Here is a 133781-nt window from a genome sequence, read left to right as displayed (position 1 = left end):
AAGCACGTGATCAAGTTACTGCCCCTGAAAAGTTTGAGAGCCATGCAAAACATGAGAATGCAGTTATGCAACTCCATATTGCATAAAAAACCTGATGTAAAGACATCTCCCTCTTCATCCCAGCTAATCTTTTATTCCTGTGGTTAACACTGGCTGTTTCAGTGTTTATAATGATTATTAGACACTGTTAATTAACACTGAAACAATGCTTAATATATAAAGAATGGATTGCAGTAGCCAAACATATTCTGGATAATGAGATTTATCCTATAGCCTCTTGATTTGCTATTGGACTTCTTGATTAGTTTGGCATCCGTGAAACGTTTCAGAAATGAAAGGAAAATTAAATGCTGTGCATATTTAGCAGTCAGTTGTAGAACAAGAACTACAGACTAGGTCTGCTCATCACTGTGAAACAGCATAAAATACCTTCTGGAAGTCCCCTGTGAGCATTTACAATACACCTCCCATGCCAGAGCTACCACTGTTTTGCTCTTTCGGGCAGGGCAATTATTTGGTTGCCCCTCAGGCTGGGGGCTGCTCAGCAATTCACAGGCAAGGCTCTGCTGAAGCAGAGACTGGAGCTGCTCTGGCTTATTAATGAGATCATTCAATTAAAGATGGCTTAATTTAAAGCTTGTTGTCAGCTGAGTTTTGAGGCTTCCCAGGCCACAGGTAGGAGCTCCTGGGCTGCATTTGAGGGATCTGTGGTGTGGTGCATAGAGCACACAGCTCTGCCTGGAGACTTAACTTACTATTCCCAAGATACTGTGCTTCTGCCTGGATTCTCCCATTCGTGGAATGAGGGCAGTGAATGCTCATCCACCCCATGGCAGTCTCTCAAGGTGTTGTTTATTTATATTTTAATCACCTTTTTTTCTTTTTTTATACGTTCTCTGCTGAGCCATTGCCAGAGACTAAGCTCAGAAGGGGAACTGTTACCCTTGACCTGACATGCTAAATTTGAGGTTGCCCTTGCTCCTACCCAGGGGCAATAACATGCATCTGTGCAGCAGTCACAGAATGGGGATGAAGTTTGATTTAAGCAGTATTCTCCAAGATCATATGGTAGGTTGAGAATTTTGTACTCAGGAAGTTTTGTATTAAAATGACTCATTTTTAATTTGGTTAATTTGAATACTCATTCTTGTGCCTGATGGCCTAAATCAATCAATTAAATATTTTGTGCTGTATATCAGCTATTGGAAACAAGTCCTTTTTTCTTTTATTTTATTTTTGGTGGCTTTTTGATTGATATTTTTTGTTAAGATATTGGATTTTTTGACTTTACATTGAAGTTTTTGGCTTTAATTAATTCTCAAAATTAGAATTTTTATTGATGGATGAAATTGAAAAAACCAAGTGTGAAAATGCAGTATTTGCTTGCAAACAACACAACATTAAGGCACAAAAAAACTATATTTAAAAAATGTTGTTTGTTTTGGTGTATGAAACCTGAAATCTTTAGTGAGCATTGAAGCAACCGATAGTTGTAGGTACCCTGCAGCTCAAAAAAACTCCCTTATGTACCTCAGACCGAGCTCCTTGAATGTGCAACATCCAGATTTTTTCTCTTCCTGCATACATTAGAATTTGGTAGTGTTCATGGGACTGTGGGCATGAATGAGTGAATGTGGGCACATTGATTAAAAATGTAAACAAATTGCGTTTGATAAAATTACCAATATTAGACCCCATGTCTGGAAGTCCATCCTTAAGGGGGAGCTTAATGCTCTGAGCTTTAATAGCCAAAGGACACACTGCTCATACCCAAGTCAGCTGTGAACACCATCCCTAAAAACTTAACAGTCAGGAATTAAACACAGGGTTATGGCTCTTCTCAAAGGAAATTAGGCTTTGCTTTCTCAATGCTCATCTGATCACAAAACCCTTCTGCTCCTCATTTGTCTTCTCAGTGTTTTGTTTTCCTGACTGATGGAGATACTGAGGACAGATTGTTATTATGAGAATAAAATAAAGGAAAATGTGTGTGTGCCTGTACATACAAACCCACAATGCAGGTGAGCTAAGACCTGGACAGAACAGAACCCATGCTAGGCAGTCTGTGATCCACTGGCATGAAGGCTGCTCATTCACACAGCTCTTACTATTCTACACAAACAATTGAAACAATGTGTTAAGCCTGAGGAGAGATGAAAGAATAGTTTTACAGAACAGTCAAAAGCAAATGGGCATCTTCTATTCAAGGTGATTTTCCAGGGAACACAAGTAGCTGAAGTCACACTGGCAGTGACAGGCCTACCAATACATTTTGGTATTGGGGAAAAGTTTACTGCAGGAAAGCTGGGGAGCCAGCCCAGTGCAGGCAGCACCGTGTGCTGGATCAGGAACACTGGCAGAGGGTTCCATAAGCAGAATTCCCACTGCGTCCTGGCATGCTGGGATGACTCAGATGTGGAATGAAACGAACTGCTGCAGCATCAAAGACCTAATTTCTCATTCTAATGGAACAATGTCAGTCCATCACATCCTTTCATCGTGCTGTGATGAAGCACCTTCAGCAGTAGCCTTTGGTGCACGTTTCTGGGCTCTGTGTCATGGCAGATTTTTGTACAAAGCAGTGAGCAACCCTGCAGAGGATGTAAATCAGCAGAGCTCAACCATGGTGTATAATATCCAGGATTCCCATACAGGTGGCACATTGCTAAATGCTTTTCCTGTCCTTCTTATGCTCATTTTATGCACAGGCAGGATGAAAACACCACAGTTTTACAGCATTCACAGCATTCAGATAATTGCTTTTTTTGCTCTCAACTTGCTACCATAGAAATTCTAATGTCAGAGTCCTCAAGAGACCATATGGGCAGTAAACATTCCTTATGTGTTGCATGTGCAGAAAGAACATATTTTCTTATCAGTTCACACAAAAGCAGATCATGCAGAAATGATTTTTTAAAATTACTACTATTTTCCCTGCGGTAACAGCAATAGAACAATAAGTAACAGCCCTTGAATGGCTTCTCTCTGTTTTATAGTACATGGATCTTTTTATTTTGGTCACAAGAGAAATAAAGACATTAAAATGTGTATTTCTTTTCAGAAAGCGTTGTATTGATTTTATGTAACATCTGAATATTTTGTGTTGTAACTTAACATATAACCATATAATTTGTCTGTAACAAGAAATAGACCAAAAGACTTGCTCAGTGAATTGTACAAATGAGCCTTTCCTCATCAGTGATCCAAGGCATAATAAAATACCCCGCTTTTTCATTTCCCTCTGTGAGGTGAAAAAGCTCACTTACAGAAGCTAGTATATTCCACTGAAAGAAAAGGTGATTAATCATAGCTTGAGCTCATACTCAAAAGGAAAAAATTCCATTTGGATCCAGGCATTTGTCCCAGGATCATTCAGTTCCATCTCTAGTTTGGAGAGAATAAGGTTTTTTTGATTAAGAACCGCAAAAATGTTACTTTGTTGGAAGAAAGCTAGCAGCAGCCAATGCTGCTATTACACCACCCCTGTTGAAGGACAAAAAGCTAATAAACAGGTTGTTCAGATATTTTCTAATGGTTGAAAATACAAGTCATAGCCAATAAAAGCCAGCTGAAACTTGAAAGATTCTTCCCTAAAGTAATCAGGTTATGCAGCAAAGAATGGCTGCTGGTCTAAACCCAGAGATATTACAAATTTAGTATTTCTGAAATCTTTCTGAGAAATGAGGTGTATAACACTGACAGCTCAACCAAGCCCTCAGATATGCATTTCATAAAAAACATACCTAGAGGCCAAACAAATTTTCAGGAAGGAAAAAATAGGAAAGCAAAAAAAAAAAAAGAAAAGAAATTGCAAAAGTCCATGTGGATATTCTAGTGGGCTCTTTGTCTCTTTTCTGGAGGAACAGGGATCATGGCTGTGTAGACCATGCATACTTTAGAACACCTGGAGAATCCTGAATCAATCATCAATCTCGGGTAGTTACATCCCTTGCGTATCTGCCCCAGTACCAGCAGGCATCTGGTAACCACACTGCCACTGGTTTGCAATCAAATGCAGTGTCTTCATGAAATACTCAAAGAATTACTTTATCTGATGAGGGAATATACAAATTTTCAGTTTCTTTACAGTAGCATTGCATTTAAGGGCCAAGACAACCATTCTCCTCCATCACTGACTCGGTGCTTTTCCTTTCACATTCTGTGGGCAAGGTTGAGAAGAAACACGTGGTCATTTCCCTCTCCAAAGCTGAGGAGGCTTTGTCCCCAAACTGCTGTGGGGTATCTGCCACTGTGGGGTATCTTCAAGCACCTCTCTTGATGACAGCAAATGCTGCAGTGGTCTGGGAACATTGCAACTAAAACCTGCTCTAGGGGCAGTACCTGGAAACTTGAGGGAGATTCTGAGCAGGTTCTGATTGCTTCCCTTCCTGTTGCTGCTCTGCCCCACAGAAAAGGCTGTAATGGAGCAACAGTACTGCAGACTACTCAATTCTCTCACAGCCTAATTCTGGAGGAAGTTCATGATGGCCTTTTACAAATCCAAGTGGGTTAGGTGCCTGCCTGCCACTGCTGTCCACACAGGCTCAGTGTCTGGTGTACTTCAACACCCTTGGCATTTCCACTGTCTGTATGTGCCTCTAGACTTTTGCAATTCCAGCTCTAAAGTCCTATTGACCTAAATAATGGAATTAATTCCTAAGTTTTGAAAGAATGGCATTTTCAGACACTTAGAGTTATTTTGCCATAAGCAAAATGTCTCATAGTCTGTATATCAGTTATGATTTATGAGTCAACCTGACATGGTTCAAAATGCTCAAAAGCAGATCTGGCACTTTAAAAGCTTTGCAGAAACATAGCTGTGAAAGCCAAAAAGGCACAACCACATCAACAGGCACAAACTCTAGGTTTTGTGCAGAATTTTTATTTTTGTAGAGTTTTCTAAGATCTGCTGGAAATAACTGCAAATTAGAGCTGTATTTGTTTGATGTTTAATTCATGAGCAATAGTATCTGTTGCTGTAGGAGTACATGGGTTTAAAAGAGTTTCTGCTCTTGGCTCTTCCCTGGCCTCAGCATTGGCTGCAGCATTTTCAGTGGGGACTGGGGTGTCAGGAGCTGTCAGCTTTGGCTGTTGCAGGCAGGAAGGAGCACACTCAGGAGCAAAGGGGCTTTCCCTGTCAGTGACCTGTCACAAGCCCTGAACAGGTCATATCTGGGAAATTATGGTCTGATCACCTCCCACAGCCCCAGCGGTCCAGCAAGGGGGAGGTCAGATAAGGAGGTCTTGAACTAACTACAGCTAATATATGTCAAAATTAACAGCCTGATTGTCACACAGAGATAACTGGGAGGTCACTGGAGATCACACAGCATTGCTATTTCTGGATGCCCTTGGGGCATCCTGCAGTAACCCAAGCTAGATTGAGCAGAGCCCTCTTCACTGTATCAACATCTGGGTCAGGAGCAGAAGGAAATCCCCTCTGAGCAAGCATCAGCAGTGAAAAAATCATCCCTGCTCCTGGTGCTTTGGCTATTCCTCAGCTAAGGAGGATCCTGTGCTATTTCTAAATGCTGACTCTGTTTTATACAAGCCAGGCAGTGCCCCATGAAATAACCACCATTTATCTCTTGACTGAGAGCAGCTTCTCAGGGCCTCTGAGCTCTTTACTGCTCCCAAATGCTGTGGATTGAGGAGCAGAGAAGGTGTCTTTCAGGGTCACTCAAAGCCCAAGGAAGGCACTGAGGTGCTCCTGGATGGATTGCTTCTGGACTCCACTGGAGGAGACAGCTGAGCTCTTGGGATAATGCAAATCTTGCAGGTGCTCTGAGCTTTCACCATGAAGTTCTGCCAGGGTACAAACTCTGCTGTCAACAGATTCCCACTTAAATTGTGGTGTCCAGTGCATAACCTGCTACCATATGGATATTTCCAGTATCTGACGTGGCAGAGACAATGGGATGGATCTGGGTTAAGGATTAGTACTTTTCTCTATTCTTTATGTGACATCTGTATGGTGGATCCAAATCCAGGTTTCCACGTCTGAGTCTTTGTTTCAAATCCAGTTCAGTAACACCTGAGGGCTGTTACCACACAAATAGCTGCCATGTGAGCTGTATCCAATGGCATCTTTATTAGCCTCTATCAGCTTGGGAAACTGGCTTGTTCCCAGCACTGTCCTCACAAGGGAATGCCCACACTTAGCCTTCTTCCCCTCCATGCCTCTTCATCCAAGCACTCAGCATTGCCAGCTGCCTTATTTGTAAGCTCCAAGAGAAAATTTCCTGAATATCTCAAGTAAAGGTCCTCTCTGTGGGGCAAAGCATTGCGTGCACTGATGCTTCATGTGGCATGACTCCATCTCCTGGTGACCAGAGGGAAATAAAGCCATCTGCTCTTTGGGAGTCCCAGGATCATTCTTGGCTTTTTGCTGTTACATGGAGTGTGTGTGTCCCCTGGCTGTGCCAGTGACATCCTGAAGGTGTAAATGGAAGCTGCCTACAGGGTCTGGATGCCTCCAGTGTGAGACCTTCCATGGTCAGGCCAGCCTGATGTGGCCAAATATCTCTCTGTTGCAACTACAGTACATGAATTAGGAGTATTTAGCCCATAACTGTACAGATCTCACCTTTGATGCTTTAAGGAGGGTTGAGCCCACCCAGCAGTAAGCAGGTAGCCATGCTGAAGACTTGGATTCAATTCCCTTATGCTGAGACCACCATGAATTAAAGGTGTTCAGGATACCCAAGGCAGGAGGTTAGAGTATGTAGCCTAATTTCAGTGCTTAATCTCTTATTTTCCCCTCTTTTCATCAATAAAAAGGGGAGACAGATCTTTTATACTTCACAGTACCCTAGTATTGTACCAATGCAAGCCATAAAAACACACAGAAGTTCTCTTTTCATCTTCTCAAATAAAGACTTATACATTTTGGACAAGAACATCTTATAAGACTTTAAAATACATATAATAGACACAAATATTGATAATAAAAACAGAGAAACTGTAGAGAGGTGGTAACTGATGCAGCAGTTCACTACAATGATGTGAAAGGTTCCTAGAAATGGAAAAATTCCTCCTTCACAGTGATGACTCTTGCCCTCTAAAAAAGAGCCAGATGAGACTTTCTACCCACAGGGCTCTCCTGCAGTGACAGCTACATTAACCTTTGCTGACAAGCACTTCTCTTTGCTTGTAAAATCAGCTTAGTGAGTGCAAAATTCTTCCAGACTTAAAAATGGTTACCATCCTAATGGAGATACACTCCATGCAAAACAAAACATCCTCGTGCCTCACAATTACTCCTGGTTTTTTTTCCTTTGAGATCTCTGGGTGGGCTGATACAGGATGATGTCTGGGCATCTGTCTGCTTTGGCTAATATTGCAGAAGAGATGTGAACGTAGGAAAGGACACTGAGGTTTTTCCTGCCTTTCTCTCCCTGGGCATTTTTCCATGCTTATCACCAGATTGTCTGGGCAATGAGCAACAAAGCAGAGGAGCAGTAATATATGCTTGGGCTATCTGTCTGTTGCTATTAGAGAAATGCTTCAAAATTGCAGGAGCAGCCAGCCCTCTCCCTCCTGCGCAGGGCACGCGCACACGAACGCATGCTCCATCCATCCCTGACATCCTATTTCCCTCTATTAATTCCACATCCTTCTGGATTATACATCTGAGCTCTCCTATGCATGCAAGCAACTCCTCCCATGCAAAGGGAATTCTTCTGGGCTTGGGCAAAGGGAGGCTGTGCCAGTCTCTTCCCAGCCTGTGGCAGCATCCAGCCTTTGAAACTGGGTCACACGAGCTCTGCCACCTCGTCAGGGTTGAGCTTTCACATCACCTTGGGCCATTTCAAAGACTTCACAGCCCCATGGATTGAATTTAAACCATACAACATACACAGTTTTGATGCACTCAGCAGTTCTGTGATTTTTCTATGACATTTGTAATTGCTGACCAGAAATCTCCAGGACCAGGACATTGGCATAAAATGCACCCAATCCAGTGCCAGCTCATCACAAATTGGTCATGTCCTGGATATCAGCAAGGTACAGGAATCCATACATCACTGAAAAGATTAAAAAAGCTTGGAACAGAGAGAATTGGAATGGAATGGAATGGAATGGAATGGAATGGAATAGAATAGAATAGAATAGAATAGAATAGAATAGAATAGAATAATAAATGAAATATATATAGACTATAAAAATGCTTGAAATAATGATTTTTATATCAGGATAATTTTGCAGTATAAACACAATGTATTCTTACACTGTCTTTCCTTTAAGTGCCAACCCATCACATTTATTGCAAAACTCCTACTGAGCTCTGAGATGCAAACCTTGCTTTCAAGCCTGTCTTTTCACTTTATTTGGTGGGGCTGGAATTGCCCAGGTCAAATAATTGACTGTTAACACCTTAAAGTAAAATATTACATTAGGCATCAGAAGGAGCAACCTTCTGCTGCAGAAGCAGTGGGCAAGAACTTTGCTGCAAAGATCAAGTGAAGTTACTTTTCTAATAACTCGCAAATTAAGCCATTCTTATTATTTGCATTATTCTGGGATGTTGGATTTGACATAACTTTGTAAAGATGTAAAGTTAACTGGCAAATCAGACCAAGAATGCTGAATTTCTAAGAAGTTAACTGCATGTACTTAGTATTATCGAGTTAAATTTTGGAACTGACCTTGTCTGCTACATGATAAGATTTAATTGTGTCATATGGTTCATTAAGGAAGGGTCCATGATTTGCTGAAACTAGACTGAGTTCCTTTGTGAAGCATGTTTATGAAAATTTGTTTGCTGGCATTTAGAGGGGAAATTATTTTCTGTCTCCTGTATACTCACTTGAAGGATCTTGTTTAATACAGGTATTTTGATACTAAACAAGAATCAAAATTCCAATATAAATACAGATGCGAGAAATCAGACCTGTTTTCTGCAGATCACAATGGCAGCCCAGTCCTTGACTTCATTTGGACCAGGATTTTAGCCAGGATACTTTGTCATCCAAGCTTCCATGTTAAAAGCTTTAAAATAACCCAGTAAAAAAGGAAAAGATCATGGATAATGCAGTCAGGGTGTATCATTCAAATGGACTTTAGAGACAGCTCATAAGCCAGAGCTCTAAAACACAGCACAGTCTGGATGGTGAAGTCCTTGGGACTGAAAGCAATTCTTTGGCTTCCTTTGCTGGGGCACTAAGATTCTTTTTTCACTGGTGGACTAATTACAGATAATTATTACAATTTATTCCAGTGAATGGAATTAGTGGACATTACAGCTGTGCAATTTTTTTTTTCCACTGCCTCTGCCCATTTAGCAACTTTGCTTTCTGGCTGGTGGTGGTCAGCTACAGGCTCTAAACAGCACATCCCTTTGCTAGGGAGAAGAGATAATTTAAAGGCCATGTGCCACCCATGTGCCTCTTGGGTACTCTCCACTCCCCTCAGTCTTCTGTGTTCTGCTGCCACAGGGTCCCAACCCTCCTGGCTGCTCTGTGCCCATCTTTTTCAGACCTCCACACCTTCTTTATTTGCACCTAAATTGCTGCTAATAATAAAACAGCAGTTCAATTTCTTAGCTTCAACAAATGCATCTGATTTCTGCTTTTGTTTCACAGTTTCAGCTATGAATAAAACTAATCAAGGCATGTGAAGAAGCCTTGGGGTCAGAACAGTTTAGAAAAGGGTCACTAATAATCTAAAACTGTGGTCAGAATGTTTTGTTTAAATGTCTAAAAGAGCCATGGGAAGGGAAGGCAACTTTTTTCTGCTCTTAAATTCACATGTAGAAATGTTTCCAGTTTAATATCTGCAACTCTTTTGACTTAAACGATCCACAGTTTCTGGAAACAGACTAAGAAATCCTGAAATTGGCATTTGGGAAGTGGTATGATTATTATTCCAGTCTGATCCAAGATCTAAAAGAATTTCTAATTTATCATATCAAGGTTTCCTGATGAGTAGCCATGAGGGAGATTTCAAAGGTCAGGAGAAATGAAATGCAGATTTAAATTCAAATTAATCAGAGGCAGACTCCAGACTGGCTTACACGTACATGGGTAAACATTCACCATGGACTATATATCACTCCAAAACATGGAAATGTAATCTAGAATTGAATTTCAGAGCACTGAACAAAATGTAAGCCATAAGAAAAAAGCTGTGGCTGAAGGTGAAAATCACACAGCAGAGACTGGGGAGCAACAGAGCAGGGAAATGGGTGGACATGACCCGAGTCTGCCTGGGCAGTCCTTATCACTGGGGCAGGGGAAAAGCTGCTCTGATTGATCCCATTGTGAGCTTCAAGATGGTTTTCCATGATCAGATCCCTGACTTGCTACTTTTCTGGGACTTGTCATTTTTTCAGAGTGGGAAGAGACCCTTAAGGACCTGTAGCCACAACTGCAGGAGAGGCTGAGCTGTGTCACAGAGACCACGATGCTGACCTGGTCTGAGGCTTAGAGATTTTATATGACAGCTGTTGAATGTCTGAAAGTTTTGGTCAAAAGTTTGTCAGCCATATAGAAGCTCTAGTAGATGTGTTTGCTTTATTTAATCCATATATTTGCCCATTAAATAATTCAGAAGGTGTAGTATTAAACAGGCTTCAGGGAAAAGTGATGGGAGTGCATTTGCTGAAGCAAGAGCTTGTATAATGAGACATTTCATAAAAGAAGCTGGACTTTTAAAGTCAGAATAGATTAAGGGCATGAATTCATGTGTCCCATGAGAACTTATTATAAACTGGAAGGACATTCAGAGACCTTCAGCGGGAAGCAGCTCTCACACTTGAGTTTAATTTTAGTACCATTGGAGTTGTAAATAAATTGTTTTTATAGTTGTTTCAATGTGAATAAGAATCTTATCTGATCACCCAATTAGCAGTATGGGGAGGGGGTTGTAAAAAATGAGAAATGTATTACAGATGATTCTGTGCATTTCTGAACACAAAAGAATATATCTATAAAAATGGTATCTTTCTTTTAAGGCTACAAAAAAAGAGAATTTAAATTATACCAAATAAACCACTTTGAAGAAAGTCAAATGAGTTTTTTCCTATCTGTGGCATTGTTATAACACAATCAGCTGGACACTGATAACTGCTCATCATACTCATGGCTGATTTCCTATTCTCACACAGTAATAATCACATTATGATCATGCTAACTACTGTGTTGCCAAAGCTACAGGGAAATGATAACCTGCCTGAAAGTATCACCTTCAGAAGGAGTGTAAAAGAAAGAAACTCAAACTGGAAACGTTCCCATTGGTCCCCAGTTGAGGTGAGAGCATTTTTGCCCAAACCTGGCTGTGGACAGAGCCAGAGCAGAGAGGATGAGGGAGATGGGATCTCCTGCTTCCAGCACCTGAGGCTGATCTGTCCTTCCAGATTTCTTTTTCAGAGCCTATTTTGCAAAGCAAGCTTCAGTGTGGTTCTCCCCCTGATGCCTCAGGTAACACAAACACTCTCTTCCCATCCTATTCTATTTCCTTTTCCCCCCTCATTTTCACAGAGACTTCAGCTTTCTTTTGGCCAAACTAGTTACAGGGAAACCACCTTTCTTAGTGGTGATTAAGTATAGTCAGTGATTTAAAAACAAGAGAACAAGAGTCCTGCATTTAACTTGCACTAAGAATTTAGAAAAAAAAAAAAAAGAAGGCTGTGTAAATGGTCACTCTATTTTAATTCCTCTTTGATTTTTCTGTAGCAGAAATAATTGCCTCCCCTATTTATTTTAAAAGTGCTTTTGAGCTGTTCAACATTATTCCTGCTTTGGACATGAGCTACCACTGTTACAGGTGTGTGCAAATTGTGATAGAATAGAATATTTCAGTTTGAAGGGACCCACAATGCCCACTTAGTCCATCTAGGCTGCTCTTCTGTGATGGACTGATGAACTGATGGATATGAGGGACTGATACGATGGACTGCTGGGTATGATGGACTTCTATGATGGACTGCTTTGCTCAGCTCAGGGCCAGGAGACTTTTATGTTTCACCCATCAGCTGTTCCTGCTGCCAGGGAGACTCTTTCCTGTGGTTCTTCAGCAAGGTTTGACCTCTGGTATGTGACAGGTGAAAGACAATGACTGATCTGAGGCCTGGATCTCATTTGGTGATTCTGCTAATGAAGTAGCATGTGGACAGGCAACAGCTTTCATTAGCTGTCCATTTTTTCAACTGCTGTGTTTTAGGTTCACAGCAAGAGTTAAGGATTGTAGGATGGAGTCTGAGAAGAGGAAATATTAAGCTCACTCAGGCACCAGATTGCCTTCTCATCACAAGTTTTGTACCAAATAATGATATAATTAGTTACCATAATGATTTTTATTTTAAAAATATATAATATCATTTATCAACCACAAACTAATTTCACTTTTTCTGTCTTATGAATTTAAGATTCATGTAAGACTGATCATACTGTAAGTGAAAGCAAGTCCTATTTTTACTTAGCCAAAAGAGCATTTGCAGTATGTTAAAGCCATTGTTGCATTTCTTACTGTTCCAAGCCTTTTGCATTTCAGTTGTCAAATACAAATATATAAAAGTTGCACTTCTGAGATTTTTAAACTTTTGGTGTTGCATTGGGTTTCTTTTTTTTTTTTTAAATGAAACTATTAGCTTAAGATTTAAAGCAGCTTAATTATGTGATCAAAAAAATATCTCCTTAGTTTGCATTCTCTTTGTTTGGCTGCTGTAGATACAGATCTGCCATCTCTTGCCTTGCACGGGTCTCTGAAGGGCAGGGACAATTTCCCTAAGATTTAAGAAGAAGAATAGCACTTTAGCACTACCACAGTAAAGAGCAGGAGTGTGTGAAATTATTGGAACAACAAGGCTTGGTATCTCTAAAGGCTTAACCCTTGTGTCCATCCCAGGGGCAGTGAAGGGAGGGGGCAGTATAGCATAAGACATTTTCCCCCACCAGCACCCCCCACTCCTGGCTGGCAGCACATTTCCAAGCTCATTCTGGTGAGTGAGTAATTCCTGTCTCATACCCAGGGAGGAATGAGGCCCTGCCAGGGATGAGGCTGATAATTGGTTTCTCTTTGAGGTGCTGAGATGGGGACACCTGTTAATGAGAAAGTTGGCCAAGGACACCAGCCCCACTGACACCAACTATTTAGCAGCTGTCAGGCAGTAATGATTCCAGTCACTCCTATCTGGCCTGGTTTGAACCAGTAACCCAGAGACAAAGGCCTCCTATCTCATTACTGCCTCTCCCTGGAGCCAGCCCCCTCTTTCCCAGCAGCTGTCTATCGCATTATTGTCAAAATCTTGCATGTAAAGGAAGAAGTTTGCAAAGGTACATCTGTCCAGCACCTAAAAGCTCCCTCCTGCACCCAGAAAGTTCTGTCTCAGGATGCCAGCTGACTGGGGGGTACTGCAGGGTCCATCCCATCTTGGCTCCTCCACTCCCACATCCCTTTTCCTCTCAGTGCCCACTGTACTTCCAAGCTAAAAGTCTTCATTATATTATTATTAAGAGCACTATGTGTGGCCTCTTAAAATAGCTGGGGGACAAAGGAAGGGGCACCAAATTATAGACAGGTATAAAATCCATTTAAGTTAGCTGAGGTGCTCCCACTTACCCTAAGAGAAGATTCAGCTCACCCAGTGAAAATAAAATGAGTAGGCTTACCTGTCTAACATACCTGATAAGTACAGGGGCTGCAAAATAATCTTCCTCTAAGGATATACATGAAAATATCAGCAGCCAAACACATTTTGGCTTCAATTTATCAGGAGTCTGATCCAGATAGTATTCAATAGTGAGCACTACCCAAACTGTATCTACAAGCTCCAAAACAACATGCTTCTGGGATAGAAATGGCAATAAAATGTTACCTGAAGACACTACAGACAAAAACAACTCCTGCATCTTTCCCTTCCCCCTGCTTTCAACCTGGCAGTGCTGAGCTCTGCCTACAGAAATGAACAGCTCCTGCTCTGGTAGGAATGCTGCTTCCAGCAGGGCTGTGCTCCACAGTGGGCAGGGTCCCCTCCCAAGCCCCACGGCAGCTTTTCCAGTCTGTCAGGTCAGGTAAGTGAAGTGAAGAACAAAAGCACTGCTGTGTGCAGGAAGGGGAAGGGATGGCAGCAGTGACCTGTGGCTCCCACAGCCCACCTTGCCCCAGCCCCCAGCAGTGAGGAGAGACCTTTGCTCAGGCTTTAAAGCATGGGAAAGGCTGCTGATGTTGGTGGTGAGGTGTAGGTAGGAAGAGGGTTGGCATGTCTCTCAAATCCTCTGCATATTAGTATTAGCATTACTATTGTTGTTATTGTTATTCTCTTTATTATTATACAGTTTGTACAACAGTCATTTCTGCAGCCCCCAGTTGCAGACCCCAGGCCATGCAGGGTAACAGTGACTGCAGAAAGGCTTCCTCTCTGACCAGCAGAGCTCTCAAGGATGCCAGACTTGCCTCTAGGAATTCTCTGCTCTGGATAACCTGTGCAAGAGCAGCAACAGCAACCCTTCTGTACAGCAAACCATGGAAGATGACGATGTGCTGAGTGATCAGGGGTAGGAAAGGGAGGTGGAGCTCTTTTACCATCACAGATCTCACACAGATGCAGTTCTGGGAGTGGTGATGGCAGCAGACAGGCTTGAGGGGCTGAGCAGATCCCAGGGGGCCAAAGGGGCTGTCCCATGTACAGCAGGATCAGGAGACTGATCACTGCTCCCTGCTCCCTAGGCACTGGGATGGCTCCTGGGGGATACTTTTATTGCTCCTTGAGGAGTTAGGTCTAACCTAGACACCTGCCAAAGAAGCTTCCACCTCTTTTTTCCCTCTCTCTCTTTTCATTACTTGCACAGGGTTTGTGTGGAAATATGCTTCCCAGTTCAGGCAGCATGAAAACCTCCTTTCTCAGCCTCTCTCCTTCACTGTTCTCTGCAGCTGCCTCAGCTGCAAACAAAACAGAAGCACCATGTATAGCAATAACTACTCTTTTTCTTGGCACAGAGAAATTCACTGTGTGGGACTATTCCTAGTCCAGAGATAGAGTTATTGAAAGAAGCAGAGCTAAGATAAAGCTTTGGAAGCTTTATGGGCAGCTTTGGAACCTTTACAGGCACAGCCTTCTGCTGGTGGCAATGTGTGCTGCTCCCTTGTTGCACTGCATCGTTTGCCACCACCCTGCCATACTTTCTACTCCTGAGCCTCCAGAAGGACAGCCCAGGATCAGAGAGCCACTCTGGAAGCACCAGGAGGGCTGTTCAGTCCACTGCACACTTTAACAGGCAGGCAACCAGAGCAGAGTATCCCCACCAACAGGACTGGTCCTCGTGGCTGATGCTGTTGATGATCCCAGCACTAAGGCTGACCTCAAGGACAGGGGTTGAGCTGCAGGGAGCACATGGGCGTGATAAATTTGCTTTGATTGGCTCTGTTCAGCTGGAACTTTGGTTTCCGGAGTTGTCGATTCTGGGAACTTTCCTGAGCGTTACATTCACTTCTAATGAAGGCAAAGCAGGGAGTACAACAAATAAGCTCAAATGTGCAAGCAGAACTGATCAATTAAGCCTGGTACATCCTGCATGCTATCAAAATCAATGTACATCACGGCTGAAAAGTAGTATCTGCAAAACAAAGCTCGAGTTGTATCCAAAATGTAAATTCCTGAGTTTGTTTGCTCTGGAAATGAAGAGACTAAAAATAAGATTATAAATATGGGGATCTTTGCTGCTCTGCCTGCTCAGCCCTAGAATGGTTCCCGTGTCTGACAGATTATCTCCGCGCCGCTAAAAATGATCAGAGCCCTGAGGCAATTAATTCCTCACTTTCAGAGTTTCACTTCTGCGGCAACAACGATTGCCAGGGACAATGAGGGGGCGGCCGAGAGGGGCGGGTGCGGAGCGGGGATAAACAACGCAAGGGGCAGATAATGAGCGGGGACACAGAGGCACGGCGACCTGCTTGCTGCAGCAGGGAACAGCCCCAGCCAGGGCAGCCCTGCCCGGACCCACTGAGCCGTGGGAAAGCCTTCATCCCACCGGTGACAGAGTGCAGGGAATGCAATCACAGCCCGGGCCGTGCTGGGAAGGGTGCCCCACCTCACCCGGGCAATCTGACCACCCCACATCACCTGGAGCTCCCCTGGGCTCCCGGGGGTGGACAGGGGTGTCCTGCATCCTCTCTACATTCAAATGGCATCCCTGCTGGTGATGGTGACCCCGTCTGGCAGTGGCAGCAGATGGGGGCACAAGAGACAACAGTCACCTGCCTCCAGAACCTGCTGTGGTCACCCAGGCCAGGAAGGGGATTTCAGCCACACCAAAAGGTGTGTGGACTGAGATCACCTGTTAGGAGGTGCAAAATGACATCCCCTTCCTGCTTGGTTCACATTTGCAGAGCACATCACGCGGTGCCCAGCCCCACACCACGGAGCTGGCAAGGGGTCAGTGCTCTCAAGGCATTTCCTGCCTGTCACTGTGATATTTTATGAAAAATCCCTTTGCCAGGATTTCTTCTTCTGGGAAGCTTCAGCTCCTCCCTGTTTTCTGCTTTGGAATGTGATTTGGAGAATTGTTTATCCAGCATGTGAATTAATTTTTAATTAATGACCAATCACAGCCATGTGTTGGACTCTCTGAGTCCGTCACGGGTTTTTATTATTCATTCTTGTCTAGCCTTCTGATGTATCCTTGCTTCTATTATTTAGTATAGTTTTATAATATAATAATATAATATAATATAATATAATATAATATAATATAATATAATATAATATAATATAATATAATATAATATAATATAATATAATATAATATAATATAATATAATATAATATAATATAATATAATATCAGTCTTCTGAGAACAAGGAGTCAAATTCTCATCTCTCACCTTGTCCTGGGGACCCTCACAACACCACAACACCTGCCCAGCACCCAGCCTGAAATATTAGCCCCAGCAAGGGTCACCAGTCCAAACCATGGCCTGAGAAAAACAGAGTAGAAAACAGATTGCAACCTCCAGAGGATTTTTTTACTTTCACACAGGCAAGGAGAGACAAGCTGGGAGTGCTACTTTTATATCAGAAGTGGAAGTGTGATTTCCTGGAGGGTTTTCCCTCACTCAATTCAGTGTGATGGTAAGGGTCTTTTGGAAAAACATGAGTCTGGCTTCAGTCCAAAACATCCTGAGAATTCCCAGATCCCTGATGGACCAGCAGCATAAACACCTGATCTCCAGCCTTTGCTTTGGACTTAATTGTTTTGAAAGGCAGTTGCTATAAGGAGCAGAAAGTGATCCTGGAGACCTGCAACAGCAACCTGGGGTCAGCAACATCTCTGCACCAGGATGAACCCAAGGGGAAGGGCACTTTTTGTTGTCTCTTCTTCCAATCCAGGCCAAATTTTATTTCATTCCATTTCAAATACCACACAAGGCAAAGGTAATGGGTAATGTGACAAATCACAAGGAAATCCCTGTGTTTTGTGTATCACCCCACTTCATGTAACACTGTTGCAGTTCTTCCTTGGAAAGACTGATGATGGATTTTGTGTAAGAAAGAAATTTGTGGAGTATTAATTTTTGTGCAGCATGTACTAAAACTGGATGTTGTTACTTAAGCCACTGTTCCTTTAAGTTGTGCTGCTTGACACTATGAATTATTCAGATATCTCTATGATATATAGAAGTGGTGTCAGCATTTTAGGGCAGGACTCTCCTCTCTTATCTGCTATAAAATCCCAGTGGCTTCCTTGAACTATAAAAGGCAAAAATTAGGTCCTCAGCAGCATTGTTGTCTTGCAAGCAGAAAATACTCTTTAACACTGAGTGAAGGGTACCAACAGGCCCCGCTTATAGCATAAAACCAGATATTTGTAACTCCCTGGTGCATCAATACATTTAAAAGGTCATTTAATCGTTCAGGAATGAGAAATCAGAGTGCAATGAAGATGGGGGATAGTGTAACATTGCCTATTTTCTCTATTGCAGAGTTACTCAGGTTGCATTGACCTCATGCTGTTAATACCAATGGGCTCATCTGCTGAATAGTGAGGAGTCTGTGCTGTAGGCAGCAGGGCTGAGCCTGAGCACAGAGCTGTGCTGGGAAAAGGAGGGTGGATGTGGAGTGGAGGAGCCCAGAATAGCCCAGGGGCTGCTCCATCCCCTACAGACTGTTCAGGGCAAACCTGTCAAGCTCAGAGGCTGATTGGGCTACAAACATTTGCCATGAAACTGAACAGTCCCTGCGAACAGTGCTGATAATTTTTCTATCTTTGCATTGATTTTTTTTCTCCTGTTTTTAACCAATTATGTCAAAGACAATTCAGTTGAATCTGTTATAAATTCATTGTCAAGCATGGAAGAACATTCACTCTGCCTCACCAAAACTGAGGGGTTGTTAGAGCTGTAAAAGAAACAAGGATAAGGAGACAAGAGAAAAAAAAAAAGAAAAAAAGCATGTGATGTGAATATACTCTTGACAAAGCCAGGGTTTAAATTACCAGTGGCTTAAATGATAGAGATCTAAATTCCTGGAGTTTCCTGTGCCCTGTCAGTGTGTGGATGCTACACACTCAGGAAAGATGCAACTATAAACCAGAAAGTGCTTTTGTCTGGCAAAATAACCTCCTGCAAGCTCCTGAGCCTTCAGGAACTAAGTCCTGTCCCCATATATGTAGAGCCCCCCATGCTGTGAGCTCTGTGTGTAACTGAGGGCAGAATTTGTCCTCACTGATGCACCCTGAAGTCAGGGTAACTGAGGGCTGCAGTTCAGTGATGCCAAGGCAGATGTAAATTCTTACCTTCCGTTTCTCCCATCTCTTTGGTGCAACACTTGTTGTAGGTATTTACAAAAGAGGTATTTTAAAAAGGCAAAGACATATCAAGCATTTCTGGCCTTCTTCCCATGTTGGATACGATGGTAAATATTTTTGGAGGGGATGTAAACCTTAATGTTTCTGGAGTAGAAGCCAAGAGGTACCACATGGCTGAGAAGAGGAAACTCACCCTATGGGCAGGTTTTTTTCACAGTATTCTCACCAGCATCTGGTATTTGCCACTGGCAGAGACAATACAGGGGCCAGCACTTTGATCCAGTCTGCCTGTCTTTCTATTCCTGCTACTGATTTCTTACCTATTTAGAATAAGTTCTGTCAAATTATTTTCCTGACACACACTTGGATCCAAAATCGCAGTGTCTCTCCTCTTTGTGTGGATGACGTGACAGCTTCCCAGCACATGGCTTCAGCTCACAGGCAGTTGGCAATCCTGATGATTCAAATCTTGTAAGTGGAGTTGGGAGATTTTTCTTAATACTTCAAAAAATTACTCTGATATTGTATGTATTGTATGTAGCCTTCTGACTGCACAATGAAGTTGGATCCCTACCATGCACTAAATTTGCAGTGAAATTTCTGCTCTAGTTGTTATGTATGTGTTTTGGACATGTCAATCACCTGCAGCTCCCAGGTAGGAGCAGCATTGACTACTCTTTAGGATTTAGCTTCCAGTCCTTTCCCAATGTACAGGTTAGGGATGAGGGAAAAAGACTCCATATTTAGAGTTGCACAAAATGGTTATAAAATGAAAATGAAGTGGTAGGAAACACTGTGGGTGAGGGGATTTTTATGGGCTTTTTCTATTTGGCTCAAACATACCGTGTATGCCTACTCTGCAGCTGCCACTGCAAGAGATCTGACGTGGTATTGCTCCTTCAGCCCTGCAAGGGTGCCTGCACAGAGCAGATCTGGACCCAACATGTGAATGTGCACCTCTTGGGTGACTGCAGGACACTTTGAAATGGACTGGAAAGCAGCATTTGAGGCATATCTGGACAACACACACCTTCCATGCTTTCCTTCAAGGAACAGCTCTTCATCTCCACTGGTCTTCAGTTTGGTTGTTACTCTTTGTGCAGTGTTTAAAGGCCACTGCTTATGCCTTTTGGAGGACCTGTTTTTCTAGCAAGGCAAAGATTTTGCTGGCCACAACCATAATCCTTCTTGGAATATCCTGAAGTGCTTTAAATGAGTTAGTGCATTGGAGAATTTTCTAGCAGTTTCAGGGCACAAAATAAAAGGCTTTGTGGACACAAGATGAAAACCTCCAGTAAAACATAGTATTTTCATAAGGAGAGAGAATGAACTGGATGGCCCAGTTATATTGCCAGAAGCCAGCATTTAAGAGTGCTGCATAATCTTCCAAGAGACTGCATTTTCCTCATTGCTCAGCCAGATGGGCAAATGGAGGCACAAAGGCTTCTCACAGGATGGTTCAGCTGATCTGGGAAAAGCAGGAAGAATGACACAAGACAGTTCTTCAGGTCGTTGCTACTTGGAAAAGAGTTCTGGCTGAAAATACTGCTTAATCAGGCTGGAAGGGAGGTTCCTATCTTGATAGCAGAGTTTGGAGCATGGCTCAGTTTTTGTTATTGCACAGCTTTGTCTCACAAAGAGAGCTCCCATTGTTGCAACCTGGGTGCTGGATTTCAAAACATTAATCAAGGATTAGGCCTTGGTGCTGATTTATGGGAAAACACCAGTGCCACAGAGGGTATATCCCATGTAAATGATTAATGGAGTATGTGTTCTTTGAGATGGGTCCTTGGCACATATAAACTGGATGCACAGGCAGCAGTGTGTATTCCTCAGGCTCAGAAAACCAAGCTCCGGGAGAGTCTCACTGGGATTAATCCTGCCCCTCTGCCCACTCCCACACCCCAGAGTGGGCTTTGGAAGAGCCACCCTCTCCGGGGAAGGGAGGGAAGCGGCAGCACAGCTCTGAGCTGTGGCGGTGTCTTCTGTAATACTGACGTATCCCTGTAGAGGGAATGCTTTGGTAAGACTTCAATGAGGCTGTGTATCTCTGTGTTCTATCAGGGACCAAATTCATTTCTTGCATCACCTGCTGAGTTCAGGACTTAACATCAAGAGCATTTTTACCCAGTAGGTTGCTGGTAGTTGTTTTGTTGGGATTTTTTTCTACAATTCTTATTTTGCTACAATTCGCTTTAAAATTTTGTCCCTGACTGAACAGGGTGGAAATGCCCATCTGATTCAGTGCAAGGGATAGGCTTTGATGCTGTCTTACATGAGCATCAAAAGCTTAAGATAACATGCATATTAAAAGTGTTTTTCACTGGCAGCTTGCAGAAGGCCCCATGGCCAGATGTAACAAGAGGGAATCCATAGCGTGTTGTTTATCAACTCCTTCTACACTTCATCTAAAATGCACAAGGAAATCACAATGCCTTCTGAACAGCACTGGGAAATAGGGCTTTTTTCACTAAAACTAAAACTATGAACACATCAAAAATACCCCAACATTATGTGTTATTTGTGTTGATTAAAGTATGCTTTGCAACACTGGGTTTGTTATTGACCATTAAACTGTGCACTGACCTAGTCCTTTCCCTCCAAGCTGTCAAAGTATTTAAAGACTTATCTACACCCAGCCCTTGGTTCCACTGTGCCTATAGATCACCTCGGCCACAGACACTTTCTGATGCCTCTCCTCTAGCACTGCTGCCTTGCCTTTCCAAAATGAGGGGATTTTCCTCTACTGCATTGCAAGGCCCACCTTGAAGGGAAGGTGAGGGAGCAGTACAGGTGATGATGCACAGTGTCCTCTTTATTCAGGTCACAGCCACTCAGACCATTTGCCATCTGGACACCTGACAGCTTCAATGCCATCTCCTGAGCACACAGGCCTCCTGATGCCCAAGCACAGCAAGTCACCATCCCTCAGCATCCACCTGGGCACCAGAATGGCAGCACTGACAGCGAACCCTTGTGGATGGCATCAGGGTGGATCTGTGGTGTTAACATTTCCAAAAGCACAGACATACCCTCTGAAAGCAAGTCTTAATCATCACAGGGACTTCCTTTGTGGGTATGAATTATCTCCTCACTTCCTCTGAGGAACCCCCCTGTCTGCTGAGCTCTGTTTCTGCAGAAACATCAATAACACTCAAACTTTGAGAGGTTTCACCTAGGAAAGACAGCTTTTCTTGGGAAAGGGATGAAGCAAACATCAGGCGAGCCCAGCAATAAACTGCCCAGGCCAGGCACTGCCACAGTGCAGCTTTACCCATGTCTGTGACAGCTGCCAGAGGCTTCTCTCTCTTTTCAATTGGTCTTGACTTTGGTCAATGATGAACAATTTCTCTGCAACATCCCCCTGCTCTGCTTCTCCTTCCCCCGGCCACTGGCCAGGGACCTGCTAGTCAGATCAGCATGGGAGGGTCTGGGAGAAGCACTTTCCTCTTCCTGTGGGGAAGGATATGATTAAAACCTTGTAAATAAAAGGCTTGGCTCAAAAAATGTCTGGGTGCCTCCTGGACACAATGCAGCCATGAGCTGTGGCTCGGGGTGGTGAGAAGCAGAGGTGGGACACGGCGTGATGCCATGCCACGCTGGCCATGGCCTGTCTGCCCCAGACCCCAGCAGCAGGCACAGACACCTGCTGCTTCCATGTCCTAAGGGCTAACTGAGGTGGCAACCCCAGGAAAACCTGCCACAACCAGGACTGCACCTTCTGGACAACTGTCACCAAGGTGGAACCCAGGTCAGAGCACAGCTCTGGTCCTGGGTGGTGCCTGCTCTACCTGCTCAGAGCCATCCCCCTTGAAAGGAGCAAACAGGCCTCACCACTGGCTGTACAGTGGGGTTCCCTCCTCTCTAGGGAACTACCCTGGTGTGGGTTTGTGCCAGGGGAGAATTGTCCTCTTTGCACCTTCAGGTGTGTGTTGTGTGCTACCAAGAATCCACCTGCAAATCCCACACAAAGTGAACCAGTGTCTGTGCTCTGTCCTAAGCTCCTCTTACCCATTTGATAATAATGGGATAAAAATCTTCCTTAGGGGGACAGGGACAACAACACCCATGGAGGGGATGGGCTCCCCTAGAAGCAGGGAGGGTCTGCTGTTTTGCTTAATTAGGGAGCAGGCAGTTGTCTTGTTTGCCAAGGGTATATCTGGGCTCAGAAACCCAGCAGCATAGACTTGTGCACAAAAACAGGAAGAAACTGCAGCTTTACTGAGACTGAGAAGGATAACATCAAAAGGCAGAAGTTGCGATCCTCCATCCCTCTCTGTTCCGATGTTCCCTCCATGCACAGGCCATATGCTCTGCATCCCACGCTCTGGCATCGGATTTGATGTCTCTTTATAGCTAGAGGGTGTCTTGACCAGCTTTCCAGTGTGGTCAGAAACCTGATGTTGCACTGGATTAACCCTGGAGTCAAACCATTTACTCAGGTTCCTAAGGAACACAAAGCTGGCAATTCCCTGGGGCATTTTAAGGATACTCATGCTGTGTCCTGGTGTACCTTTTGTTTTAACAGTGTGAGACTGGCCAAAAGGCAGCCCACAGAGAGACATTATAGCCCAAGGAAAAGTGCATTAGACTGAAACTCAGGGGATGTGATGCAAAGATATAGGAAATCTACCCACATGTTGCCTAGGAAATTCACTTTATGAACTTTCCATGCCCTTTACTTGGTTCTGTCCGATGTGTGCAGAAATTGAGACTGGAACCCCAGCCTCCTGACAGTAAGGACCAGAACCTGTGACGGTTTTACAGAAGAATAAGCGTTGTCTGCGACTTCAGGGCCGTTTCCTCCCGCACCGCTGAGGTATAAAGGAATCTGCCGTTCCCAGGAGCAGAGAGGCGGCAGGGATGCTGGAGCCAGCTCTTTCAAACCTGCCGAGGCAGGAGGGACCCGCGGACAAAGGCGGCCACCCCAGAGGGAGCAGGGCAGAGAGCCGCGGCTGACAAAGCCCTTGGCGGGGGCGGCAGCAGCGGAGATGCTCCGGGAGATCCCGCTCCGCTCGCATCCCAAGGCGGCCGCCCGCGGCTCGGGTCCCTCCCCGCGCCTGGGCAGAGCGGGACCGGGGCCATTTCGGCGCCGCTTCCCCGGGCCGCCCGGCAGGCGCGTTTTCCTGCCTGTCCAACCCCACCCTTTCCCGGGATGGTGCTCTCTCTGGTACCTTTTCTTCAAGAAAAACCGAGGAAACCCATCTGAAAAAAAAAAAAAAAAAAAAAAAAGAAAAATGAAAAAAGAAAGAAAAAAAGGCAAAAAGCGGGGTGGAAGCCCCGGGGGGGCAGCGGCGAGGCAGCGCGGCCGCGGCGGGCAGGGCACGGCAGGGCACGGCGGGGCGGGCGGAGGGCGGGCGGAGGGAGGGAGCGAGGGAGCGGCCCCGTCCCTTTGTACCTGCCGTTCGAAGGCGCCAGGCGGGCCCGCATTGGCTGCGGCGGCCGCGGCTCCGTAACCCGAGCCGGGGCGGGCGCGGCGCACCGGGCCCGGCCAGCGCCCAGCCCGGCAGCCAAGGGGCGGCTCGGCTCGGCTCGGCACGGCTCCGCCGCCAGCAGCCGCCTCTCCCTGCGCGCCGCTGGGCTCGCCGGGGCAGGGCCGCGCCGCCCTGCCCGGCAGGAGGTGGGACCAAGCCGCGGCGCTGCCGCCCCCTCCTCCCTCGCTCGTTCCCTCCCTCCCGAGGGCTGAGCCATTCCGGGAAGGCGCCGGCTCCCCCACCGCTCCTCGGCAGCGCCGCACCGGCATCGGCCGCCACCGCGCCGGGCTCGGCCCCACGTCGCCCCGGGGCTGCGGAGGCTCAGCGGCGGAGCGCGGCGGGCAGCGGTGCGCGGTGCCCCGGCGGGCGGCGGCGGGCGGCGGGCGGGCGGGAGGACAAGTGGACGGAGCGCCCGGGAACGGGGGGGCGGCCGCCGCGTAGTTGTTTTGCCCGGGGTAAGTTGGCCGATCCCTGCGGAGGCTTCGCTCGGAGAGTGCAGCGCTTGGCTCCCGGCTCCCTGTCGCCCCCAGCCTCCGGGGCAGAGGGGGCGCCTTTTTTTATTTCATTCCCCCACCCCCCCTCTTTGGTTTGTGTTTTCATTATTATTATTATTATTATTATTATTATTATTATTATTATTATTATTATTATTATTATTATTATTATTATTATTATGGGGTCTATGGGAGAGCAGAATTTCCAGTCCGGCGTTGCTCTTCTTCCTTGTCCAACGCTCAACGGAGAACTATAATATTTCTTCCCCGAGATGCTGTAGTGATTTTTAGTTGTAGGAAATCAGGCGAACAAAACCATCCGAATAACCCGAACCATTTGTTATCCTGTGAGAGCAAACGCAGCCTAGGCAGAGATGATGGCAAAAAATTCCATGGAAGGGTCTAAAGAAGACCTGAGCAAAATTACAGAAGAGGAGATGCTGAGATGGAGCAAGGAAGAGCTGGTGAAAAGACTGAGGAAAGTGGAGAATGAAAAGATGAACTTAATGGTGGAACACGGCAACTTGATGAAAGACGTGAACCGGCGGCTGCAGCTCCACCTGCACGAGATCCGCGGGCTGAAGGAGGTGAACCAGAAGTTGCAGGACGACAACCAGGAGCTGCGGGAGCTCTGCTGCTTCTTGGACGACGACCGGCAAAAAGGCAAGAAGCTGTCAAGGGAATGGCAGCGCTTCGGGAGGCACACGGCCAGCGTGATGTGGAAGGAGGTGGGCATGTACCAGCAGAAGCTGAAGGACCTGGAGGCGAGGCAGGAGACCCTCCTGCGGGAGAACGTGGAGCTGAAGGAGATGGTGCTGATGCTGGACGAGGAGCGGAGCGGGGCCGGCTCGCGGAGCTCCATCGACAGCCAGGCCAGCCTGACCAACCTGAACGGCGGCTCGGCCACCAGGGACGTGGGGGACGGGAGCAGCACCTCCAGCACGGGCAGCGCGGGCAGCCCCGACCACCATCACCACCACCTTCACCACCACAAGGCCGGCGACAGCAAGGCCGGGGCCATGCGGAGGTCTATGGATGACCTGTCCGCGCCCCTTCACCACCGGAGCATCCCGAACGGCCTCAATGGTGAGCGAGCCCCTGCCCTCCCTGCCCTGCCCTCCCTGCCCCGCTGGCCCCGCGCCGCCACCCCCGGCCTGCCCGCTCCCCCGTGCGGTGGGCGAGCGACTCCGGGAAGGGGGTCCTGGCCATTCCCAATCCCGTCCATCCTTGTGACCTCTTTGGCACAGCAGCCCCGGGAGCCGGGGAGGGGCACCTGTGTGCGAAGTGTGTGTTATCAGCGCGTTAACTGTGTTATCGATGTCCTGGGCTGAGGGTTGGAGCCTCTTTTATCTCCAGCAGGGTTGGTGTTTGGTTTTGTTTGTTTTGGGTTTCTATTTTGACAAAAATCAGCCTGAGTTTTCAGGGTTAAATAAACACTGATTGTGTTCCCACTCTTCCTCCTCTTTCTCTCCCCCTTTAAATATTTTGGTTTATGTTTAGCTTGTTTGTGTGGTAGTTTGATAAGATTGATAAAGATGGGATGAGATTTTGGAGGCATCTGATGAAAGTTCAGGTTTGTCCCACAGAGCATCACCTGTTAGCTCCACAGGCTCTCAGAGCAGGCTAGCTGTGGAGTCCTCAGCAGTTTTGGAGAGGGGCAGCTCGGCTTTCCCCTGTCTCCACTTCAGAAAGAGGAGTTTTGTTTGTAGAGAAGAGATTGCTCTCGAAGGGACGCTGTACTCACGATTTTGTTCAGGCTAGTCATTGAAGTTAAAAACAAACTCCACAATGAAATCGTGCCAAGCCTCCTCTGGCAGCTCATATCCAAGCAAAGTTTCTCCTGTTGTCTAATAGTGATCAGGCATTAACATAATATTGAAATATCTTTAAAATGGAGATTTTAAAAAAAATCTTTTAAAACTAGCAAGATCAAATACATGATTTTTAGAATGTGTGGTCAAGAGGATTCAGTAGGAATCAAACCAGGCAGCAATCTAAAAACTTCTTATATATAAGACTACTTTTAATGTTCTTAATCCTCTTTTCTCACGAGAGAGGGCTATTTTCTTTGTGGGGTGTCCTTTTCCCACCTCTAAGCACACAGAGGGGGATGGAGCCCCAGAGGTTGGCTCTGATTGATGTCAGCAGTGGATGTGCTTACCAGATAACCATGCTTTCAGCTCCCAGAGCTTTTGGTGTTCTTTTTTTATTTCTGGTGATTTGTGGCAAGTCTTTATGTCCCAAGAGACCTGAGGGCATAGAGGATTAATCAACTTGTTTCACAAGTGTTCATCCATGAATGTGCTGTTTGCAGTCCTGCTGCCTCAGTGTGTCAGCTCATGGCTGGAGGTGTTCTGGCCACCTTGCCCAGTAGTCAAGGATTGCTGGTTTCAAGGGTGATCCAGTCACCAGATGGTACAGCAAACATCTTTAAGTGTTTGGTGTGGAATTTTTTAATCTCTCTCTCGTAGAGCTGTGTAAATCAGAAGTATCTGCTTTGTAAATCTGCAGATAGCTTCTGCTCTTGACGTGACTTGACTTTATTTTCATAAAGCATTGCTCTCCACAGAGGCTTGAAGAGCACATGACAGGTATTGAATGTGCTGTCACTGTTATGGAACAGGAGGGTTTCACAGCTCTGGTTTGGGAACCTTAGACCGTGTCCCTTTTAGGTGTTGGTAGCTGAACGGGACAAAGCCAGTTGAATTCATCTGTTAACTCAGGGCTCTTGAGTACACAAAACATAACCAATACCTTAGAGCTGTCCCTTCAGTCCGGGGTGACGGCACAGTGGGATGCTTCACCTGGCATTCAAAGTCGCCCCTGTCAGCACAAAGAGTGAAACCTCTGCTTTCAGAGCTCGGTCCTCATTGCACTGTGTGTGGGAATGTGCCCAGCAGCATCTTTTGGAGGGGGCTGAGAGCCGAGTTTCATGTCCTACCGTAGGCCAAGGGTAGGAAAGGGAGGATGACCATCTGCACACACACAGTGCTTCCATGCCTGCCTCTGCACACCCCTTCTCATTTCCTCTGTGGGAAGGATGGGTATGGGCTCGAGCATTTCACTAAAACCTTTAGGTTTTGGTGACTTCTGGTTGTGGGATGCGTGTGGAAGGTGGTCTCTGTGGGAAGCATTGAAGCTCTTTCCTGTGGACCAGTGCGGCTTCATTTCTGAGGGTGCAGCGGAGATGATCGGCACTTTTAAAGCTAATAATCCTTGTAAAGATGTAGACAAGCCTGATCTCTCCACTTAGGTAGTGAAGCTGTAAAATGACTTGAATAGTTGTCATTCTCAGATAGCATCGGTATTCAGCAAGGCCATTTCCCTGGCTGGGCCTTTGGAAATGCCTCTCAATACATATGCAAATGCAGGGCTTATCAGGCCCCTTTTTTTGACTGACAGCAAGAAGTCTGGGAGGGGGTGTTTGCCTGGGTCCGAGCAACAATTCTGTTAAGCCTGTGAGGGCGTAGAGGAGCAGGGCAGGAGCAGGTGAACATGAAAAACCACTCCAGTGAGTCAGGTGGGCGGTGGAGCTGTCACCGTGCAGCCCCGCAGTGGGCAGCCTGCCGTGTCTCCTGTCCCAGCTCCTGTCTCCTGCTCCTGTCCCTGCCTCCCTGTGTGCAGCCGAGGTCTCAGCCCTTTTGTGCTGTCCTCTTGGTGCGCTTTATTTTCCTCAGGTATAAGACAGAAGGAAGGCAGAGGAAAGAGAGTGCGTGGCCTTGCATTTTTGGGTTGTAAGCTTGAGTCTGGTTTGCTGTTGTCTGATGTTTTTAAAGCACTGGAGAACTAAGCAGAGGGTGAACCAGGGACTGCCCGGCCAGCTCAGCTGATACTGAAATGTACAGCCCTGTGTACTTTCTTAGGGAGAGGAGGTGGCTGAAAGGGATGCAGTGCAGAATTTAGTATCTCTGGTAAGAACTCAGCAGAAGCTTTGGACAACTGGTGGGAACAAGGTTGCTACTTCTGAGCTGCTTGCTGGAGTATTTTTGCTTATGGAAAAGCTGGAAAATCCTGAAATTGGGAACTGGAAAATGCAGAACTCTACTGCCCCTGCTAATGGTATCCATTGAGCTTCACTTGTTAAGTGCTTTTCTAAAGGTGTCAGGAGTATCGTGGCTGTTAAAACACTTACAGGAAGGTAGATTTTTAGTAGAATCTTAGTGAGCAAATGTGGGTTAAATGTTTCTCATTTTCTGTTCAGCGATCCTTGGAAGTGAGTTGTTGAACCAGGCTTGATTTATTGGCCCCAGTGACCCACCCCAGTGTGAGGTGATGAACTCTAGATTTGTAAGGTGAATTCAGAATAAATGGTGTAAGTGCAAAAAACACCCCCAACCCAACTGGTGGTCCACCTTTGCTTCACTTTTCTGAAGTCTATTTACTTCTGCAAGTTGTCTTTCAGAAGCTGATGATTAATTATTCGCTCATGGAAGATAAGATAATAATTATAACATAGTGTGAGAATGGCTAATATTAGAAGACATGTAATCCTGCTTGTTGGAAAAGTGAGAGGTATGGTTAATCTCTGTGTGCACAGGGACCTGGGCTGTGGGACAGGGGCACCCCCAAACTGTGTGATGGAAACAGTTGTCTCTGTAAGGATATGTCACAGTTCTAAACCTACCCAGATCTAGGGCAGAAATTGAGGCGCAGTCACTCTGTGTACTTGTGAGTGCTTTGGCTTTCCTTTTTATGCATGGTGTGGATCTGTGTGTGCACACACAATCCTTCTGCCCATCCAGCTTTAGACAGCTCTGTTGAAGCAGCTGCTTGGAATTGGGTTTGAAAAAGAGAATTAAAAAAAAAAAAAGGTCAGGCACATTTTGTGATATTGATATTAACATGCCCTGGGGGAAGAAAAACCCCTCAGGTTTATTCCCACAGGATGTACTCCTGGACTGTGAGGTATGTGGGAGCATTGGGAGGAGTGACTCAGAGTTCCCTGAGGCCAGGGCAAGGGCTTCCACCGGTTTTAGCCTTATCTAGATCTCACTGGGACAACTGTTCATCCATCTTCCAGCCTGGAGGCATACAGACTCAACTAGCAATGTGCCAGGGACAAAATCCTGTGCATGCAGGGAAAGCATTCAGGCTTTAGTTTTATTTCACACCCATCAAGTGAAGTTGTCCTTAGAACTTCACCTTCCACTGAAACTGTTTGCTCTAGTGTTTCCCAAATGGACTGTTTCCCAAAATGGACTGGGTGGTTTCCAGTGTCTCTGACTTTATTCCAGTTGGGTGAAGTGTTAATTTTGATGTTTTGTTTTTGTAAATTATTGAAAACATCAACAATTGAAAAGTGGTCAGGGAGGCCCTGTGGGTATATCCTGTTGTAGCAGATATATTAATCTATGGCCTCTTGTTGCTGTCTTCTCCATGAAAGAAGAATGCTCTCTCTGGGTGAGGGGGTGGGAAGATCTCGAGTTGTATTGATTCCCACTTGTAGATGTCCACATATTTACCTAGAGGGTACAATATATTGCAGTTAAAATGGTGGCAGAGAGAAATGGCTGTTCTCTGTGGGTTGGTATTGATTGGTAATGCAGCTGCCCTTCTTTGCACACCCTTAAGGCCAAAAGACTTTGTTTTATTAGTGTATTAATAATCAATATACTTATTATTTACAATGGCATATTAATGAGGCCTTTGAGACGAGAATATGCAGGGGCAGAAGCGAAAGATGAGATTCATCCCATTTAATTTGAGATATCTCCAATATAGGCTTTAACATCTGCATTCCCTTGGACATCCTTTATTGGCCACATGGAGAGAGGCACTTTGGTGTGATGATTTATGTGAACTGTGTCTGCATCAAAGAGAGCAGAATTGTGTGCTGGTTGTGCTCTTTCCCTCTGCTGATGCCTGGTCAGCTCATTCAAATGCAGCCATCTAAAGCCAGATGAGATTAGCCCTGTTCCAGGTCTTGTGGTGACCATTGTCCACTTTTGCAGTGCTCCTGTCCTAGCTCTGGTGAAAGAGAGGAAATTGCCTTTCTCAGCAGCATTCAGATACCACCCCCTCACAGTCCCTCACTGGTCAGAGAAAGTCCTGCTCTCTGTGCTGGAGACCTCTCAGAGCTCAGTGGCTCCTGCCAAGCTTAAGCACAGGTTTGGTTACTTGACCAATTATTTTCTTTCTTATATCAAGAGCACTTTTCATCCTATGAAAATGGTTTTAATGTTGTTTTTTTAATACTGCCGTTTTTAACGTGTTGGTATTTTTGGTGCTGTAGGCTGTTACAGACAGACTTCTTGTGATTAAGACAGGAAATCAGCTCTGGGGTGGTACACTAGATAGGGGTAAGACCTCTGGAGAAACACCTGTTTCCATCTCTGCTGTAAGTTCAATGGGCTCTGCTATTTGGCTTATCAGTGCTGAGGTCTCAGATATGAAGGGTACAGCTTGAGTTTCTTGTAGCCAGTAGTCACTGGCCACTCATTCAAAGGACTTCCACGGAGTGCTTCATTTGAGGCATCTTTGCCCTTGTCCACTCCTGCCTTCTTGCTGGGGCACTGCCTGTGTGGCAGCCTGCTTGGCTCCCAAACCTCAGGGTAGCTGGTGTCCCTGAAAACAAGGCTCAGGATGCTTAAATTAAAATTGGGCCATATCTGGAAATATATTCTCCATGGTAATGTGTTCTAATTTTGTTTTCCTCTTGCGTATTATATAGAGATATCTTATTCTCAGCTGTCCTGTTGAAGGAAAAAACCTTGTATTGATTAAAAGACAATTTTCTATGGGCCTTTGATGGAATTATCCACTTACTCTCATTGAAAGCAGTCAGAATAAGGGAAGTAGCCTGTGCTGGTTACATGTAAATGATTTGGTACTCTGGAGACATTTCATCAAATAAAGCTGAGGATTGAATTAAATGGTGATCTAATGAAGTGGCAGGCATGGGAACCCAAAATGCAGCCCTGGCAGGTGTTACACCTGATGTGTGTGTGGAGAGGAGAGGCACGAATACCAACACTGACAAAAGCATTGCATCTGAAAGCTGAAGGGTTAATACTCTGTGGGGACAAGGGTGCCTGCATCCATGCAGCCTTGGGGATGCTGGGGGCCTGCCCTGGGAGGCATTGGGCTTTTTATCTGCCCCACAGCATGGCTGTGGCCTTGCTTGCATCTCACACAGACATTTCCATGGCAGGGTCTGCTGACATTGTCCCTCCAGACTGCCCTTGCAGCATCCTTCTGTACTGGGCTGTCCTTTGGAGATGCTCTGGAAACAGAAAAGTGTTCAACAGCTGATGGTAGGTGAGATGGGGTGAGGTGCTTAAACTGGCAAAAACATCTGGTATACATCAGGTGTGGAGTGAGGCTAATGAGAAACATCTAAGCCCATTTAAAATTCAGCTAAAATGCTTGAACCCAGAAGGCTGATGTTCTTTCCACACTCACACACAGGCCTTAATGCATCCCACTGCAAAACACACAGCACTGCTCTCCTGGAACAGGGAAGGTTTGGAGGCTGCACATCCAGTTTTCCTGCGAATTAGCTGCAACTGGCTGGGTTTGCTTCTGCATTCTGTATTTTTAACCTGATTTTTTGTCTGCCAGCCAGAATTCATCCTGCCCTGTCGCCAAATGTCATCATCCCCTTGTGGTTAACTTGCTGCAATTCATGAAACACTTGGCTGCCATAAATAGTTATGTGCAGAGGTTCCTGTGCGCGCGGGGCGGGCAGAGCGGCGCTGCGAGGCACTCGCACACGAACATGTCCACCAAGAGAAAGTTGACCCACTTCTGCAAATAGATAACTCCTGGCAGAAAAAGTAACACTGTCTCAGAGAATCTATCTTCCCCTTGCCTACTGAATTGTGAAGCAAAAAGCAAGCCAGCTCCATCTCCTGAATTAGCAGTGATGTGGGCACAGTGCTCCCCATTGAAACCGGGGTGTGTGAATCGGCCCTTGATCTGAGGAGGGCTTAAAATTGGCCACAATTTGGTCGTGATTTTTTTTTTTTTCAGTATAATGAAAGCTTTTGTTAGTGAACAAGGTGCATGGGGTTCAGGACTCAGCTGCTCTTAGGCATTAGGAAACATTTATCACCATGGCAATTGAAGGCTGCTGGGCAGGTTATTTTGAACACTTTTCTAGTGACTCATGTCTAGGTCAAGACCATATATGCCAGGTTACTTTAGCCCCTGTACATACAGGTGTATATAGTCTTCCTTCCCTTAAATTGTTTCTTGTCTTGCTATCTTGCTTCTCTCAGGGAACTCATTGCTTGTTCTGACTTATGCCTCCAAGATGGTGATGCCAAGCAAGGTTCACTTGCTCAGAGCCTCTTCTGTAAAGGGTCTTTGTGACCTAAAGTCCTTGTGAAGTAGATCACAGGTTAGTTTTGACTGGCTTTGAGACTTCACGGATCTTGCCGTGAGATTGAAGCAATCCTAAATCTGATGTGAGTTATCTCATTGTCTGCTGGGGCCCTCCTAGGGCTTGTAGGATGGGATGTCTCCTGTTTGCCCGGGGTGGGAGGGCTGTCTGCAGCAGAGGGAGCACTGTGGGTGAGTGTCGGGCTTGTGGCAGCAGGGCTGTGGCCAGCTGCACGCTGCAGTGGCAGGGTGACACGCTAGCTGTCTGCTGTGGTTGTGTCAATGCTGGCTTGCTGGCAGAATTAGTTCAATCAAAGCTGGAGTGCTCTGAAAAGCCCTTCAGACTTTGCTCCATCCCTGAGCTCAGTGCAGTGACACTCAGGACTGCATGCTGCTGCCTTTTCCCCCATTTCAGCCCAAACTCCTCTGCTGCTGGGGTTTCATTCATGCACAGGAAGGTCAGCTGCACTGGAATGTCTGTGTGAAGTGAGAGATGAAGTGTGTGGAGCAAATGGATGGGGTAGGGCCTAGGCTGGGAAGCAAGAGGAAATACTTAGCTGCTCTTTCAAACCATCTCCAGGATAGTGAGATCAAACCATCTCCAGGGGTGACTATGCCTGGGGGTTTGATGGCTGTGTCTGATCTGTCCCTGCGTTCCCAGGGGAATGAGAACCCCCTGGCTGCCTCTCTGTCCTTGTGCTGTAGAAGATCCATGAAGAGGAAAGGAGCAGGCAAAAGGACTACTCAAAGTAGAGCAGCAAAACCAAACCATTGTTTTAGAAAAGAAGAGAAAAGACAGCATTTCCAGTCCCCAAAGTGTAATATTTCTATGGAAATAGCAGGAAGAGGCTTGCTGTCAGTCTCTGATCTAGTGGGACTGACTAGATTTTGTTTGTTCTTCCCCACATCTTCCATCATCTCTGGATCATCTGAAGACAGGTTGCTGTGCATCACAAATGCAAGATTCCTGGTTTCTGACTTTTGATTAAGTGCTAAGCAGTCTCTGGAGGACTGGCATCTATCTTTCATCTGCAGTTTTTTACTTGCTAAGGTACATTTCTCTCACTCTATGACACCTATTGATGATGCCTTGTCCTTTAAATGCCACTTCTGTGACACTCTGCTCCTGGCTGTGACTTTTTATGAGGCCATGGGCTGTTCAGTGCTGTGGTACATCTCAGTGGCCAGTGAAGTTACTGTGGGACACTGTTGGACTTGAATGAAATTGAGACTTGGACCCTTTACACTTGCTTTGGTATTTTTTTCAAAGGAAATCCAGAGTGTCTTTAATCTCCAACAAGGGAAGTAATCTGTCCTGTTTAGGCAATGTTCTGCTTGATTTTTGTGTTGCCAGAGGACTACTGCTGGTTATATACTTACAGGAATTTACCATTTTCATGTTGCTGTTTTCACTGTTTCCCCCTCATTTTTCTTTTTAATCGGATCTAATAGAATAGGTTCCAGGACAGTCTACATAAAAGTCTACTTTTATGGAGTAGAGTAATATCATCAGATGCTAATGGAGTATCAGTAATTAAAAATAACTAATTTTGGTTGATGCTGAATCTTTTCCAGCTCATAACAAAGGTTTTAAGAAAGTCTTATTTTAATGTACAATCTTAAAGGGCTATTGTGATGCCCAGTATTCTTTTGTCTTCTTGGTTTCCTTTTCTTATCTCCCTTACTGGGATTTGCAGTCTCATATTTATCTATTTCCCAGCAGCTGAATATAACTTTGATCTATGCTTTGGATCTACGGAGCTTTTAATCCCTTTCCAGTGAGTTAAAAGCTTGTTTGCAGTTGAATGTGATACATAGTTACGGGTTATATGATCTTCACCAGCGGTTCATGCATTGCACAGGGATGGCACATTGTGAAAACCTGATAAAATGTTCCCTTGTTCATTTTCCGGATTGCAGCTGAAACCCAGCATGGGAGTGAGTCAATCATTCACTCCTGGTCAAACTGCTGATACAAACTGTCCTTTGCTGTTACAAATACCTCTGCACTTGCTTGCTTTATTTCAGTTATTTATTCATTTCTCTGTGAGGTTTATTTTTGAGGCTACAAGCCAGCTGAGTATTTCAGTCAGTGCAGCAGCCTTTCCATCTTTCAGTTCTGCCAACATTTAGAGGGTTTTCCTTTTCCTTTTAACACCTTTTAAAAATAGGAATCAATTTTTAAAGCCTATGTGTTTGTTCCTCTTTGATGTCTTGAAGCATGATAATATATGCCTTGTTTGTGGAGATCTTCTCTTCCGGAGTGGCTGCAGTTTCCACCTCAGGAGCAATAATGGTTTCTGCAGCTCTGTCCTCCAGGCCATGTGGGTGTAGCTGCACGTGTGTGACTGTGTTCAACCATCTTCTGAAAGTTGTTCTTTTCGAGTTTTGGTGCAGCTCTTTGCTTCCTGGATCCTGAGCAATTTAGCTGAAAGTCCCTCCCATGCTTGTCTCCTGATCTCTTGTAACAGAATGCAGTCCTCTTTTTATGACATCAGTTAAGACTCTATTGTTTTAGATGTAAGCTTTAAAATAACAAAAGGATGGATGGTTCTGCAAGTTTGGAGTGCTGTCTCATTGTTACGTGGCTTTCTGGTGTAGTCTTTTAGCTAACTTATGTGATTTGTGGTTCTCCTTTTATACAACCAGGATAATATATTTCCTTTGTCTTCCCCAAGTTTATTGTGGTGCTCAACAGAATTAGACCCTTACCTCAAATGGGGCCTCTGACCATTGCTATGATACCAGTGATAACAAACAGGTTTTGAGTTATACTGAACTAGCAAGGATACATCTTTAGAGTAACTCCACACATTTCTAATTCCCAGTTTTGGAGCTGCTTCAAATCCTGTTTCAGTTTTACTGGGATAAAAGCACTTTACACATTGGGTTGCCTCCCTCTGTATTGTATATACTTCTTGGAACCACAGGATGATGAAGTGTGGTCAGTCTCTCACCACCATAAAAAACCAGAAACTTGTCAAATAATAATTCCCTCAAATGAGAGATGAGAAAAATTAGATGAAAAGCAGGGTTTGCCTCTCCACAAACACAGAAAGTGCAGAAAGATGCTGCTGGTGCAGTCACAGTGACAGGTTACCTTGATACCTTTCAGAGAGTGGACACAGCATTTGTTGTTATTTCAGCTTGTCCCATCTATGTTGCCCAGTTGAATATCATGCTATATATGTGTATTTAAAATGTTTATCTGTCAGCCTAGTACAGTGTTGACTGAGGTGAAGAATCACAGCTGTGAAGTAGAAGGGTCCTACTTGTCACTGCAATGCACTGGTGTCTTTGCTGTAATTGCTGAAGGCACTCTTCCTCTTTCCAGTTAAATTCTTACCTGATCCCTTGATTGCTTTATTTCTGATGCTGGTAATTTGGTAACTCCTAATGAGTCCTGACTGAAAAGTCATCAAAGTCATTCTTGGGTGTGAACTCAGAGTTTCTTAACCACATGGGCTTTTATTTCCATTTGCGTGGTGGAATTGGGAGGGAGGATCTATTTGTCAGCGTATCACTGATGCCTTAGGAGGGTGACAAGACCACAGTAACTCTTCCTAGGCAATTATGTATGAAAGGTTGTCAGTATGAGTAGTATGGGAAGTTAAAAGCCTTAATTTTCATTTGGAATTGAAGCTCTAATGACTTTCCACTCCCACAGCTCATAAAGACCATGCTTCAGCTTCTAGTTGACCAAGAAAAAAAAGGGGAGGGGAAATCTTTTATTTCAGACTTTTTTGTGCAAATTTTTTATGAAAAACCAGGTTTATGAGTCACTGTTCTTTGTATAAAAGATGATTACTGGGGTATGAACCTCAGAAAAGTGACACTTTATGACTTTGCCACTAGCCACACAATTTTGCTTTCTCTCTTTTCAATTAGTTAAGTTAAACAACATCTCAGTTTGAAAGGACTAATTTTGTTCCTATTTGTTGTTTGCCTTATACACTAATTATTTTCTCTATGTTACGCTAAACAGCACAGAGGGGAAGAGAAAGGATCATCTGAAGTGAATGCTCTCTAATTTTCAAAATGATGGGTGTAGATCCCATGGGGTTAAGTAAAGTGTATTCAGTCCCATCCCTCACTTGCAGCATACTAAGGAAGAGAAACTGGATCACACAAATCCTTTTTTTAACTCTAGGAACATAATTAACTTCCTCTGGAAATTTGTTCTTTAAAAACACAACCCTCTAAACATCAATGTTGTTTAATCTGTGCTTAAAAGTAAAGCTATGTTTTTATCCACTTCTGTGTGTTTTGTTGTTGTGTTATTTAGTTTTTTTTCCCAAGAAATAAGGGAGCATTTTTTATCTCAGTAGCATCTGCTGCCTAACACAAGTGAGAGCCCAGGGCAGGAGTGTTGGTAGAGGTGGCATGTGCAGGTCACAGTCCTGCTTTGGCTCTGTAGCAGCAGGTCCAGAGCTCTCACAGTGACAAGTGATCCAGAGCATGTTTGTCTTTGTGGGTCCACCAGGGATATTGAAGGGCATCTTCTGTTCAAAGCACAGGTGCTCAGCATTTTCAGAGTATTGAGTATTCTGAGAGTGATGCAGGCTTTATTCTTGAAGTGGTTGAGGTGACTAGATGATTTTCTTGGCCATGGGGCTGTGTTCTTGAGAAAGCATTGCTCCAGAGCTGTAAATGCCCTCTGTCCATAGCAACATAGGTCAACCAAGTTTTCTGATCCTACAGCTCTGGAGACAAGTTTGCTCAGAGACCTGCAAGATGAGGAATGGATTGTGTAAACAGCAGCTGATGCAGTTGTTGGAAAGGCCTCTATTTTTATTTTCTTCATGTTTTCATCTTGGCCAGGTTGGACAGAGAAGGTTTTCAATGGAACATCTGCTCTCCTGTGCTTCATTCTGCCTTATTTGGATAAAAATTACGGTGCTGTCCTTTTAAAATTTTTCTTCTAGTTGGCAGGGTTAAGTGAAGGAAAGATAATATTTTGGGGACAGCCTTGGAACTGCCCCTGTAAAAGGAATGCTGTATAAAGAGTAAAACTCCCTGACTCTGTTATGTTCAAGGTTGAATTTAATATTTTTTTTTCGCAGGAGAGATTTCATGTGTGAATTTAAACCAAAACTGTGTCATGCACAAAGGAACAGGTTTCTTCTGAGGAAAACAACATCTGTAGAGCTGGAGGGAAGGGCTGGGCTGCATGGAGTGTGTGTCCTGGCATGGGGACCCACGGAGGTGCTGCTGTGGGAGGGTAGGGAGCAAGAGGGCAGCTGGGGGCAGAACTTTCATCAAGCTCAGATGAAGGTCTAATGCAGCCCTTGTGCTGTGCTGGGGGGAGAAGATGTTCTCAGTGTGTGAGTGGGCAGCAAGAGCTGCCTGCCTAGCTCAAGATGGGGTTGGAGACCACCACAAAGGGATGTGGCAGCATCTGAATGAGGGGATGGAGTAAATCACTGCAAAGATGTGGTTTGGGAGCTAGCTGTTATTTTTAACAGCTGATTTTGTTGAACTGGATTGAACTCCCTCCAGCTCAGCATTGATGATGGTGCCTGGAGCTATAAAGATTGTATTTTGATCAGCAAGTCAAAAGCAAGTGTACCACTAGTTATGAATACATTTTCAGAATTACAAGCAAAGGAGATCTCAGAATAATAATGGGCAGAAAAAGTTGCCTGAAGGAACCAGTTTCCTTGATAAATGCTGGAAGAGGTGTGGACCTGAACTTTGCACTCCTTCCCATATCAGCTTTTTAAAAATGTGCCAACAGATCTAGAATCTGAGTTTTGAACTTGTTAAAATCCTGAGTAGACATAATGCAATATGGCAGGAAAACCAATAATGTTGAGGTTTTGAAAATACAAATGGTTCAGCTGTAGATGTGTGATGTGGGTTAAAAAGGGTGTGTGTGTCCTGTGCTGTATGTCGTTGACCCAGTTGGTTATTCAGTGATGAATTCTGATCTGGATGTTTCGAATGACAGATCTGGGTTCTGAAGTGCTGATGAGTAGATTAAGACAGTGTGGTAAACCTTAATGGTGCATGAAGAGCTACTGCTGGATTTGCAGTAATACCTACTTTTCTGCCTTAGAACAGCATGAATAATACTTTATGGTTGTATAACTCCTTCCAGACAAGGAGTCTAGGAGTGCTTTGTAAACGCTAATGAGTTTGGCCTCATAGCATATTTATAAGCCTGAGAAGAAGCGTTATTCCCCTTTTTTACAGTTTGGATGTTGACTAGCCTAAGTATGCAAAGAACATGCAGCAGAGCTTTCGTCTGCTGACCCTCAGTCCTGGGCCTTATCTGCAGGACTTGCTAGGCTTCCTAAGTGTGTCTGACGCATGCTCAGAAATTTACTGCAGATTCATTCCAGAAAAAAGGTTGAGTTTTTTTGCAAACCTCTGAGTGTCCTTTGTAAAGTGTAAAGCATTGTAATTATTTGATGATAATTTCGTGCTTGCCGTCTTGTTCTACAGCAGCAGAGATTGAAATTAATCCTCTGCTGGAATGAAATCAGATTGGGCATTATGAATATTGTTTCCTTGCCCAGAACAAAGAGACTTAGTTAATGTGAATGCAGACTTCTGTTATCTTTACGTGGGAGTTGCAGGTGGGTAAGGAATGTGAGGTCAGGAGGATTGGGAGCAGATAATTGCCGATGTCAAAGGGCAGTGAGAGTGATGCCTGTGAAAAACGCCTTGCAAAGTAGGTGGGATCAGACACTGCAGTGGGCACACACAGATCTTTTTCCTTAGCAGCTTTCTCAGATGTTCATCCCAGAATGTCGGCATTATTTCTACAGATTTACGTTGTGGGATATTCTACAACATGAGCACTGTGTGGATTGTAGATAAATTTTATAAATATTTTGGGTGTGAATTTAGTGTTTGGTGACACATGCTGTAAAGACAGTTCTAGAAGGATAAGTCCCTCTTTAGCTGTAGGATAAGCATATGCAAGCAGACATTTCACACAGTGCTTTCACATCCCTAACCTGAAAAACTGCTTCCAAATCTCACAGCTTCTTCATGGACTGGAGACCAGTGAAGATCCCAGCAAAGAGTCTGTAGAGTTCTAGATGTGGAGATGGTGATCTTCATGATGTGGTTGTTAGAATTAGCAGCATTTCTGGTCTGATAGAATGATAAAATAGTCTGGTTGGAAGGGGCCTTTAGAGATCACCCAGTCCAACCCCCCTGCAATGAGCAGGGACAACTTCAACCTGATCAGGTTTCTCAGAGCTCCATCCAAACTAACCTTGAGTGTTTCAAGGGATGGGCATCCACCACCTCTCTGGGCAACCTGTGCCAGTGTTTTACCACCCTCATTGTAAATAATGCCCTTCTTAGATTTAATCTAAATCTACCCTCTTAGTTTATGACCATTACCCCTGTTGTATCCAAAAAGGCCCTAATAAAGATTTTGTCCCCATCTATCTTATAACTTCTCTTTGAGTACTGAAGGCCACACTGAGGTCTCCCAGGAGCCTTTTCTTCTCCAGGCTAAAGAAACCCAACTCTCCCAGCTTTTCCTCTTGGAGAGCTGATGCAAGCCTCTGACCATTTCTGTATCTCTCTTTTGGACCTGCTCCAGACATGGACAAACAGGTTCATATCTTTGTTTTGTGAAACTGTGTTCAGTGTGTTGCTGCACTTCAGACCTGTGTATCACTGAAACAAGTGCCATTAAAGGAGTTGCCTCTTCCTTATGACTGGATTTCTGTCTGATTCTGGTATATGAAATGCTATATTGGCATGTGACTTTTTCCTTATCTGGTTACTTCTGGAACGCAGCTTAGCCTTAGCTCTTCAGCACAGAACAAAAGCTTTCCTGAAGCTGTTTGCACATGGCTACAAATAGAAACCTCAGGTGATTAGCAAGAGGTTTTGGCAAGTCAGGCAGATACATGGGCTATTTCAGTGTGTGATGTGGCATCCTTGCAGAGCTGGGGGCAGGAGGATCCTGTAGGGAGCCTCTAGTTGACTGTGCAGTGCTTAATCTTTCTAATACATCCCATAATGTGTAGTGGAAGATCTAGATAATGCAAGAAAACAGTTATTTATCTGGGATTAACCTACATAAAACATTTACATTGAGCAGAAACTAGGCCAGAACACCACTCAGTCTGATGAGGAGTAGTTGAGGGACGTGGGGAAAAGGAGGCTCAGCCCCTTCCTGCTCTCTACAGCTATCTGAAAGGAGGTTGGAACAAGGTGAAGGCTGGTCACTTCTCCCAGATAACAAGCAATAGGAAAAGAGGAAATTAGCTCAAGTTGCACCAGGAGAGGTTGAGTTTGGTATTAGGAAAAATTTCTTCAGCAAAAGCATTGTCAGGCATTGGAACAGGCTGCTCAGGGAAGTGGTGGAGGCAGCATCCCTGGAGGAATTTAAAAGATGTGTGGATGTGGCACTGTGGGACATGGTTTAGTTGTGGACTTGGTAGTACTGGGTTAATGGTTGGACTCGATGGTATTCAAGGATCTTTTCCAACTAAAATGATTTGATGATTCCATTATCCTATGAATTGCAGTGTGATATATCTTCTAAAATCAAAAGAGCCTTTGTGGTTCTTTCAGTGAGTGGACATTAGCTCTGGATTTTGTCTTAGTACCCCTTTTTTTGGTTTGTACCCCTTGACTTACTACAGTCTATGTGTATTGATGTTCTTGTATTAAAAAAACTAAATAAATCGACTTAGCCTCCCAAGCACCCAAACAAGCACACCAAATAAGTAGAGCACAATTAATATAATCTTTATAACAAGCAGGTTGGCTGGTTATCAGTACTCCTTATGAAGAACAGTCTGCCTGTTTTTCCAAACTCCTGCTCTGTTAGTGGTGCACAAGGCATTCTCCTGAAGATTTATTATGGTAGGAGCTACAGAGTAATGCTTGGTAAATAGATTTATACATCTGACACTCTACTGAATGGGAGATTTATACCTGGCTATTCCATTGCTGCTTATTACCATATAATGTTTCATTGAATGCAATTACATGTCTGCCTCTACTCTTTAAAGTTCAGAAAGGTTTCACAATATTACTATCTTCCTCTGCTCAGCAGAGACTCACAAAGAGGCACTTTCCTGTGTGATGGATGGGGGGTTTGAGGTGGCTTTGTCTCTGGTAGGTCTGAATGTGAGGGAAGGTGGGTTTTGGCTGTTAGCAGGACTCATGGAGCTGTCGTGCTGAAGGTGTGTGAGAAGTTTTGCTCAACTTTGCCTGAAGTCTCACAGATTTGTGCTGCAGAACTGACCTGGTCTTATATATTGTTAATTGTGAAGACCCTTGTAACTCCTACAGGTTTCAAAGAGGCGTAGGTCTTTCCTCTTGATGAATTTAGTGTAACATATTCATTACACCAGCTCAAGATCACAATATTTTCTCTGACACTAGAAGGATGATTTAGATTTTTATTAGCTGATATTTTTCGCCTAGTTTCTTTGGCCCATATTTTACTGTTTACTGCCATTATCTGCTACATTTTTAATTAGAAAACATGAAATCAAAATAATTTTTTTCCTGCTTTGGAAATCAACACAATGTAAAATCTTTTCAAAACCATGCCCTAAAGCAATGGGGTCTGCTGGGTATTTTATTTTGTGTAGATATTTTGTGAGACACCTTGAACTACACTGAGGTCTGTGGCAAAACTTTCCTTGGCTTTGAAAGGACTGGACCTTCACGGCTTATTTTCTGTTTGCCTGCAACTTTTCATTCCTGGCTATTGCATATTGCATCTTTAATGATTTCTCTTCAACGTGCCTTTTAGAAACCATGACCCTTTTTGTCCATGGTCAAGCCCTGTGTTGCTGCACCCCTGTGCTCTGAGACCTCATTCATAAACATCTCTCGGAGCACGGCTCTTTATCCCGTGTCCAGGGATGCGAGAGAATCCCGAACAATGGCGGGGCTGAGACAAAAGCCGGCATTGTGCGGAGGGCGCCGGGGCGGGAGGGTTTGGGGGCCCGGGAGCCTCTCCGGGCTGGGACCATTGTGCCCCTAATTGGATTGCATTGGATTGGATTGGATTGCTGGTGGTGGTGGTGGTGGTGGCCACTCCGAGGGACCCACCGGGACCCGCTGCATCAAACCTGGCGGCGACTGGGGCAGGCAGATGACCTCCAGAGTCCGTGTGGTTGAGCGAGACCTAATACGCTGCAAATGCACCAGGTTGCAACTTTATTAGTGATTAGACCCACAGATAAGCCTCAGCACGTTGCCTAATCTGCAGAGTCTAATTCCAGGCATTGAAGGCAGGGATGCTGATGCAGCCTGAGGCCTGCTCAGGCCCAGGGTGCTGCAGGGACTGCAGACAGCGAGAGAGGGACTTTGGGGGACCTGGGGCTGGTTCTGATCCAGCCCTGCTGAGAGGGACTTTGGGGGACCTGGGGCAGGTTCTGATCAGCCCCTGATGTGGGGGATGCTGGGGCAGGGAGGCAGCCACAGAAAATGTGGAACTGAGGGCAGAGTCAAACAATTGGTGACTTCATACCCAGCTTAACATTTGCTACGGCTGATCAAGAATTTTCACATTGACCAAGGATTGCTCCTTTTGGAGAAAAATAAAGGTGCAGGCTATAGCTCAAAGTGACTTGTAGAATATTTAAGAGGGAAGCAAACTCTTCCACATTTCAGTTTTTGCATCTGAGGCTGTTCCTGGTGCTGTTCTGAGTTTTTTTGTCATCTTTTTAGACTGGGCTCCCTTTCCCGTGATCCAGGATAATGTCTTAGGTGGGTTTGGCCTGTGGTGATTGATCCATGCTGGATGTATTAGTCTGTGACTGAATCCTGGTAGCGTGTCTGCATGAATGGTGGTGGCAAATGTCAGAGGTTGCAGGCAAAGATAAATCACCATCGGCCAAGGGCTCAGACAGCACAGCAAGTATGATGCTGTGGTATGCACTGTTATTGGATTTCCTCCAGGGACTGCTCTTTGTGGAGCTTTGGCCTCATGGCATGCTGCAGAGACCTGCTGCTTGGTGCCATCCTTTAAGCACAATGTGGGAGCCTCCAGTTGGATCGTGTGCAAATCTTGGGCTATGTTACAAATATATGCATTGAAATGCTTGGCAGATTCACTCTGCAAATCCAGACAAGCCCATGCAGCCCTAACTTTTAAATCTGTGGCTTGGAAATCTGCCTCTCAGAGCCACTGCAAACTGCCTTGTTCTGGACTCTCTTGGATGGCATCTATCTTTTTCTTCAGACCCACCTAGACAAGTACACAAATATGATCCAAGAAACTAGCTTGCTAAAACCCAAATCCTCAAAACTTTGTTGTTCAGAGGAGCTGGTTTTGACCTTTATTTGGGCAAACGGGTATTAAACTAATCTCACCCAATCTCTGCAGTGACAGGATGACCTATTTCTTTTTAATCTTATAAAATTAAGTTGTTAAAGTTACTACATCTCACTGCTTTTGCCCCTTGCCTCCAGGCAAAACCCATTTGGGATTCCTGCTTCTCTAGTTTTTCTCTTAGCCCTTCCTGTGTTTTGACTTGTATTTTGGAACACCTGGCTCTGTATTTGGGACTGAAAGGGCTGAGAAGCCTCATTTGCTGTAAGAGAAGTATCACTGGGCTAACATTTACCCCCAAGCAGTGTCAGGCCACAGAAATTAGAGATTCTGGAGAAACCAAAATCTTGTCTTTGTGATGTTAAATTTTTTAGTTTGTTATGGGGGAATTTGGAGATGTTAAATTCTCCAGTGGTCTGTTCAGGACTGGGAAGTGACCTGGCCAAGGCCTGGCTGTAGGTGAGACCTTGGCAGGTCCCAGGTCAGCATCCCTGTCCCTGGGAGAGCACTTTGTTAGGCTTCTGTGTCAACTTCCCTGTGGCTTTGCATTGTTTTCCCTTTTATTACCCAGCCAGGGCTAGCTGTTGGACCTTTGCCTCCAGAATTTAGGAGAGGAGCCATTGACTTCCCTTTCTGTCCATGGCAGCTATGCATTAACTAGTCTTCTTTGTTCAAAAAAGTGTGAATCAAGAGAAGTTTCAGTTGCCTTAAGTGTTGGACTGGACTTGATTTTGTGAAGTCAAAATCTGTGAATAGCAAATGATACAGGCTAAATATCTGGTGGCCTGTCCAGGCCATTTGGGCATCTTCCCCACAGGTGTAAAGTAGATATTGTTCCACCAACCTTGTGTTTCATGCATCACCTTCCCTCGGGATAGGTTTATGCTTTGTTCTGGAGGTGCTTGGAGAAGGTCAAGCAGGAGCTGAAGTGAAGTTGCTCAGCCCACAACTTCATGGCTTGCCTGTGGTGGGTGATATCTGTGAAGGTTTCCTGGACAGATGCAAATTTTGGATTTGTATGTCTATTTTTGTTTTCTGCTTGCATGCTTTACTCCAGAGCAGTGCTAGTGCTGCTGTAGACACCTCCTATGCCATAGCTTCTGCTGGAGCTGATTAGGGCAGGATTGCTCCTAAAGCCTTAAGAGGAGCCTAAACCCTTCTACCTCAGAAAGGAGAACTCCTTGTTTGCTCTGTTGTCTTAGAAGGTGGTGGTGTGACTTCTTCCCACCCACTTCCTTGGAGGTAAGGACAGCAGAAGCAAGACACTTGGGAGAACAGCTTGTATTGGTCCTGTGAGCAAACCTTCATGTCCTGGGAGGAGGTTTAGTGAGCAGCAGGCTCCTCAGCACCTGCTGGCAGCTCCTTTCTGGGAGCCAGAGGTGCTGCATCCTCTGCTGCCAGCCCTCAGCCACCCACGGCTGTGGGGGCTCCCGGCACCGTGGGGTTGGGAAATACTTTGTTTGCTAATCTCCAGACAGTGTGGCCTTGGTTAGATAAATCCATGCCTATAGGCAGATTTCTGGGGCTCATTATAATACTAATTCAGTTCAATTCCTAATTAGAGACCAGTGGTTTCGTGTAGGTATTTGAAGTTGGTGTAACTTTCTTAGGGTGGAGGAATCATCCACTCAAAGCTGCTTTTGGGACAGAGGCTGAAATGAGATTGAAATCTAAAAAAGGATGTCTGTAAAATAAAACATCCATTTTAAGTGTGTTGTATGGGCTGGTGTATTGCTTCAGATCAGCCAGGGTTTGGAATTATTATTTTAGTTGACTTTTTGTGTGCAAAATATACCTCTACCTTGGGATACTAGGAAGGACAGTTTTCAAGCCCAAGTCGAATGTTTCTCTGTTGGAGTAGGTGAGAGGGCTGCTTCAGATAATTTGAATTATGATTAAATAAAAACAGGCTTGAAGAGACAGAGAGAATCCAAAGCAAGCCTTGTCTGACCCCTTGATAACTGTGGAGAAATCCAAGCAATGCCCCTCTTTGACCATTCGGGGTTAGATATGTCCAGAACAAGCAGAACAAAAATTAATTATAGCCCATGTATTTTAATTTTGTAAAGTGGAAGAAGCAATCTGTCTACACTGTACCATGGCCTGGTTAGGCTTATGATCTCTTCTATTTATATTGCCTCTTCTGTTTGAAAGGGCTGCTTTAGAAGGGTTTAGTTCAGGGAGTGTTTGTGCATATGTTTTTGTGTTGGTGTTGCACTCTATCATTGCTCTAATGGATCTCTGGGGAATGTGATACAATAGTTAATGCCAGCTATGCTGTTAAATAATAGCTCTTTCAGGAAGGAAGTGAAGAATAATTTATGTACAGGAAAACAGAGCAGGTATACAGAGAACAATAAAATAGATAAGCTGTGATTTCATTAGAACAGTTGAGCCAAAAGTGGCTTGGACTCCATGATGCCTGCTGGTGCCCTCCTGCCTGCTTCCAGCGGTGGCAGCTCCATGAGGATGCTCCATGGATGGCCTGTGGCTGGGGCTCAAGGGGCCTGGACACTCAGGAGGACACAGTGAGGAGTGGGCCAAAAGCCAGAGCTGTTCAGCCAGTGCTGGGATGTGCATTCAGCAGCCCAAATGAAGTGTCCTTGCCCGTGCACAGCCAAAATCCTGCACTGGTAAGGGTTTCAGGAGGGAAAGGGTGTTACCCCTGAGTACAGTTCTGGGGTGAGGGGCACTGCTGGAGCTTGTTTATACAGAGAATGGATTATAAGCTGTGACCTGCCTTTTGATTGTACCAATATGCTCACTCTTATCTAAATAGATTTGTGCATTAGCGTACTTAATTATCTGCTGGACACTCTCAACTTTTGTTTGGATAGCCTTCCTTTTGTATGTAAAGGTAAATAAATACTGACAGAGTAGATTGGGCTCCATGTGGGCTGTGGGGCTGAACAGGAGTCTCTGCTGTGCTGTGCTCCTGTGAGCTCCTCAAATAAACAGAGACCTTCTCCAGTGCTACCGGGAGAACTCCCCCACCACTAATTTTAAAAGTAACCTATAAATCAAAAGCATATCACTCTCTTTCCTCTAGCATTTCACTTTTAGAGGTGGTTTACTTTTGCAGTGCACAGCTGAAATGGCTTTTGATTAGCCCTTGCCTTTAGTCACTGAGATGTATATTTAAGTGTAAATACATTTGCACGAGAAGTGGTATCCCGTGTCTAAGCTGTTGGGAAGTGAGCACTGTTTATCTTGTCATAGAAACTTCTGCAGGCTTCACCTGACCACCCCCACTCCCCTTCCCTGAGCCCCAGCCCCTCTCTCCCCATTTCTTGTGTGTGGTGGCCTCTCAAGCAGAGAAGACATGAAAGCAAAGAAATCCCAGTTGCAATCTCGTAAAGAAACAGACCACCTATGTGATGGGGCACCTGGGCATGTAGGTCAGCAGTGTATTTTGAGAATGTGGATTACCTGTGGTGGGGCTGCAGTTCACATTCCCATATGACATGGGATGGGATAATGCTATCTGCTACCTCTGGCACCACTATCGCTTTTCTACTGAGCTTCAGATGGTAATTTTAAACCATGGGAAAATATTTTTTCTCTTTGAAGAGTATTGTTAGTCACTTGAAGTCTCCTCCCTTGTTCGTTTGCTGAGTGCATCAGCCCTCAATCAGACTGCGGGAGGGGAGCGGGCTGCCCTCGCTGCGGTGGGTGCAGGGACAGAGGGGACTGGCATTGCTTTTCTCCTGGCTTTGACTCATGTGAGTGTGCTGGTCTGTGTTTGTGAGGGCAGGAATGCGACAGACACCTTCTGAGTTATTCTTGGATCAGATTAACCAACATTTCAGAAGAGAACTTCTACAAATTCACAAATTACAGTTAGGTCAAGAAAAGACTAATTGCCTGCAATTTTCCTTCTACCCCTTCTCACCTCCCAGCGTATCTGTGTTCCCTCACTGATAATATTCCACCTCTCTGGAAATGTAGTCGAATGCCTGCATGAATTTCAATGGAAGTGTCATTACAGTAAAAATGCTTGGTGTGTTATGTACTGCCAGGTGTTATTGGCACAGGGGGGAAATCTGCACTTTAACAGATCCTTGGCTTAATGAAGAAGTGAAAATGATGCCTGGTATCTTAGGGTTGGTTGGTTTTTTTTAAATGGAAAAGCTATCCCTGATCTCTTATGAACAATGCACAGTCACTATAAAGTACTTGCATTTCAATAGTACTGTTTTTTTTTTCTCTCAGTGCTGGGTTGAGGGAGATCTGATAATGCAATCCAGGGTGGAAAACCTTGAAAACTTGAGCTGTTAAAATAAAACACAGCGTGCTGTGTTGTATTAAAAGATAAGGCTACAAAGGTGTGGTGATTATTTTTGTGGGTTTTTCTTTTCTAGAGGCAAGAGGTGGGTTTGACAAAGTCAGAGCAGGGAGTGGGGTGGAGGCAAATTTGTTGCTGGTGGAATTGTGCTCGTGATCATTGTGCTACCAGGCTATAGCTCCATTTAGGTTTGCTAGAAATATTAGGTCTCTCCTAGAAGATAATGACTGATTGTAGGAAGCAAGTTGTGAGATAAATATAGTATCTTTTTGAGGCTTTCTGCCTTTTTTTTCTAAGCTCCTGGGAGCTGTTTCCACCGAACACCTCTCCAGTCCCGGGGAGGGTGAGGAAATCCCTGCCTGCAGCCGGGTGTGTGCCAGGCGTGATGTTGCCCTTATGGTAAAAACAAACCTCCAGAAAAACCCCAATGAAACCAGGGCTTGTGCAGCTTCAAAGGAAGGGCAGGGCTGCGGGCAAGAGTATGCTGAGAATCTGACCCTGGGAGCACAAAGCCAAAAGGGCAGCGGCAGGAGCAGGTTACGGCCGTGCCGGCACAGCGGCTGTCAGGCTGTTTGTTCAGTTGCAGTTTAATTAAAAGCTGGGGTGGTTGCAGCCACACTGTTATTTATTTATTTGTGCTGGTAGAAGCTCTTCTCTTTAGGAAAGTTTAGGTTTCTGGAAGGGAAGTGGTCTGAGTGTTGAAGAAGCTTTTCTAAAGAATAGCTTGTGGCATTGCCTGCTCTCCAAGGATCTCAGTCCCATCTTCTGTGGTGGGCATGGTCCAGTGATGATCTCACAGATACAAAACTGACAGTAATGTTGTTTAACTAGAATTAATTTTTATAGTTTTGTAGAAATATTTAGGTTGGAAAAGACCCTAAAAATGACTGAGACCAGTCCTTAACCCAGCACTGCCAAGTCCACCACTAAATCATGCTCCTAAATGCCTCATCTGCACTTCTGTTAAATACCTTCATCACTTCCCTAGGGAGCCTGTTCCAATGCTGGGCAACCCTTTAGGTGAAGAAAGCTTTCCTAAAAGCCAGTCTAAACCCTTCCTGGAGCAACTTGAGACCATTCCCTCTTGTTTTTATTAGGATCATCTCCTTCTGCTGGAAACTAGAGACCCAGAAAATGCCCTTTCTTGGTGAGGGAATGTTGGTTGATTTGGTTTTCTTTCCCTGGTGCAAATGCCAGGCCAAAGCTCACCCCCTACCATTTGTGTCCCTGCCTTATTACTGCTGTTTCTGTTCCAGGAGGTGAAAGCACCAATCCAGGTATCTGTGTGATCCAGTTAGATCTGGGCAGGCACAAACATTCCCAAATATGTGATAAACTGATGGATTTTTTTTGAAGGGGTAGAGTGTTGTCAATCCATCCATACCAGATAATTTTTAGATCTATTTTGTTTCTGTGCACCAAGGCCTGTGATCTTGATGACATTCATGATTTGACTTTTTTGTGAGGTATTCAATTAGAATATTGCATTAAAATTCTGCTGTCTTTAATGATACTCATGTGGAAAGCACAGGCAGGTAATTACACATAATTTCCATGGGTTTTTTTTTCTGAGATAGACAACAATCTTCACCTATACTAGGATGAGTGACACAGAACAATCTTTCATCGAGTATGCCTTAATTAATACAAATGTTAACTAGTCTTACAAATAAGTCTCATTTAAATGTCAAACATTTGTTATTCCTTGCCTATGAGTAATTTTTCTTGCTTGCATGTGTGTGAATTAAGCATATGTTTTGAAGTCATTAGATATCTGAGGTCACAACTTAAAATAGGGAGGTACATTGTTTGCCATCAAGGGTAAAAGAAATTCTTGATTGCAGACACTTTCCTGCTGCGTGGTGTTCACGGGAGAGAGAAGTGCTCTGAAACATTTGTGTGGTGCTGTGGGACCTTCCTGAATGCTGGAGTTCTTAGGGAAGAACTTTTTACTTGTCATTATAAATTTCCTTGTTTGTACAGTCTGCACCAGAGCCATCCTGTATGGGTGTTATTCCCAGCTGCAGAGCTGTGAATCCAGATATGCCACTTCAAAAAAGGATGAGTGACAAGGTAGTGACAAGTCCTTCTATTTGATTTCCCTCTGTATTCACCAGTGTATTTATCCTATTGCCAAATGATCAGCAAAGAGGTGGTTACAAGCCTTTGCATTTCAGTAGTCTTTATGTGGAAATAAGTGACAGCAGCTGGAACCCTGCAAGCCTGTGCTGATCTCTTGTTTCCTGGTGGTGACCAGAGGAGCCTGCCCTGCTGCAAGCTGACACACAGCAGCTCTTCTGCTGCTGGGATGCTCTGTCTTAGGTAGGGCAGGCTGCTGGTGGCCTGCTCCAGCCCCTCACTGCTGGTGGGAATCCTTGGAAGGGTCATTAGTCAGGATGTTTGGAAGTGCCTCTGTGGGGATACTTGGAAAAGTCCTTGTTGGGGATCCTCGGAGAAGTCCTCAGTAAGGACACTTGAAAAAGTCCTGGCGTGACCAATTCTTTAAGCTATTTATCTGGAATGGATGCTGGTTTTATTTCCTTCAGGGATCTCTCACTTGCAGCTTTTGCTATTTTAAGAGGTGGAAAGTGAGGTTTCCCTGAGGTAAAAGAGGTGAAAAGGGAAGCTTTTGTAGGAAGCCACAAGGCAAGTGCCAAGATACTGTTTTCAGTTGTGCTTTAAGGCTTTGTGCAGCTGCTGCTGAGACAACTGCTTCATGAAAATGCTGCTGGAGCTGTAATTCTCTCCTAAGCTTGGCCATGGGACTGTAAAAGCACCCAAAGGAAACCCAAGCTTGTTCTGCTGGAAAGTCCCTCCAACACAGAAAGGGTGATTTGCAGCCAAGCCAGGCAGTCAGATCTGGGGTGTTTGGACCTACAAACCCCCTCACTGCTGCAAGCTCAGGAGAACTGGCTCTTGCCTGAGCTGGCTGTCCACTGTGGCCTGGCCATTGAAACTGCTGGATGAGATGGAGGTGCAGGAATTGAGTAAGTGTCAGAGTTGGAAACTGGAAATGATGCTCTGCATCTAGGAATGCTACAGGGAAGGAGTCTCCAAATGTTGGCCTTTCCAGCAAAACTTTTCATATCCATTTATACTTCTTCACCATAGCACAGCATTTGCTGATTCTATTCTCTTTGTGGAAGAGACTGGGACAGGGTGAGGGAGGAGCTGCAAGGAACAGTGGTCTGTGGAGGAATGCAGAAGTTTGAAGTGTGGAGCAAGGCTGCCAGGGGCAATTGCACTGGGGCAGTTGTTTTGGAGCAGAACTGCTCCCCAGACAGCCTGGTTTGGGGGGAGACTGGCCTGGCTCACCTCCTCCCCACTGCCTGACCCTCTGCTTCCTCTGATGCTTGGTACTGGGACCTGGGAAGAGGCCTCTGATTATTTTATTGCTGAGTTTAGGGCTACTTTTGGAGCTGTCTTGAGCACAATGCCTTTGAGGAGGGTTAGCCTGTGCTTTGATTAGGCAATCTGTGCTTTGGGCAATAAAGAGCCTTAATTCTGCACTGAGAGTTTTGCAAAACAGATATGAGGCCTGGAAAAACAGATATTTGAGTCAAGGAGTCCATCCTGGGCTGCTCAGTTCCAGGCACAAGATAGGAAAAAAGTATTTCAGTGGATCTAATCCCTTGCAATATCATGGCCTTGGGTGACAACAGGAAAAAAGAAAAAAAAAAGCAAGATTTTTCTCCCCTGTAATGAAGGAAATGAGGAGTGACCCCTTGGACTGTCCATAACCTCCCAGCTTGTCAGGGATGCTCTCACAGATTCCCCTGCCAGCCTTGGGTTCCTGCCTTGAAACACATCTGATTTATCTAATCTCTGCTAAAGCATCCTGAGTGATAAGGGATGTTTTTATTTCTCCATTCCTCCTTGTGCTGTCTGGGGGGCTGCAGTATTTCATAAAAGCACAAAGCTGCTGTTTTAGGCAGCAGTAGGCTTGCTGGCTACTCGAATCAGGCACCCTGTCTTTCTCCAGGTTTTGTGCAGAACTGATCCCACTGGCAGCAATAGATAACAGCAGTTCCCTGTTGTGCAGATGGAGGTGCAGATGGAGGTATTAATGTACCTCCTTTTTGGGGGTAGTGAGCCAGCCCTGGGGGTTACCCACACTTGTGTTTCCAATGGCTGCATTGAAATTTTTGGTGGCATGATCCTGTTTGTATCCCTCAGAGCTTGATGTATATCAGGGGTGGCTTTCAAGCTCTGAATTTGCCATCCCTTGAGCTGGGATTGCAAGCTGATCACTCTGCAGAGCTGCCAGAATGTGCCTTTGACCTGCTCTGGGATGGACTTCAGCACCTGCTGGGCTCTGAAGTTGCACTTGTGGGGCCAGCCTGGAGCTGCTCCCTCAGCCTGAGCCTTCCCCGGAGCCAAGCCAGCAAAATGGGTTCAAACAGGCTGCTGCTAATCTGCTTAATGTCCCCACATGAAACAGCACATGAAATAGCACATGAAATAGCACATGAAATAGCAATGAAACAGCACATGAAACAGCACATGAAACAGCACATGAAACAGCAACGAAACAGCACATGAAATAGCAATGGAATAGCACATGAAATAGCAATGGAATAGCACATGAAATAGCACATGAAATAGCAATGAAACAGCACATGAAACAGCACATGAAACAGCACATGAAAAAGCAACAAAACAGCACATGAAATAGCAATGGAATAGCACATGAAATAGCACATTGTCTGCTGCTGCTGGTGGGAAACAGGGCTCTTATCACTGCTGGTTTCAAGTGCCCAGTCATGCCGCCAAAACAGATACAATTCAAGTCCCAGAGCTGATCTGATGAAATTAAAATTAAAAATTGGGCTTGCTTATTTATTTATATTTAAAACAAGTCATCCTTCCCTCAAAAGAGCTGAACTCCTCCAAAAAAGTCTCCAGCCAATCCTCACCCTCCAGCTGTGGCTCGTTTGATGCTTTTCAGTCTCTTTTTGTGGTTCCTCTCTGAAAGGAGAGCTGGGGGTGAGTGCAGTGCTGGGAGGGAGGAAGAGCACATGGTGCTTGTCCTGCTCTGTTCTCACATGCTTCCAGGACTGGGAGGTGGAGGAATGGGAGCCTCCCAGGGTGTGTCATTGCTGCAGTACATACCCAGGTCTGTGGGTCTGGTGCCTGTTTCTGGTGTTTATTTGCTCTGTGCTGTGCAGTCCCTCTGTGTGAGGCACAGCCTCACTGCAGGAACATGCTGTACATCACTGTTCCTGGGGGAGGGAGCGTGCTGGATGTGCTGAACATGTGTGTACACCGGTGTGATGGCATCAGAGCAAACATGGAAGGGGCTGTTTCTTCCTTGGCTGCACTGGCATTGTTGTGGTGATGTGACTTTCTTGTGTTCAGACAAGGCTTTGGGCAGAAAAATGGCATTTTGGAGATGGTTGGCCTGGTGGAAGAAGTTGCTATTCCCTGCAGAGTGGGACCACCTCCTTAGTGTCTCCACTGATCTGCCAGTGGAGCACAGGTTGCCTGGATGAACTCTTCTCTTTCCTTGGCCAGAGCCAGCAATCAAGCTGCTGGGGCAGAAGTCTGTATTTTGTTATAAAGGGAGCAATAGGCATTTGTGATTTTGTTTGTTTAAATACATATTCTTGAAATGAAAGTAAAGCATAAAACAGCAGCAAAAGAAGGCAGAGAAGCAGCAAGAAATGAAGATGTGAGGAGGAAGAACATCAGCAAAGTCTAGAAGAGATGAAAATGTAGACAGGGTCTCAGAAATAAGGGCAAGGTGAAGGCATGGTCAGACATGGCTTTCCTTGAGCACAGGGGGTGCAGACCCTCTCTCACAGGCAGCTGTGCCTGCAGTGCACTGCAGGATCCATCTGCCTTGGAGGTAGTGGCTGATCTCCCAGGTCAGGGTCCAGGCTCCTAATTCCCCTTGCATCAGCAGGGGTGTAGTCTGAGAAAGGACTCTTTGCTGAGCACTGGAAGAGACCAGCAATACAGCTGTGATCTCCTAGTGAAAGAGTAGAGACTTGGGTGGATCTTTTCTTTGGCTTGTGTTTGAAAAAAATAGAGATGAGAAGCCTTTTCTGAAGCATCTTGGTCTTTTCAAAGCCTACAGAAGATTTATTTTTGCCTGCTCCACCTATTTGAAAAGATGTGGGAAGACAGGTAGTGCTCTGCAGCACTCATCAATGTGTACTTGAACTCCTGGTACAATAGCTAATGAGATTGCTATCAAAACCTAGTCAGTGATTTATATGAAGGTGGCTGCTAGCATCAGGCTTATGGATTGCTCTGGGATTTGAATAAAACTTTGTATTTTTATAGGATATTACTCTCCACGTTTTAATAAACAGCATTTCATTGTCACAACTTAAGAATGTCCAACTCCTTCATCTGAGGGCAGCATTTCAGCACATCACATCCTTATTTGTCTGTGACGTTCTGCTTCACTGCCACTGTCCCATTGTGGGGTGAAAAACTTCAATACAAAAGCCCAAGGGCCTTAAAAAAGAAATCTCTTGTCATAAAATTATATTGCTTGCCCACAAATGTGGAACACAAACAAACTCTTCCTTAACAGCCACTTAGAACAAGTTTCCAATTGATAAGGGAATCACTTTTTTTTCCCCCTCTCTTTTCTTTGAGAAATTCAGAAGCCATCCTCTCTTATTCAGTTGTGTGGGGTGAGTTGTCATCCACCAGCTGTTCTCAGGCTGAGTTAAAGGTTTTGTGGGAACCACCTGAGGCCTTAGAGGCCGCTGTGGTTAATGTGTTCAATCTCACCTGTCTCTGTGGTTAGGAACTGACCTTGGGCTCCCTGCTTTGACGGTGCCTGGAATGGGGCTGTAAGCACCTCAGGAGGCTTTAAGCACTTCCCCAGGAGAAATAACAATTCAGTGTTATGCAGGAGAGCACAGGCAGGTCCCTGGTATGGACGTGGGGAAGGTGGGATGGGTTATCACAGCCCGAGGTGGGGCTGCTCTACCTCAGTGGGCATCACTGCAGGATCTCATGCACTTGTTGCAATTATTCTATGGGCAGAAGCAGGGAGGCAGCCCTTCCTTGCATGGCTGCCACAGTCCCCTGTGTGTCCCTGCTTTAGCTGTGATATCTCCAGTCACTTGGGGATGAAAAACTTGACTTTATTTGGTGTCTGAACAGCAGCTCAGACAAGACTTGTCTGTCTGTGACTAGGCTTATAATCTAAATAACAACTACATAATAATAATATTTAAGGGAAAGATTGCTAGCAGGATTAGGATTGCAATCTGTTTTTTTTTCCCCCATTTTTCCTGGGGTTTTGTTGTTAGGTAAATGCTCATCGGCTCTGTCTGACTGCTTGTCACGCAGCATTTACAGAGATGGATTCTTGTGCATTAGTTACATCTTTTTATAGAGGTTCATGAGATGAAACTGTGTAGCTGTTTCACTTCAGAAATGCTCTTTTCAATACCTCTGGGGTTTTGTTTCCCACTATTGTTCCCTCCCTGTAGGACTGCCGTTTAATATGAATTGGAGCTTCAAAACAAGCCCAAAGATGTCCCTTTCTTTCAACTCTTTGGGGTGGAAAGAGGGAGTTTCAACCTTTTAAACTCAACAGATATATTAATTTACTTTGCTGAAGTCAGGCTACCTACCTCCCCCCAGAAGCAAGGTGCCAGATCTGGAAATGGATTTGAGGAGGGGGCTAGGAGGGTGTAGGTACACAGCTTGTGGTAATTGGGAATGGGGCTGCAGCTGAGCCTCATCCCCAGTGGGCTACAGCTGTGCAGGGCAGGTGAACAGTGTTGAAGGTGATGAGCCATGGAGTGCCCAGGTGCACTGACCAAGCACCAAAGGGCACACAGGTGCAATGCATCTATGATAAGGGTAGAAAAGATTGAAAGGTTTTTCTTGTACTCTTACTGAAGAATGAGAAACAGCAGACACTTGTACCCTTCTGAAGTGATGTTACTCTGTATGGGCAGATGCTGAAAGCCTTCTGAAATGGTTTGGTGATGCTCTGTGTATCATGGCCATCTTGACTGTGACATGTGCTGTGACAAGAGGGAGCCTAAGGACCAGCAGCATTCCCAGTCCCTGGCTGTGTCCTTCAGCTGTGGGACAAGGCTTTCTTCTCTCACCCACTTCTTTTGCTGAACAGGGTGGCCAAGGGCAGTTGGTGCTAGAGCTGGTCCAGGCCAGGTAAAGGTGAGCTTCTCCCACTTGGGCAGAGGAATGAAGAGGCTGGTGGCTTGTGTTAATGTGGTTTTAGTCCCTTTGAGAGAATGGGACAAACAGCAGTTGCTGGATTCTGGTCGTATTTCTGCCTTAGCCGAAATGGCCCTTTGCCCTGCTGCTTTCTGATGTTTTCTTATGCCTCTTGTGTAAGTGTGGAAGGAATGTGATTTTGGGAGAACAGGTCTGTAGCCCAAATTTGCAGCAATGTTGAAGTGCCTCATACCCCTTGAAGGGAAATTGAATTGAGTACTTAAATGCTCATTGATAATGATGTTGATTGCTTTGGTGTTTGGTGAATTATTTGCTCTATTAGTTGTCTAATGTCCAGTCTCAGATGTAAAGGAGGGACTGGCCCTTGTGGCAGCAAAAATACTGTGACTACTCCAGAGTGTTTTTATTCAGAGACTGGAGGCAGTGGGGACCCATTGTCACTGTGTGTTGTATCTCCCAGCCCCTAGCAGCGCTTCTGTAATACCACCCTGGGGACTGCAACCAGTAATTCTGCACTTGCATTGGGGTTTTGTGTTCAGATCTTCCCTAGCAACTCTCTGAAGTAAGGGATGCAGGAAATTGCAGCTCTGGCAATCCCAGTCTTGGGTCCTCTTGACCCTTTCAGAAATGGCACAAACATTGCCTGATGCGTTAAAACCTTCCCCGCTGGGCAGCGTAGATGGGAGCTGAGCGTGTTCAGTTCTTGCAGAGCTGAGCTGTTAAATTGATAGTGCCTGTAGTTACTCTGGTGAAGGGAGAGAAACATCTTAAATCTTTAAACCTCTCAAGCCCATCCTTTTGTGCCATGCTGTGAGAATGTGTAAGTGTATCAGAAAAATCGTACCTGAATGTAGCCGTGCCAAAATGTGCTTGCAGATCTCAGCCTCCTCCTGCTGAGCATGAACCGGTGCCTGCCACGGTCAGGGTCACTCGTGGGGGTCTTTCAAGGCTACTGAGGGCTGTTGTCAGCGTAACTGGCTTTTGAAAGCATTGCACGTTTCAGAAAACCACAGTTCTGTTGTAGTTGCTCCATTCACACAACGGAGATCTCAAGGATTATTAGTTTCTGTGCTGAAATATTTTCTTCTAAAGTAACAGTGGATGGCATATGTGTCTGACCAGATCTGTTTTGAGCTCTGGGATGAGTTTGCTTTGTGCTTTCATTTTATTCAGATTCGGTTTAACTAATGAGAAGCACAAGTAAATGTTCTTTGTTGCCTAGAGGGAGATCTTGAATATGGATCATTAAGAAATGGGGTCAGATAAAGAAGAGAAAATACCACTGTCCCCAAACTGGAACTTGCAAACCCATGCACTGTGCAACACCCCACGGAGCTGGAAATCTTCTGTCAATGCTCATATGACTGTGATGGTCTGCAGTGATGATAGCAGTGCCTGGCTCCAGGGTCTGTGCTATCCCTACTTGTCACAATCACTGTGTTTCAGAAGCCTGGATTGCATTTCCTCCCGGAGAGTTTGTCTGATTGATTGCCCACAGCACATAACAATTTGAAAACGAGTTTGTTTTTAGTAATGAACCTTTATGGCTTTTGCAAAGTGGGTCTTCACAGTCGGTTTGGGGCAGAACAGCTCCACCTGACCTCTGGTTTGGGAAGAATGCCAGCCCTCAGGGAGGAAAGACAAGGTTATCAGGAATGGGGGAAATGAAAGGTTTTTCTTACACTTAACACTTACTGTGAGCTGAAAAGTCACAGCTTGGCAAAATATATGTTTCTCCAAAATTCTGAAAAAAAATATTGAATTAATGTAGCTGTAAGTTATGTGAAATGAAATCCAAAGGAATTAATTAGAATTCTGAACCATATGGTCATGTGAATCTGGAGACCCACACAACTGCGTTTTTGTATCTGATGTTGACACATTAAAATTCATCAGTTTGCAGGCAGAGTTGTCTTAGTTAATTTAACTAATACCATAACATTCCTGAGATGCATCATTACACCTCATAATGTAAACATAAACCAGGATGATTAGTGGAGAACCACTCACTTCAAAGAATTAATATAGCTGAAAAACTGCTTGCAATTTAGAAGGATTAAAAAAGGATGCTAAATATGTCTCCTTATGCCCCTTGTTAAAGCCAGACCTTTATCAGTTTACACAGTACCTGATTTCTGGTGGTGCATAAAAGCTAATGGCTTGTTTACGCTTGTTTCTGTACCATTGAGGTGCTTGTGTATTTGGGGTTGCCACAAACATTCTGAAATGAGAGTTTTGAGGAAGAGGTTGTTCAGTTTGTTAACCTGAGTTGTCCCCTTGGCTGCAAAAATGTGTATTCCCTAATGCAAGGTGCCCCTTGCCATGCTTTGGAAGGAAGAAATGATGCCCTCAGGGAGAGGGAACTGGAAGGGAAGCCAGAACTTCAGCTGAAATGCTGAGGGGTATCTTGGCTGCACTGTGGTGGGAAGCAAAGCCTGGCCCACCTCTGTTGTCTTTAACCAGGTCCAGGTTGGACCTTCCTGTTGGTGTCTTGTTTTTGGTGTAGGGAGGTAGAAGAGGCTTGACTCTCCTCTCATGCACAGGTTGAACTGGAGACTTTCTGCTCAGAGGTGAAATTAAGGCAGATGCGTGTCACAGGAGAGCTGGGTTCAGAAGGTTAATGCATTCTTGATGTCTGCTTAGACACTGGTTTTTGTCCCCTGATGGTTTCTTGTCATGTTATATGTCTTGTGTATCTGTGGTGTGTGTGTGTACCAAGAGACAGAACACACTCCTTGTGATTGCAGAAGCCAGCTTGCAGACTTTGTGGCTGGCAACAAAAATGTTCATGGGGGTTTTAAGATTGTTTTCAAAACCTCTCTATTTGTGTGCACAGCTTGGGGCTGTGTTGGTCACAGGCTGACCAAGGGACACTAGTTCAGGAGAGCACTGGTTGTGCTTCAGAGTTTTGTGTGATCCTCTGTGCAAGGACCAGCATCATTTGGAAATCTTGTCCTTGTGAGGAAGGCCAGCTACTTTGGACCTCCTCCACTTCATGGAATACAATGTGCAAAGCAGATATGCTTTTGTGGTTTCCTGCTTTGTTGGTAGGGTCTGGGACCAGCCTCAGACAGAGCAGTAGTCCTGGGGGGACTGGGCTTAGCACAAAATATGCAGACATCCATAACAGGCCTCAAATGAACCAATTGATTTGAAAACTGTGATATCGACTTGTGAACTGTTACTAATGGATTAAGCAGCAACAGGATGTGAGTCTTTCAGGGGTCATTTAGCTCATCTCCCTGCCCTAAGGCAAGACCACCTCATATCTAAGCAGGTGTTTTTATAGCCTGGTCTTAAAACCTCCACAGATGGCAATTCCATAACCTCAGCAGGCAGTGGCTTCCAGTGTGGCACTGTGATTCCCAACTGGAAGGCTTTTTGTAACCTTTAATCTAAATCTTTATCACTGCAGTTTAGGTCTGGTTTTGCCATGTCCAGTCTGCTGTGGGAAAGGAGAACAGGTTATTCTTTCCACCTACTTGTCATGTATTTCAGATATAGTTATCGTGTCTATTCTCAGTCTTCACTAGACTAAACAACCTAGTTCCTTCAGTCATCCTTTGTAGGTCATGTTTTCTAGGCTGCAGAGAAGTCTTGTTCCCCAGTGGACTGTCAAATCAATGTGCTTCCTTTTTTGAAGCGTTATGCCCCAAACCAGCTGGCTGTGTGAGGGCGATGCTAAGCAGAGAGGGAGGAGCTGGTACAGGCCAACTGCTGGTCACCAGGACCTCAGAGTGCCCATCTCTGTGGGGAATAATAAAGCCCTTGAGAAAGGACTCATGCCTCATGGCCTGCCTTCAGAGAGGGAGAAACCACCTTGGCACAGGGGCTGGAGCCTCTGAGGTTCCCACATGCCCAAAGGGGCTGTTGGAGCTCCAGCAGAGTTTGCAGCCTGGGCTGAGTTTCTTGATGGGGCTGCTGGGTCTCAGCGGTATCTATGAGCAGGTCCTTGCTTTTGTAGTCCCATCTTACGTTTAGATTGTTACTAACTTTTGTAACAAGCAGAAATACATGAAAAAGAGGAGGCTGAGGGAAGAGAGTGGAGTATTAGTTTCTCGTTTGGCTCATGCAGCAAGCTGCCTGAGTTTCCAGAGAGCCACTCAAGATTTGACTCTTTAAAAAATTGGCAGGTTGCCATTGCTTTAGGAATTAATTTATTTTTTCTTTGCTCCTAGTGCTTCTGCTGATTTCATAAGAAACTGTTGGAGTGGGGGCAGGGGGAATACCTTGTGCAATGAAATCAATCCAAGGAATCATCCTTATTTCCTTAGTGTGACATGGGTTGAGGGATTTCCTCTGCCTTGGAATTGCAGTTTATGCTTGGCCTCCAAGTAGACCTTACAGGGTGACAGGAAAGGGTCCAGCTACCCAGCATGTCTTCTTCAGTGGCAAAACTGGTTGCTTACCAGCCTCTCCTTCCTTGCCACCAGTCTGCTTGTCCTGGTCCAGGAATTCCAGCATTAAAGTCAAGCCAACTTCTACATTCACACTTGGAATAAAGGATAAACCAAAGCAAGCTCCCAAAACATGGCCAACAGGTACCTTGCAGCCAAGCTGCTTGCTCAAAGCAGGCATCAAGCCCATGTCCCAACTGGAATTACCTATGGCAAAGGAACGATTAAAGGAGCCCTCCAGCCTTTTTCCCAGAGCTTAGGATCACACCCCTGTGCATTTTTCTCTCTGCTTGTTGATGGATGCTGCTTCCGCGCTTTCCCCTCCCTGAACCAGTGGGCTGGGTGCCAGCCTGGAGTTGTGCAAGCTCTCAGCCTTGTGAGGCTGCCAGGCACGGCCATGGGGCAAGAGGACACAGGGCTCTTCTTGCAGCATTTGGAGTAGATAATCCTAATTTCCCCTTTTTCCCCCCCCCATTTCTGGCAACAGTTGTAAAAGATGGAAGATAATTACACTGTGAAACAGATTTGATTTCCTACCAGGTCTTTTGTCTCTGCCAGACACTCTTAAAACTTGAGGGTTTTGTAGGGAGAATTTCATAACACATGACTGATCGTTCAGCAGTCCACGTGTGGATCCGACCTTGGAGTGTTTATACAGACTTGGTGGAGCTGCTGAATACAAATATTTTTCTTTTTCTTCCTCTGTATTTGCAAAACATTTGAGTCTCGATCATCTGCTGTGCTGCCGTTTGGAGCTGCACACGCTGACACGCCGTTTGTTCCGCTGCCACTCGGCAGGTTAAACAGTAACCTGCTTGGGACACTCATTACGTGGTGAAACATCTCTCAGGGCTTGAAACCAAGGCTCTGCTGCTATACACAGCAAGATTTATGGCCTGGTGGATAAATTGGATTTAGCAGAGCTGAAGCAGTAATAAAATGATTGTATCAGATTGCAGTGTGTGAATGTGGGGGTGAGGGTCATGTAGGACTCAAATACCTCCTGAATGTACTCACTTTTCTTGTCCTCCCTCTCCCGTAAAACTGTGCTAAGGCAGTGAGAAAAAAACAAAGCAGATAGGTTTGGAAAGAACCACTTCTGACTGGCTGACTTCAGAAGGATGGGTAATTTTAAAACAACAGCATTATTTCTTTGAGGTTGAACTGGCTCAGAGTATTTCTTCTCCCCCTTCTCCCACCCCAAGGGAGAGATTTTATTTTCTTGCAAGTACAGGTCCAATCTGAGGGAAAAAATGTGCTTTTTTTCTTGTTAAAGGTTTTGAGGGAAACCTTCATGGAGAATTCAACCTGTGTGCTTAAATCTTTGAGAAGTGGACTGTACTTTAATGCACGTTTCTTTCTCTACTCCTGGAAACACCTGTTACCTCAAACAGGGAGAGCGCAGTAACAAAATTCTGTCAGTGCAAAGAAAGGAGGATGGAAGATCAACAGAGTCTTCCTAGTCTATCCAGCATCCCACTGGGATTACTGTTTTGGCTGCAATTGTTTGTTTGTTGGGTTTGGACAGAAGATGAGATGTTACTGATGAAGCTCTGGATGAAGGCAGACCAAAGCTGTGGGGCAAGCTGGGCCAACAGTGCAGACACAACTGTTGATGCATTTGCAAAGGATAGGCCTGTACCTGGCTTTGAAACTTGCTCTCAGGTTGCTGCTGTGCCTACCTGGGTATGCCTCTGACTGGCTAAAATGGCTTTTGATCTGTATTTTTGGGCCCATTCATAGTGTGCTCTCCCTGGCTGAGAAGGGTAGACCAACACCATATCCATACTGGAAGCTGGTCCTGTTTATTTCTGTGTCTTCTCAACTCAGAATTGAGGTAGAGAGCTTCTTAGACGTGGTTGTATGCTCCAGAGCTCCCTGGGAGGGGATGAGAATCAGCCAACCACGCACCGTGTGATCATTGGGATTAAAGAAAAGAGGATGGAGGGAGAATAATGTCGAGGGCATCATGATGAGGAGAGGTGTCTCTTCCCTTCTGGAGCAAAGCAGCTGCCCTTCCATGTACTTCAGAGCCTCACAAAGCCTCCATGAGCCTCCAGCCATGCAGGCTAATACGGATTACATTAATATAGTCAATCCAAAGATTAATTTTATAAAGCGAACTAGATTGGGGAGCAGGTTAACTTTCTCCCTTCAACCAGTTTTCATTAAAATGATTTGGAGGGTGTGCCTGTACCTTGTCATGGAGTGCAACCCAGGGATGGATGGGTGCCTGTGGGAATGGAGGCTGTAGCAGAGGATCTGGGCATCACGTAACCTCCTCCAGGGGTGGTTGTGTGTCAGGACTTGTTCACTTGGCCGCAGCACTATCCTGCTCTACTCGCTCCAGATCTGCCCAGCGTTGCTCTTGGTTCTCCCTGCCACACCTTCTGCAGGCAACAGATAAGTGCTTTTGGGGGATGATGTAAGATTTTCCGTGTATGAATGCTACAAAGTTGATTTTAGGGCAGCACAGTTAAATTGCATTCTGCCTAATGGTAAAGTGTGCTTCTTGGATAGGTTTTGCTGAGTTTCAGATTTTGTCTAATCTAAAAAACAGTTGCTGTTCCTGGGAAACAGGCGTTCCCAAAACAAATGCAGTGCTAAGTGAGAGTGGCTGACAGCTGGGGTGCACAGGAGATTTATTTACGTTATATATATATATATATATATATATATATCTTTACAAAGATAATGGTAAAAGGAAATCAATAGCAATAGTGGTTGCAGTCTTAGAGAAGTGTGTCTGGACATTTTGTGGACACAGATATTTTCTGGCATTGATGACTACAGTTGGTAGAAACCCTGCTCGTTCCATTAAAAATAATGTTCGTAATTGGTCAGTTCAAAATTCACCAGTACAGATCATTGCTTTCCAGAAGCAGTATTTTATGCTTTTCATTGGACATTGCTTACAGCATCAGTGGACAGTGCAAGGAGAAAATGGGCTCATTAGATATGAACTTAATTGAGAGTGACATGACTGGGTATTAATATTAGTCTTGCCTCAGGCTTTTCCTTTCTTTTTTTTTTTTTTTTTTTTTTGTGTTTATAGTCATGCTAGTAGATCCTGAACATTTTATCCATTTACCAAATTCCACAACAGTACCTTCACTAAAAGGCATAGGTTTCCTTTTTTGTTTCTAAATGGAGATGCAGCATCTGATGTTCTCCTCCTCCAGATGCAGGAGGGCAGGGCTCTGCCTGGCTCCAAGCACAGGTCACACTTGCTACCGATGTGACCTTTTTGATGGTATTTCTGTTTGCAGAAATCCGTGTTTGTGGTGGTTATGGCGGTTTATGGAATTTACCTTGGCATTTATTTTTCTGAGGAATGGTCTGGTGACAAGAAACTGACACAGATTTCTTCGGGGTCCTGCCCCTGGGCACTCCTACCTGTTTCCCTTCCCCCCTGAAATATGCCTTGGAGAAGAAACAAATTGTCAGGTGAAATGGAGGGGTCTGTTTTCACTGGGAGCAGGAGGAGCACGCAGGGGAGGCGGGTGGGCTGCGATTGGCGCGGAGGGAGGCGCTGCTTGGGATAAAGAGCGGGATGCGCTCCTTTGTGCCGGAGAGCTTTCCCGTGCAAGGCTGAGCAAAGATGCCGGTTGTGTTGCTGTCACGACCGATTCAGCTCTTTTTGGTACCTCAGCTTTTCTTTTAGGGCATGGTTCTTTCCCCCCACCCCTCCCTTGCCGGGGGAAGGTGCGGATGCCCCTCGCAGGGAGGGCGCTTTGCGCTGCGCCGTGCCCGGCTCCGTGCGCGCTCCTCCCGGCCAGGGTGGACAATTATCGGAACGGTTTGTGTCACAAGTCGCTGCCATCTGTGCAGGGCGCCTCGTTCGCCGAACAAAAGGATTTGGAGGGGATGAGGGGCTACGGCTTTAAAAAAGCCCCAGCTGAGCGGAAGAAAGGGATGCTGTCACCCACTTGTGACTGCACACGGGAGCTTTGTTCCCTCCCGGAACGCTCAGCATCACTCGTGTTACCTGCAGCCATGCCAGCCCCTGGCAGCCTGGTTTGTGATTGGGAGATAGGGTAATACAGTCAGTCATTCTGCCTGCTGCTGCTATGTTTTGTTTTGTTTATAGATATTTTACAGGGTTTGGTCTGACAGTTTTGTCTCCTGGGTAATTAAGCTGAATTATTGAAGGCCCTGAAATTAACGCTGTCATTTTAAATGATTAAAATAAAATAAATCTCAGCCTGTTTATCAAGTTAGGTTATTTCCTCTTTCTGATTTTGAAGGGTGTGTGAACTTGTTGGGAAGAATGTGAGCACTCAGGTAGCTTGGTTTTGAAATTTTGTTTAACAAAGTATGGGGAAAACCCTAGGTCTGGGTAAGGTCTCTTAAAACATCCAAGCCTTAAAAGAAAAGAGAGTAGGTGGGAAAAGTTCATAGTATGATAAGCACTGCCGGTCAGATTTTTTCTGCCCAAATATTAGACAATAGGAATCTCTTGGACATTATTCTGAAACGGGGAAGAAGCTTTGGAAACATATTTTCATTTTAGATTGTAACACTGGCAACAAAATTTTTACTGGCCTGATTACATGTGTGTAGGTTTAAAAATTTTTTTTCTTCAAACATTCAAATTTATTTTATCATTACTTCATTTTTTAGTATCTCTTTATGCAGCACTGGAATTTTCTATTTGCTGTGGATTTGGGAATCCTCCTCCTTTGCTATCTGGGAAATCCTCAGTAGTGGATTTCCAGGAGCCTAATTTGGTTTAAGTTCAGTTTAACACTGAGGTTCTGGTCTTTGTTCCCTAGCTCTGGGTCAGCTGTACCCAGCCTCATGCCTATGAATCACCCAGGCTTCCCTCTCTTGACAAGGATTTACAAAATCTGGCTCTTACTTTTCTGGACCAAGTTCTATCATTTCTTATAGGATCAAGAGCTATAAGCAGGGATAGTGACATCCACATGTTTGTGGAGCTGCAGCAAAGAAAGGGGCTGCTCCTCACAGAGAACTGAGACACTCAGATCCCATCAGCGCTGCTGCCTGTTGGGAGTGAGCATTTTGTGCCAGTGAAGGAGCAATTGGAGTCAGAACAATGACCAGCAGCAGCCAGAGGATAGTTCAGGCTGGAAAGGGCCTCAGGAAAATCTTTTCTCCAACATGCTGCTCATAGCAGGGTTGTCCATGAGATCAGAGGAGGTTCTCTGGGGTCTGGAGACCATGCAGCCTCTCAGGTCAGTTTGCTGCAGTGCTGGACTGAAGGAAAAGGAAGCTCCTCAGGCCAGTAAAGCTTTGTGTCTCTGCTTGTGCATGTGCAAATGTCTAAAGCCACAGAGGGAGGTCACAGGTGGGTTAGGACAGCTGGAGAACAGGAGGAGTGGCTCCAGGCCCAGCTGATTTAACTGGTCTGTCTGTGCACACCCAACACTTTTTATTGATAAGCATATTGTTGTATTTCCTTGGCAACAGTGTTATGGCAACAGCTGACTTCCAGTTTGCAGAGTGAAGGTAAAGGAGGGGAGATGGTGGAGGGGCTGGCATGGGGCAGGGGCCAAGGGGAGAAATATGAGCCCTGATCTCCAGTTGCTGCATGGGGCTTCAGTGCTGCTCTCAAAGCTGCTGGCTGCAGCAGGACATGTGCCAAGAAGGGCTCGAGGATGTGGCTTTGCCTTGAGAAACATCAGCAGCTCTTCAGCTCCTGCCCGGTCACCACATGAAAGAGAGGAGCTGGTGTGTGGTTGGGGCAGTGGATTGGGCCTCCTGGCACTGGGATTGGCCACAGACTGCTGCTGTGACCTTAGGCAAGCCACCCAGCTTCTCTGTGTCTGGGGTGCCATGGGCAAGATGGGGATAGCAGGGTTTGTTCATTCAGCATGTCCAGCTGAATTATGGGCTCTTGGGGCAGCCTTGGCTTTCCTGGCACTGCAGAATGGGGCTTCAGGCTCTGCTCTGGCTTGTCTGGGTGCTGCTGTCACAGCCAGGCTGATATGCTCAGGTAGACCACTGCTTTGCAAATAAGGAATATTGCCTTAGGAGCCAGAGGAAGACACAGCTCCTGAGGATTGCCACCCATGGGTGGGTTTGGGTGGGCTGAAAGGCAGAGTGCCTGCATTAGGCAAGGCACAGGGGCTGTCTCTCCTGCAGTCCTGCAGGAGGAGACCCTGCTCCCTTACCTCTCCACAGCTCTGCTGTTTGCTTTCTGAGTGCTCAGAGCCTCTGTCCTCCCTGCAGAAGCAGAAACACCAGCTTGTCCCATTTGGGTTCCTGCACAGCAGTGAGTGGCTCAGACCTGCCTAGGGTGGGGTTTCAGCATCTCACCTGGAGGACTTCTTTGGTCTGACTTTGCCAAGCTCAGGGGGGAAATGGACAGGTAGAATGCACTGGAGGTGCCCATCACCAAGGCATTTGCAGGCTTCTGAGTCCTTGCATCTTACTTTTATTCATTGCACCTGAGCATTTACAGGAAAATAAGCAGTATTCTTAATTAATACTGTTTTTAAAGCATATAATTTAAAGGTTTTAATCTTTGTCTACCTTCTGGCCCACGTTGCCTTTCATTCCTTCTCAGATGAATGGGTGAAATAGAGGATCACTGGGGGTGTGTGTGTTTGGGGAATATTCACTAGAGCATCTCCCAAGTCACTTTTAGCATTCAGATGCCAAGCCAGTACTTCAGAAAGCTCCTTCAAATGAAATATTTGGCAAATCCATTTTCACATCTCTTAAAAGTGTGGGAAGATTTTTTTTTTTAATTTGAAAATCTGGTTTGGGCCCTTGCTAATTTTCAGGAAAGACTGATGGAAGGATTATGACCAACCCTAATTTTGCGAATGAGGTAAGGGAGCAAAGCTTGTATAACAAAACCACAGGATAATGTGTCATCTTGTGCCCTTTCTTCACTCACTGCCTGAATACACTTTACTTGTAATGATGTGTGAACTTTTCTTCAAGTGAATTCTGGAATAAATTTTGCCAAAGGAAAAAAATCTCAGGACTACCAGATCTCATGATATCTCCCTGCTGTTTGGGGCATGCAAATTATGGGCGAGTTTCTAATGTGTTAAGTTCCCACAAGCCTAAACCAAATCCTTAAGGAGAAGCAGGAGAAGCCAATGGGAAAGACATTTCCCAAGATTGCAGGATGGGTTTTTTTTCCTTTTAGCCTTGCAAAGAGTCTTGGATTTGGTTTGTTGGGTTTTTTTTTTGTTGTTTTTTACTTTTAATGAGCAGCAATATTAGCTAGGATTCCTGCTCTTAGGAACACCAGGTATGAATTTTCCCATTGCTGTGTGGGCATGTTGTGTGAGCTAGGAGTGGTGGATTCAATCCATTGGGGCTCAGTGCTCTCACTATTTTCATATTGATGTCTTTGAACTGAGCACTGGATGCTGAACAGGTGAAAGCCTGGGTCACCATGCAGGAGGGGGTGAGAACTGCCCTGAGGTGAGCAGAGGGCACTGGGGCTGGGAGGTGCAGGGCAGGGGCTGCAAGGGCAGGTTTGGTGTCTCTCAGGGGCTGTGATGGCAGGGAAAAAGCCTTGCTCTGGGATCATACCTAACAGTGCTGGAAAAGCCTGACTATCTTGTCCTGCCTATCTCCCCAGCGTTCACTTTGAATTGGCCCTCTAATGTCTGTTGTCCCCCCAGAAGGATGCTTTTCCAAGCTGGTGATCCCTGGATCTGGCTGACAGCTGGTGCTGTTGTTGTTTTCTTGGATTCCAAGTGCTGCTTCTCTTTGCAGTCTGGAAACCAGGCACAAATTGTTTGCCCAATATCTTTTCCTCAGGTAAACATTGCTTTAGATGCTGCAGCTGCGTTATGCAATGCAGATAGGTGGGGACAGTTTTTCTTTCTGCCAGCAGTAGAAAGGGAAAGTTGTTTTGCTAAGATAAAAGTGGGATTTTCTCCAATAGCTGGGTGCACAATATAACATCCCTTTTTCAACTTTGTTATCCTTGGCAGCTAGAGGTGGCTGGAGCTCTGTTCCTGGGGGGGAGAGGTGGGTGAATCAGACAAGGTTTTCAGAGTGCAGCATTTTTCACCAGGTTTTGGACAGATCCCTGTTCTCCAGGGGCAAAGGAGGACACAAAATGGGCTCTGCACGCACCTGGGTCAGCACAGCACGCAGGGCTGCTCTGAGTGCTGGCTGTGCCTGCCCCTCCACTGCCATCCTGCCTGTGCATTGTGCTGCTCCTGCCCCTCCACTGCCATCCTGCCCCTCCAGCTGCCATCCTGCCCATGCATTGTGCTGCTTCTGCCCCTCCACTGCCATCCTGCCCGTGCATTGTGCTGCTCCTGCCCCTCCAGCTGCCATCCTGCCCCTCCACTGCCATCCTGCCCATGCATTGTGCTGCTCCTGTCCCTCCACTGCCATCCTGCCTGTGCATTGTGCTGCTCATGCCCTCCAGCTGCCATCCTGCCTGTGCATTTTGCTTCTTCTGCCCCTCCAGCTGCCATCCTGCCTGTGCATTGTGCTTCTCCTGCCCCTCCACTGCCATCCTGCCCATGCATTGTGCTGCTCCTGCCCCTCCAATGCCGTCCTGCCCCTCCAGCTGCCATCCTGCCCATGCATTGTGCTGCTCCTGCCCCTCCACTGCCATCCTGCCCATGGATTGTGCTTCTCCTGCCCCATCAGCTGAGATGCCGCTCCCGGCTGCGTCCTTGTGCTGTTACTCCCCTCTGGCAGATCTCACCAGGGGTTTGCTGTGCTGGGGCTCTGCTGCTGGCTGCCTGCACGGCAGATCCGTCCCCAGATGCCAGCAAGGCTGTTGGAGCTGAAATGAGAGCGGGGGCTGTGGTCCCCGATGGTGACACGCGTGTCCCCGCGGTGGCAGGGGCATGGCAGGGCTGCCTGCAGCCTGGAAAGCCTGGCAGCTGCCTCTCCCTGTGCCCTGCACCTGGGGGATACCCAGCACACCCATGGTCTGCAGGAAATAAAACATTTTGTGCTCTCGTGCAACAGACCCAGTGGCAGTTTGGGGGCCTAGAGGGAAGAGGGCGAAGAGTTAAATTTTGTATCTGTTCCTTCTTGTCCTTGGTGATGTCCTTTATGGGCAAAACCACAGACCATGTGTGCATTATTTTAGTATCATTTTTTCTATTTCACGGAAGGTTTTAAAAAGTCAAGGATGACCCTGTAGCTGTGGTAAACTCCCTGTGATAAACTTTCCAAGGGCCTTGTGTACTCAAGGCCCCATGGCTTTTCTGGTGATTGAAAATCCATTGAGTAAGTGTATAGTACCCTAACAAGACAGTTGCTTCATGGAAATATGAGAGTATTTGTAAAATATTTGGTCGTTGTGTTTTTTAAGTTATTGTCACTGAACCTGTGATTCTGGTGTCTGTGTATTTCAATATTTAAAACAATGCCAGTAAAAGCAAAAAAAAAAACCAAAAACCAAAAAGCAAATCTTTGCCCTTTGTCCACTGTCTAAATCAAAAGTAATTACCCAGAGCAGAAGTATTCACACTTCATTATATGAGGACTGACTTTTCCAATTGAGGAATCGTGAGATTGTGAAGAAAATTCAGTTCAAGGATGAGCCCAACTTGGAGTCTGTTAAGTAGTGTCTGTCATCTTCACTTCTTCAGTCAAGCTGTATTAATCTGTCTGAAAGCTCATATTCCCAAGGGCCACCCAGCGCTTGCTAAACTGTGGCAGTGACCTGAAGGAAAGAGTGTGTTACTTGTGTTATTTTGAAGAAAAGCTGAAATGAATTTTTTTTGGCTAAGCAAAAACAGCAGTGAAATCAGCAGATGAGTGCTAGAGAATCCTAAGCCAAGAGGCACTTTTATCCATTGCCTCCAGCCTGGACATCCCCCATCTCTGTATGTCATCATGCTTGTCCAAAAGACCCATTACCCCTTTGTAGGTGCACAGCTCATCTGGTAATAATGAGACATGGGTATTCAAGTTGGCCAAATTCATCCCTGAGGTCATTTCAGATGACTCCAGGAGAATTAAAACAGGGCTGAATTTGCTCCTGAATCTTTGTGTTTGCAAATTAATTTCTGTGAAATCTATTTTTAGTTATACTGTACCTAATTATACCAGAGTTACTATCACAAGGGAGAAATGCTCTGGTGTCCAAAAGAGACAATATTTTCTGATATCCAAAGCAGAGTGAGTATGCCCAGCCCCTTAGATGAATCTTACACTGATGCTGTGTGTGACATGTGGTGATGGCTATATCCGAAATGCACCAGTATAAGGAGAGAGGACATCAGAAGGGATGTTTGGGGTTGGTGAATGGGGTCTTGTGCCATAGTGAGCACTCACACTTGACACTGACTGCCTTCTGAAATTTTTGTTCCTGCTGCTTTTATTGCAAGGCAAATTATATTCCTGAATCTCATACTTTCCTTTCTCTTGTGAATATCTTCGAATTTAGTCTGTGTTCATATTTCCATCTCTTTCAGTTGCTGAACATTTTGCTTTTCCTGCCATATTATTGCCCAAGGCAAATGCTGCTGAGTCCTGGAGAAACACAAGTCTGTCGGTGTGAATCCTGGGTTCTGCTATCATGATGTTGCTTTCATCCTAAAAGCAACATCCAACCTCATGATATATGCTGTGAATGTCATAGGCAGCCTTGCAAAGTGAGCCCTTCAGCTCCCACCTGGGAGCCTGTGCTAATGCATTACTTTGGAAGAAGGCCTCTATGAACACAGTCAAGGGCACCTTAAAATTCCCAGTTGGTTGGTACATTTATAGAGAAACATATTTGGGGCAGCCTTGGCTCACAAAAATGTAGTGTAACCCCTGTGGCGTGCAGGGTGCTGCTGTGCCGGGCAGCTCTGTGCTCAGCACTTCTGCCTGTGCTGGTGAGCAGGACACTTCCCTGCCCTGTGGGCTGTGCCAGGCAAGGGAGGAGGGGCAGGGAGGAGAAAACCTGCTGGCTGAGGTGTGGGACTTGGGGGTAGGCAAGGAAGGTGCTGCTCATGGCTGTGCTGAAGGCTTGTGATGCACAGCTCTGATCCGCAAAAGCGTATGGAAGTATGATTGACTCTAGGCAATGGCTTTTTATCATTCCTCGGGTTACTGAGCTGTTCAGCCAGGGTTTAACACTTAGCTCTGCAGGAAGTTTTGCTTAGCTGGTATTAAATTTATTGAGATTTTGTGTCTTGATGGGGAGGCCCAGGTCAGAACTTGGGGTGGGGAAGTTGTACAGCACCACTGGAGCCTGGGAGTGCCAGGCTGGTATTCAGAACTTTACCAAGCTGCGTGGGAAGTGCTGTAAGTACTGTGAAGTACACTGGAAGTCCCAGATTTGTTAATGCTGCAGAGACAGCAGGTTTGCTACCCAGTGTGGCTGGGATGCTACCCTGCCTGAACAGTGCTGTAGAACACCATAGTGCACTTTCCATTCCGCTCAGCGAGTATCCTGCGCTGTGGAGGGGAAAAAGCAGTGGGGAGCCATTAGCTCCGCTTCGGCGATGAAGCACCAGGCATGTGGTTTCACAGGCAGCTTCCACTGACCTCGTGCTGGACAGCTGCCAAGGGCTGGTGCTGGCTGCCCATGCCCAGCTGCACGTCCCCATGCCTGGTGCCAGCCCCAGCCAGGGATGCTCTGCGTCACCAGGTCATCCCGGGATGGCACTGGGAAGTGCTGCCCCTTTAGGCAGCTGCCTGCGCTCGGATGGGCACAAAAGCTGAGATCTTGCCCATCGTTAGTGGCAAGCTTTTAAGCAGAATGTAGGCTTTCCAGGTCCCAGGCTTTGGCTCCCCGCCTCCCCCACACTCCAGTTTTTGCCCTCTTTGCCGTCACTGTTACAGGATTCCCCAGATCTGAGGTCCCTAGGCAGTTCTGGTATCTTGTGTGACCAAAACCAGCCCTTTTATGCATTGAGGGAGTAAGTAGGAATGCTTTTATTCTTGTGATACCTCTTAATGCATTTTGCTTGAGGAAGTGTTTGTTAAAAGGGTTGAGTAGGGTTAGAGAAGATAAATTTGAGCCTGTGGGCATACTGTGGCTTGATGGGCATGAAGCTCTTTCTGCTTCTTCCTCTGTCAGTGGCTTGCAGTGCCACCATGTCAAAGGCTGGCACTGGCTACTGCAGCACCACCAGGACTCACTTTTCTCCTCCTTCTGGCAAGCAATTTGCTGGGAAACCATTTGTATTATTTAACTAATGATGACTAATACTTGAGAGTGGGTATCTGAGCAATGCAGGAGTGTGCCTGTCTGAGGTCTCAGCACTTACTGTCTGGGTTTTGTGCCTGAGAACACAGCCTTCCCTAAAAAGATAAAAAAGCCAAAAAGTGCTTTACAGGAATCCTTTCATTCCTCCTTTTTGAGAGTGAATCATTCTGAAAACGAGTTCTCTGAAAATTCTCACCTCAGTTTTTGTTGAGGCAAAATTGGGTTATAAGTTGTTTTGGGGGAGAAACAGAAGTTTGGGAGTCCCATGTCTCTTCTGGGACGTGCACTCTTTGTGTGTGTTTGTGTGTGTTTTGACCCAGCTCTGCGTGACAGCCAGATCTCCAGCACGTTCCTCCTTCAGTCCCTTGTGTGTTGACACAGGTGTAGGGACTGAGGACATGTATCTCCATTCTGCTGAGGCTGTCAAAGGCAGGTCTTGGCTCTTGGCAGCAGCCAAGGATGGCTGGAGGACCCCTGGACTCTGAGGTTGAAGAGTGGATGAGCCTTTGCAAACCTAACCCCATGCAGTCCCATTCTGGTTGCTGCAAGGGGAGCAGCAGCCCACAGCCTGGACACTGCAACTGGGCAAAGTCCAAACAGCTCCTTGGAGCCTCTCACACAGCTCAGGGTGATGGAGTAGCCTGACAAAGCAACCCAAAATGAATCTGCTCTGTGACATGATCAGCTGGTTGGGCTGAGCTCACCAGGAATGAAGCTTTTGCCTCGTGCATGATGTTTTTGAGCATCATGTTGTGTCTTGTGTATTGCTCTGCTTTGGCCTGAGTTTTCTGCTCTTGGGTACTCATGGAACCTCCAAGGTCTGAGAAGTCTCAGAGGTCTCTGTTTATTTAATTTTTTTTAGTTAAATTATTTATATCCAGTTGCAGTCTTCCTCTTTTTCCTCACTGCCTTTCAGGACAGCACCTGCTTCCCTCCTAAAGAAGCCATTAGCTTGCATGCTCTGAACCAAAATGTTAGCTCAGCTGTAACAGATGGATGGATATGGGCATCATGTAGCAACTTAATGAATAATATCTATCACCTAATTTCCCAAAAGTTGGCATGTAATGAGTCTGATGCTGTGATTATTACCTCTGTAAATCATGACTTTAGGATGCTGACAGTCTCTCCTGGCCCAAGGATACAGGGCAGCCAGGCAGTGATGTACATTAATTGCTGGATGAGAGAGGCGATGTGTTCGGGAGCTCGCCATCGCCTCTGAGTTATCTTCTGCAGCACAGACACTGCACAGATTAGTGCAGATTGGAGGGGAGGGAGCTGCTGGGTGCATGGGTGTGTTTGTTCCCTGGAGCCAGCTGGTGGAGGTGCTGTGAGCTGGCCGGTGTGGGATGGGGGTGTGACTCCCAGGTTGGCCTTTTTGGTCTCTCCTCAGGACTAAAGAAGAAGGAGGGGATGGAAATGGAGATTGCTCACAACTGTGTAGAGATGTTTACTTTGTTTTTCTGATGAGTGTTTGTTTGTGGTGAATACCTCTGTAGATAGAGAACTTTGACCTACCAAACACAACCTTGGCTTCAAGGGTGAAAGCTGCCAAACCTCTGCCCAAACCTCCTCCCACTACAGGAAATTTCTGTCCCTGATTTCTTCCTACCACAAACCACGTCTGGCCATAAAGCAGAGCCAATGCCCATATTGTGGGCTCTCAGCTTGCTCACGCAGTTGATTCCTAGCCAAGGGAGGCATCTCTGCTTGCAGGGCCCTCCCACACCTTCTTGTTCTTCATCAATTGATTGTAAAATTATTATTCTGGTGGGCTTTTAAGGTGTCTTTCATTAGATCCTCTGCTATGACAGTTGATAGGGATGTGGATGAATCAGATATTGCAACTGACCCTTGGAAAGCAGCTGCTGCCAGTCTGCCTGTGCTGCTGGCTGATGCTGCTGTTTTGCTGTGTTGTCTCCCCTGCTTGGGTACTTCTACGTGTTTGTTTAATTTCTCTTTTCCTTTTAATTCTGCCCCCATCTCATGTGTGGTGGGTGAGTGTGGTTATAGCTGGCTGCATGTGGCCCAGGGCAATGGACACCCTGATGTCCTCTCCTCACTGCAGTGCCTCTGAGCCACGTGAGGAGCAGAGGTGAAAATAGCCTGGAAGCTGTGACAATGGCCGCTTTGGGTCAGACTGAGGATCCCCCTGGCCTGATGTCCTGTCTCCAGTAGTGCTCAGGGCAAAGTGATGACCACATATGGTGATGGGTTTCCCTACAATACTCTCCCAGCCACCAGAGGTTTGCAGCCCAAGGATTTCCCAGTCCAGAAGTGTTACCTTGGGTTTGGTGGCCCCTATGCAGCCAGCACTGGCAGTATTACAGCTGCTCTCACTTCCTGCAGCTCAGGCCCAAAGCCCAGATGCTTACCTGGTTAGTGGGGAGATGGCTGTAAAGTCAGCAATGCTGTGACTGTCTGGGTGATGTGAGCCAGAGCTCATTTCCAAAGGCACTGAGTGCTCTGGGCTGCATGGGCTGGGACTGCTCAGCCATGTGCTGGTCTCTCTGTGTTTCAGGGGGAGCCACTGAGGGGCTGGAAGAGGAGACCCGCAGTGCTGATGGACCATGTCTTGTGCAGAGGGTGGCATGCTTGAATCAGCCTCCCCTCCCTCTATCACGCTGGCTCGCACAGAGGTGACCAGTGTCACCCCAAATGGGTCAGCTCCCACAGTGCTGACCCAGTGTCACCCTCACCTGACCCTGCCTTGCAGGGCTCCCTGCTGGAAGTGTGGGCAGGTTCTGCAGAAGGAAGGTGAGGATTTCATCAGCCTGTGTAAGTGCAGGGCCTGGGGGGCACATGCAAATACCTCTGAGAGCTCGTACTCTCAGGCATCTTTTTACAGCCAAAAAATGCCCTGGAGCATTTCCTTGGTTTCCTTTTTTTCCCCCAAGTAGGCAAACACCATCCTGCCAATGATTTGTGGTGTCAGATGTTCCCATACCTGCTGGAAAATCACTATCTGCTCAAGCAAGGCTGCTGGCGCTGACGGATTTCCCAATGTAACACCAGTTTCTTCTCTTTAGCTCTCAGCAGTGAATTGGCTGCAGTTGGTCTGAGTCTGTGTTGAGCCTTTTTGTCACTAAAGACATTGTAGTGCTTATGGCATTACTGGTTACATAAGCTGGCTGTCTCCAAGGGGCTTTGCTGTGGCACGATGCTCCTTTAGGGTGAGGGAAGAGCCTGCCTCAGAACAGGGGGGCGTGAAAAAAAATACACATATGTGCTTGACTTACTTGAACTTAACCCACCCTGCAGGAAAACCCAGATTTTGGAGTTTTCATGCATTCTCTCTGGCTCCACAGATTAGAAGGGGACCGTGGGAAAGCTGCCAGGGCTTGGAGATCAATCCAGCCTTTGTAAATCCTTTCATCTGACTGGCGGCTCCGTACAATTGAGTATTACCCACTTTATTATTGTTGGTTGATTAAATTCCTGTTGGTCAACACAAATAGTGCTGTGCAGGCTGTGCGTTCATGGGATGGAGATTGGCATTGCAAAGCACTTCCTAGAGAAAGGCAGGGGCAACCTGTCACTTAAAACCACATTCAGAGGGTGTTTGGCAGTGATGGGGAGGAGGGGGGAAGAACAAATCCCCCCATGCAGGCAACTTCCCAGGCATTTCTCACATGCCTGCCGAGGTTCAGTTGGCAGTGAGGGAGTGTGAGGTTGGGTCTCCACTTTTCTGGCAGTGGGAGCAAGCAGCCTCAGCAGGGATGCACTCACCAAGCCCTGTGTCTGCAAGGTGGGAGAGGTGTGGTGTGGGGTGACTCCAGCCTGTATAACCAGGATTAATAGGATGAAATTAGGTGAAGGAGAAAGTTGTCAGGAAATGTTTCCTCAAGGTGAAAGCTATTAGGCTGCAGCACAGCTTCTCAAGGGAAGCCGTGGGCACTTACCTACCTGGGTTGTGTTTAAATGACAACGTGAGAAAAATCTGGCTTTGGGGAGGAGAGGGATGCTATCAGTGACTTCAGGGGCTCCAGGGAGATGTGACTGCTCCCCAGGGATAGTGCATTTCTGGGAGGGATGGGGGGGCTGCAGGGTCTTCAGCTGAGGTTCGGGTTGGGCTGCTGTCTTCCAAAGCAGGATGTTACCAGTAAGCCAGCAGCTGGGCCTTGCCCTGGTGTTAGTCAGGGCTCTGGTAACAGAGGCTCTGAAACAGCACCCCCTAATTTTTTTTTTGCCTTTCAAAATGCTATTTCTATGTAATGTCTGGCTTGTAAGAGGGAGGGCACAGAACATATTTCTCAAGAGTGGGAGTAATTGGCAAACAAATAATTTGGCAAACTCTGCCCTAGATGACCTGAAACATATTTGTGCTTTTTTGAATGGTGTTACTTTGACCATCCATGTATTTTTACATCACTATCCTTGTGCCTGAATCAATGAAACAACCTTTATCTTTGGGTGAACGATTTGTTTCCCATCTCTGTGCAGCATACACCCCTAGAAAATGAACCCACCTGATTATTTGGGGGGGCAGATAGGGGATAGCAGCAGCTTTAGGGGCCTTGTGCTTAGCAAAATAGCAAATAGCTATTCTGTGGAAATAAGACCATCTTCTCTCCCTCTGCTAGTTCTCAGATAGTCTTGAGATGTGGACACAGAGCAGCCCCAGGCAGTGAGCAGACAGAGAATCCCTGGAGCAGCACGTGGTTGGGAATGAAGATGCTCATCACAGGGTCCCTTTCCACATTGCTTCCCTCTGCCCCTGCTCTGCCATGACGTGTAGGTAGAACCTACTCATGAATGTGACACAAGGGAGGGAGGGAGGGAGGGAGCAGGGCTGCACACTGCAGGGAGCCTGCTCTTCAAGCCTGGAACACAGAATATGCATTTGCAAGCCAGCAGGCAGAGGTGGATCCTGTGTGCTGCTGTGTGGTGGGGCTGGGAGTGAGCCATGAAGGCTGCCTTGGCCTAGGAAAGCCATGTCAACCTGCCTGGCAGGGAGCCCTCAGCAGCCAGGCCCAAGGGCTGGAGTGAGGGGCAATAAACTGGTTAATAAATAACAGGGAAAGCTGGCAGTGTTGCATAGTTTTAGTTTCTGCATGCAACCTCAGGGAAACATGGCAGAGGTTTGCACAGCCCTTTGCAAAGCTGTGTGAGCACTTGGAGGATCAGGAGGTCTCCTCCAGCTGCCTGCACTCTGAATCATTGTGGGACTGATTTTATTATCCCCAGGGGCCAAGTGCTTGGGCTCTCCTTAGCTACCCCCAGCCAGGTGATGGTGCAGTTCTCTGGTTTGCTGTCATCCCCAGGGATTTTTCCTGTGGGGTGCTGCCAGGACAGCTGCCCCGACAGTGAGGGTTGCTCAGCATCCCCTGTAAGGAGCCAGTTCTGGCGCAGATCAATCACCTCTCTAGTGTATTTCCCTAAAAATCTTGGCTCAGGGTGGTAGCATGGATAAAAGTGAGTTACAATTATTAGGGAAACTTACCTGAGGATAGACTTGCTGTTTCTAAATGATATCTCCTATTGTTATTGTTGTAGTACTGTACTATTAACTTGTTTTAAAACAGGTTTTGTTCCCTTGTCTCATTGTTTCAATCCAGCCTAGTGATACACTGTAATCTGTGCCTCCACCTTGTTTCTACTCCCATCAGACACTGTGCATTATGAAATTCTTAGGTATGCATTGTCGAGCCTTTCTTTCCAGGCATGAATTATACATTTGCAGTATTTGGAGTCTTAAGCCATACCCTGTGTCACTTGCTTAGGTATCTGGGGTTCTTGTCCTGCTCAGTTCTAGGGTTATAGCATATTTTTGGTTGGCCTACTGCTGTTCCCAGCTGGTCCTGACAAAGCCCATGCTGTTTTGGCATAGCCAACACATTCCACTTGACAGCCCTTCTCCTGTTTAATTTCCTCTTGCTGACTCCCACGCCAGGAAAGGGCTGCAGGTAGGAGTAGGGGCATTGCTGTTTTCCAAAATGAGGATTTCCCTTCACCCTCAGGTAAGAACATAGGCAACAGTCTCTGCTCTCTTTGTGCAATCTGATGGCATAAAGGATCTCCTCTGTGGCACAGTTTGTGGTTTTTTGGTTGAACTTTTTCTCAGGTGAAAGCTGACAGGGATTGGATCCATGCCATCTTCCAGCTTGACACTGAAGTACTGTAAATAAAATGTGCATACTTTATCATTTTATATGTGTGGCTGTTTCTCCTGTCTGTAGTGAGTCCCTGAAGATGTTTAGGAGGAAGCACACCTTCATGTCATGATCTCACACCACCATTGGATTGTGTTTATCACAAGCCAGTTAAGTTGGAAAGGAACTGTAATTTGTAATGTTTAACTACAGGCTGCAATAGGGAGAGTGTGAGGCTGAGGGGTTTCTGCTGCTGGATGGGAAGGAGGAACAGGGCAGGGGAAGAGAAAATAAATTCCTCAGAAAACCCCCAGGTCACAGGGGAACAGTCTCTTCTGCCCTGGACTGCAGCAGAGTATTTCTTCCCAAAACACTGGCTCTCAGGGAGAGGCCAGCACGTTAAGCCAGCTAACTGCAAAACACACAGAGAAATCCAAAACTGAGCTGTAGGTGAGCACTAGAACCTCACAGGTGCCCATCCTTGCTGGTAGGAATCACTGACTCTACAACTGCAGTTATTTTTGGCAAATAGGACTGGGTGTGGGGCTTCTGCTTGCAGTTTTGCAGAGCTCCATATCCCTGGCCACAGAAATTTGTGCCTTTGACACATTCATTTACAATCCCCAACTCCAGAAGAGCTTAGTGTGCAGGGATTTAGACGTTTCCTGGTGATGGACTCACAGCTATTTTAAGCTTTCTCCCCTTTTCTATCTGAGGGTCTGACTAGAAATTTCATCCAGAGCTAAAAATTGCTTGAAACTGAGTGTGTGGGATAAAAAAAAAAAAAACTCTTTTGATAAAACAGTGTTTTCCTACCAAAAGCTGCTTTACCTAAAGTTTCCCAGCCAGCCCTCATCCCAAGGGGTGTGGCACTGTGAAATGAGGCATCTCCCTGACCTCTTGGCCAAGAGCCCTCCCTGCCAGCCCCCAGGTGGGAATGAGGTTTGTTGCCATCCTGTGCATCAATGCCAGTTATAACTGGGGAAATGCTTTTTGCTGCAAAAAGCATTAACACCTTTGCTACCTTGCACTTCTTTAGGCTCAGGGAGAGAGCTGGGGGCAAACAGTGCTGAGGTTAAAGATGAGATGTAGGGCAGCCTGTGGAGGGGGGGATAATGAATTCATGGGCACATGGAGGCCATTCAGCAAGCTTTGGGCTCCTGTGGGCCCCTGGGTGGGAGGACTTTGATCTGACTCCAGCCTTTGCCCAACTTTGAATGCGTTCCTGCTCTCAGCCCTGCCCTCGCTGCAGACAAAGGCGAGGGGAGCAGGGAAGAGGAGGGGGGGCTGTTTACCCTCATCAGAATGGTCGAGTGGCCTGAGTCAATACAGCCTATTTTTCATTAACCTAATCATTAGTTTTTCCTCACTGCCAATTAAATTTTTCCTGTCAGTACTCAGAAGGGCATCATTTGAATCTATGAGTTTTTTAGTGTTTTTTTAATAGGGAGCTTCCTGGACATGGTAGGGTTATTTGAGGAGTAGAAATGAAAGTTGAATTTCCGTCTGGATGGAAGAAGATTTTTTGAGTTTTAATTATCACGTGGCTTGGATTCCTGACGGTTGAGGACTGTATTGGAAAGGCTGGTTTCCATTGTGTGGAGTGGATAATTATGCAGCCCTCTCCCAGGCTCACTGCATTTATTGTCCAGAAGAATCTTCCCAAGCAAAAGGGGGGAGCAGATTTACAACCCAAAATGCATTTTTAGAGCCTGCAAAACTTTCAACTTGATGTTTGCGAAGGAAAACTTCTGCAACTATTTGAGATTTTATTTACCCTTTTAACAAAATAACCCCCATCAATTAATCTGGTAATCTGCCTTTCTCCTCACAGGTTGCTTAGGAAATAGTTTTGTAAACTAAGAGAGCCCTTTTGCAGCTGGACTGCTTTGTGCTATCAGTTTCTAAGCAGAATTCCTGGCAGTGGGAATTTCTGCATAAAATCTACTGTCCCATTTGTATGTAGAGTGTTGAATAGAAGATTTACAGCCATCCAAAACTTGGAAGTGCTTCTTTCCTGGGAGGTAATGTTAATCTGTCCAGGAGAACATGTTAAAGGATTCAGAGAAACCTAAAATGCCAAAGCAAAGCTCATTTACAAATGTTCTCTTTCACAAGCCTTTGGATTAACCTCGTGTCTTTCTCACTGGGTTTTGAACCATGGATAGGGTTTGAAGTTTGCCATGAAAATTGAGATATTTCAGCAAAGGTCTGGTCAAATCTGGGGAAGCTTTTGGAACTGCAACAATCCCACCAAATCCTCCAAGGGTGGGATCAAATCTGCATGTGTTTGGGTGGGGTCTGATCTGTGCAATTTTGATTAGTGTGATGAGATGAAAGAGAAAAATGCTCATTGTGGTTGTTCACTCTTTTTCCCCTTGCTGAGAAGTGGAGCAGCAATAGTGCAAACTGGGGACCCGGGAGGAGATTCTGGAAGCACTTGTGCTCATTTCAGTGGATTTGTAAGAGATAATTTAGCAGGACAGCTGTGTATGCAAACATTTCAGATAGGCCTTATTTCCAGAGCTTTCTGACTGTGACAGGGTGGCAGAGGACTCTGAACCCAGCTTGACTTTCATTTTCAATTCCTCTTGGTTTAACTAGCATTAACCCAAGAGGATTTGGGCTTCCACCTTCCATGTGGTTGTTTTGGGGAAGTTAGCAACTTACTGTGGGGGTTTCTGCATTATTAAAATAGCTTAAAACAACCCAGTCTCCATTTCCCATCCTCAATTTTCAAATCTCATTCACTTGTGCTGCCCAAAGACTCACAGACACAGACCCTGCTGTCTCTGTAGCCCTCTCCAGCCCTTTCCTCTGACAGGGTGCCTCCAAGCCTTGACCACAGTTGGACTGTCAGTGCTTCTGAGGCTGCTTCCTAACCCACGTGGTTTCCTGGCATTCTCCAGCTTGCCTACATACACTGAGCAGCCTCTTTTTTAAGCTCCTTCAGCTAGAGACCATATGTTGTTACTATAGTCATACCAAGCCTCGTGCATGTTGGCCTTCTGTGATTTAGGACTGTGAATTTATGTGGAAAAGCTGGATAACTCTTAAAGATAAAAGCCCTCCTTTTTTTTTGGTGGGGAAGTACTTTTGAAACTTTTGAAACCTCTGTCTGTATTTTACACAGCCATCTGTTTCTAATATAACTTTTTTATTGCAAACATCCCAGTAGTGTCAGAGAGCCTTACCCCAGCACTTGTTCTTCTCCCCACAGTCTTTCCAGCCCTCTTTCCTTCTTTGCCAGCCACTCTGCAATTAGGTGAGACTTTCTGCAGGTGATGAAAAACCAAAAGGCATGGATGGTTTCAGATTGCTGAATCTTGACAAGACAACAGAGGCTGCTTAGTGATTTCATTTTTTGCCTTCAAGTAACTCGTGATGTTTGCTTTCTGGAATTAAAGTGAAACATCCACAGATTTTCCTCGTGTGATATTGTACAGGGTAGACATGGAAAACAGGATTGAAGGGCTCTCAGTTTCACCTAAGCAATCCCTTTGCTCCAGGTCAGACTCAGCTCTACCTAAAGTGCTCCTGACAGATGTTTGTTTAACCTGCTTGTGAAAGTCATCATCAATGGCAATTCCACTGCCTCCTAAAGCAACCTCTTCTACCCTTAAATATTGCTGTTATTAGAGACCTTGCTCTTCCTGGGTGGAGATGGAGTACAATTTATTAACTTTTTAATTCTTCTGGCAGTCATTTACATGTTTGAATCCTTTACTGCATTCTATGTTTGGTCTCTTCTTCCCCAGGCTAAGCAAGCTGGATTCCTTCAAGCTCTCCTGCTAGATTATACTTTCCACACTCTGATCCTCCTTATTTCTCTCCTGAATTTTTCCAAATAGCCTGCATGAGTCTTGAAGTGTGATGCCTAAAAGTGGACACAGATCTGTATTCAAGATCTTTAATAGCACTGGTAAAGGAGGATTATTTCCCTTGTTTACATACAGGTCTCTTGTTTCTGCATCATGATATGATCTCAGATATTGTTTTCAGCCTAACAACTGGTTCATGCACAGTTTACAAGCTGCAATAGTCTCCAAGATCCTTTTTCACAGGACTGCTGTGTGCTGAATGAGGAATCAAAGGATGCTGCCACAAAGGTTTGGGTTGACCTTGGCAGAGGCTGTGGGATGGACTGAGCCTTTGGTTGATGCTGTAGAGACAGGGAGAGCAGCTACCTCAGCAGTATCCAAAGTCAGACAGGAAGGGTTGGGTTTTGGCAATGGGAGAGGGGAATTGAGTAACTGGATTGATACAAACAGAAATTAGTACAGCCTGTCCCATAGGTTTCAGGGAATTTCCCCTGGGACCATACTCTCTTGCTGGCTTCTAGAGGCTGCAGTGTTCATCAGTGCCCCCAGAAGGAGGTTGTGGAGCAAAATGGGCCACTCTTGCTGAAAGATCCACACTACTCCAAATGTTGAGTCCTTTGTAGCCAGTGGAAAGACACTAATCGGCTTTGGGGCTTTTTTTGACCTGGTCACGTGATTGTGCTATCAAGATTAAAGCAGCACGAGGAAGGAAAAGAGGCTTAAACAGCTGAGGGTGCCTGGCAGGTCATTTTAACCTTTTCATAATCATTAAAGCTGCAGAATCCCATTAGCAGTGAGTGACTTGCAGCTTCTCTCCTCTAACAAGCACTGGTGACACAACTTTCTGTTCACCTCTGTTTTCCTGCCCAGAAGAGTGCAACCCAGCTGGACCCAAACTTTGAGCCAAGTCTGGCCATTCCATCATGTGGTTCAAGGAGTTTGTTGTACCAAGGAGAAACAATCAATCCATGGGTCTAGCAAAAGCAGAGGATTTATCTCTCAGTTTCTAAAATTAGACTCTCTTGGAAGGTCCTGCTCAGGCCATACTGTGGTAGATCAGCCCTTGTCCATCTGTGGCAATAGCAGAGAGGTACAGGATAAGGAAGATTATGATGATCTCCTAAGTCACTTCTTTGGCACTGGTCAGTGGGCTATGGCTTTATTCTGCTGGGATTGGTGACAGCAGAAGATCCTGCGCTGCCACAGTGCAGCTCTGACATGGGAAGCAAAGCTTTTTGAATGAAGCTGTGTTAACTGAGGCATGAGCCCTCAAAGAGCCTCGAGTATATTGGGGTTGCTCATCTTTTCATCTCTTGTAAGTTTTCAGGAGTGCAGCATCACTTCCAGTAGTCAGTCTGATCCTCCTCTGTCTTTCCTCCAACTTCTGTATCTTCTTTTGTCTCCCTTCATATCATCTAGTATGCTCTGGTGTAGAAATTCTTGCCCCACAGTGTCTGGAAGACAGGATCACTCTGATCCACCTGAAACCTGAACATTGTCATACTTTCTTTAGCATTGTCCTTTCTGCATTCAGGCAGAAACCATTGGGTACATCTAGTGGTTGCACAGCAAATGGCTTCTTCAAGAGGCCAAGGAAACCCTGAATTTTGCCTGGTGTCAGTGGGCTATGATGGGTTTTGCAGGTATTGCAGCACCTGGGGTTGATCTGGAGAGCACCTGCTTTCTCAGACAGGGCAGGCTTCCATGTGCAGGGAGGGAGAGCACTGCAGGGGATGCAAATCAGCTTTTCTCTGTTACATGTACACCAGTCAAGACTGTCTGGCTGTGTGTGTCTTGAAAATTAATATTTCTATCACTGTGTTTGCCTATTTCATCTAATTACAGTCTATTCACTCTTGACTGAAAGCTTAGTCTGAGGCTGAACCATCAGAAACTCACACTGATTTTTCTCGGGGTGATGCCCAAAGTCAGGCATTAAACACAACTTGTAAAGCAAACACCTTTTTTTCCTTGGCTGTTTACCTTCAGAATTTCTGGGGGAACAGCAGGAAGGATCTCTCCAGGAAACCTGGCTGGCCAGCAGTGACTGGTGCCAGGGCTGAGGCAGTCTGTCATGCAGGCAGCACGTGTGAGAAGCCTGGTGAAAGTGCTGTCCTCTGCATGCAGGCTTACAGGGGGGCTGTGGAGAGCCCTGGAGAGCAGCACTGGGGTCCCTGCCCACTGCCAGCAGCAGAAGAGCAGCTCCTGGTTGTCCTCTCAGGAGGGGAAGGTGTGGATTCAGATGACAGGACTTGGAGGAGTTTTACCAGGTTCCTGTTTGGCAGGTTTTTCGTGGTTGTGAGGGTTAGACATCCTCAGATGCAGATGTTCTCCAGTGGTGCCTGCTGTTCTGTGCTGTGATAGAGGGACAGCCCCCACAGAGATTGTCATGTACACATCACCCAAGCAAGGAAGGAGAAACTGGCAGCCACCATGCTGCAGCACGTGGGCACACACACACTGCTCCTTCCCTATCAGCCACCTGCTAGTGAAATCCTGATTTCAGGAGCTCCTCAACTGTTGACAGTCATTGTGGGCAGATATTTTGCTGTGTGCAGAGATGATGTCATGGCTGGAAGTCACAGTAGTGAGCTGTAACAACCAGGGTCAGGAGAGACCTTACCAGACTCTTACAGACCAGCTTGAGGCTGCTAAACACCCTGAGAGGTCTAATGAACTGAAACTGAGTCAGGAACATACAGTCTTGAAAACCTTCAGAGCTTGTAGTTAGAGGCTTGCTATGAAATGTTAATTAAATAGCTGCAGCAGCATATGTTCCATCCTGTCAGAGCTGCAGCACAGCCATGTTGCCTGTGCATAGCCAGTCTTGTTAGAGTTAAAAATGTGTGTTATTCTGAGACCATATTTCTTTGTTATTTGTGATTGGACTGGCTGCACACTCCTTTGTTGTTTTGACTAGTGTTTGAGTACCTAAGCTATGCCTGAGCTATCACCTGCACCTTGAAAATGAGGCCTGATCCTACCAGTCTCATTCAGACAGATGTTCTTGTGGGTGGCTTTGGATGCTACAGATAGGCCTTTCATTTATTTATTGTAGTCTAAAGGCAGTGTCTGTTCAATAGATGTGCTGCACCTCAGCCATGGAAATATTTAAGATTTGGCCTTAGTTCTCTTTCTGTGAGTGCATTCCTGCCCCCTCTATCAGTGGCTGACAGAGTGCAGAGGAAACTTCTCCCTACACAACCCACAGTGAATGAGGTGGTGAGACAAGAGCTAGAGCAGGTTGGTATGGCTTGCTTGCTGAATATCTTGCATAGGTACAAAACACTGGGAGCTTCTATTTACCATAGACGTTGTTGTTGTATATTCTCTTACCACATCTCAAGGGAGACCCCAGGTTGTGACTGAGATGCTGCTGGAAAGGCATGGGATTTGGGATTAGCAGAGTATGATATTTTGGACATGATGATCACGAAGATGTGAGGATGATCAGGGGGCTGGAACACCTCTCCTCTGAGGAGAAGCTGAGAGAGTTGGGGTTGTTCAGCCTGGCAAAGAGAAGGCTTCAAGGAGTCTTAGAGCAGCTTTTCAGTACCCAAAGGGAGCTACAAGAGAGCTGAAGAGGGACTTTTTACAGGGGTATATAGAGGTAGGAGATGGGTTAATGGCTTTGAACTGACAGAGGTCAGGCTTAGGTTAGGTATAAGGAAAGAAATTTGTACAATGACAGTGGTGAAATGCTGTCACAGGTTGTCCAAGAGGACCTCCCTGGAAACATTCAAGGACAGGTGGATGAGGCTCTGAGCAGCCTGATCTAGTTGAAGATGTCCCTGCTTGCTGCAGGGGCTGTACTAGGTGACTGTTAAAGGTCCCTTCCCACGCAGGTTATTCTGAGATTCTGCACCAAGGCAAACCCACGAGCATTCCCTGAAAACCCCGGTGGTGCCATAGCAGAGGGCAGCACCTGTGAAACCAAAGTAACTCAGCTTTGGCTTTGTGGTGGCCCTGCTCACATTTGAGCATCCATCCACTGACTTCAGCCTGTTGTGAAATCTTGCCTTGCATACCAGTCTGAAACAGAACATTGGGATTGGGGTTTTCTGGTGGGAGCAGAAAGATGGGAGCTGCCTTGGAAAAGCAAGGGTGGTGCATTTGTCCATCTCTCCCAATAGTTCCCTTTAATGACAATATTCAAGATATGTGAGTTTCATCTGCTTTCCAACTTCTCTGAAAGAGTGCTGTTGCTTTAATAAATCAACTTCTTTACAAGATATAACCACTGGCCATTTTTCAGCCTGCTTGTGTGTGTCAAGAAGCAAGACCAGTTGAGCACTACGAATATGAAATATAGTGGGGAAGAGCAGAGATGTGATAATGAAACTGCCAACAAACAGCAAAGTGTTTTATTGAGCACAGGTGAAGGCCTTCTTATGAGATGATCTTTGATGGAAGGAGAGGAAGGGAAAATGTCAGCATTCTATCATGCAAAGAAGGCAGCTGGCTGCAAGGTGCAAATCTGGCAGAGCATCATTCCTTCGTGTGCCTTTCCTCTGTGGTTTGGGAGAATCCCTTTAGGGATGCTGCTTTTTATGAGGATAGGAAGAGCCTTGTTTGCAGGACATTGACAAGATATAGCTGTGCTTTGCTGTCATGAATCAAGCTTAGTTAAAGTAGCTCCTGGGGAAGAAGTGCAGTGGAAGCAGTGGGTGTCCAGCCTGGCTCCTGGGTGTGTGGGGCACCTCTGAGCTGCATGGGGGGACAGAGCTGCAATGGGGCACCGTGCCCTGGCCTGCCAGCCAGCACTCCAGCTGGGCTCTGGGTAACCTGTGCTTTCTAGCAAAAAGGCAAATCAAAAGGACAGATCAAACCTTAATGGGCTGCTATGGAAGAGGACTAAAGCACCTCTGTTGGTTCAAGTCTTGCTGTTTTGTTTGGTATTGCCCAGGCTGTCATGCTGGGAATAAGTCCCCTCAAAGGGCTCTTGCAATTTTCTCATCTCACAGACACCTACATTAACCTTTTCTGACATCTCTGGTGTGAGCTGCCCTAAGTAAAGGGTAGTTTTTCCTTATATTAATTTAGGTGCTAGCACCTCATTATGAGAAGGTCTTAAATAAAAGTGTCTCAATCCCAACCTTGCAACTACCCCACAAACCTCTGCTCTGCATTCCTGTGGTTGGAGAAGTGGCATACAAGGAAATGAAACCATTTATTTTGCTGCTGTCAAAATAAATGTGTAATTTATCATATTTACCCCTCTGCCAGATTCCTCTGAAATCTCAGATGAGAATCAGAAAGGCTACAAGTGTATTTTAAAATTAAACTGTTCTGTGCTCTGCAGGCTGCAAGATTGTTTTGTTTGCAAAAACAATTTCTAATTTATGGTTTTACAAAGCTTGAGGAGCCAGACAGTTCCCTGCTCTCTGAGATACCATTGAGTTAAAACAAGGTAGACTGATTTGTCTTGCCTCCATTTAGCTGTAATGAGTATTAAGTGGTTTATCTATGTGGAGAAAAGTTACTCAGCTAGATTGCACCCAAGCTGAATTACATCCCATTCCAGATGGAGTATGTTTTTTAGAGCAGTAAATCTTGAGGAGGGTGGATAATAACAGTAATGCGCCTTCCTGAGCTGGAGCACAGCTCCTCTGCCTCTCATGGACATAATGTGGAGAGCTCTACATCCAATTAGGTTTTCCCAAGGCTTTGTAAAGAAACAGGACTTCAGGTTTCTCAGCTCTGTGAGCAATTTAGCTTGTAGAATTTACAGGGTGCAAGTGAGGGATGGCTGATGGGGATTACAGTTTTCACTGTCGTGGGTAGCAGCCTGGCAGGGCACGTTCTGCCTCTCCCCAGCTTCCTCTGCTGTGTGATGGCTGCCACAGGGAGGGAGGCTGCTGAGTGGGATGTGAAATGTTTTGATGGGAAATTTCCTTCCCTCTGGTGCCATCTAGCCCACTGAGGCACCCACTGCTCGTGCAGCTGGCTCTCGTGGCCCCAAGGGGCAACTAGAGGAGGATGTTGGCCCCAGTGGCATCCCAGGCAGCACTGAAAGTGCCAGAAAGTTTATCCTTGACCACCATGCTGGTCTGGTCACCAGCAGAGCTCCAGCAGGTGAGAGTGGACTCAAAGTCAGTGCCATGAGGTGTGGCTGGGTGGCTGTGCTGGGTTCCACTGCTCCAGTGCCTGAGTCTGGGAGCTGCTCCAGCCACTGAGGAGAGTGGGCTTTTGGGCTGGTGAAGGTGGAGCACTGCTCACAGGTTTGGCACAGCAGTGAGGACCATTTGTTTGATTTCTAATGAAAAGGGATGTGAGGGATTCATCAGTCAGTGATCCAACTCTGCTGCCTCTCCTGGATGGGTCACTGAGGCTGTCCTTGTCTCCTGGCTCTGGGGGAGGCAGGAGAGGATGGAAATTCACTGATAAGAGAAAGGTCAGAGTCAGAAAAATGTTGGGAATGTGTTTCTTGATATAACATGGGTGAGACCTAGCCTGGAGTTTCACTGTTTAGCCTGGCAGTGTTACTGCCTGCTGTTGTGAGAGTTATGAGCTTTTTGAGAACTGAGATCAAGATGCAAATGGTTCATCTGGCACCTGCCTCAACACAGGCAGGTCCAGAAGATGGAACTGATTCATCTCTGAGGCCATAGCAAAGACTGGGATGGCTCTGAGCACTCATTTGGTTTTTTTTTTCTATTTTTTTCCTGTGTATATTTTATGTTTTCATAGGGTGTTTTCTGGCTGAGGTCAGACATCAAACATGGTTTGCGGTTGAACAGTGGTGTCTGAAGAATTCTAGCATTTCTCAGGTCAGGCTTTCAGAACCAGTGGTGTGCATTGGCTCCCAATGATGCAGGACTTGCCTTCCCAAGGAATATCCTTTTTTTTTTGGTAAGGGGTATGAAACCACAGAGAGGAAATAATTCTTTGGCAGTCATGCTTTCCTTTTCTTTGGCAGTCATGCTCTATTCTTTTCATCAACCAGCCAGTCAGTCCTGGTAGCATTCAGGGCCTGAACATGGCAGCTTCTGCATCACCATTCATCCAACTAACCTAAATTCCTTGTAGCTGCTGGCACAGTGAGGGTACTGGTGGAGCTGGAATGCAGGTGGGAGGGACACCTTATCTGACCAGATCTGCCAGTGGAAGCTGTTGTATTCAGCACACAGCCAGTAGTCTCTGGTTGTCTTCAGACAGAGATGGAGACTGGTTTTGGAGCTGTTTAGCCAAATGGGTATTATTGTACTGATATTAGGGGTAAGTTAACAAAGTGTGATGGCCTGGGGCACAGAGGAGGTCAGACCAAAGAATCCATGGTCCTCCTGGCTTTGACAATCTCAAACTCCCCTTGCACCCTGCTGGAGGACAGGTTCATTACTAATTCAGCAGGTTCTTCAAGCTGATCCTGAAATCTTGCTGAATTCAGCACCAATCTGCTGCAGCATTCTGCTCACCACCCTTAGCTGTGCATGGGTAATGCTGTGGTGCAGAGGCCTTCACAGGGAAAGTGCTTTAGATTGATTCTATAACCTGCTTGGTTTGCTCTCTTCTCTGACCTGGAGACTCCCCCATGTTAGGGTGGTTGTTGGGCTGAGTTTGTGCTCCCTGCAGCTCAAGCTGGTGTTGCTGTGAACCTTGTCACCACTTAAGCTGTTCACTGAACTTACATAGCTCCCTACAGTGTCTTCTTAACCTTTCTCTTGAGGACTTGTTTGGATTTCCTGGGTTTGAACAAAGCATAATCCAGTCAAAAAACTGAGCATTTTTCCTCTGAGAGTGTGCTTTTAGATGGGCACTTGACTCAGATCCATCCTGCTGTTCCTTTGTGTGCTTTGGCACTGGTCTAGGGTAGCACTTTTTTGAGCATATTCCAGTTTTTCCCTTGAGTGGCCAAGGCAGAGTCAGTGATTAGCTGTGGCTCCCCTGCTGGCCCTTCTGCTGAGGGGCCAGAAGAGCATTCAGCCTTAGAGCTGAGAGCCTTTGGCAGCCACAGAAGCAGAGAGGAGCTGTTCAGCAGGTTCAGAGCTAGCCCAAACCTCACCCCCGTGCCTGGTGAGTGTTCCTGGGCCAGAGCTGCAGCCAGAGGTGCCTGCTCTCCATGGGGGGCTGATCCCAAAAGGTGCAGGTGCCACAGCAGCACACCCCACTGGCACTGGGGCCCTTGTGTCAGCACCTGGGTCCTCGGCCATTCATGCTCAGCAGGAAGTCCTGGGGTGGAACAGTGGCTTCTGCAGTCAAACCATAATAAATGAGATGAGGGAAGTTATAATTTTGTACTTTTCAGAGCCCCTTTAGCAGTGTGGAAAATGTTTGGAGTTTTTAATATACTTTTGTTTCAAAACTTTTCCTCCTGCTGTGACAGCTAATGGCCTCTGCTACTCCAATTACAAGTGGAGGAGAAATTTTGCTAAGATCCAATTGTATGGGAGGAACTCATCAAGCTGTAATGAGAATGGAGAAAAGGTTGTCCCAGCATCCTTTATTTTCTTCCCTGTGAAATTTTCAGATGTGTTTCTTCTAGGCATGGTTCAAAACAAAAGCCAGATGCTTTGGAGAGCAGTCAGCCACCCACAGAGCTCTCCAGTGACTTCTCTTCTGTGCCAGGCCACCCTGTCTGGTGCTCCTGTCTTGCTGCAGTGGTAAACTGGCCATTGCATTCCTTCAGGCTGAATATTACCATTTTATGTGGGGGTATTCCCTATTTTATTGTCCTCTAGTTTTTCTGGTTAGTGACACGTGCTTCCACTAGAAAAAACAGATGTCCTGGTTAGGCACTTGTGTGTGTCAGGCTGTGTGCATGCTGCAGCTCTGTGGCCTTGCTGAATACACTTCTCTCCCTTTTACAGCACTGGGAGCTGTGGCACTGACCTCCTCTTAGAGCTGTGCCAACAGCTTGGTTTTGTGAGTTTCTCAGTTGTTTTTTGAAAGAAAAAGGCACGTGTCTGGAGGGGTTGTTTATTCAAACCTAAAAGAAAACATCTTGTTCTGTTGTGGAGTATTTTGGTGCAGTCTAGATGAATGGGAATAGCCTTCAAAACTAGGAAATTACTTTTATGAAAATACAAAACACAATGTTTCAACTTTACTCTCCTTCTGTATCACCCACCCCTCAAACTGGCATTGATGCAGCTCTACAGAAGATATTGCTGTTGCTAAATCTCAGCTTTTTAATGAAAAAAACCTTTGATGGAGTCCCTCATCACCCTACACACATAGGGTTTTATTCATCAAGTCCTTCCCAAACTTGATGAATAGCAAGTATGTTGCTTCTGACACAATACTCGCCTGTACCCCTGTACCACAAGAAGCTTAAATGTGTTTTTTTTTCTCTTTTCCTAAAGATTCATCTTCCAACTATATCAGGCAACTTGAAACAAAAGTGAAGCTGCTGGAGGATGACAACAAGCTTCTTTCCCAGGTAGGTTTTATTGCCTAATAGATACTAGTGTGGCCCAGTTCTCCTGTTTCCATATGGTTGTGTCTGACTGCCCATGTTAATGCACACTGGCTTTTGGTAAACATCCTGTGCAGGAAGAACACAATTCATAGACAGAATTGTGTTCTCCTTTTGTTAAAATTTAAAAATGGATAGAATTTGGTCTCCTTTTGTTAAAATTAAAAAAAATATAGGGAAAAAAAGTGAATCCTCTGTTAGTGTCTGTGTGTGTTTCAGAGAGGCATTAATGCCTCCCTGCAGAGCTCCTTGACCCACCTCTGCTCCTGGGGATGCCACGAGAGTCCAGCTCTGCCTGTCCTTGCTGTAGGATTTTGCCTTCCTTGCCCATTTACATCGACTTTTATCTTGTTGAAAGAGGAGACTGTTGTCAAAGGACAGCCTTGGGAATAGTTGTGTGTGGTGCAGGCTCCCAGCTTTTATTTGAGATCTTACTTAAATCTGAACAGACTCTCTAAAGGGGCACTTTTTGCTTGCATCTCCCTTTCAAATTCTACTCCACGTGCCACTGTGCTTTTGATCACTCGTGCTGCTTACCTGTCTTTATAGAGCAATGTCAAGCAGTGAGAAGAAAACAGCCATTCTGGCTGGTATGTCCTCTGGATCCCCTGTGAAACACAGCAGTTGGTGTAAACAGGGGCAGCTCTGCTGCATTTAATAAGGCACTGTCTATTTAAACCATTGGAAAAGTTACCCTTTTTTACCTGTTCTTTGCATCCTTTCACTGCTTTTATGTTCCACCTTCCTGCGATTTTTAAAGATTTTTTCCTATACTTTGCTTCTTACTTCAAGCACTATGTTTCACTTAGTGAAACAGTAATTTTGTTCCAGATTTTTCCCAATTATAAGGGCTGGAAATAAAAAAAACCCTGGTAATATTTTTTTTAAATGCCCTTTTGCCGGTTTATGTTGTGCTGTTCTTTGCATTTCACCAGATTGGAGAATAGATTGTCCTAGGGTCACATTTTTAAAACATTCTCATTTAAAGTAAACACACAAAAATAATAGAGAGCTCTATGTGTACTGAAATTTTAATAACATAATTTTGTCAATTTTTTTTTTCTCTGAAATACACATTTTGGCCCGACTCTGAGCTTTTTTAAGGATTACTCCTTTCTCCCAGCATACTCATTGGCATTACTAGCCATGAAAAAAACTCAGAGGGCACCAAAGTGTTAAACCCCAAAGGGTGCTCAACTCACCAGCTTTGTAGTTGCTTCATATATTAATTGATTGCTAATTTGATTTTAGGTCCCCCGTCTTTCTCCCAAACTGTGGCTGAGCTGGTGTCTGGTTGCTTTAATTGGAGCTATTGACAGGCAGATGGGATGTGCATGGATTCAGGGATGGGCTCAGTGTGCCCTTGGCCCAGCTTTGTCCTGCCACAGCCAAGCACTTTACTCTGTCAGATCTGCCTTGGGAGGTCAAGAAGAAGTTGGCAATTAATGGTGAACATGAATAGGGTCTGCATAGCTGCATGGGTTTATTGCATTGTTAGGATGAAGCCCAGTTAATTTTGGGTTGTGCAGGGCTGCTTCAGGCTCATCAGCCCTTCACCTGCATGCTGCCCTGGGTATGAAGGCTATGCCTTTTCCTCTACTGTCCTCAGGTGTCATCACCTTCTGGGCTGTATAATTACAAATATTTGAATCCAGGAGGGTGGGACATTACCTTAAAATAGCTCTGTGTTCTGGAGAAGGGCAGTCACATCCCCAGTGGCAGCAGGCACTGATGCCAGCCTGGCTGTGATGTGCTGTGCAGCCCCTGTGTGATGTCTCAATGGCTCTCCAAAAAGACCAGGATCCAACTTCTTTTAGATCACATTCAGGAAATAGCTTCTCTTATTATAAGAAGGGGCTTAGCTGTCCTTAGGGCATCAGGACTGTTGAAGGACTACCATGGGCTGGCTGAACTCCCTGGGAATACTGAGCTGCATCACCTCCAGTCTATCATACTACACACCCAGATCTGGATTTTTTTCTCTTTTAATGAGAAAGATTAGGAAAATCTGTATAGACACAGGCTCACATGCATATGTACATATAGTTCCCAGCACTTTCCCACAGAGCATAATCCACTTACTGTGTTTTTACTTGCTTTGTCTGACTGGGAAGTGTTTAGCTGTTACCATGTGGATTTTGGGATAAGACTCTAGTCAGAAAGGATCCTGGCAAACTTTCTCCTGTTTTCAAAGTTGCCAGGTGATCCTGGCTGTTTGAACTCTGCAGTGCCAAACTGGCTTGTCAACACCAAAGTCACATTTCAGCTCGGCTTGGCTTTCTCCCTGGGAGTATTGACTTTGCAATAATATTTGCAGCCTGGTGTCAAGAAGTTCTATCACCAGTGTGCTGAGGGGTGATGAAACCTGACGTCCTAAGTAACAAAAAGTGCCTGAACATTAAGGGATTAACAAATCAGGGGTGGTTATGGAAGTCTTCCTGGCTCCCTTCCAACTGCTAAACATAGAGCTGAAATAGTGCTTCATCCAGAGAAGGCTGGTGCTGCAAAGGATATTTGCAAGCTTTATGGCTGGATTTATATTCCAGTGGCCAGTGACACAATACCCTTTTGCTGGCTGATGCATCCTGAGTGAGACTTGTTGCTTTATCTTCTTCAGCATCTCTGGAGTGAAGGTATGCTGAGAGGTGGTGCCTTTGTAGCCCCTTCTGGAATCAAGATGTTGATTGCAGGGGATTCTGAGCTTGAACTTTTTCTCCTGCTTCCCACATATCCTTTCTCTAGAAGCACTCAGAAGAAAGCCTCAGTGGGACAAGCTGCAAAAGCAGCCCAGCCCATGCCTGGCAGCTGCTGTGCACTGTACATGTCACCTGAAGTACAGATGTGCTGGGGTTCACACTTCTGTTTTTCTAGTGACTTATTTGAACAGGTTAATGGAGAGAGCTTTTCTTACTCTTGGGAATCAAGAAATACCATCTCACAAGCCACACTGCAGTGGGAGGAAAGCAAATGGAGATAAGGGTGTTACTATGATAGTCATATATGTGGGGGTTTTGTTGTTTTGACTTTTGCTTTCTAAGGAAGGATATTATGTGCATTTCCAGTTGGAAAATAATATGCTTCTGACATTGCTAACCCATCAGTACTCATCACTCTCTCCATTTTCCTTTCTCTGAGAAGAAACAACCCCAGCTTTTACTTTTTTGACACAGTTTATGCTGTGATGCTTTGTTGGTGTGACCATGTCAGCTAGAAGGTCACGCTCTTGGATGGCATCACTGTGCTGGCAAAGTCTCTGGCAGCAATTCTGGCAACCCACAACTTCTGTTGCCCTGGTTTATATTGTTTGGGCAGAGGTTGTAGCAAATGCCACTACCAGAAAAGACCCCTCCATCCTGCTCTCCAGTGCTGGTAGGTGTCTGTGGTGTAGCCACAGTGGCAAAGACCCCACAAAGCCTGGTGGGGATGGTGTGAACCTTTCTCCCAGGTGCAGCTGGTTTCTGGAAGTTTTAGTTTTGCAGTGTGAAGAAGATGAATGAAAGGTCTGAGAAATGTTGGGTGTTGGTTTCAGAGAGCTTCATGGGCAGCACTTCTGTAGCCTCACATTCTCCAGGCAAGACTTGCACTGTGCTCTGCTGAGTGCATGCATTTGGTCTGTGCACCATCATGTACGTGAAGTCCTGATATTCCTCTGTGTCATTGTGGGAAATGCCCAGAAGAGCTGATGTTAACCTTTCTTTAGTGGTGTCTGGTTGACCAGGCAAGGATACCTTCCATATTGCTAAGATACAATCCCTGAGGTGGGAGACCATATTTGCTTTCCATTTCTCTGAGCTAGAAGTGTCCAAGCACAAAATAAACCCCTTAAGCTCCTTCATGCTGCCCCTTGAACAAAAAAAAGGAATTTTTAATTACACACTTTCCACTTAAGGTTAGAGAGATGTGTATTTACAACATTTAGGAGCTCCAAAGGTCAGTTCTGGGTAGTTTCATAACTAGTGCATACATTATAGAGATAATAAGGGTAACAAACTTCTGGCCATTCTTTCACATTATTTTGCATTTTCAGCTCATTCTGTACACACACACTTTTAGCTAAAACTGGAGCTTTTAGGCTGTGTGGGCTCATCACTTTTCTCTCTCCTTGTAACCAGGTACTGTGCACCATGGGCTGCCTGTCAGGACTCCTTTTGGTTTGTAGTCTCTGCTGAGCTGTGTCTACCTTTTCCCTTGAGAGCAGGAGTGCCAGAGGCATTTTTCTATTCAGAGATGCTCAGGGCACATTACACAGCTTTGTTTCAAAACATCCAGGTTTATAGAAACCAGGTGCATTGGGCAGGTGAGGCTCCAAGTAACTGGACATTTGAAAATGAAGTCCTGGTGCCTCTTTCACAAGTCCCCTGGTGCAGAAACAAAAAATTCTTCTCTAGGGAGTGACAGCCCTTGAGATTTATGAGTATTTAATTAAAATTGCCAAATAGACTTCAGTAGCAGCACTTGACAGCAGTTCAGCCTGCTAGCTGCCTGGGATTTAGAGTTTCCTTGCAAGATCTTTAGAGCATCCCTACAAGTTCTTGAAAACTGTTCTTAGTCTCACTTTTAAGAAATTGCATGCTTTTCCTGAATTAAAAGGCTGCAGCTAAATGAGTTAATAAAATATTAACTAATTTAATAGTAGGAATGGTAGATATTATTAACTCATTAGATAGTAGGCAGTGCCTGAAACACTGCTATTGAAACAGGGCTGAGGTGTTTGAGCAAGGAACTTCCATGGTCACAGCATCTGCAGGCTGCCACAATTCTTGGGCAAATTGGATTTTGGCACAACCATGCTCTCAGCAGGCAGTTTCCAGCACATCCTTCTGAAAACAAGAGGGAAAATCTGGACCCCAGGGCCAAAAGGAGCCTGACAATGTTAGCACTGCAAAGAACAAAGATGTAAATGCCATTCAGTGGAGAGAAGTGCCATTCTGATCTCTTCCCAAGGAGGAGAAAAAGAAATTGCCCACAATGTGCTGGCTGGCTTCAGCAGAGTCAGAGTGCAATTTCCCCTGTTATTTTATTATCAGCCACTTCTGTGCCAAGTCTGCCATTAACAGTTCCTGCTTGCAGAGTTGCCCCTGGCTCTCAGAGGTGCTGTAAGGTCTCAGCATTTGGGCCTCTCTGTGAATTGGCTCTGGAGGTTTGTCTGAGGCCATGGCTTGTGCCAGGAGCACTGCACACACTCACCACGACAGGAACAAAATTACAAACCTGTCTGATTTCCCCAAAGCCTGCCTATTGTTTGTGTGTGAGGAGGATAAGTATAATTGCTTTAATTTAAGGTCTCACAAGGGAAATAGGATTTTTTTTTTTTTGGTAATACAGAGCAACTCAGACATGAAAGTTTTCCAGGCAGTTGGTCTCCATTTAAATTCAGAATACTGAAGGGGATTTGCCCTCAGTTACTCTATTACCATTTTTAGTCAGTGTTTCAATGTTTAGCTGCATATTAATTTTAAGTAATGAAAAAGGAGATTCGTATTTGGGGTCACATCCAAATATTCCTTTCAAGTAAATGGTGAGAATTCCTACAGGACTCCATGCATTTTGGAGTACAATTCTTGAAGAAAGATTTTCAGAGACCTTCTCCCTCGAGACCAAAACTTTGATATAGTTTTGAGAATGCACTGCATTGCTTACATGCATAAATGCAAAATATGATAACAGAATCCCTCAAATGTTGCTTCCTTAGGTGTGGAAGCAGAAACTTAAAAAAAAAAAAATCCAACATAGCATGCAAAGCCAATCAGTGGCTGTTGTCATTACATTGCAAAAGTCCCACAGTGGCGTTTCCTTATTGCAAGAGTTTCATGCCCCCTTGATGTCTCTTGCAGGCACTGACTCTTCCTTCTTCACAAAGCAGCCACTTGTCTCCAGTTCCTCCCCAACCAACCAATCCACTCTTTTATAGCACTCTTCTTCTCATTGGTTACAGCTGTGGCCTGTTAAAGTCAGGTCTGCTCCTTATCTTTAATAATTAGCCCACTGCAACTCCTTAGGGGTAAGATTACTTTCTATACTACCTTTATTTTTTTATATTCTATCCCCCTACAAATGTCCAAGTGTGTTCCATTTCACTTCTTCTATGAATTACAATAACAAGACTGATCTGACCAGTCTGCTATCCAATAAGTTGACTTGAGATGTAAGTAACAATATGTACTTATTGAATAAAATGTTTTTCCTCCCCAGATAAGAAATGCACACTTTTATAGGAGCAGTTCAAAATACCTTCAAGCCCCCTAAGATAGTGGAGTTCCTTCAGTTTGCTTTGGACATCAGAGATTTGAGCTACTACTTACCAAAATAAATATTCTCTGAATAAATACTTAGAAGTGCATTTATGCACTTCTGAAGTGCATGATCAGTGACAGAAATGAGCTTTTGCAACTTATAATGAAATCTGGGTGGTGTACTGTGTGTTCTGGGGGTTGTCACCTGTGGCATCCAGGGATTTTTATGAGAATGTAAATAGAGTTCCCTAAAAATCTAGGAAATATAATTCAAAAGATCTGGATCCAGAAGTCAACTAACAGATAGAAAGAGACATGCTGGGTTGATTCACTCTTACAATTTTGAGACCATCATATAATTTCTTGCAGCTTAAAATTTTGGAAGGGCTGGAGCTGAATTTCAGTGTTAGAGTGTGTGTGAGAGAGATGCACACATGCAAAGCTCTGTCATGCCCCATTTGTTTCTGTTGTGGGTAAGCAAGAACATTGGGTTTAATGAGGCTCAGTTTAACCTCCAGCTGTGAAATACAGGATTAGTCATATCCTGTGCTTAACCAGCTTTGTAATAATTTCACTAAATTCCACTTTTTATCTCTGTATGAGGACAGGGCCAGGGAAAAAGCTCTTAATTGCAGTTAGATCAGGCTATGAAGAAGCAGCTTTTTGTGTCTTTGATACATGTGGAGAAGTTCAAAGTACACAGAGTCTCAGTGATCTGTCCATCTGAGAAGTACTGAAAAATGTCTTGAGGGGAAATTATGCAATAACTGCAGAGGCTGAAAACCAGATTTTTTCAATGAGTAAAATGCCAAATTCAAGCCCAGATCAAGAAAGATTCAGAGTCTGACATCTGAAAACTACTTGGGCAACAATGGGAAGGATGTTAATCATTCATTGCTTTGAGAACAAAAAAGCCTCTTTACTCAAAACTGTAAGTTTATGACAAGATTTTCAGTTTTCTTTTGTTTTTCATGAAGCCAAAAATGTAAATCTAAATCTTAATAAGAGACTTTTAAAGAATATTCAGATTAACTCAAAAAAAATTGAGACTGGCAGTAATTGATTCTCCCTGCCTGCTTGAGTCCTGGTTCAGCAGAGAGCTTGGAATATCTGAGTTCCTCCAGAGGGGACAGACTCGGGTGCCCAGCATGAGCTGAATCCTGCAAGGGACCTTTGCTGCTTTATCAGGAGATGGTTCAGGTCTTTGTTTATCTCATTCCCAACTCTGTTGTTTTATGGCATGTGGGGATTGCCTTGAGGGCAGCCCAGCAGCACTGCTGTGGCTGTGATTTTGGGAGGAGGGGCTGTGCTTCCCTGTAGCCTCCTTGCCTGGAGTGCAGCTGACAGGAGAAAATGAAAGGTGACTCTGGGGGATGGTCCAGAGCTGTGCTTGATACTACATCCATATCAACATCTACTTCCCTGGAGGAGCTGGGGCAGCATTCTGTAGTTTCTCTGCTGGCACGCCCAGTAAAGATGCTGATTTTGGTTCTAATGGGCCATGATGAGCTCTATTAATCTGTGACTCTGAAACTCCAGCCCTGCAAGCCACAGACCAGACCTGGGCTGCACCAAATGCCAGTGGCTATAGCTCCATTTGGCTTTGTTAACTATTGAGCTGCATTTCTGTTTGGGTTATAGGCTGTGATACTTGGATCTCTCAGCCATGCCAGCTCATATATCCTCCTGAGCAAAGCCTGCCAGTTGTGTGATTATAATTATATACTGCAATTTGGTTTGAACTGATTATCTGAGTCTCCTGTGAGTTATGGGCTTGATCTTTCTCTGCAGATCTAAAACAAGAGGACAAAAATTCAGACATTCTTGAATATTAGCAGTGCACTTAAGTTCCCTACCTCAGTTGCTACAGAGAATGGAGAGGTTTGAAACCTGCACTGCTTTTATATCCTGTACCCCACTGAGATGCTAATAAGTCTTTTTCCAAGAATGATTTTACATGGTAGAATCTGCTAAGCCTCTTACCGACTGTCTCCTGCCTTTCCCAAAGTTGTTAGCTCCCCCAACATTAGAGAATTCCAGCTGTCACCAATGCAGCCAGGTGAAATCTGGTTGCCCCTCCAGCTTCTGTGAACACAGATCATGATGTGAGGGGGAAGTCAGAGCCTAGGCAGAAGTGGGGATCCTCACCCCTGTGTTACATTTGTGAAAGGCCACAATCCAGCCATGGCACAATGCCCAAATTCATTTCCAATTCTACATGAAGTACTAAAAATGGATATACTGATGGAGCTGGCTGAGGCTGTGCTTGTGACCTCCTGGCTGAATGCTGAAGAGGGAATCAGGAGAGTGGGTGTTTGACAGACCCTTATCCCCTAAAGCCTTTGTCACCAGTTCAAGTGATCCCCAGATGTGTTGCATGTACAACAGGGATATGAACCAGTGTAAAGGAATTTAATCTCTCCTGTTGCAGAAAGCTCATATTATTGCATGACATGGAGGATGTTAAATAGTTTTAATCTCATCCCTTAATTTTTTTTCCTTATTTGCAGAGTTCTTTCAAAATCAAATCTGTTGATTTTTTATTGCACTCTCATGTGTGGGATTTCCAACTTGCCTGATAAATGCTGCTGAAGCTAATGGGACTCTTCACATATACTTAAAGTCAGATATGTGCTATGCTGAGCTTATTTTTGCCTGAAAGTCTTGTAGTGATAACTGCAATTACTGAACCTTAATTCAATTATTTGCTAGCTTCACACAGTGAAATTGCCCATCCCTCAGATTCCTGGTGCATGAGACACTAAAACATGGACTAATGAGATAAGGGGGAAATGTTTGTGCGAGGTTGTGTGATAGGGGATGTTCTCTGGGGCACAGGGCTGCCTGACAGGGCTAATCCCTGCTGGTGCTGAGAATCAGGGCCCATTGCCCTGGTGCCCCTGTGAGAGCTGTGCAAGGCAGGTGCTTTGCACCACCTCCTGTGTGTTGAGATGTGTTTGTGCTTTGCTTTAGCTCAGTAAAATGTCACTGCTCTGCCTTGGGCCAGCTCCTTGTTACAGGGTGTCACCATGATATTTTCTGAAAAATCCCTTCACCAGGATTTTTCTCCTGAGAAGCTGAGAAGCTTTAGAAAAGAAATGTAAACAATAATTATCTGATTGCTTGGAATGTGGCCTGGAGGTTGCTCACCAACAGGTGCATCTTTGATTGCTTCCATGCAAATTGTTTTTAATTAATGACCAATCCCAGTCCAGCTGTGTCAGACTCTCTGGTCAGTCACGGGTTTTTATTATCATTCTTGGCTGGCCTCCTGATGTCTCTTTTCTCTATAGTTTAGTATAGTATTAGAATAGAATAGACTAGACTAGACTAGACTAGAATAGAATAGAATAGAATAGAAGCCTTCTAAGAACTTGGAGTCAGAGTCTCATCTCTCACCCCATCCTGGGAACCCTCACAACACCACAACAACAGGGCTGTGTGCTCTGATAGTGCCTCTGACCTCTGCAGGTGTGCTGGAGTGTGGTAGCTGAGAAGAAGAGTAAGGTGATCAAGCTTTACCAGCTGTTTGGGGGGTTCACCATGCTCTGAATCTGGATAGTAAGATATTAGTGTTTGTGCAGATGGGTTCCACAAGGCTTCATTCACAAATATAGGGAAAGGGGTTGAAGTTCAGATAATGATGTTGTCTTACCAAGTAACTCAATATTGACACCTGCATATTAGACCTTTGGTCACCTGTGGTAAAGATATGGGGTTTTTTCAAGATAATAAAATAACTTTATTTGGGTTAAGTTTCCACGTGTATAATGTTCTTCTGTTCCCTTCTAGCTGGCTGAGTGCAACAGCTTCCCAGGAAATTTCAGTGAGGCAGAGAGAGCTAATGTATCCACAAGCAGCTTTTTGGAACTGGGGGGCTGCCTTTAGTACTGCTGCTGATTGTTTAGGGCTCTGATTGCTTATTCTATTGCTTCACTTGCTAATATTGGTGATTTCCATTTTTTAATCATCTGAATGTATAAATATGCCACTAATTTATTTTTATTTCTGCCCTTGTTCTTGTGCAAAAGACATTGGTTAGTAATATCTGTGTTTTGGCCAAGTTCAAATCAATGCCATTTGCCTGTGTGAAGAGAAGTGTGCACTTTCAGCTAAACTGCTACAGGAAATAACAGAAAAAGGTCTTGAGCTAAATCTTCCATTTAATTACTCAGTTGCAAACAATGGGTTGTTGAGTGTCAAAATTGAGGCAGTTTCAATTACTGGAACAATTATGGTTTAGAGTATTGTTGCTGGTAGGTTAAGAATTTATATTACAGTGACAGACAAGTAATCCAGGTAATGGGCAGTGCAAGAGTCCATAAAGATGAAGGCAGCCTGACACAGTGGGCTGAAATAAAACCTTCTGCATTTTTTTTCTCTTCACAAATGTATATAATCAAAAGCTAGGGTCTCAACAGAGTTTTCCATCTAACATCCAAGATTTATGGGTGAAACTAAAATCTGAAATAAGAGCAATTTTTTCTTTTTAATACTGGCATTTTTTCCCATATAGAGAATTACCCAAATCATAAGCCAGGATCCCTATGGGCTTACATGGTCAGGGTGTGATGCCCTTGCCCTGTTGCTGAGGACCAAGTTCATTCTGATGTTTTTAAATGATGGCTGAAGGAAATCCTGTGCTTTGTAAAAGGGGAGGTAGCCACTGAAAAATGGAAATTGCTTGTCTGTCACAGGGCTGGGTGATGGTGTGGCATAATAATTTGTCCAAAGAAAATCTTCTAAGCTAGTGTCAATAAGAGCATGTTCTCTTGTCAATATTGAGTTCCTTGCAGTATTCCTTTCCATCTATTTGCATTTCATGCTGTTACATAATTTCTTCTAAAGTTGTGTTGAAAGCAGATATAATATTAATACATTTAAGAGGTGCAGTGTGTAATCCGCTGTCTCCTGAGCTTAGTGCAAGTGGGTCTGCATTGTAAGAAAATGAGGCTGATTATTATAAACCCTTGGAAATGACAGTACTTTGGGAAGTCTGCTGTCAGTGACTCATGTATGCTTGATTCTCTGTGTTCTGGACACATTTTGCCATCCCTTTATACTCCCCAGAGCTAAACAGAAAGGGGCCTTCAATTTGGTGCTTTGTTGTGTGTTTTTAAAAAAGGCTTGTGAAAGAAGTGAGGAGAGAAAGTTCTCACAGTGCAGGAGGTTAGAAATGAGTTTCAAAGGGGTGGAGAGAGCTGTGGTCCTCAGGTGCCTGCAGGCCTGTCCCTCCTTGCTCCTGCCTGCAGCTGGAGGATGCTCTTTGTCTCCAGCAGCTCTTTGTCACTTCTGCCAGGTCTCCAGGGCTGCCTCGGGTATGCTCAGGCACAGGATGCCCGTGTTTAGACACCCAAATGGCTCCCAAATGACCCCACAGCCCATGGGGAGAAGGGAAGCTGTGACCCTTTGTGAAGGCTTTAATATTTCCACAGGGCACAGGGTCAAACTGATCGTTTATGATTAAATCTTTTTAAAATCTGTTTTCAGCCTTCATCTGTTAGAATTTATGTGAAAGGAGAAAAAAAGTGTTTTCAATTAAAGGCTACTTATGTAACAACCCTGTTTTGAATGCTAATTCATGAATTACTGGGAGCTGACAGTGCTGCTTTTTAATTTTCCACGGTCACTTCAGAACATAATTCTAATTGAAATCATTTTTTGCTAATCTCATAAATACTGAGAACTTTCTGTCAAGTAAATTTCTTTCTGTATTTAATTTATGTTAAGAACAGTCCATTTTGTTGCATCAAAGTATTTCAGAATTAAATATTTGTCTTCTTTTTTCTCCCTTCTAGCAGAAGTAACACTAAAGGGTAGCAGAAAAGATAATTTGTCTGACTTGTCTCTAAGTTTTCAACACTTTATCTTCATAGTTGGTCCAACATGGCCACAGCATTGATCTGACTTTACTGGACAGAAACGAAGAGGAAAATAAATGTTTCTTTGTAGTACTTTGACCTTAAAATACCACAAACACCATCCATCTTCTTGTGTTATTTGTGTTATTTTTCAATTGAATCACTCAGCACAGCAGGTCAAAAAGTCAGAGGCCACCATTTCTTCTCTTTGCTAGCAGGATAGAAAGCTTTGATAGGAACAAGTGTTTGCTGTTTTTTCATTGTTTTGTTTTGCCTTTTTTTTTTAATGTAATTTTAGTCTTTGGTAAGCACCAAGACTTTAATTTCTATCTCAAGCATTTAAAATTATACATTATTTGTTATGGAAAATATCCATTTCCACCCATCAAATTGCTTGTTTTCTACACTGAAAAAAAGTTGGTTTTTCAGTCTATTTTTACTAAAAAACTTGGTTTGTTGGCCCTACTCTTTTCTCACTGGTGGGAATAGACCAAACTCCCTTCCCTGGTGGGAGGGACAGGCCTGTGTGCATTTGTTTCATAACTGGCTGGCAAGGTCTTGGGCTTTGGTCCAGTGGTGTCTTCTGGGTCACTCTGAAGTCCTGCCCAGTTGAAAAATTGATCAATAACTGTTTTGTCGGTTTTTGTGAGTGCTGAGGAGTGATTGTGTTGGAATGACAGTGGTGGGGTGCCAGTGCTGGCTGTGTGTGGCTCAGGTTTGTGCTGCCAGGGGAAGGTGCTGGCTCTGCTGGCTTGTCCCTGTGCTCATCAGGAAGTGCTGAGCAGGACCAAGGGCAGGTCTTGCACTTTTGTACCACTGTGAAAGTCAGGACATGCTTCCTTTATCTTTTCTTTTTTTCTTTGAACTATGGATGAAACTAGGGTTTGAAAAATATTGACAGTAAGAGAGCAAGAGCCACTCTTGGAGCAGTCAGTGGCCAGTTGTTGGTGTTTGCTGGGGACTGGTGTGTGAGTCTCCTGAGCTCTCACTTGGTCTCCTTTGCTGTGTCCCTCCTTCTGTCTCTGCTCCTCAGCTCAGGAAGCAGTTCCAATAAAAGTTTGACTGAGACTGAGTGCTCCCACAGAGTTTTAGTTCAGATGAAAATGATTCTGGTGATAAATTTCTTGAAACTCCAGAAACGTGAAGTGATTTTACCTGAAGGATAATTTATTATAGATATGTTGCCCTTTAGTTGAGATAATCTCCAGCAATGATGATGAACAGAGATGATCAGGGATTCTACTTTTAAAATGTCTTTCTGACTAGAAAAGCAATTTGGGATCCACTTACATCTCAGTAATGAAAATTGGGTAAGGTAATAAGAGATTTCATTTTGTGAGTGAATTGACAATGCAAATACCAGGATTTTTAATTTAGGTTTAAGTGGAGTAATGGCTACTCATTCTGATGCATCATTAGTCATATTGCTTTTTAATGAGGGATTCACTTTCTTTCCCTGGTTAGCTCCAACACTGATAGCAAAGCCCAAGGAATGTGCAAATGTTTAGGGAGGTCTGTTGAATATGTGTCATTGCAGCATTTTAATTTTAGAAAGGGAGAAAAAGCAGTTTTCTTTCTATGGTGTAAAAACACACATTTCCCTTTAGTACAGGGAAGATAAATGGTGCAGAGCTGTGATTGGTAGCCTGTTGTAAAAAACCACAAGCAATAAAGTAAGATGCATTCCCAAATAACTTCTAGAAAATATAGAAGGAAAATTGCATTGAGCGCAGGGCTCATGAAAGAGGCTTTATGACAGACAGTGGGAGGAAAAAGTTTACTCTGCCCATCTCTGACAGGGATGTCTTATAAATAATGGCAGGTGAAGACTCTTTTTGCACTAGCAAACCCACTCTCTGCTCCAAACACCTTGTTCCTCTTCTGGAGAGATCTCTGCTCAGCGTTTTTATTTCTTAGATGTCTTTTCTTTTTCTTGTCCTATTTTTTTTCTCTTTTTCCTTTCTGTTCTTTAATTAAGAGCTTGTTTTAATGTTCATTGAACTCAGTGGGAATCTTTCCATCAAATTGAATGCATTAGGTCAGATTCATAATCAGCTGCCACTGAAACAACCTAACAATGGTTTTGTCACACGCTAGTGCAGTCTTAAATGGGATTTGCTTTAAAAAAAGCAATAGAACTAATCCATTATAAACACTTGTTAGAGCAGAGTTTTGACTGTATCTGTGTATTTACCAACACAATTTCAACCAATTTAAGCCAAATTGAAATCAGCGCAGACTTTTTCTCCAGGCAGGAGCATAGGGCAGTAAATGAAATTAATTTAAACTAGTGTGGTTTTAGTGATAGCAGTGGGATACTGGGTGTTGTCTTGACTTGGTTTGGTTGTCTCCCTTCCTTAGCTGGGAAAAGCATTTTGACTTTCTGTGAGGACAAGCTGTAATGTGAGGAAACACGTGGGGAATCCAACGTAGACCAACCCATTTGGATTTTGGGGCAAACCAGCAAGTTTCTGGGATGCAAATGTCCAGCAAATCTCTCTTTCTCAGGCCTGGTTTTACATTTCTGGTGCCCCATGATTGTGTGCCATCTTGCAGGTCTCAGTGAGGTTTTCAGAAGTCTGAGTAACCCATGGCCTCTAAACTGCTGAGGCCACACACTCTTCTGGAGCAGAGATTTGAGGGGATCTGCAGCCCCTGGGGTCTCCAGCGCAAAGATACAACCTCACGTTTTGGCTGTTTTGTTCTGCTTTTCCCTTGGCCACACATCTGCCCCTTCATCCCAGATATCAGGGGAGAGTGCCTGAGCTCCTGAGCTGACGGCCCAAAGCAGTGGGTGGCAGTGCCAGGACCTCTCCAGGAGGCTGCTGTGTCCCCACACACACACAGGAGTGGAGAGGGGGTTGCACACAGCAGGGGTGTGGGAGCACAACCAGCCAAGGTGAAATCCTTCCAGGATAACCACCAAGAGACATCACATGCCTGGGACACTGCCAGTAAACTAAGAGTCTTCTTATCATCTTCAATTGTGACCTGCTAACCTTTCTTTGAAATCATATACCTCCCAGGAATAGTGGAAACTCGGTTTTGCAGCAGTCACTTTTCAGCTTCAGAAGGAGTTATCTCCTTCAGATCTCTCTCTTTCTGACTCTCTGTTGTGAAATGTGAAAGAAATACAGGCCACATCTTCTCTCTTCATAAATTCAGGGGAATCCCAGATATCTGATATGCTGAACTCATTCTCTATCTCTCGACTCCATGTGAGACACTGCAGCTCCCAGCAGATTGGGTCACACAGGACTAGCATCCATTTCTCATTATGGCTTTCTTGAGAACTGCCCTTCTCTTCACAGCTTATAAAAGGAAAGTTGATAGGGTGAGGCCTCCAGAATGGTTGTGAAAGCACTGGGTCACTGTAGAAGTTTTAACCTAAGAAAACAGCATTTTGAAATAAAGCCAAAGCTGAATATCAACTAAAACAGGCCATGTAGCTACAAGAAAATATATATGACACTGATAGAAAATAATGTATCCACTCAGAGTGCATTAATTCTTCTCTTTGAGCAGGAAATGGAAATGAACTTCTGATGTTTCCAGAGATCTGTGCATGACAACAGTCTCCAAAGTCCTTGTTATGTTCAGGCCTTTGGGTTATTGTAAGGTTTTTACATACAATTGATACAATTTATGAGATTTCTTGTTAAATTTTATTGCCCCAATGATTTTTCTTTGGTTCTTTTGAAGTAGAAAACATAATTTCTGTAGCAAATGGCAGTTGAAAGTCTTAATAGAGCATAAAAATTTGAAAGGTCATGATTTCTAAACCTTAAAATAGAGGACAGTGCACTGCTTGATACTGCTAAAAATATGAAAAGTTAATGAGATGTTTATTGGTGATAAAGATAGAATCTTCTCCCAGACCTTTGATTTTGGCTGCTTGTGTATTGGCTTTTTCTGGGTGCACTTTTATAAATGAGAAACACTTCTCATTCTTCACATTTCAAGATCACAGAGAGTTAAAGACACAAGGCAGAAACTTTGTCCCAAGGTGATTTTTCAGTCCTCCTAACACCCAGTGCTCCTTCCCCTGTGAGTGCAGGCTGATGGTTGCATTTATCTGGTTTTTAGAGTCATGTTAACCACCTTCATTTATTTGACTATGTTTAAGACCTGTGGGTTCAAGCAAATTTGTAACCAAATGAGAAACTGTTCCCGTCAACACAAATTTTGCAAGCTTAGGTGAATGATAGTAGCACTGTTTAAAAAGCCTTAATCTAGAAAATGTCTCTTGGTGTGGGTTTTTTGGGTGAGTTTTTTGGTTGGTTGGTTAGTTGGTTGGTTTGTTTGTTTGGGGTTTGTGGATTTTTTTGCTGATTCTGATTTAATCTGAAGTCTTAAAAATATTTTTTATGTTCTTCTTAATAAATGTTTTTTATTGAGCATGTAGGAACTTAGATAAAAATGCCTTCCTGCTGTATCACTTAATGTAGCAGACCTTGAACAGTTCACCTCCAGCTGCTTGCAGGTGTTTTCTCTAGGACTAGAATGGAAAAAGCATTTTATTCCAGTGTTCACTGTCACTGTTGGTGCAGGTAGAAGTAAAGAGGGGACAGATGTGGTCATGGGAAAAGCCAGGACATCAGGAAGAGCCCAGCTTTCTTTTCTGCCATTAACATGTCCTGTTTTCTGTTGTCTTTGCAGCAGTCCAGCACGGGGGACCTGCGGACTCTGAGGAAAGGATTGTCCCCGTACCACTCTGAGTCCCAGCTCTCCTCACTGCCACAGTACCAGGACGCCCTGCAGAACGTAAGAGACATTTCCTCACCTGCACAGGCAGAGCCATGGCTGTCCCCAGGGTGGCCATGGCTGCAGGGGACAGGCTGCCCTGCAGCTGCTGGTTGTCCCAAGGAGTGCTGCTACTCATGATTTTTTGGTTATCTGGTCAGCCAGGCTGGGATACATCCAATTACAGGGGAGCTCTCACAAGGGATTGCTCACCCTGAAGCTGGAGTTGCAAACATGTAACAAAAACCTTGGGAGGATTTGGAGCCCCTGGAACATTAATCTTTGCCTGAATTTAGTTCATCAGCTTCCCAGCATGGGTTTTCAGTCAACTGACAGTCACTGTTGTGAATCTTTTAAAGCTAGGGTGGTGCTTGTTACACCTGCAGCTTCTTCTTGGTAAATGCCCTGTGCCTGCTGTAAAAAAGTTGATTGTGGGTGAAGCTTGCCAGGTGTCTGGCAGTGCATGGACAGTGTTGTTTAGTGAGTAAGTTCTTGGGTTTTTCTGTATCACAAATGAGGTTTGGGTTTCCCAAGATTTGCCTGCATTGCTTCTCAAACCACAGAAGAACTTTGACTAAAGCCTCCTGCATAAGATGGAATCTGTGCTGCTGTGCCAGGTATGGCTGAGGACCCCTGCCAGGTGTTTGCCTTCCAGATGTTTGCTTCACTGCTTGGGCCTTTAGGTTTGTGTGTTGATGCTGCTTTCCAGATTAGAAGAAGAGAATAGAAACAGTCAGAGAGTCCTGGTGGGAGTGGGCTGTGAGTGTTGGGAATGTGAGCAAAATCCTGATGGCAGCAGAGCTGGAGAACCTCCCTGCTCCATGTCTGGGACACTGGTCAGAGAGCTGCAGGTGCTGTTGGACCAGACGTGTTGGCTGCTTGACTGGGAAAAAGTAATTCTGTAGATTTAGTGTATCTCTTACAGTTGTAAAGAAGGGCACAATGATAATTTAACAAAGTTTGCATAAATAAAACTCAAGTATGGAAGCATACCCCCTTCCTATCCCTGCTAACTGGCAGGATGGATAGAGATGCTTCAAGCTAAAAAAAGAGGGATAAAGCTGTCCAGGTGAATATTCACTTTCATAACTTTGTGCCCCATGTGTAAAAACAGGACACTTTATAGGGAGTGCAGAGAGACTTGAACCTGGAGATGTTTGTCTGGCTGTGCCAGCCTTACAATTTTGGAGATTTTGCTTTGCTTCCCTGGTGCTCAGGCTTTTGCTCCCCAGCTTTGTTCCAGGTTGGTGATGCTCAGTCAGCCTGTGCTGGTTGCCCCAAGGAGTGCTGCTGCTCATGATTTTACATTTATCTTGTCAGTCAGGCTGGGGTACATCCAGCAGCTCTCTGCAGAGGGGCTGTGCTGCGATGGGAGCTGGCAGGAGAGTTTTCTGCTTGAGCATTGGCCCCCGCAGCTCACTGGGGCTGTGTGAGGGCTGGTGGCAGATGGTCCTGCCTGCTGGAGCCCTTCCTGGCTACTTGTCCCTGTTTTCTCTCCTTCTTCCTCAAGGAAGAGATGGCACCTGGCATTTATGGAGAGGCCTGGGTGCTGTGTGGCATTCACTTTCATCTGTCATCCTAGCTGTGTTCTGCCTTCTTTGTGGGAAGTTGATAGAGGAAAAAACAAAAACAGCTTTGGATCCAAATCCACCTTGTCTGAGATAGCCATTTATTTACTTATTTCTAACAAAATCGCTTGATTTGTGGCTTGATGTGATACACTGTTTTTGTAATGAGGATAATGATCACAGATTCATGAAAATGTCTTTGAATGACTTGAGCATGGCCAGAAGTGGATATTTATATATACCTGAGTTTCTCTGTGTTTTTTTTTTAAACAAGTAGATATTTGGATGTACCTGAGTTTCTCTGTGGCTTTTTTTAACAGACAGCAGGCATGAGTTTGTGAGAAATCATTCTTCTTTGTGCCTGCACAAGCTTCATGTGGGTGAGTGATGGACAATTGGTGTCAGCTTCAAAGCTGCCACATCCATTCAGGGTTCCATCATTGGCACTGCCCGTGTAACTCTTTGGGAAGTTCCCCAGCTCATCCCTGTCACTGTCACACAGGTAACAAGCAGGCATCACCCCAGCTCTCCAGGGCTCTGTCATAGCCCAGTTTAGGACACAGCTGGGTGTTTCCTAGTGTGTCCTGGATCAGGGATACCAGTGCACCCTCAGGATGCAGAAGCAGAGGACACTCACAGTTGCACTCTGTGCATTGGCCTTCATGCACACAGATAATTACACATTTGCTCTGTAGTCTGCAGTGGTCACCAAATGTCCAGGAGCAGCAGTCCTTGGGGTTAGTCTGGCCTTCAAGACCCTGTCCTTTGCAGGGGAAGGTGTGATATAGATGTTAGCTTGAACTGATAGCTGAGAGTCAATCTTTCCAGCTCTGGGAGCTGCCACCCAGTGCCATTTCATGGAGTACCAGAGTACTGTGTCCTTCAGGAGATGAGGGTGATTTCCTCTGGCTTGGACTCCTGAGAGGAGGCAGCAACAAGCTCCTGATGGGACCTGCCATTTCCCTGGGATGAGACTGGATAGGCTGGCTCCATTTTTCCCATTGCCAGAGCCTCCAGAGCTGCTCAGTCTCATGTGAGCTGCTGTCCCAGGCATGAGAGCTGTCTTTGAGTGAGCCATGCACTGCTGAGGACTCCGTGGCCCACCTGGCTTTTGGGTGTCATGGTTTCACTGCAGCTGGCAGCTAAACCCCACAGAGCTGCTGGCTTACTCCCCCACATCCATGGGGACATCCCAGACCCCTGCAGCACAGCTGGGGATGCATGTGGAGGCTGAGGCATGGCCCAGAGCTTGCACCTCTCTCTTTGGCCTCTTCATGGGTGCTCTGACTGCTCTGACACATGTTCCCTGCAGACTTTCATGTACCGCCTGCTGCCCCCAGGCCCATCTCAGTGCCCAGGCATGAGAAGGTGACCTGAGGGCTGCTTATGGTCCTGTGGTGGTACCATCACCTTGAGAAGCTCAGAAACCAGCTGCCTGGAGGAACCATTTATCCACACTGGCAAAGAACACCATTAAACATGAACCAGCTTGTTGCTAGCAGTCAGACCTAGCCTGGCTGGCTTGCACTTAAAATCTGCTAGCAGTGTTGATGTGATTTATGATGGGAATCCTGCCTTTGGTGGGAGTAACTCAGTGGAAATGCTAAGGGTAGTGTGCATGGAGTGTGGGTGGGAAAGTGTGTGTGAAAACAGCAGCAGGAATTCTAGAGGAAGGGATGCTTTGGCCCGTGCTGATGGCCACAGACGTGACTGGCAGCAAGAAATGGGTAAACACCCCAGGATGTGTGGTTTGTGTCAGGACTGGGAGGTCTGGGCTGTGATAAGACCACAGCACAGATGGCTCATCAGCAGAGGACTGGTTCCCTGATAACAGGAGCAGTGTCACACCACAATTTTTCTTCCTGTGGTTCCAAGAGGAAGGAATAGATAAGATGACCAAAGTGATGGAAAGGAGGCAACAGGCAGCAGCTTTCCTAGGGTTTTTGGAGGGTAAGCAAGATGCTGAGATAAAGGTCAGCCTGTAATCACCACTGACTCCTAAGGCATGTGAAAAATGTGTCCCAGAACCCATTTCTTTGCTGTCAGTGAGGAGGGATGCCAGGGCTGTCAGTGGGTGTCCCTTGTTTCCTGTGCCACACACAGGGACCCTGGCCACCTTTTGGTGAACATGTGAATGTGTGTTTGTAGGTGTGTGAGTGTGAGTGACAGGTTAGAATAATCCTCACCTTCCCCTTCCTTCAGGTTTTGCACCAAGTTTGTAGTGTTCCCTTGGTGAGGAGCAGGAGCTCCTTGTGGTTCCCCATCTGGGTGCAGGAGGATGTGTCTGCTGGTGATGTGGCTGGAGACCATTCTGGGTCTGGAACTGGGAATCCTGGGCAAAGTACCTGCAGATACACTCTGTGAGGGCTGAGACAAGCTCTGCCTTTTTGAGAAGACAATGCTGATGATGCCAATTCCTGTAGGGGGATAGAATATAAGGTAGTATGGAATGTAATCTTACCCCCTCAAGAGTTGCAGCTGGGCTAATTATTAAGGATTAGGAGCAAGCCTGATTTTAACAGGCCACAGCTCTAGCAATAAGAAGAGTGTTATAAAAGAGGGGATTGGTGGGTTGAGGGAACTGGAGTCAGTTGGCTGCTGCAAGGACAAGGAGGAGTCAGTGCCTAGAGGAGCTGCCTATGAGAAACATCAAGGAGGTATGAAACTCTAGCAATATGGAACCCTTAATGATAACAAATACCCAGCTTTTATACAGGCCCCTGAGGACAACAATAAGTATCTCCAGATAAAAGTGAGATTTCTGTTAGAGTGTTCAAAGCTGCTTCTCTCAGGAGTCTGTGTAGACTACAGACCATTCTGGGGAGACACAATTTCTTTTTCCCGTCTAAATCTATTCTAAAACTAACCAGGTCCATAGGAAAATGCAAAGTTGTAGTGTGGTTATGTAGTGGAGAGCACTCAACTTAGAGGGCTGCTGAGTCTCTGACTTCCTGACACTGTTTCTGACTGTATTTTTCTCCAGTACCCACTTCTTGAAGGGTGCAAAGCCTGGGAGATACCTCTGGCAGCACCAGCCCCTTCCCTGGATTGCCACCATGCTGCCACAAGGAGTCACATTCTGTACCTCTGCCTTGCAGAGATGCTCGGGGGAAGTGGATTTTGTTTTGCCAGATGGCACACTTGCTATTACAAAAACAAGCCCAAATGTTTGTGGTCTGTAGGTGTAAAGAGAAGCCATTAGATGGAGTGGGAAGGGATGATGAGTCCTTGGCTGTCTGCTGAGCCTGGGAGAGCAGTGGTGAGGAGAGGTGATGTGAGGGAACATAGCAGCTAAACCCCAACCCCAATGGCAGTCCTGTCTCTCCCTCTTGGCTGGAAAGACAGTGGTGTCCATCCTGCTCAGTACAAGGGCTAAGGCAGAAGAAAAGTGAGAAGGTAACTGTCTGTCTCTCCCTCAGCTCCCTGCAGAGGAAGGACAAAGCTGGCTCCTGAACCAGCCTGGTGTAGGCAAGGAGATGTGACTGGGGCCCAAGCCTGGTCTGGGGTCTCACTGGGCAAATCTTGTAGTCCCTCCTCAGCCTGCATGGGAATACATCTATTCTTCTCAGGGAGAAGAACTGGATCAGCTTCTTAAAGCCAACCTGACTTTTAAAATCAAGCTTGAAACAGCTAAAGATCAGCACACTGTTCTCATTGTGATGTCCTGAAGATGCACCCAGAAGAATCAGGGGAACCCCTAGAGCATTGATTGCCCCTGCAGAGTCACCTGGTGCACTGGAGATGTTACCAGGGCCCCAAGGTGTCCCAGCACAGCAACCCCTCCACTGCCAAAAAGGGACCCCCAGGCCCTCACAGTTGTACATGAACCCATGGGCAGGGGGATCTCTGGCTGCCCAGTGCCTCTGACATCCCCAGGACTGCATTTACATCTTCAGCATCTCATTGTGGCCTCTCAGAATGCCTCCAGCCCCTTCTGTTACTTCAGAAGCCCCTCCTGTGCAGTTCCCTGATGGTCACCTGCCTTCTTCCATCCCTGCACCCATCCCCTGTCACTGTCAGGTGAGCTGAGCTCAGCTGGAGTGTGTCAGAGGATGACTCTAGGCTGATTTCTCACCTTCCCACATCAGTGGTGGCCATGGTGCCTTTTTAGGCAGGGGGAAGCAATGATTGAGAGAAGCATGAGACGTGTGACAGAAAGCAGCTCCTTCCCACTGGCTTCACTGATACCACCAGGATGTTATTGAGCAGAAAAAAAAAGAGAAGTTCAAGGTGCCTGATTTGCTGCTGCAGCAACAGTAGCTGTGGAAGAGAAAGCAAAATGAAAGGTTTGTCAGGATTTATGGAGTGCTATGGTGAAGCTTCAGGAGCTGAGAACAAACCAATCCATTTTTGAAAGCAGGTACCCTTCATCTGCTGCTATTGCAGAGGCTCTGAGCAGTGGGTGGCTTTTTTCCCCATGGCAGCTGACTAGCACAAAGTTGGGCAGTGACAAAGTTGGGCAAAAGAGGCATTGAGAGGCTGTGCCCATAATCCACCCTTACAGGTAACCACAGGAAACAAGAAAAATCCATCTGCTTCGAGGATCTGCTGTGGGTTCTCATGCTCATTTTTGATGTACCCTTTTGTGGGGCTGGCAGTGGGTCAGGGGAGAGGCAGTGGCACAAGAGACCCTTGCTCTGCCACAGGTCTGGAAGGGCAGGCAGGCTCAAATGGGCCCTGCAGATGTGCACAGATGTGCACCCTCCTGTGCCTGCATGCATCCTCTACCACTCAGAGGCTTTCACCTGCATCATCCCCAAATCAGGTTTGCTTCAAAATCATGAAAGTCTTAAGAAGGAAACGGAGGGCATTCTTAAAACAAATGTGCTTGGGGTTCTTTTATCAGAAGCACCTCTGGGATTGCTCACGCTGACAGTGCCCCTGTGAGTCAGTCAGGGTTAGTGCACTTGGCTGCTGGCACGGCTGGACAGACCGGTTCTGTTTGCTCGTGTCGGGTAACCACGGGCTGGAGCTGCTCTGCACGTGTCTTGGTGGGGGTTTCACAGTCCGAGGGGGCAGCTGGAGCTGTCGGGGGTGATTTTACTGCGTGCCGCATCCCCGCTGCTGCCCATAGAGCGGGCGCTGCCCTCGCCCCCAGCCAGAGGAGGCCGTGCGTGACTCACCGGCTCTGTGTGCTCCAAGGAGTCTCCCGTGTCTGGAGCTTCCATCAACTCCGTGCTGAGAAAAGACACCCTTCCTGTTTGTAATGACATCCAGTTGCAAACAATGTCCTGACTTTGTTTTTCTGTTCGGGGCAGTCGCTGAAATCTTCCTTTCCCTTGGGTGCCCCAGCACAGCCCGTGCAGCCAGCCTGCCAGGGAGAAGAGCCATTCTTTTGTGATGTTTGCTGAGAAAGCAATGAAGGAGTTAAATTGTTTCTTTAATAATCAGAAAGTGCCATGTAAGTCCTTGTTATTACTTAAGCAGAAGTCCATGCATGCTGGGGGCACCATGAAGGTGCAGGAGGAGCTGGCTGGGACACACAGACGGGCTCTGTCTGGCTCCCGTGTGGACCCAGCAGTTAATTCATGGATTTGAATGTTTACATGACCAGCTGCTCTCTGTGATTAAAGGCAGCAAATTAAGTAATGCCAAAGGAGATTATCATCTGCAATAAAGTCCCTTGATTTGATAAGGAAGATGCTAATACAGGGTACTGATGGCTCTGAACTCACTCCCCGTCAGGGACCTGTGTTGTGCTGGAGAGCTGGGTCTGTCTAGGAATCCTCCTGGTGCCTGGTGCCAGGCTCTCAGGTGCTTGCAGCTGCAGGGCAGCCCACTGTGTCTTTGGGACTGTGCAGCCATTTAAGTGGTCCAGAAGGAGCTGGTGGTTAGGTTTGAGCTGGGTGCTGGCAGGATTTCTGCACAATAGGCATGGAATAGCCACAGCCCAGCACCATCAGTGCTCTGGATCATCTGCTAGGCAGACAGGACACACAGGGATGCTCCCTGGCTCCTGTCAGGGTGTCCCATGCTCAGATATCAGAGGCCTGGCATCATCTGCAGTAGGGTGACAAAAAGGTGTGGTCTGCAGAGGAGCTGGCACTGGTCACTTCTTTGTACCTCCAGGAAATGTTGTAGCCAGCAAGGAGCCTTGGGGCTGCTGCCAGAGTTCCACCAGGTAGCCCTGTCCCTGAAGGGCTCTGGGGGGAGCTGGGCTCCCTCAGGAGCATCACACATGGTGGCAATGGCAGAGCTGCCGTGGGCATGAGGAGATGTGGCAGGGAGGGAAGGGAGGGTGGAATGTCAGCTGGGAGTTCTGTCCTGCTCCAGCCTGCCTGGTGCTTTGTTTCAGCCATTAACCCTCTGCAGCTGCAGGGCAGGGAGCACGGGAAGGGAAATGTGGCCTGGGATGCAGAACGATGAGGGGGCCCAGGGAATTTCTCAGGCTGGTGGTAACAGGAGATTTTTTTTGTGTGTGATCACCCAGGAATGCCCCTCATCTTTGTGTGAAGGGAGATTTCTCATTCTGAATGGACCATCAGTCCATGTGAGCCCAGTGCTGCCCTTGGTGCTGCCTGTGCACTCTTCTGATGGGGACGCCATGCTGAGGGGTTTGGTGCATTCCCTGCCTTCTCTCCTCCCATGCCAGGGTGGCCTTGTGCTCTCAGTCCTTGGTTTTGGTGCTGGTTTTCCCCCATCTGCCCCAGCACTGCCTGGCTGGAGCTGCTCCAGGCACTTCCTTTAACTTGTAGCCACATGTGCCATTCACAAACAAAAATGTGCTGGGCCCCCTGTTCTGTCAGCACACCAGGGCTGGGGTGCCAGCCGTGGCACCTTTCCATGGTTCTGGCCCTGCCACCCACTTCCCATGAACTGTTACTGCATGTTACTGCCTCCTGCTCATCTCTTAACAGTTCCTAATTTGCAGAGTGGCATTGACACCTTTATTTATTTTTTATTTATTTAAAACACCTGGATGGTGACAGGTGCTAAGGAAGGGTCCAAGTACAATTCAAATCTGGGTAAGCAGGTTGCAAACAAAACCACTGTGAGATAAATAGACACGCCTGGGAATTTTATTGTGAGCTGTCTGACAGTGCCTGATGTAATGTAATTTTCTGCGTTCTGTCTCGGCAATAAAAACTTCATGGTGTCTGATATGACTCCATTTAGCTTTAATGTTGTCTGAGGTATGCCATTAGAAAAATGTGGCTTATAAAATCGGGTTTGAATTCTAAATGCTTGTTTTTTGAAATGGGAGACAAAAATTAATAGAAGGCAAGGGGAAGATGTGAGGTTCAGAAGCATTAATATTTGCTCATATGTTTCGTATCGGTCTGAAGCATCCCCATTGCCTGGGTTGTACCTGCTGGCTGAAGTAAAACCAGCATGATGTTCTCTTCTGGGTTTTGAAACTTAGTCTTTTGCAGTCTTTCTGCAGATCAGGAATAGCTCTCTTGGCAGTGAGGTAGGAAAGGGTGTCATTAAAAGACAGAATATAATTGAGCAAAAAGAGATTGAAAACTGATGGCAGGCCCAAGGTCTCATGTCTTTTCAGATCCCTGGAGGAATCAAGGAGAAATTGTTTATCACAATTTCTTTATTCTTTTTTTTTTTTAATTTCTGATCCAAAACCTCTAAAAGAGCAGACACCTGTGATGCCCAGTTTGGCTCTTTTCTTCCTGGCTTCCAAAGCATTCCCCCTGTTATGAAGAGATGTTCATGTTTTAAGCCTTACTTTACCTCCATGGAGGTGTGTCATTACTGGGATTTCTCAGCGTGCCCTATTGCAGAGAGTCTTGTTAATTTTAGTCCTCCAAGTGCACAGGACTGGAGTGTCCATGGCAGTGCTTGTCAGCATCTGTGCTGGACCACATCCCATGCAGCCAGACAGAGCCAGCCAGGACTCATTAGCAAACTTGGTCTTAGACACTGGTAATGACATTGTGGCGTGACACACAGCAGCAGATGTTGGCCAGCAGCTGCAAGTTGAGGCCTCTGCTCTTCATTTTTCTGGTGTCAGATTGAAAAGGATCCTTGGCACTGTTTGTGGTCTGAGGATTTTCTCTCTCACATTATCACTATTGCTTTGCTGATGGTTTTTGTCTGGGGCAGTGAATGGCGCTACTTTGATTTGCTTTGTTTTCTGCTTTGGATTGGAGGGTGTCAGTGTCATTCTAGCAACAGAGAATTGGGGAATTTACCCCCTGCATGTGGCATATTGCTTCAAGGGTGCTGTGGCATGAGGGACTGCAGAGTTTCTCTCTCTTCTCTTAGTCAATGATACAGCTGGACTGTGACTCTCCATGCAGACTTGGAGACAAGCCCTGCCAGCTCCAGGGAGAGGTTTCTGGGAGGGTCTCAGATGGAATTGAGCTTCTCTGGTAGATTTGTGGTTTTGGTGTGCATGGTGTGGGGTGGGTGGGATGGGGAGGAGACTGAGCCACATGGGAGCAGTAAGCTCTGAAAAGTGCATTGGTCCTATCACTGATTCCAGCAAATATTCAGCAAATATTTGTGCTTGAAATGGAGGAACAAGTGAGTGCTGGAAGGGAAATGTGTTCAGTGGTGCTTCAGTACTGCTGTCTGCACAGAGGCAGCAGAGGAATAGCTCTTGTTGTGGTTTTCCCTGTGGAAAAAGGCCTGGATATGGGGATGCAGGGAGTCTCATCAGGACCCTCTCAGGACACTGCAGTCCCAGAACCATCCTGGCAGCAGATATAGGGCTGGTCTGTCCAGGGCTGAGCTCCTCAGGGATCCATGCCACAGCAATCTCGAGTGGTCTGAGCAGCCACAGGGTTTGGAGAGAAGCAAAAGCACCAGCTTGCTGAGGAGGCATGGCATGGGTCACACACAGCTCCACAGCCTCTGGTTCCCTGGGACTTTTGCTTCTTAAGGAGAGCTACCTTTGGGTCTCAGAGGTGCAGTGGTTGATAAACACTGTGCATAGGGAAGAAAGGTGCTTCCTACAAGTATCTGGACACTCAGAGACACAACCCATACCCCTTTCCTTAATTAGGCATTGCCTTAATTAGGTAATCTCACTGCTGGGCAGCTCTTCATTTGCTGGGGTGACTGTGGATACAGCTGGAAGTGATATGCTGTTTCTCAACATCTCTATTATAAATTTTAATGGCATTTTTGGTGACTTCTGAGCTGTCTTGTAGCACCATTCATTTTATAATTACATAATGCCTCAGCCACATATCTGAGGGTGAGGAGTAAACCACCTCTGAACTACCAAACACTATAAAAACCTGGCAAGTGGAAAAGCCATATGTGCATCTAATACAGAGACTGCATGCTTGACAAAACCAGACAGGGAGAGGAAACTGAGAGTGACACTTGCCTCAAAACACACCATGTGGACAATTTCTGCTTCTTAGGATGTAACCAGATTAACCTGGCTATTATTGTCTGCCAGGGTGCTGAGTCAGAGGTGTTCCTATGTCTGTGAAAATGTCAGCTGTAGGGAACAGGAAGGGCATGGGTCTCTGTAGTGGTGGGGGTCCTCAGATTAGCTGAGTTGGAGTGCTGGGGTGCAGCTGTGGGAATTCTTGCCTACAGTTTCCAAATGCATCTGTTCTAGGCATGAGGAATCTCCTCCATCTGTGCAATTTTACTTACTGCTTTAACACTGACTTCTTGAGATTTTGCCTGCCCTACTTCCAACCTCCTGTCTCAAATCTCTGGTTCCCTCTCCTCTGCATTTCACCTCAATGGATTTCCTGCTGGGTAAAATACACATCCTCCTCTTCCTTCCCATTCCCTCCCTTCTCCCATTGTTGGCAGTTTTCCAATATAGCAACTTTGACCTTTTCTCCAATTCCTTCAATTTCCTCCTCTTCAGCTAGCACTGTCGGTGAACTCTGCCCATTTTCCTCTCCTCCATCCTCCAAAGGCTGGCCATGCATCCTGCTGGCCATGCATCCTGCTGGATATGTTGTCACTTCTTTCCTTGCTGACTGCAGTCCCCTCAGTTCTGGCCTCCTTTATGTGTGCCTCTGTGTGCAGGAAGCTGATAGGAGTTTGGCTGAAGCTTTTTTTTTCTTTTTTGTGAACCACATGAAATCAGTGGGAATGAAGCACCAACCCCTTTAAAAAATGCTGACTCTTTGTGTGTCTGGGAAGAGCCTTCCCTCAGGGTGCAGCTGCACAAGAAGCACTGCCTGCAGTGATGAACATGGAGCCATGTGTGTGTTTTTACTGGGTGCATCCCAAAGCTGCAGAGATTGGGGATGTTGGTGAGATCCTTGCTTGCTCCCCCACCTTCTTCACATGTGTGTTTGACCTTTTATATCACCAGCCTGGCATGGTGTGGAGGTCTCTGTGGCCTGGGGCAATGGCTCAGTGGTGTGGCCATGGTGCTCTCACCATTGCTGATGATGGCACTCAGCAATTTGGATATCCCTTTCTGCTGGCTGGGCCATTTGACTTCTAAGGATCAAGGATCATGCCTATTTTAGAAATGAAGCAGTCTGTCACTTTGACTACAAGTTTTGGGTCTACCTCTTTTGCTGCATTTCTCATTCTTTAAAGTTATTTTTCCCTTCTTCAGTCAAATTCTCTACCTGTGTTCAGGGGCCACTCAGTTGAGTGCCTTTGTCTGAGAAGGAAGGTGACCCTGTAAATGCTTTTTGTGTGATATAATATATCCAGTATATCACTGTGTTTGCAAGAATGCTTTTATCTTGTCAGTATGGTGATTGGTTAAGTATGATCAAGCTCTTTAGAAAAAAACATTTCTCTCTAATCATTTTTGTTTCATTTGTATTCTGTAATAATTTTGAGAGTGATTGTGATCATGGAAGTGCTTTGTAGCTCATTAGTGCCTTCAGTTATGTGAGAAGAAGCTGCTGCTGTCTTTCATATGGGAGACCTCGTGATCTACTCCAGTTTGGCCTGGAAACTGTATTTAAAATTATGTCAGCAGCAATATCCAGCAGAATTCCTTTTAACTTTGTCATATTACTCTCAACTCCAAAGAAATATTAGATGTTAGACCTTTGTTTGGCATTTCCTGTGCTAGTTCTGAAGAGGACCGTGGGAGAAGATCCATATCAAGTATGACCACAAACTCCTTAATATTCTTCTGTCTTTTGTCATGAAGCTGCTAATTTATGGAAAGAAAGCATCTTTCATGATGAAGCCAGAGTAATTATACATGCATTGGTGTCTCTGACCTCTGTGGGAAGCTGATTCTGGAAGGACTCTGTTGCATTTACCAGCCCTGTCCAAAATTTGTGCCCCATTTTGCAGCTGTAGACTGGCTGGATCCAGTCCCTAGTGCTCCCCCCCAGCCTCTGGCTTTTCTGTCTGATGTTATGGATGGGGTTGCTGAGGATGTGTCCCCAGGTGGCCAGGCTGTAACACTCTGCCACTAGGTCCAGAACCATGCCCATCCTGTGAGTGCCTCTGCTTTTTCAGTCTGTTTAATAACCTTGGAGAATTTTTGTGGGGTTAGTAAGGCTAACTTTCCTTTTTCTGAGATGCCACCCCTCTCCAAAGGAAGTTTGTGTATCACCTGCAACTCAGTGCATGAAGGTTGCTATTATGAGTAAATGGCTGTTGGTCATGGCATTGCTTAGGCACAGATCAATGGCCAGGGCTTGAAAGGCTCTGTGCCTTTTTGTCTGTAGCCTAATGGATTAGCCCACCTTTTCCTTTAATACATGTACATGAATGCTTTTAAGAGTAGAAAGGTTTAAACAACATAAAACATTTGGGAGAATGAGATCTGAGAAAGTGCCCCTCCACTGGTTCTCCTTTACTGTAAAAGTGGTGAGGCTCTTGCACAGGTTGCCCAGAGAAGCTGTGGATGCTCCATCCCTGGAAGTGTTCAAGGCCAGGCTGGGTGGGGCTTTAGGCAACCCAATTTAGTGGAAGGTTCCCTGCCCATGGCAGGGGGTTGGAACTAAAGGATCTTTAGGGTCCCTTCCAACCCAAACCATTCTGTGTTTCTATTTTTCTGTGATTCTTCTGGCACAACTAACTTGCTGGCCTTGGCATGGAAGGCGAAGTGATGAGACAAAGCATAAAAATGCTGTGTTTTTAAATCAGGGAAGAGGTGAATGGAGTGCCTCGTGTGTTGTGTGTGAAAGCATTCCTGTGATGGTGCTACATGCTGCTCTGCCATCCCAATTTGCTTTCAGAGGCCCCCAAGTATAATAATTCTTTGTGTTTCCTAAAGGATATGAAGGCTAAATACAAGTTTGGTCAATGATTTCATTGTTGATTTCTCCTGGAGTTACAAAGCAAGGCGAAAATATTAGGGACAGGCAGGGTGCATCTCACTGAATAAAGATATTGTGTCTCTCATAATTCAAGCTGGATGCCTGTAGAAAAAGGAAAGCCCTATGAAAAATGCTTACAAGGCTGGTTGGACAGTAGAAATCTTTTGTAAAATGTAATTTCGGCATCTTTCCCACTGGAATCCTTCATGCAGGAGGACTGGCCAGCATTTTGGAAACAAACCCAGCCAACATTAGGTTTGGACATCTGCTTGTTTTAAGGTTGCTTTCACAATTTTCTCTGTAGCTGAAGATGGGTACTTGATGTCAATGTGAAAGCACTGCCAGAGAAGCAATGAAGTTATGCCAACTGTTTCTTTCATGAGCACAGCTTCTTAGAAATGACTGTTTGATGCTGGAAAATCATCTTGTTTGCATTGCTCCCGTGTCTCGAAGGATGAGTGCTGTTTGATCTTGTCCTTGTGGAAAGCTGTCCTAAATGAACAAAAAATGTTTCTTGAAGTGATTTAGATTTAAAGCAGGGTGATCTCCTGCCTGAGCACATCTAGACTGAGTGCTGGTACTTAAATGGTATCAAATGAAGTGATTTGTGAGGAAGGAGTAGTGGTGTCTTTTGTCTCTGAAGGTGGTTGAAGGGATTAAATTTGAGACAAGCTAGTGGTCAAATTTTCTGAATATTGTCTTCATCCTTGCTTAAATCCCCCAAAGGGGAATTAACACATATCTTATCTGATTTCCACAGGGACCAGCTCGCATGACATCTGACCTTGCGTCTTCCCCTGCAGCAGGGTATGTCCCTGTGGGTCAGAAGCCAGAGGCTGTGGTGCATGCTATGAAGGTAAGGCTGTGTGGGGCACTGAGGTGTCAGAGCTGGGCATTGCCTCTGCTTGTGGGAGCAGCTGAACACAGAAAGTTGATACACAGCCAGGATATTGGTAACCAGCACCTGTATCATGATGAATAAGCATTGCTTCTTAAAATAGTTGCAGAGCTAAGCAAGATTGTGCACAGCTATTTTTTGGGGGCTGGAAACCTCCAATAAAAGCTGCTGATGCTGAAGGTGTTGGTTGCCCTTTGTGTTCATCAGTCCTGTGTGTTCTGGGGTGACAGTGGTGACTGAAATGCTGTTTTAAAAAGGGACACAAAAACTGCATTTCCTCGTATATTTTGTTGATGAAAATCCTGCAGCAGTCTTCAAAGGAGAAAGATTTTATTTTCTGAAAATACACAGCAGACAAATAGTGGCATCCTACCCATGCAGGATGTGCATCATCAGTAGGGATTAAGTCAGGACATTGACAGTGGGACCATGGAAGACTGGTAGGTGAGTTAAAGGAGAAAACTTGCACTATGATTTCACAGCAGCTTTCAGGTTCTAGTGACCATCCATTAGCAGAAAAAGTGTAATTCCCCAGTGTTACATGTTTAACTAGTTAAGCAAGATACTTCTGAGTATCTGAGAGACACAGAAGCACAAATCCTTTACAAGGTGCAATAAGGATGGCTGGAAAGTCTCTTAATTAAATTAGTCTTTGGTTGAAATATAGTGATTTATAGATTTGGATTTGCTTGAGCTGAAGAATTTTGTACAGGGTTAAAGAAGAATTTTGTACAGGGTTACATCAACTCAAAGGGGGATTCCTGGATGGCTGCTCTGGAGCTCAGATCTCTATGGTTCTAGCTGGAAAAAAGGTCCAGCAGTGGCATCACCAGCTTGGATGATCTTAAACCTGGAAACAGATGCTTACAAATCTCTTTTCGGTGTACCTTTCCACATCTGACAGATAAATAAATGGCACAGATGTTGCTTGTGGATATGATCCACAAATTCCCTACATTTTATAATTTTTAGTGTTTCTATCTTAGTATATCATGCCTGTCCAGGGTCTCTTGGCTCCAGGCCAGATGTTGTGATGGTGGTGGTGGTAAAACCAACAAATGTCAGGAGAAGCAGTAGTGTGGCTGGCAAGGATATTGGCTCCACTGGGCAGTTGCCAGATCCCAGGAGGATATTGAATGCCACTATTTCTCAAGTAGTTATTAAAGGCAAGACAAGTTTGATTTCATTTGGATCTAATTAGAATTTAAATTATAAATGATCCTTCAAATTGAAAATCTTGATTTTTCAGCTTTCTTGAGACTTTATACTTTCAAATGGTATAACTTCTATTGATTGATTGTATAACTTAAGAGGAGGATGTCCAGCATGGTCAAGGATTAAGAAATACCTTTAGTACAGTTTTTGCTTGTTCCCAAAGGAGCTGACCACACAAGTGGCAGTTCACTTGCTGCCATATATTTGTCCTGTGTTTTCCAACAAGTCTCTTTGCTTGTTGTGAATGGCTCTGTGCTATCAGAAAGTTCCATCTTGTACTATGCTGCAATGTGCTTGTGGGTGACATTTCTCCTGTGTGTGTGTGTATAGATAAATACATATATTATATATATATATACATACAGATGGATCTGCTAAACTGTTGCCTTGCAGCATGTTGCAAACCCATGTGAACCTTTGTTTTTCTGTCACTTTGTGTTGATTTGTCTTTGATTGCATTTGATCATCAAAGCTCTGATGCAGTCCAGACTACTGCTGTTGGCTTTTTCTTTCCAATCTGTGGCATTCATACCTTTCTGCTCCTCTCTTCATTGCATTTGGCAAGGTGGTGGTGAGGGATAGTATTAAGTAGAGTTGGTAGTGTTTTTAAATTACAAGATCAAATACTTCTAAATTGATTATGATCATATTCTGGGGAGCAATTAGTTTCCTATTTGCTTTAGGGATTGCAGGGCTGAATTTCTCACTAAGGGCAGGAAACATTAATGGTTTTAAGATGTGGTTTGATAAGCATATGAAAAGGATTGAAAATTAATAAGGACGATTCATGGAAACTGGAAATTAAGTTTGGAAGGTCTGGTGCAATGATTCATTTAAAGGAATTGAAAGGAACTTGGATAGCTGGGTGTTTGCACATATTAGTAATCCCTCTGCTTCAGAGCTTTGTGGATTCCTAGGAAGGGCTAGAAGAAATTCAGGAGAAATTCTCTTCTGTGACATCATAGTTTGGCTGGTGAGGTGCATTTGTCTGTCTCCAAAACCCTGGAATCTGCCATGGCTGGAGTCAGGGAGCAGGTGACAGTGCAGTCACATCTCATGGGGCATAAATGATCTCACATGATGTGTCCTGCTCACTCACTCAGGGTTAAAAATGTTCTCACATTTGAGGTGAGGAGGAAATTCTCCTGTAGGTCAGGGTGGCACGGAGGGATGAGGAGGTGCCTGTTTTTCTATCCTGTGGCTCATTTCCAAGGATCATCTGGAAAATGAAAGCCTGAGGAATCTGGTCATGGTCTCAATCTCTCCTCTCCCTTGTGGCACAGTGAAATAGTTGGTAGGTGTTGGTCTCCAGCTGCAGACCTTTTTTTTGGCCACATCATGCTGTAGCAGATGGAGTAGGTGTTATTTGCCCCCTGCAGAACTGGGCAGCTTTTCCAGTGCCAGCCCCTGCATGTGGGAAGCTGGATGCAGCTGCTGCCTTGCACCCTCACCTCCTGTGACACAGATCATGACTCTCTCTTGAGAAGAGAGCAGCTTACAAATGAGAACTTTGTGCTTTGGCTGTACCGCAGTAGATATTGGAAGAAGCACTGCTTGGTTGAGAAGGGAAGTCCTTATGGCTCAGCAGGCCAGCTCCTTGCTGCAAGAAAAGGCAAGGAGAGATGGAAAGGGGAAAATGATCAAGGGGATGGAGCACCTCTCCTATGAAGAAAGGCTGGGGGTGTTGGGTTGTTCAGCCTGGAAAAGAGAAGGCTCCAGAGGCACCTTGTAACACCTTCCAATCCTGTAAAGAGGGCTCAGAAAAAAGAGGGAGAGGGACTTCTGTGTCACATAGTGACAGGACAAGAGGCAATGGTTTTAAACTGAAAGAAGGCAGGTTTAGATTATCTGTTGGGAAGGAATTCTTTGCTGTGAGGGCAGTGAGGCACTGGCACAGGTTGCCCACAGAAGCTGTGGATGCTCCATCCCTGGAAGTGTTCAAGGCCAGGCTGGGTGGGGCTCTGAGCAACCTGCTCTAATGAGTGGCATCCATGCCAAACCATTCTATTATTCCATGATTCTGTGCAGTTGGCTCCACTTGTCTTGTGGAACACCTGCATGCAAGCCTGTCCACAAGTGGTGAGGCTGCAAGGATGTGGCTCTGTGCCCAAGCAAAAGCCACTGAGGGATTGTCCACTCCACATGGATCTGCAGGGCTTCTGGACTGCCCCTGTCTGCACCTACATGCATAATATCCCCTGGGCTTTTTCCTTGGGATTTTCTGCCAGCTAAATTCTATCTGTGTGGCTGAAGTACTGCCTGCAATTCAGCACAGGTTCTTCCTTGAGCATGTTTAGGATTTTCTTTATTTTTCCTTCTGAAATAGTTTTGTTTGTTTGCACCTACTAAATAAGGAGCAAGATGACAGGTTGGCACTCCTAACAGCTGTTTTTGCTAGCAAGAATAAAAGGTACATATGCTACAGCTCAGTATCTCACTGAACATCAAAGCACTTTTCTTAGGAACTGAGCAAACCTGCTAAAGACGTGGGGAGGTGATGAGGAGACAAATGTAGAAGAATGACATTTAGCCTATAACCCAGCTGCCCCCACAGCAGCAGCCTGGACCTCTTCCATGCACACAGAGCTATCAAGCAGGTGATCATCACTCCCACTAATTGTGGATAAGACAGGATTTGGCCTTCCAAAACTAGGGAAAATCCTAGCAGGGCATATGGACTGTTCCCTTGCTGAAGCAGGATGTTTCCCAGTGCTGTGTCCAGCTGACTTATGAAGCAACAAAATTAGTGAGGTTTCCACAATTTGGGAAGTATCCCTCAATCTCAGTGTGCTTTGTGTTGCAGAAATGAATACCTCAATTTTCAGCTTCCTTTCCAAAGCTTTACTACTGTCATTCAGACTCTTTAGGGGTGTTTTTTTTTTGATTGAATATTTGTTTTTAAAATATATTTGGCCATATGGGGTCAGTACAGCAAGTCAGAAGGGATGTGGCATCAGGTGACTTTGAGGTGACACTGCCTGGCTCACAGACATCAGTGTGGTCTCAAAGAGCACTTGAGGTGTTCCTCAGTTTATGTATCAGCAGGGAAAATGCCAGACATGCCAGCATGCCCACTGAGAGCAGGGTGAGAGTTGTTTTTGGGAAGTAACATCCCTGTGTAGGAGAGCAGCATTTCCCAGTCCAGCCCCATGCAGAGCAGAGCAGGCTGCTCTCACTGGCTGGCATTTTACCCAGGGAGATCACAAAGGGCTGCTGTGTCAGCAAAGGGCCCAGTGCTGTCAGTGCAGCTTGATGAAAAGCAAAAAGGAGGGGATGGCATGAGCCACTTAGAGCCTGGGGTGCATTTGTGTTTCCTTTAGGCTCCTGGGCTGAGAGGTGGCAGAAAGCACAGAAGGACATAGCCCAGTTTCTTAGACCCACACTGAAGGCACAGTCCTTGAACTTCAGCTGATCCAGAGAGAGCTGATGTGGAGGCATGTTTGTATTCCCCAGTGGTGTAACTGGAGGAACATTAACCTGGTCCTTCTAAACAGCTGAGGAGGCATCTGGCAGGATCTGAGAATAGCTGGGGCTGGGTCAGCACTAAGGAAAGGCCTTCCTGGCTTTCTTCAGGAGGTTTTTCCACTCTTCAGAGTGTATTTTCTTCCAACATGCCTTTCCTGGATAGGCTGTTGCATTTTATCACTATGAATCCCATTTTCCCACACCCAAGATGCTAACACATCTTTACAAAGTGCCTAGCCAGACTGGGTTGAGCCTGGGAAGCAGGATGATTTCCAGGGTAAATGAGATTCAGAAATTAAATACAAACATAACTTCCATCTGATCATCTTTCAGCTCCAGCTCTGGCTGGGTAACACTATTAAAAGACATTTCCACGGAAGGAAATAACATGCTGTGCCACCTTTTCACACCTCCTGGGCTAAGGAATGTGGGTTTAGTTTGAGCACAAGTTGTAGAAAAACAGTTTATTTTGGTCCACTGGGACTCCTGTGCCTGCAAGATGGATGGCTGTTGAGAGCAGAGGCTGGGGCTGATGAGATCTCTAACCAAGCTCCCCCATGGCTTCCTTGACACTTGCCCTGTGGACACAGGCAGTGTTTGGCTGCCAGGCAGGCAGCCTGGTGCTCCATGCCAGGCTGTGCTCCTGCAGGCTGCTGCCTGTGCAGCCAGCTTTGGAAGCACACAGGCTCCAGACAGGCAAGTTCAATGTGTGAGTCCAGCTGGATCAATAATTAATTCCCTCCTCTTTAGCAGAAAATAGATGCTCTCTTTGTCAGCACGTACATGCTTTTTGCATCCCTCTTGCCCTTCCTCTCTTAGAATGGATATGGATAATTCCTGTCTGTGCAAAGACTGGTCCCAACTAGGCTGCAGGCCCTAGGAGAATGACCTATTTTTGTTTGTAACTCATTTTGAGTGCAGCAGGATTGCTGTGCTGAAGCAGACCTGGGGATAATCTTCCCTGGTATCCCATTTTGTGGAGCAGCCAGTGCTGTTTGTACCTCAGCAAAGGCTGAAGCCCATTCTAGCACAGCACCTGGCTCTGCACCTCCCTGGGATGTGTAGGAATATTTATTCACACAACTACACCTTGTACACCTTTCTCTGTGTGTGGATGCACCGTGGTGAACGAGACCATGTGCTGTTTGATGATATTGGGTGGTTGCAGGATCTCTGACCCTGCACACTGAGCTGACCAGCTGGCTCAGCCCTGGGTGAGGTGTGCAAATCAGCACAGAGAGTAAAAGAGTAAAACCTGTGCCCACCTTGTGGGATGTGCCTGTCTGGAGGAACTGTCAGAATGCATGTGGGTGTGACAGAGGGGTATCCCTGGGCTCAGTGTTTCCAGCTAGGAATGAAGGCTGCCCTTAGCCCCAGGCTAAAGTCTCCTTTTGTGATCAAAGGACCAGCTGGCCACAGCTGGGCACTTTCTCTCTGAAGGAGCTCTGTGGGGGTGGCCAGGACAGTGGGATGTGGCAGGCCAGGGCTGGCTCCCTCTTGAGCTGCTCTAGAGGTTTGGGGTGTGGGCAGCACATGGTGAGGGACAACATCATGCTTGTTGGGGTGCTGCCTGGAAGGTGGGACTACCAGCAGCCTTCCTGGAAGAGAGGCACTTGTGGGCACAAGCAACCTGCTGCCAATGGTCCCCAGGACTGGCAGCAGCCATGCCATGGAGGTGGTGGGACAGAGGCAGGACATGGCTGGGGGAACAGGGAGGATGGAGGTGCCCAGCTTGATGTCACATTTGTCTTTGCTTGTCTCGAGGCTTTGTGAATCCTGCCAATTTAAATACTTGTTAATGATGTTCTTAGGACACAAATAACTGTTTGAGGATCATAATGGTTTTGTAATGCTGTTTCTTTGTAGGTCCTTGAGGTCCATGAAAATTTGGACAGGCAAATGCAAGACAACTATGAAGAAGACCTAAGTGAAAAGGAGAAGGCAATTGTTCGTGAAATGTGCAATGTAAGAACTCCTCCCAGCAGCTCTTGGGGTTCCTTTTGTGGTCTTTTGTTAAAAGTATGGAGGAACAGGGATCTGCTGTATGTAAGCCTTGTGAGGTCCATAGGCACAAGGGAAGAGTGGAGGCTCTGCTGACCACTGTTTTGGGTAATCTGAGTGCCTAGTTCACTGCACAGAGCAGCCTTTGCTCAGTAGATAATTCCCACTTTGCTGCCTCCCTGACTAGGAGAGCCCTGTTGGCAATTGTCTCCACCTGGGCCCTTAAGGACTCGGTTTGGGTTAAGCAACATTGCCTGCCTTGTTTAAAGCTGTACAGCTTGAACAGGTTTGAGCCCAAACCATGTGGTAATGTCAGAGGGAGAATCTTGTCTGGGGCCGTTGAACAGCATCATGATATGTGGGGTGCTTTAACACTGCTGATGTTTTGGGCAACCACACTGTTAACTGAGCTGGCCACGTCCCATATGGTGAGTGCTCATACCCAGCCTCTGCTCTGTGGTGGCTGCTTCATGGCATTGCCTCTAGCCTCAGAGCACCTTGGCCATGCTCTGGCTTTGAACAGAAAGTTTGAGATTCCTGCTGGAACACAGCCTGAGCCCCCTGTCACCTGCAGTTGGGGATGTGCTGTTCAATTGCCCAGACTAGGGAGGAGAATGCCTATGAGCCTTCTTTTTTTTGAAGTCCACATAAGAGGTGGGCCCAGGTGGCATCCTTTAGTGCCTTCCAGCAGTTGAGAGGGGCCTGATGCTCTCTTTAAATTCTGAAACTCACCTTAACCCTAAAAGGAGGTGTGAACACAAGTGCACCTTGCTGAGCTAAATCACTGTGAGCATCCTCGGCGGGGGCTGAGGCACTTCACTTTGGCTGCTGTATCCTTATTAGCAAAGCAAAGAGTAAATTAAAGCCTGCTTTTTAAGATATTTTGTCTGCTTAATTTCCCTTGTAGCTATGCTGAGGGAAAGGTAAAATACTGTAACTTCATCCTCCCAAACTGACTCATCTCTATTTGTCTATCATCAGCTGTTTTCTCTTTAAATATTCATTCCATGTAGATTCAAGGCAGCAATAAAGTTTTGTGCAGTTTATTTTTTATTTAAATAGTAGCCCTAGAGTGATAAAATGTATGTTTTTAGAAAGTCATGTATATATAATTTTAATCATTATCTTTTTCATTATCTTTTCTGTTCATGGTAGCATCTTTTCTGTAAGCATGGCAGGGTTGACCTACCATTGAACTTATGTTCTGAATCTAGTGTATTTGTTTTATGCTATTACCCCAGGCAAAAACGGTTCTAATTTCAAGAGGGACTAATTAGAAAAATGCATCAATGGTTTCTTTCCTTGGAAACTAGTGCAAAGATGCCATCCAGTGTCCCTGCTGAGAACTGCAGCCCAGCTCTAGGAAAGGGCTGGTTTTGGCTTTCGGACTGCAATTAAAACAATATTGCTATTCCTCAGTGGCTTTGCTGTTTGGACTTTAATTCCTGTCTTTCTCTCCCCAAACCCTTTATTTTTTCTTGCAGGTTGTCTGGCGAAAGCTGGGTGATGCTGCGAGCTCCAAACCCTCCATCAGGCAACATCTGTCAGGAAACCAGTTCAAGGGTCCCTTGTAGGAACACTGTCCTGACAACTGGAAGTGATGGATTCTGTGAAGACTAAAGAGGCAGAGCTCAGTGTTTCTGGCTGCCTGTTCTTTGGGAGTTGGGGTTGAGGTTTTTCAGGGTTTCCTTTTTTCTTTTTTTTTTTTTTTTTTTTTTTTTTTTTTTTTTTTTTTTTTTTTTTGTAACAATAGTGTAAATATGGCAGCTAAAGGCCTGATTTCCAGGCTGTGGTGCTCTGGAGCTACTGTTCACTGGGTAACCATCCAATAATGCCAGACTTGCATCATTTTTATTGTAGTTCAAACCTGCTTTGTTGTAATGGTCTGTTTGTAGAATTAACTAACACAAGAGAATTTCTAAGAGGAACAAGAAGAACCCTTAACCAGCGGAGAAGTCACCATTTGTATTGCTCCTGTCCACCTGCTTGTCTGTGATTCATAGCCAGGTTAGTAGCTCCAGGAAGCCAAGGAAAATGCAATTCAAATTCCTTGGCTTACTGCCTGCCAAGTTCATGAGCTGCTAACACTTTTTTTGGAGGTCCTTATTTTGAAGAATGACATGCAACTGTTTTCACAAGGCTCTGTGTAAAAATACTGAGTGGCAAGCTAAAAACACTTGTACTGCCCTACATTGTATGGTAGTATTCGTCACACAAGTGTACATAAAGGCTAAGACTTCATATCAGGTGGTAATGAACAATTTTTCATGATCAAATGACACAAGATTTCTGCTGATGTAATGCGAATGAAGTCACTTAGCCACACAACAGTATTCCCTACAAAACGGCAACACTTTTCTTGTAAAGCTTTCACTATGAAATAATTCAGCAGAAACTGCTATCCTGACAGTGCTTATGGCTTTCGCAGGATCTTCAAAAGCAGCTCATCTTTCACATAAGGAAGATTTGGGGTGGGTTTTTTTAATGTTCTTGCTGGATCCCTCACTTATAATGGTTCCTGTGTAAGGTAACCAAACAACAATGTTGCAGAGCTGAATAAAAACTCCATAAACACAGGCTGCCAGGTGAGACTACTTCCTGCCATTCAAGCTTTATTTTTATTAATGAACCAAAACAAGTGGGTTTTGCTTCTTCAAATGGTTGTATATAAAATAATGGGACTTACATTTTGCTATTGTGGAGTAGCTGCCTATGTAGTTGTAAGAATTTGACTCCCTCCTTTTCCAAGTTGTCACAGCAGCTGTCCCTGTATTTCATTAGATGTTCTTTCCCAATAGTCCAAGGAAGCGGGGCTTCGTTATTAGAACTCATTGGTGTAAAATAATTTTAAAGACAGGCATGTGAAAAGATCAAAGCCTCCTCTTCAAAAGTTGCATCAATTTTAGTGATTAGTTATAGGATGTAATGACCTCAAACACCATTACTTTTTTTTTTGTTCCCTACAAGAATCAGTCAGAGCTACTGACAGCTGTATTAGCTGGACAGATTCTTCCTCTAAATTAATTTGT

General features: G+C 45.5%; 1 protein-coding gene across 1 annotated transcript; it reads left to right on the top strand.

The window, feature by feature from the left end:
• The first annotated feature begins 24897 nt into the window (after positions 1-24897).
• On the top strand, positions 24898-132448 carry CCDC85C (coiled-coil domain containing 85C). The gene is made up of 6 exons (XM_066552915.1): positions 24898-25796; positions 92480-92556; positions 109346-109450; positions 123934-124029; positions 130618-130716; positions 132237-132448. The coding sequence occupies exons 1-6, from the start codon at positions 25085-25087 to the stop codon at positions 132324-132326; spliced, it is 1179 nt and encodes a 392-aa protein (XP_066409012.1). The 5' UTR covers positions 24898-25084; the 3' UTR covers positions 132327-132448.
• The last annotated feature ends 1333 nt before the right edge of the window (positions 132449-133781 follow it).

The sequence above is a fragment of the Molothrus aeneus genome, chromosome 6 (assembly GCF_037042795.1).
Source record: "Molothrus aeneus isolate 106 chromosome 6, BPBGC_Maene_1.0, whole genome shotgun sequence".
NCBI lineage: Eukaryota > Metazoa > Chordata > Aves > Passeriformes > Icteridae > Molothrus > Molothrus aeneus.
The sequence above is the reverse complement of the archived record's forward strand: the minus strand, read 5'-3'. Positions and strand labels throughout refer to the sequence as shown.

What these genes read in the sequence shown, in the direction of transcription:
- CCDC85C (XM_066552915.1), top strand. Translation starts at nt 25,085, where the DNA reads ATGATGGCAAAAAATTCCATGGAAGGGTCTAAAGAAGACCTGAGCAAA. An exon ending in ACCAGGACGCCCTGCAGAAC is followed by an intron (nt 109,451 to 123,933) that starts GTAAGAGACATT and finishes TGATTTCCACAG; the next exon opens with GGACCAGCTCGCATGACATC. An exon ending in TTGTTCGTGAAATGTGCAAT is followed by an intron (nt 130,717 to 132,236) that starts GTAAGAACTCCT and finishes TTTTTCTTGCAG; the next exon opens with GTTGTCTGGCGAAAGCTGGG.